The sequence below is a fragment of the Macaca mulatta genome, chromosome 20 (assembly GCF_049350105.2).
Source record: "Macaca mulatta isolate MMU2019108-1 chromosome 20, T2T-MMU8v2.0, whole genome shotgun sequence".
Classification (NCBI taxonomy): Eukaryota; Metazoa; Chordata; class Mammalia; order Primates; family Cercopithecidae; genus Macaca; species Macaca mulatta.
In genome coordinates, this window is record NC_133425.1 from 16,004,299 (window position 1) to 16,146,181 (window position 141,883).

General features: G+C 45.5%; 4 protein-coding genes and 2 long non-coding RNA genes across 50 annotated transcripts in view; 4 read left to right on the forward strand and 2 right to left on the reverse strand.

Annotated features, from left to right (window-relative positions):
• Positions 1 to 2,794: 2,794 nt before the first annotated feature.
• Positions 2,795 to 20,829, forward strand: NTAN1 (N-terminal asparagine amidase). Of its 11 annotated transcripts, none has more exons than XM_002802414.4 (10): positions 2,795 to 2,913; positions 10,269 to 10,371; positions 10,448 to 10,513; positions 10,817 to 10,925; positions 13,982 to 14,055; positions 16,894 to 16,947; positions 17,442 to 17,495; positions 18,482 to 18,579; positions 20,028 to 20,141; positions 20,491 to 20,829. In XM_002802414.4, the coding sequence occupies exons 1-10, from the start codon at positions 2,833 to 2,835 to the stop codon at positions 20,668 to 20,670; spliced, it is 933 nt and encodes a 310-aa protein (XP_002802460.1). In that variant the 5' UTR covers positions 2,795 to 2,832; the 3' UTR covers positions 20,671 to 20,829. The 11 variants fall into 11 exon arrangements, with proteins under 11 accessions (XP_002802460.1, XP_002802461.1, XP_014981170.1 ...); XM_077987169.1 differs by lacking the exon at positions 2,795 to 2,913 and adding an exon at positions 2,986 to 3,356; XM_028840686.2 differs by lacking the exon at positions 2,795 to 2,913 and adding an exon at positions 2,991 to 3,169.
• On the reverse strand, positions 19,111 to 80,497 carry PDXDC1 (pyridoxal dependent decarboxylase domain containing 1). Of its 16 annotated transcripts, XM_077987159.1 has the most exons (26): positions 80,308 to 80,398; positions 79,221 to 79,326; positions 77,790 to 77,907; positions 62,469 to 62,542; positions 61,894 to 61,959; positions 58,453 to 58,533; positions 55,656 to 55,802; positions 53,427 to 53,616; positions 51,163 to 51,231; positions 50,251 to 50,329; positions 42,479 to 42,563; positions 41,531 to 41,579; positions 41,277 to 41,378; positions 39,720 to 39,845; positions 36,247 to 36,297; positions 31,998 to 32,061; positions 29,742 to 29,830; positions 28,646 to 28,751; positions 26,823 to 26,994; positions 25,705 to 25,823; positions 25,295 to 25,416; positions 24,329 to 24,421; positions 24,154 to 24,250; positions 23,173 to 23,277; positions 22,472 to 22,704; positions 19,111 to 20,195 (listed from the first exon to the last, which is right to left on the reverse strand). In XM_077987159.1, the coding sequence occupies exons 4-26, from the start codon at positions 62,516 to 62,518 to the stop codon at positions 20,136 to 20,138; spliced, it is 2,355 nt and encodes a 784-aa protein (XP_077843285.1). In that variant the 5' UTR covers positions 62,519 to 62,542; positions 77,790 to 77,907; positions 79,221 to 79,326; positions 80,308 to 80,398; the 3' UTR covers positions 19,111 to 20,135. The 16 variants fall into 16 exon arrangements, with proteins under 16 accessions (XP_077843285.1, XP_077843281.1, XP_014981164.1 ...); XM_077987155.1 differs by lacking the exon at positions 77,790 to 77,907 and having other exon boundaries at positions 61,894 to 61,956; positions 80,308 to 80,497; XM_015125678.3 differs by lacking the exon at positions 77,790 to 77,907 and having other exon boundaries at positions 80,308 to 80,497.
• On the forward strand, positions 66,739 to 74,739 carry LOC144338358 (uncharacterized). The gene is made up of 3 exons (XR_013412383.1): positions 66,739 to 67,807; positions 68,133 to 68,581; positions 73,374 to 74,739. It is a non-coding gene; the product is annotated as an uncharacterized LOC144338358 (long non-coding RNA).
• Positions 80,498 to 106,890: 26,393 nt separating the features above from the next.
• Positions 106,891 to 124,056, forward strand: LOC713693 (mpv17-like protein). 18 transcript variants are annotated; one of them, XR_013412365.1, is made up of 6 exons: positions 106,891 to 107,290; positions 111,333 to 111,403; positions 119,264 to 119,293; positions 119,375 to 120,122; positions 120,318 to 120,522; positions 120,821 to 121,201. XR_013412365.1 is itself a non-coding variant. In XM_001108380.4 (4 exons), exons 1-4 carry the CDS (start codon positions 106,981 to 106,983, stop codon positions 119,552 to 119,554), a joined length of 591 nt encoding a protein of 196 aa, XP_001108380.2. In that variant the 5' UTR covers positions 106,891 to 106,980; the 3' UTR covers positions 119,555 to 121,201. The 18 variants fall into 18 exon arrangements, 3 of the variants coding, with proteins under 3 accessions (XP_001108380.2, XP_077843305.1, XP_001108439.3); XR_013412367.1 differs by having other exon boundaries at positions 120,318 to 120,495; XR_013412366.1 differs by lacking the exons at positions 120,318 to 120,522; positions 120,821 to 121,201 and adding an exon at positions 123,719 to 124,056 and having other exon boundaries at positions 119,375 to 120,193.
• On the reverse strand, positions 122,910 to 125,854 carry LOC144338353 (uncharacterized). The gene is made up of 4 exons (XR_013412377.1): positions 125,496 to 125,854; positions 124,996 to 125,179; positions 123,700 to 124,516; positions 122,910 to 123,005 (listed from the first exon to the last, which is right to left on the reverse strand). It is a non-coding gene; the product is annotated as an uncharacterized LOC144338353 (long non-coding RNA).
• A 14,706-nt stretch (positions 125,855 to 140,560) lies between these two features.
• The window catches only part of LOC106994967 (mpv17-like protein), a 14,056-nt gene continuing 12,733 nt past the window's right edge, over positions 140,561 to 141,883 (forward strand). For 2 of the 3 annotated variants that reach the window (XR_013412376.1, XM_015125685.3), the window contains exon 1: positions 140,561 to 141,003. Coding sequence is in view for 2 of the 3 variants with exons in the window: in XM_015125685.3 (XP_014981171.3) it covers positions 140,694 to 141,003 (310 nt within the window). In the remaining variant the exon portion in view is untranslated. The remainder of the gene's footprint in view (positions 141,004 to 141,883) is intronic. The other variant, XM_028840857.2, reaches the window with a different exon arrangement.

A 141,883-nucleotide genomic window follows, 5' to 3' on the forward strand; every position in this document is an offset into this window, starting at 1 on the left:
CAAATTGAGATCCTTTCACTAAATATTTACTAAGGTTCTATATAATGTTCCATCTTTTTTTTTTTTTTTGAGACAGAGTCTCACTCTGTCACCCAGGCTGGAGTGCAGTGGTGCAATCACAGCTCAACTGCAACCTCCACCTCCTGGGTTCAAGTGATCCACCCCCTCAGCCTCCTGAGTAGCTGGGACTACAGGTACGCACCACCACACCCGGCTAATTTTTGTATCTTTAGGTAGAGATGGCATTTCACTATGTTGGCCAGGCTGGTCTTAAACTCCTGACCTCAAGCAATCTGTCCGCCTCGGCCTCCCCAAGTGCTGGGATTACAGGCGTGAGCCACCATGTCTGGCCTCAAAAAATTGTAATTTAAAAAATACTTCCCTGTATATATTCTTTGAACCTTGCCATCAGCCTTTTTGTGAGGTAGGCAGGTTGGTTTCCTATCTTGAAACGGGCTTTCCAACATTGTAATTAGTGCTTTCTTTTTCTTTTTTTTGTTTTTGAGACAGGGTCTTGCTCTAATCACCCAGGCAGGAGTGCAGTGGCGCAGTCGTGCCTCATTGCAGCCTTGACCTCTCACGCTTGACTGATACTCCTGAGTAGCTGGGACTACAGGCCCGCCACCATGCCCAGCTAATTTTTGTATTTGTTGGAGAGGCAGGGTTCCCTGTGTTGTCCAGCCTGGTCTCGAACTTCTGGGCTCAAATGAGTCCTTTGGCCTTTCAAAGTGCTGGGGTTACGGGCATGAGCCGCAGTGCCGGCTACACAGCTGCTATTGCTTCCTCATTGCCTGTAGACCAAAATTTGTGGAGCTGGGGTGGAAGAGCGGTAGGGAGTGGTTTCCTGCTTGTTATCTCGCTCATTTAGTCCTTTAGCGCAGGACTCAGCCTAGGAGATTGATAACCTGAGGTTACTCGAAAAAAGATCACCCAAAAGTGAAAAACCATTTAGGCAAATTGCACCAGCCCCAGGCAGAACCCATAGACCCTTGTTCTTCACCTTTGCACTTCCAAATGCCTCACTTTCATTGACTACTCTTTGCTCTGCAATTCCAATAATAGCTATCTTTAGAGTGTTTAGTATGTACCAGGTGAAACATGCTATTCTACAAAACCAGTTCAGGGAAGTTAAGTAGCTTGCTCCAGGCCAGCCTGCTCGTCATTGATCACCCTGGATTCAAACACTGTTTTTAGCTCAGATTTTCCTAGTTGGGACTTACTTCATGTCACCTGTGTTAGAATGAGTTGTTTACAGTCTAGGAGCATCTTATAGTGATGGAGAGCACTGCCTTTGGAATCATGCAAAGCTGGGTTCAGTCTTGGTGCTGCTACTAATTTCTACCACTTTGAGCAAGTTACCGTATCTGTTATGACGGAGGTGTTGATAGTAGCGCCTGGATTTGTGAGGACAAATGACAAATGAGGTGTTGATAGTAGCTCCTACATTTGTGAGGATAAACGAGAAATGTAGGTGTAATAATACAGAGAAATAATTTCCTGGTAGCTAGAAATAGAGTTATTTTGGGTGGGAAGTTGGATAACCTGGCAATGGGAACACCCTCTTCTGCAGTCACTTCTTTACTGTAGTAAATTTCCTGGTATTTTTGTTGAATGGGGTGTGTAAGCTGAGGGGAGATTTATGAAAGACGATGAATACAGATGATACAATTCTAATGAAGTTTCTGCTCTATCATGTGGCTCCTCTGTAGCTTCTGTAAACTCACCACTGCATCTTTTGTAAAATTACTTTTTGTTCATGTGCTGCAGAGTCGGATGAATTTGAGCAGTATTTCCAGATTTGAGAAGAGAGCTCCACGGTGAGACGCCTCTCGCCTTGGGGACCAGTCATCAGATTAGGGGCTGTGCAGTCAGTATCTGCAAATCCTTCCCCCACGATTCCCAGCCCACCTGTGAGTGGCCTATTGGATTCCAACCACGAAGTGTTATCGATGATCTCTTCAGTACGTGGGGCTAGCACAGTTCAGCATATATTTTCCCAGTTTAAGACTCTTTACGTTTATTATTATTATTATTTTTAGAGACAGAGTCTCCCTCTGCAGTGCCCAAACAGCTCATTGCAGCCTCCCACTCCTGGGGTCAAGAGATCCTCCCGCCTCAGTCTACAGAGTGGCTGGGATTACAGGTGCATGCCACCATGCCCAGTTAATGTTTAAATTTTTGGCAGAGACGAGGGTATGGGGGAGGGTGGGTCTCGCTATGTTGCCCAGGCTGGTCTCGAACTCCCGGCTTCAAGCGATCCTCCTGCCTCGGCACCCCAAAGCTCTGGGATTACAGGCGTGAGCCACCGTGCCCGCCTGATTAGGTTTATTACTCATTGAATACAATCCTACGGAGCTGCACAGCAGGGTCCCAAACTCAAGCTTGTGGAAGGTCACACCTGGGAAGCGTGGAGCAATGACCTAAAGCGCAGTAGCCGCAGCCAGAACCCGCCCCGGGAACTCCCCCGGAGGCTCTCTTGGCTCGCACAGCCGCTCCCTGGCCGCTCCCCTTTCCCCGCCTCCTTCACTCCCACGCTTTTGGGACTACACTTCCCAGCGCCCCTTGCGGAGGAGGCGGGCCGCGAGCTGCTTCCGGGGCCGCTTCCTGGCTTTGGACTACATTTCCCGTGAGGCCTTGCGGCCCCGTCCTGGATTTCTCCAGACTCTTCGGCCAGCGCCGCCTCCGCCTGGACTCCACTTCCCGGCAGCGCCCGCGGCGGGGCGGGGCAGGACGAGGCGGGACGCGCGGCCCGAGGGGCGGGGGTGGCGGGCGGCCCGGGGCTGCGGGGGGGGCCACCGCCTCCCTGGGCCTGCCTGGGCGACCGCCTCCGCGATGCCGCTGCTCGTCGAGGGGAGGCGAGTGCGGCTGCCGCAGTCCGCCGGGGACCTCGTCCGAGCCCACCCGCCTTTGGAGGTGAGCGGGGCGCGGCGCGGGGCTTCGGGGCGGGCCCGAGGGGAAGCTGCAGGGCGGGCGAGCGCCCTCCTCACCCCGCCGCCGCCCGTCTCACGCGACACAGACTTGAAACTTGGCGCTGTCTGCACGTCCGGAGCCCTGATTGTTGGCTCGCGCCTTCCCCTTGAGGGGTCCGGGAGCTTTTGCCTTCTTGAGACTTCAGCGGACTGCAGCGGAGGCCACTCTCTGACGGGGGAGGGGACGGGTGCCCAGAGAGGTTAGGTGACTAGCCCAAGGTCGCACAGCACCGCGGCTTGAGGACACGCCGGGACCCTTATTCCCAGACGGGGCGGCTGCAGCCCCCAGAGGGGCCGGTCCGTTTAGGCAAATCCGGCCGCCCGCCTTCGGGGACCGGCAGCCTGCCGTGAACGTTGCCTCGTCCTTGCGTCCCCGTGAAGCAGGAGGTTATTCCAGGGCGGGCTTCGGAGAGCGTTTGGGCCGGGGGATCTTGGCGGGGACCCCCATTCCTTCCTCCTCTCTCCCCTACCCCCGGGGCGTAGGGCGCCGAGTTATTTTTAGCCGGAAGAGCGAGCCTTGCAACCCAGCTGGGCCATAGGACCACGCCCTGATGCACGGGTTTTGTTTGTTTTTTCTGCTTTTGTGCTCAAATGGATCTCTCAACTCTTGTCCACGCTTCTGCAAGGGCTGTTGGCAAGGGGGTTCTTAGTTTTTAAAAAGAGCGGGGCGTGGAGCGGGGGAGGCAAACGTCCTACTTGCCATAGATCCTGTTAAAGGGGACTCAATCAGTTCGTTGATTTGAGAATCAAATATCGAGCCCCTAATATCTGTTGGGCACCGTACTTATCACTGTCCCTACCCTCGGAGTGTTTATAGTCTAGAAGAGAGAATGGTTTCTGATGGAAGAAGGCTCAGATACTGTAAACTGTTAAGTGCCATAAAGAAAAAGCGTCCCCTTTCACTCTGAGATGTGAAGCACAGGAACCTGACCAAGTGTGTGGGGTTGGGGAAGGCATTTAGAGGTTTCATCTGTCACAGCTGTACAGTTTGTGATTATTTTGTTTGCTCGTTTGTTCTCTATTTGATCTGTTCCCAGAATGTAAGCCTCCTGAAGGCAGATAAGAGTAGTATCCTCGCTTTTGTATCCTCAGAGTGTAGGACGGTCCCTGGCATAGAATTGACGCTCAGTAAAGATGTGTTGCATAAACGAGGGCACAAAATAACCCCTGAACGTGATCTGAAGGGTGAGAAGTACTTACTGACAGGAGAAGGCAGACAGCTCTGTGTGATTCTCAGCTTGCATTTCAGGACCGACCATCGTCTGTTAGCCAACATGCACCGAGCTAGGTGTGGTGGTGTGTCATTTTATCCTTGCATTGTGTTACTGTCTTGTTAACTAGCGAAGTCAGGAGTAGGACTCACCAAGGAAAAATAATTTCAGCAGCCTGAAGAATTTAGGGGACGCTCTACTTTTGTCTGTTTGAAAATGTTCGTGATAGAAAGTTAGATGGGTGTCCCGGGCTGCACACTTAAGTGTGGAGGGGGATTTGGTGACATACCGGGACTGCTCCTCTGGAAGGAAGGTTTTGGCCTATTTAAGAAGACATGTCCTAGAAAGACTGTACTGGGGACCAGTTTGTGTTACAGGAACTTTGGAAGGGGGCAATCACCTTGATTTGCGGCAGTGTAAGTGAAGGATGCAGGCACGAGACAGATTTGAAAAGAAGGGTGAAGGCATCGCAGCTGGGCAAGCCGCCTGGGGCGTGGTGGGCAGGAGGGGAAGGGCTCAGTGGGTGGGTGGCCTGGCCAGTTTCCCCAGAGCAGCCAGGGTGAGGAGGGGAAACATGGAAAGTAAACCTACAGAGGTGGATTGTACCCAGATGACCAAATGACCAAGGGGCTCAGATGGACTTTTCACCTACTTAGCAACAGGGAGACATTAAAGGTTGGAATTTTTTTTTTTTTTTGGAGACTGAGTTTCGCTCTGTGGCCCAGGCTGGAGTGCTGTGGCGCAATATCGGCTCACTGCAACCTCCGCCTCCCAGGTTCAAGCGATTGTTGTGCCTCAGCCTCCCAAGTAGCTGCGATTACAGGTGCACACCACCAAGCCCAGGTAATTTTTTTATTTTTGGTAGAGATGGGGTTTCACCGTGGTTGGCCGGGCTGGTCTCGAACTCCCGACCTCAAGTGATCTGACCATCTCGGCCTCCCAAAGTGCTGGGATTACCGGTGTGAGCCAGTCTGCCCGGCCTGGACTATTTTTATGTAATAAAGCAGGGTGTCCTCTTTGTAGGAAAGCAAAATATAATAATATAGAGAAGAAAAAAGTAATGTATGACTACAACCATTCTTCAGTTTGGTGGAAGTCGTAATGGAGGTTTTTCTTTGTACATAATTTGCTTTTAAACAATGATAGCTTGCTATATGTTGTTTTACGTGTCTTTTTCATGTAACGATGTGTTCTGAGTATGGAGTACCAACAGTTCAATGCCTGTGTGTAGCTATGACTAGCAAATAACAATAACAGTAATACAGTGGAAGCTGCCAAGCACCACAGCAAGTGTTACTGCTATTCCCATTTTACAGATGAGAACTGTGAGGCACAGAGAGGCTGGGAAACTGGCCCCAGGCCCCACATCCTGGGAGCCGGGAAGCCAGGATTGGAACCCTGGCAGCCTGCCCTTACCTCTGGAGCCGCGCTATTCAGTACAGTAGCCACGAGCCATGTGGTTCCTTATGATTTAAATCAATTAAAATTAGACAAAATTGAAAACTCAGTTCTTCAGTAGCAGTAGCCACATTTCAAGTGCTGAGCAGACAGAGTGGCTCCTAATGAGACAGTATGAATATAGACTGACCATCCCTGCAGAAAGTTCCTTTGGCCAGAGCTGTTGAGAGCCCTCCCTTAGTCACTCTTAACCAGTCACTGGGTACGCGGTTACCAGTCCTGCAACATCTTGGGTGATATAGTTCCATAGAGTCTACAAGATGCTCACAGCATAGCGTAGTTCCTGCTTTTATTAATTTATTTATTTTTGAGAGACGCAGCCTTGCTCTGTCACCCAGGCTGGAATGCAATGGCGCGATCTTGGCTCACCGCAACCTCTGCCTCCCAGGTTCAAGCGATTCTCCTGCCTCAGCCTCCCAAGTATCTGGGATACCAGACATCCGCCACCATACCCGGCTAATTTTTGTATTTTTAGTAGAGATGGGGCTTCAACATGTTGGCCAGGCTGGTCTGAAACTCCTGACCTCAAGTGATCCTCCTGCGTCGGCCTCCGAAGTGCTGGGATTACAGGCGTGAGCCACTGTGTTGGGCCTCATAATTTCTTATATACAGTTGTGCTTTACGGTTCACAAATCACTTTCATGCCCCTCTCCTGTTTATAAAGGAAGAAGTGACAAACAGGACAGCAGGGGTGAGGGCCACATGATCATCCCCTAGGTCACAGCTCGGTGACTGGCTAAGACACAGGTCAACAAGCCACAGCTCATGGGCCAGACCCTGTTTATGTATAGCCTGTAGGCCAAGAGTGCTCTTTATATTTCTCAAAGGTTGAAAATCAAAATAATATTTTGTAACATGTTAAATTGTATTGAAATTAAAACTTCGGTGTCACCTTTATAGTTTTACACATACCATCTGTATGGTCTGTGGCTGCTTTCACTTCGTCACAGCAGAGTTGAGCAGTTGTGACGGGGACTGCGGCCTTGCAGAACCTCAAATATTTACTGTCTGGCCTTTTTCAGAAAATCTGCTGGTCACTGGGTTAAGAGAATACTGCCTTTGAATAGGAATTGGGAAATAGGGATGAGGGACTGAGGGAAAAGTTTTTTTTTAAAGCAAATATTAGTGTCTAGAGAATATGAGAGGTTAAGAAAACTGGGACTATTTGTATATGAATTTATAAAGTAGGACTGTGTGTTTTTCCAAAGAAGGGAAGTTTGGGTAAACTCTTTTCACTACTTAAAAGAGAAAAAATTAGCCAAGTGTGGTGGCGTGCGCCTGTGGTTCCAGCTACTCCAAAGGAGGCTGAGGTGGGAGGATTGCTTGAGCCCAGGAGTTTGAGGCTGCAGTGAGCTATGATGGGGCCACAGCACTTCAGCCTGGGCAACAGAGTGAGGCCTTGGCTCTTAAAAAAAAAAAAAAAATTAAAAATAAAGTAGAGGCTGGGCACAGTGACTCATGCCTATAATCCTAGCACTTTGGGAGGCTGAAGCAGGAGGATCACCTGAGGCCAGGAGTTTGAGACCAGCCTGGGCAACACAGGGAGCCCTCCCATCTCTACAAAAAATACAAAAGTTAGCCCGGTGCGGTGGCTCACGCCTGTAGCGCCAGCTCCTTGGGAGGCTGCGGTGGGAGGATTGCTTGAGGCCAGAGGCCGCAGTAAGGCACGGTCTTGCCGCTGCGCTCCAGCCTGGGAGACAGTGAGACCCCGTCTAAAAACAGAAATTAAAACATAGAGCAGAGCAGTCTGCCGCGCTAGTTTTCTGGCTTTCTCTCTTCCGATAATGTTTGCTTTTATTTCTTTGGGAAATCGAAGGAGCTGTGTTGAAGAGAGACATGCTTTCTGGTCTCTGTGAAAGGAATAATTAATTTCTCACAAATAGCTTTGCTTTTGAGTGGTGACCCAGTTGTGAAAATGAGTGTTAAAAATTCGCCTCTGCGCCCTCCCTTCCCTTCCCTTCCCTTTCCTTCCCTTCCCTTTCCTCCCCTCCCCTCCCCTCCCCTCCCCTTTCCTCCAAGAGCAAAGCAGAAGGTAAGTATTTCAGGAGTAATCAAGAGGGAATTCTGAATTCTCCCCTATGTTACTCTGAATGAAGGTGAGGTAGGAAGTGGAATGAGAATGAGAGGCTTTCACCTGTAGAGGTGTTCCGAGTTAGAGTACAGTCTGTCACACCCGTTTCTTATTGACTTCTTCTGGAGCAAGCAAGGCTGTCTTGCCAATCTCATTTTACACTGCAGTTCATTTAATCTTTAGTTTGTTTCTTAAATTGAGGGGCTTGTCTCATTTTCATTGACACCTTGCTTCCGGTTAATGGAAGTGTATAAAGAGAAGAAAACGCCATGTAAGTAATCAAGCTGATCATTATGTTTATTACATGTCTTCTTTTAGTTTAATCTTAATTTTTTTTTTTTTTTTTTTGAGGCAGGGTCTTGGTCTGTCACCCAGGCTGGAGTGCAGTGGTACAATCATGGTTCACTGCAGCCTCCACCTCCTGGCTGCAAGTGATCCTCCCACCTGAGCCTCCAGAGTAGCTGGGACTACAGGCACACGCCACCACACCCAGCTAATTTTTTTTTTTTTTTTTTTTTTTGTAGAGACAGGATATTCCTTGTTGCCCAGGCTGGTTTTGAACTCCAAGGCTCAAGTAGTCCTCCCTCCTCAGCCTCCCAAAGTGTTGGGATTACAGTTGGGAGCCATCGCACCCAGCTGCTCTTATGTTTTATTAAGCGAGCACTAACCTAAATTAGCACCACTCATGCGAAATGGCAGGAAGTCAATAGAAGACTGAGACTGCAAAACTGTCCTCCCGCGTAGGCAATACATACATACGTTGCCCGGAAGATTTTGTTCATCCAGGAGTTTGTTGCAAGTAAGAAGGAAATGATGATACATTGTAGTGTTATATCAATTTAACATTTTTGAAAAAGTTTTCATTAAATAATTTAACCACTTGAATTTTTAACCACTTAATTTTTTTTGCAAGCTCACTAAATAAGTTTGTACAAATATTCAGTTAGATTATTGACACTTAGTATTAACATATCTTTCGTCAATTTGCCTTATCCATTCGGTTTTTATATTCTAATAATAACTATGTGATAGAACATCGAGAGAAGAGAGGACAACAGCACCAGGAAATCACTCATGTTTGCTCTTTCTGGCACAGCCATGGTTGTATTGGTGAAATTTCCTTCCAGTATTTTTCTCTATAAGCATTTAATCATTGTCATATCAGCAGCACATTTATAGCTCTTCAAAACATTTTTTCTACTTCTATAGCTGGCTTTTCAATTAGCATTTTGAAACTCTTTTTCCCATAGTTTTCATTTCTCATGACTGTGTAGTTAGTGGTTGTGACTTGGTTCTGTGCATAATTTACTTACTTTTTCCATTGTTGCTCCCAGCTTTTCCCCATTACAAATTACACAGGGGGCAGGGCACGGTGGCTCATGCTATAATCCCAGCACCTTGGGAGGCCAAGGCGGGCGGATCACTTGAGGCCAGGAGTTTGATACTAGTGTGGCCAACATGGCGAAACCCGGTTTCTATTAAAAATACAAAAAGCTGGGCATGGTGGCGCCTGCCTGTAATCCTAGCTACTGGGGAGGCTGAGGATGAGAATCACTTGAACCTGGGAGGTGGAGACTACAGTGAGCTGAGATCACGCCACTGCACTCCAGACTGGGCAACAGAGCAAGACTCTGTCTCAAAAAAAAAAAAAAAAAAAGATAAATAACACAGAGATGAACACATTTGGAGTTATTTCCTTAGGACAGATTTCCAGAATTGAAATTACTAGGTTAGGGACTAAGGTAAAAAAAGAGGAGGCCAGGTATGGTGGCTTATGCCTGTAATCCCAGCGCAGTAGGAGGCCAAGGTGGGTGGATCACTTGAGTCCAAGAGTTTGAGACCAGCCTGGGCATCATAGGGAGGCCCCATCTCTACAAAAAGTATAAAAATCAGCTGGGTGTGGTGGTGCAGGCCTGTGATCCCAGCTACTTAGGAGGCTAAGGTGGGAGGATTGCTCGAGCCTGGGAGGTGGAAGCTGCAGTGAGTTGAAATTGTACCACTGTACTCCAGCTTGGGTGACAGAGTGAGAGACTGTCTCCAAAAAAAAAAGGGGGATGTGATTTCAGAGCCATCCATCCACTATTCCTGTGTAATCTGATTCTCTTTAAATTGTGAAGAGTCTCACACTCTTCAGTAAAGAACTGTGATAGCCGGGTGTAGTGGCTCACGCCTGTAATCCCAGTACTTTGGGAGGCCAAGGCAGGAAGATTGCTTGAGCCCAGGAGTTCAAGACCAGCTTGGGCAACATAGTGAGGCCCTGTCTCTTTTAAAAAAAAAAAAAAAAACAAACTCTAATAAAGGATTTTTGCATCTCATTTCATAGGTTATTATGACATCTGATTTCGTAGGTTAAACCACTGCGCAGAACCTCATCGTTTTCTCTGCATTGTTCCGAATGACCGTGGCGGCTGCCTTTTTCTTTGAGCCTCTCTGTCCACTAACACACTCCCGACACACTACCGTGCTGCCCACCAGAGCCCGCTTGGCTCTCTCCACATCTTTAGTTTTTCCATCCTCACTAATTTACATCACTATTTTATTTTTTTTTTAATTAAACAGGAAAGAGCCAGACTTCTCAGAGGTCAGTCTGTTCAACAAGTGGGACCCCAGGGCCTTCTGTATGTTCAGCAAAGAGAGCTTGCAGTGACCTCCCCAAAGGATGGTAGGTTAGGAAGCAGTGAATTGGGCGTTATCCCAAAAGGCTATTGGATATTTTATTTTATTTCTTTTTTAAACAGGCTCCATCTCCATTCTGGGTTCTGATGATGCCACTACTTGTCACATTGTGGTCCTGAGGCACACAGGTATGACGAGAGAGGTGAAGGAAACCATTACTTAAACTGACCCAACCTTTGGGACCATTGAAATTCTCGCGTTGAGTTTCCTGGTGTCTTGTTGGAAGCGGACTCCGCTTACCTTTTTTCTGGTCTGCATGGTGTCTCCCTGGTGTCCTGGTCAGAATGGGTTGGCTGGGCAGCACAGACCTTTCCGTTTCTCCCCTACAGGATATTCAAAGACGAGGCGGTCCAGAGGGACAGGCGGAGTCTCGGCCTCTGCACTGCGCTTGCATCAGGAATAACTTGAGTCCTTTTACCCTTGTTCTTCAGGTAATGGGGCCACCTGCTTGACACATTGTGACGGAACCGACACCAAAGCTGAGGTCCCCTTGATCATGAACTCCATAAAATCCTTTTCCGACCATGCTCAATGTGGAAGGTGAGATCCACGCTGCTCTCATAGGTGAATTGGGATCTTGGAACCGTCGCGTGCAGGACGTGGCCATGGAAGCTGTTAGGGGAACACAGGATGCCGCCACCGCCGTGTCTCCCTCGTTCCCCTGGAACAGAACCTGGCACGACTGGGCACTGCGTCAGCAGTGGTTGAGTGAATGAGTGGGTGCGGGACTTGAGATGGAAGGCTTGACTTTGAACTTGATGTCCTCTTAGGAACGTTGCGTTTGCGATTTTCAGGTCGCTTTGCTCCCCCCCGGGTGTGGTAGCTCTTCGTGCAGTCATTTTTCCCGCAGTTACTTGTTAAATGCTTCCTCTCACCTACCCCTTGTAGTTTCTAGGGACACAGCAGTGACGAGCAGACAGAAAGCCTGGCCCAAGGTGTTTGTGTTCCGAAGCCGAGAGACTACACAAGAGGGCTGTTGGGTGGTGAGGCGGTCTGTGGAGAAGACGAGGCCGGGAAGATGTGGGGACTGTCAGGGGGCGAGGCCTGTAGTTCTTTTTCTTGTTCTCTTTCTGTTGTTGTTGAGATAGGGTCTTGCTGTGTTGCCCTGTCTGGAGCGCAGTTGTGTGATCTCAGCTCACTGCAGCCTTGACTTCGCAGACTCAAGTGATTCTCCCACCTCAGCCTCCCGAGTAGCTGGGACCACAGGTGTGCACCACCATTCCTGGCTAGTTTGTTGTATTTTTTTTTTTGTAGAGACAGGGTTTTGCCATGTTGCCCAGGCTGGTCTCAAACTCTTGGGCTCAAGTGATCCTCTCAGCTGAGGGGGGTGCAGTTTTAAATTCTAGCAGATTGATAGTTTCCCACGGATTGCTAGAGCAGCAGCAGCCTCCAGCCCGGCTGCCCCCGCAGCACCTATCCTCTCTCCCTGCAGTAAAGTATCTGCTGCCTGCGTTTGACAGAGACAGGCACTGAGGCCCAACATGCTGGAGCACACAGGAGCTAAGTGGAGGCTGATGACACAGGCCTGCTGTCAAGACCACTGTTCACACACCTGTCCCCTCTCCGTGCTCTGTCTTTGTGTAGACCTGGCAGGCGTTGCTGTCATTTTATTTGAAGTCTAAGGCAGCCATTGAGTGAATTATTCCCATCATATACAAAGGCTTGGAATCGCAGGAGTCAAAAAAGGAAAGAAAGAGTTCTCTGGGAGAGTTTTGCTAGTCAATAGTGATCGATTCTAAATTCTACCTCTGCGGTCTGTGCCAGCGCTGGGCTGACTTCCTGGGCATGTGACCCATGCAGACCCAAAATAGTATTTTCATTTGCCTATCACCTTGTCCCCGGCAGGGGGACATAATCAGTGTCATTATGTTTCCACGCACTGTGCTCCATGGTTCTCAGAACATGCTTGTCAGCTCTTCCTGATCTGTTGTAGAACAACTGTGATCACTTGGGGAGTCAGAGGCAAACCTAGTGGCCCAGTGGCGAGCAAAGCCATGGTGGGCACAGCTCTCTTTACTACTCGGAGTTTATGAGGAGGCCCCTTGAGGCTGTGCCCCATGCTGGATACATCCAAGGTCCTGGTTCATCCCTTAGGAAGACTGTGTGTCTCAGAAGGCAGCGTGAAGTCCGGCAACACTTGCCGAGCGTGAATTCCCCCGGTTGACGGGCTGTGGAAAAGGGGGTAGTAGATGAGTGTGGGAAACACTGGATTCAACAAAGTTGGGTTTTTTCAATCGCAGGACTTCTCATAGTTTCACTGTGCTAATGTGCAGTGTGACTCCTAAGGAGGGCTTCCAAGAGGCAGTGGCTCAGTTTTTTTGTTTTGTTTTTAAATTTGTTTTAGAGCCAGAGTTTCACTGTCACCCAGGCTAGTCTCAAACTTCTGGGCTCAAGCAATCCTTCCACCTCTGCCTCCCGAGTAGCTGGGAATAGAGGTATGTGCCAGCATACCTGGCCCCAAACTTTTTTTTTTTTTTGAGACAGAGTCTGGCTCTGTCACCCATGCTGGCATGCAATGGCACAATCTTGGCTCACTGCAACCTCTGCCTCCTGGGTTCAAGTGATTCTCCTGCCTCAGCCTCCCAAGCAGCTGGGATTACAGACGCCAACCACCATGCCCAACTTATTTATTTATTTATTTCCCCTGAGATGGAGTCTTGCTCGGTTGCCCAGAGCTGGAGTGCAGTGGTGCGATCTCGGCTCACTGCAATCTCCACCTCCCAGGTTCAAGCAGTTCTCCTGCCTCAGCCTCCCGAGTAGCTGGGATTACAGGTGTGCCACCATGCCCGGCTAATTTTCTTTTTTTCTTCCCTTGACATGCAGTCTCACTGTGTAGCCCAAGCTGGAGTGCAGTGGCACGATCTTGACTCACTGCAACCTCTGCCGCCTGGGTTCAAGCAATTCTCCTGCCTCAGCCTCCCAAGTAGCTGGGACTACAGGTGCATGCCATAACGGCCAGATTTTTTTTTTTTTTTTTTTTTTGTATTTTAATAGAGATGGAGTTTCTATTCTATTTTGTATTTTAATAGAGATGGAGTTCTATTTTTTTGTATTTTAATAGAGATGGAGTTGCTCAGGCTGGTTGCAGACTCCTGAGCTCAAGCAATCCGCCTGCCTCAGCCTCCCAAAGTGCTGGCATTACAGGTGTGAGACACTATGCCTGGCCTAATTTTCGTATTTTTAGTAGAGATGGAGTTTTACCATGTTGGCCAGGCTGGTCTTGAACTCCTGACCTCAAGTGATCCATCCACCTCAGCCTCCCAAAGTGCTACGATTACAGGTGTGAGCCACCGCGCCCGTCCTGTGCCCGTACTCTTCTAGAGCAGAGCTCCCCACTGGTGCATGGAGGCGGCATCACGTTTGTGTTCAGATATGGATCCCCTGAGTCCTCAGGGCCCCTGGGCAGGGTCCCCAGAAGCTTGCCATTGGCCTTGGCCGTGTGCTCCAGGTATCTTGTTTTGCGGTGGCACGAAGATGACCTGAAGCTCTGCTGTAGAGCAGGGGCTCACAGAAACTGAGAATGAAAGTTCAAAGTGAGACCAGTGCACGCACTGGTGTTGTCTTCTGGCCTCTGACCCGTCCCATCTCTTTGCCAGGCTGGAAGTGCACCTCGTTGGAGGCTTCAGTGACGACAGGCAGTTGTCACAAAAACTCACTCATCAACTTCTTAGTAAGTTCATTGTTTTTTCTTTCCCCCAAATTGGACACAAATATGTACCTGTATTTGCTTGGGTTAAAAATCCCAACTAGTACAAAACCTAAGAAGGGTACCCCCACTTGGAGCAGCGTAGAGAACCAGACTGCCTCGCTTGGAGTTTCACAGAAACACTGAATGCATGGAGCTCATGTGTAGGGTTGCAGGGCTGGAGACAAGATTTTCTACTAAAACAGCAGTGGACACATTCCAAAACAGTAAGTGCTCTCAACTGTGTGAAAACAGAGCCACCCTCCCTCCTGGCAAAAATGTCCATTTTAATCTGCAGAAAATTAAAACACTGATGATACCGTTTTTTCCCTATTAGCATGTTTTTTTCTTTTTCTTTCTTTTTTTTTTTTCAGACGGAGTCTTGCTCGGTTGACCAGAATGGAGTGCAGTAGCACAATCTCGGCTCACTGCAAGCTCTGCCTCCTGGGTTCAAGCAGTTCTCCTGCCTCACCCTCCCGAGTAGCTGGGATCACAGGCGTGAGCGACCACACCCACCTAATTTTGTACTTTTAGTAGAGACGGGGTTTCACCATGTTGGCCAGGCTGGTTGTGAACTGTTGACCTCGTGATCCACCTGCCTCGGCCTCCCAAAGTGCTGGGATTACAGGTGTGAGTCACTGTGCCTGGCCTAAATTAGCAAATATTTTCAAGAAAGAAGGAAACAAAGATGACATTGTTGTGTGTGGACTAACCACGAGGCTGTGAGGTAAGCTTACTCATACAATGGTACAGCCTGTCCGGGAAGCAATTTGGCATCATGACTGAAGGCCTCACTCTGCCGCCCAGGCTGTAGTGCAGTGGCACAATCATGGCTTACTGCAGCCTCAACGTACTGAGTTCAAGTGATACTCCCTCCTCAGCCTCCCAAGTAGCTGTGACTAGGTGCATGCCACCATGCCCAGCTGATTCTTCTTTTTTTTTTTGAGATGTAATCTTGCTCTATCACCCAGGCTGGAGTGCAGTGGCGCGATCTTGGCTCACTGCAAGCTCTGCCTCCCGGGTTCATGCCATTCTCCTGCCTCAGCCCTCCTAGTAGCTGGGACTACAGGCGCCCGCCACCATACCCAGCTAATTTTTTGTATTTTTAGTAGAGACGAGATTTCACCGTGTTAGCCAGGATGGATGCCCAGCTGATTTTTAAATTTTTTGTAGAGACAGGGACTTGCCATGAGTTAACTCTTAAAAAAGGTTCATATCCGGCCGGGCACGGTGGCTCATGCCTGTAATCCCAGCACTTTGGGAGGCCGAGGAAGGTGGATAACCTAAGGTCAGGAGTTCAAGACCAGCCTGGGTAACATGGTGAAACCCTGTCTCTACTAAAAATACAAAAATTAGGCCAGGCGCAGTGGCTCCTGCCTGTAATCACAGCACTTTGGGAGTTCAAGGCAGGCCGATCACCTGAGGTCAGAGGTTCGAGACAAGCCTGACCAACATGGAGAAACCCCGTCTCTACTAAAAATACAAAATTAGCTGGGCATGGTGGAGCATACCTGTAATCCCAGCTACTTGGGAGGCTGAGGCAGGAGAATTGCTTGAACCCGGGAGGTGGAGGCTGTGGTGAGCTGAGATCATGCCATTGCACTCCAGCATGGGCATCAAGAGTGAAATGGGCATAGTGGTGCACGCCTGTAATCCCAGCTACTCAGGAGGCTGAGGCAAAATTGCTTGAACCTAGGAGACGGAGGTTGCGGTGAACTGAGATCGCACCACTGCACTCCAGCCTGGGTGACAGAGGGAGACTCAGTCTCAAAAAATAAATAAATAAGTAAAAGGTTAATATCCTTTGACCCAGTAATTCCCCTTGTGGAAATACATGCTAAGAAAATAATCTGAAATGTGCATAGAGATTTGAGCCTGAAGATGAGCAGTAGAACATTACGTATAACAGGAAATCTGATGTTATCAGAATAATAATTATGTAGTCGCTAAAAAATAACACATAAAGGTGAGAATTACATGGGAAAATACCTATGCACAAGCAAATCAGGATATAAAATTGTTGGCTGGGCGCAGTGGCTCGTTCCTGTAATCCCAGAACTTTGGGAGGCCAAGGCTGGTGGATCACTTGAAATCAGGAGTTCAAGACCAGCCAGCCTGGCCAACATGGTGAAACCTTGTCTCTACTAAAAATACAAAAATTAGCTGGGCGTGGTGGCACACACCTGTAATTCCAGCTACTCGGGAGGCTGAGGCAGGAGAATCACTTGAACCCGGGAGGCGGAGATTGTGATGAGCAGAGGTCGCTCTACTGTACTCCAGCCTGGGTGACAGAGCCTAAGATTCCATCTTAAAAAAAAAAAATTGTAAAATTGTCTTTATGGTCAGCTCTGCTGAGCACAGAAAAATATGGAAGAAAATACACTAATTAAAACAGTGCTAGGATTATGGACATTAAAAACCGACTTCCTTATGTTCTCCTGTATTTTTCAAATCTGTTACAGTGGCCAGATGTTTGTCTTTATAACTCTGATAATCAGGAAAACAGTTTACTTAGGAGAAAAGTAAAAATCTTATGAATCCATGGGTCCCCGCAAAACTCTCAGAATGAGGAGAAAAATGGGAAGGCTCAGCCCAGGCTCCTTTGGGCCTGAGGCTGAGAATGTGGCCGTCTTCTGGCGCTCAGGGTTCTGTGGTGTCAGCTCCCCAGAGGCCAGGCTGTGGCTGCTTGGGCGTGGGCGTTGGGGTGTGGGGTGGAGCACACTCAGCTGGCTGCCGTCCCTGCCTGTCCTTGGCTTGCTCAGCAGTTTGTTCTGGTAACTAGAGGAACTTTTCTGACATCCAGTCTTGAACTTCTCATTGTAGGTGAATTTGATAGGCAAGAAGATGACATTCACTTAGTGACACTGTGTGTGACAGGTAAGTTCTGCCATTTGTCCCCAAGTGAAGATGTGGGTCTCAGGACTGTTTTGCCCCCAGCCTTGCAGTGGGCCCAAGTCCTGGCACACACTGCTGTCACGGGTTGGCCAGCATCTGTTCTGGCTCTTCCTGTGGTGGGATGGCCTTCCCCTTGCCCTTGTCACCATCTGCCCAGCCTCAGTTTCAGTGTGGCCCCCTTGTCTCCCAGGAAGGAGGGCACTGGATCTCAGAGGAGCCACCACCTGTGTGGCAGACAGGGCGCACGGAGAAGGTGGGGGGAGTGGGGACCAATTCTGCAGCCGCCAGTTTGTTCAGTAAAAACCCCCCTGCCTTGGGACAGGGTAGGGAAACAGGGCCACAATCCCTTTCATTTTCTGGAATTTTCCTCCCTTTCTGCATTGAGGAGTTCCTTCTTGGCCTTCATTATACAAAGTAAAAATAATTGTTTGGTATTTCTTTAAAAAGTGTATCTTAAAAACATTTTTATTTTGTAGAATTAAATGACCGGGAAGAAAACGAAAACCACTTTCCGATAATATATGGCATTGGTAAGTAGTGTGCATCTTTTGTGGGTTGGAGGCTTGGTCACATGTGCGGTTAAAGTCTAATTCAGCAAACCAGTGACCCCACTGATGTCAGGATGGGACAGCCTTGGGTTCAGATCCCAGCTCCTGCGAACATCTGCTGTGAAACCTTGGGCAAGTAGCTTAACTTCTCTAAGCTTTACCTACAAAACTGAGGTAACATTCACTTCTTAAGACTTTGAAGCAGCAACGTGGTAGCAGATAGAAAGCACAGGCCCTGCCCACCCTTCCCAGGAGCTGGGAGAGCACCTGGTTTTGTTTCCGTCTCTCCCCAGCACCCCAGGCCAGGCGCCCTTTTCTCCTGTCAGTGCTCTGGGGGAGGAAGGCAGGCACTGGAATCCTCCTATACATCAGGAACTGAGGAGGTTTTGCTTGAGAACAGAAGTCCTCCAAAGTGTAAAGCTCAGGCTAGAGAAAACCCAGAACGATCCTCCCTGCTTGACAGCCCCAGGACTCCTGAGGAAAAGGCGAGGAATCGGCTGTATTTCAGAGAGCTGCTGCTGTATCGGTGATACCTGATTGATTTAGCTGGGTAGTAGGTACATGGTGTTCACTGTTCTATTCTCTGTAATTTCGTGTATGTATAAAATACTAAATTGTGAAGATTCCAACAGAACGATCACAGTTCACCTACCTACCCCTGGCTGTACACCAGTAGGGCTGACCAGAGGTTTTGCTACATGTCCGACTGAAGGAATGGCTGCCTCCCATGTGGAAAGCAGCTCTTGGTTTAGAACAAAATCTCATCGAGTTCAGCTCGGGCCTCCCTGCACTTTTCTTGGGGTAAAGGTTGCATTTTCCCTCCCCAGGGAGGGGAACTCTAGACACTTAGGAGCCATTCTGTTCACCTCCTATCTTTCTCTTAGGAGTGGAGGTAGAAATGTTAAGACTGTGCAGACTTTTCGCCTTGGTCTTTTGTCAATTCAGAGACATCCTGTTGTCCTTCACAGCTGTCAATATTAAGACTGCAGAGATTTACAGAGCCTCCTTTCAAGATCGGGGTCCAGAGGAGCAGCTGCGGGCCGCGCGGACTTTAGCAGGAGGACCAGTGAGTTTGAAATCATCTTTGTTAAGGGGTAAAAAAAAAAAAAAAGGGGGGGGCATCAAATATCAAGGCCTTAAGTTTTCTGGATCTTAGAAAAGTTTATGCTGTATGTCAGCTTCTTTACAGTTGTCAATTAGCAGGGACCAGCACATACATACATACCGCCCCACACTCACTGTCTCAAAATAGTAATGAACATCTTGAGGTCATCAGCTCCAGTTCTCTGCCTAAAAGGTGTGGGAGGTATGTGTGAACCCAAGCATCTGAATTCAAAGAGAACAAACTTCTGTTACTTCTTAAGAGCCTTCCTGTAAAGTTCCTACAAAGAGAGGAGACCTGGGACGCAGGAGTGGAGGTTTCTCCCCTCTGCACTCGGGACTAGGCATTCTTTTGGACCGGGTCGCCGAAGAGCAATTTGCTGAAACAATTAACCCAAAATAATGATCAAATTAAAGTCTGATTCCCTCAGTGTACTTAATTAAGTAACACTGTAATTTTAAAAGTTAGAAAACAAAACTCAAGGTTTATATGCCATTTGAGGAATGGGTGAAAGCTTTAAAAATGCTCAAAGTGTGAAAAAACACAAATCATATTCAGGCCACCCCAAAGAAATCTTCTCATTTATGAAATGCTGATGTTTTCACTGGAAACTGTGTTTGGATTCAGAGCGATTTGTTTGGCCACCCCTTTTAACATTTTTAGGACTTCTCAAGGAGCCTAACAGGCCTAGTTTAGTTTGATACTCAGAACAGATTTCAGTCTCAGTTACCAAAGTGAATATTGCTGGGTAAGCTGAGGCTGCCATTGGCAAATTTGGGAATTCAAGGAATGGATCATTTGGCAAATTAGCTTCTTTCTTTTGATGGGGTAAAGGCTGCATTTTCCCTCCCCAGGGAGGGGAACTCCAGACACTTAGGAGCCATTCTGTTCACCTCCTGTCTTTCTTTCTCTTAGGAGTGGAGGTAGAAACGTTAAGACTGTGCAGACTTTTCGCCTTGGTCTTTTGTCAATTCAGAGACAGGGCAGCAGGCACTGTATGCTTTTCAATTGCAAGGTGATCAGTTGTTTGGGGTATAAATAATGAGGCAATGAGGAACACAGACTTTAGTCAGACGCATCTGGGTTTGAGGCCCAGCTCTGAGGCTTACTGGACACGTGACCTGGGAAATGGGCCCCGTTTCTCTGAGCCTCAAGTTTTCACCCCAAATGGGAAAAACACCCTTGTCCTGTGGGACTGCTGTTGGCGCTCAGCAGTCATGTGTATGCCCACAGCGTGCAGCAGCAGACACATGGGACGTGTTCAGTAGCTGGCAGTTTGTTATTTCAGACAGGCTTTAAGCAGCTTATGCAGAGAAATGCATGAAAGGACTACACTGGTGCTTGCGTTACTGGGAGGGTTTGAAAAGTGGGTGACATTCCTGAAATTCTATCCTTGACACGTTCTTTTGTAGATGATTAGCATTTATGATGCAGAGACAGAACAACTTCGTATAGGACCATACTCCTGGACGCCATTTCCACATGTGGATTTCTGGTTGCAGCAAGATGACAAGCAAATACTAGAGGTGAGAGTTTACAGGCTGGGTAAGTCTTAAATCTCTGGACCCTGGTTTCCTCATCTGTAAGGAAAAAAAAGGGTTTAGACCAGGTCATAGCTGCTTTCCCTTTTACTTTTTGGATGCCATTGACAGACCCCATTTAACTTGTATATCAACTGGGGATATGTCAAGTCCTGGATGGAAATTTGTGTGGGTAAAGCAGTAAGCATTCAACTTTTTTCTTATTAATCCAGGCCACCTCATTTCTTACGTATTTTACTATATATGTGTCCAAGAACAAAGATACTTTGACATCTTTATCAAAGCGGGGAACAGCAAGGTGACTTCTCTCATGCCCACCATCTTGTGTTTTCAGAATCTTTCTACTTCGCCTCTGGCTGAGCCACCTCACTTTGTTGAACATATTAGATCTACCTTGATGTTTTTAAAAAAATACCCATCTCCAACTAACACACTGTTTCCTGGAAATAAAGCCCTACTCTACAAAAAAAACGAAGATGGCTTGTGGGAAAAGATCTCTTCTCCAGGAAGCTAAAAAACAGGAATTACCAAAGAAAGCACCTTTTTGGCCTGACAGAGACCATTGGTGGGGCTGGTACGAATCCAGATTTGGAACCTACATCCGTTGGGTCGTAGGCCTCCTTGCCTCCTGTCTTTCAAATGACTTTCAAAATAAAACCTTATTTTGGCAAAAGGCATTTGTTGAGACTTACTTTTTGGTTTACTAAAAACTTGATGTCCAGCTTTTTTTTGGTCAGTAACAAGGGGCAGAGGAGACCCTACCTCCCACTGGTCTATCGGCAGCTATTTCAGGTACTTGGGTAAGTCTTTTGTAATAACATTTATAAACTGAATTCACTGTTAACAATTTCAAGAACCTTTATTGAAACCAACATTCGAATAATATCTCAAGGGTGAAATGTTTCAGCAAAACCAGTTTTAACAATTCCAAATATATATAAAAACATGTAATTTTGTTAAAGGTGATAATTTACCCCTCCCCCATTTTATCTGCTATAATTCATTGCACCAAATAGGGAAGACTTTAATCATCTGCACCAAAAAAAAACCACAAAAAACCCTGCATTTTAACAAGTGTCAAATGTCAAAAATCCCATCAAATCAGAGTATAATTATAGGCTTAATATGGTATAACTAAGGCTTCCAATACTACAGTCCAGAAACCCAGTGTGAATTCCCCATTTTCAGGTCTCCCAAAAGTTTTGACTCTGCTGGACTAAAAAGGCACAGGGGCCATTACATACTACGAAGTGATGCAGTACTTCGGAAAAGGAGGAACAGGCAGTGCGAGCGAGCTTCTACTGACTTAAGCAGGGAGCCTGGCTGGATCAGCATGAGAGTGATCTGCTGGTTCGTGTTTCTGAGTTGGGCCCAGGTGAGCTGCCAGGGCAGTAGAAGCTGCAGAAGCTTCAGTGGGAGACAAGTCAAAGGGGTACTTGCTTTCAGATTTTAACCCACGTGGGTGCTGTGCAGCACACGGGAGAAGGCTCTGAAGGGTAGCATCTACTGGGTTTTCAGCTACTAAACAGAAATGAGCACAGTCTGTACTTATGTGCCAAGTTAAAAGCTTTACCAGTATTTAAAAATATATGGTCAGGAGGAGACTTTACATAGTTTCTCTTTACAAACAGTATATAAAGGGAGAAACGGGCTTGTGGCAGAGGACAGTCCTGGACAGTCGCAGCCTTGCCACAGCTCAAGTGGACACAGTCCTTACTAAGTCTCCAGGAAGAGCAGTAGCTGGGGAGGGTTTCTGATGCTCTTATTTACAATCCCACAAACACTGCTTTCCTTCAAGCCTAGCAGGCCCGTTGTATATTGCAGTTGATCATAGTAAAGACCGACTAACACCGACAGCAAAGGAAACGGCCAGTCTCACCTCTGAAGTGTCGCAGAGAACCTGGAGAATGCTAATGAAAAGCTGTTTGACCAAAAAGTTGCCACGTGCAACCTCATCACTTAGGCTTATGTTTAGAAAGAGCAAGGGTCCAAGTGGTAGACACTTGAAATTCGAAGTGTTTTTTGTGAATAAAAAGCGTTTATGTTAACTTAGGAAAAAGTGGTATTAGAACAGCAAACAGTTCCTGGTGGTTCTACATTTACAGGAAGTTAGACAAGCCGACTGCCCTCCTAGAAAGTCTACCTTTCAGGCACATAATTGTGCCAAAATCCCAGTGAAGCACGAATAACAGTAATTTATATTAGTATGTGGCACAGTTCACATTTCCAATAGAACTTCATCTTCCCTGAAACAATACTCAGTACAGTCTCAAACCACACAGTGAGTCTTATCTTAAGCTCTCCGCTCCTTCTACCTGTGGGTGGTCATCTTCTGGGTGAGGGGCCCCTTTCTGGAAGGCCTCGCTCCGGCTGGCGTGCTGAGGGCTGGGAGCCCCTGGGTGTCCCTCAGTGCTGCTGGCCTCGAGGGTGATCTGCTCCGGCCCACCGGACAGGCGCTCCACCTTTTCTAAGTCTTCAATGTGGCTGGCTGAGCTGGTCTCACTCAAAGCATCTGAACCTCGCAGGGACCTCTTAAAAGGCTTCTGGCCTACAGAAAGGGCAGACAGACCACGCCGAGGCTCAGTGAGGAGACTTCCGCAACACAGGCTGGCTCTGCAACAGATAATTGCTTTACTCTGGACACGGCTTCAGCAGAAATCTTGACTGGCTCTGAGGTGTGTTCAGAGATGAGAAAACCGAGAGCTGCTAGCGTGACACCAACATGCTCCCCAGGCCAGGGAACTCTCAAGGTCATCTTCATTAGGAAATGCGCGGGAGGGTAAACACCACAGTGACAATGTCATCTTTCATTGTTGGGGGGAAGTTGGGGAAGAAGACCCCAACTTCCCCTTAGCATGCTCCCGAGGGATTTCTTCAAGGCTGAATTCCACAGCCACCAAAATGGTTAAAGAGATGGCGGTGGTTGGTCTTAAATGAAGAGAAATAAACGTCTGGAGTTCAAGAACCCAGAAAACAAAGGAATACCTGAACTCAGCGTGGGCCGGGGGGCACTTACCTGGAAGCCTCTGCTTGGTGCGGCTGCCCGAGGGCGTTGGAGGCGGCGTGACTCCTGCACCTTGTGCTTTGTAGACGTATATGGGTTCCGTGGACTCCAGAGAGCCTGCGGGAGAGGAGAGGGCTGGGTGGAAACTACAGGCACAGGCCGCCCTGGAAGACACCACCTGCCCTCACATAGCCTTGTTCCCCAATAACCTCTTTCCAGCCACTGAGCCTGCCACAGACCGGTGGAGACGAGAGCACTTATGAATGTGCTGAGAGCTAGAGAAAGCCGCCTCACAGGGCCAGCACTGCCAGCACTCGAGTGCCGCATGAGCGCACCCGGGGAGCCAGGCCCAACAGGGAAACGTACTGTAGTCACAAGAAGTGGGTGCCTCTGCTGAAGGCTAAGGCTTGGGAGATTAGAAATCAGATAATCTTTTGCTTTCATGACAATGGAGTCATCGTTTCCTGGGGAAGAATGAAGGAAGGGGCTCGAGTGTAGGAAATTACTTCCTCGGTAGAACAGGAAAGGAGTCACAGACTGTTAACACCCTCCCCACATTCCAGCGGCTGGAACGCTTGCTGGCTGCCTGGTTCAAAATCAACTGTGCCAGCGCTCCATGCTTCAGTCTCTGCATTGCCGCTTGCAAAAGCCGTCCTCTGCTGGCGCAGAACACACGTGAAGACAAGAAGTATTAACCCTGAACCAAAGTGCCCAAGACACAGCACCCTGAGAGTCTGCACGGCTGAGCAGGCGCATCCTCATGGCCTCGCGGTGGCAACAGCTGCGGAGAGCAGGGTAGCTGCGGAGAGCAGGGTGTAGGGGGAGGAGGGCAGGGCACACCAGACCTTGTCTTCTCAGATGCCCAGCCCACATCCAGTGATGAAGAATGGGAACCAGGCCGGGCTTCTTAGTGCGAAGAGTGTTGGGACCCAAGGGCATCTGGTGAAACCTCCCAAGGTCAATGAGACCTGGGTGGCGGCTACGCCATCCTACCTGCTGTCAAGTTAAAAGTTCTTCCCTTCTGTAAAGCCTGGACCGGAGAAAACCAATTCAGCACGGAGCCCACTACAGGGATCTGCCGCAACACCCCCTGCAAGACAGGACCAGTGCTCAGGGTCACCTGGCCTCGCGGCGGTGCCCCCAGCCTGCTGCCCGTCGGGGGCCTCACCTCTTCCAGAAGCCGCTCTTCGTTTGCCTTCTGCAGCTCGACCTGAGCTTCCTGAATGCCTTTCCGGACCACCTCTGTCATGTTCTCCAGAAGCTGCGGTTAAGACCAAGAAAGGCATCACTTGTTTAAGCTGCTCGCCTGGGGCCCAGAAGAGCTAGTAACATGGCACTGAGGGAGTATTTCAAAAGCAGGTCAATGAAATCCTGCATTGAAATGCCGTGTAAAAAAAAAATAGAAAATCAAAGACAAGCGGATAAAATGCTCATAGAGGCCTAGGCAGACACACCTTGGTGACCAGCCTCATTTGGTAGGTATTCTTGAAAACAGAAAAGTCATAAAGTCAGGCTAGGAAGAAACCTCAAGGAGTCCACCCAGGAAGGAATGAAGCTGGCTCCTCGGCCACATGTCTCTCTCCTTTTACAGCAGTCTTACCTTGGTCCCTCTTCTCTCCTTTTGAGTGATTTTAAGGAAGTAATGATCTGTTTGGAGGATACCTGATCAGCCTTCTAGCCTGGTCCTCCACACTAAGGGACCCACAGCAGTAGGTCTGTTCCTGGTGGGAAGTGCTGTAGGGAAGGGGTATGGGGGGAACCACACATAAAGAAGGCCCTGTTTCATTCACCCTCAGGACACAGCTCCAGAGCGGAAGTCCTTCCTGACCTTGGTGGCAGGGGTGAATGTGTCTGCCTGTGTGTCCAGCTACCCGCCCTCTTCTCCAAGGCGGGGTTACTACACCGCGTGGCTATGTGGATCTTTCCCCCTGAGCTTGTGAGATCACTGGGGCATGGGCTGTCAAACCCACTTGGCATCCCTGACACCTGGCACAAGGCCCAGCTTACAGGAAATATTGACAGACTTTAAGAGAGAATGAACAGACATCCCAAGGGCAGCTCCTTTCCTCGTGACCCCCGCTGTTTGGTGGGACAAAACTCGGAAAAGGAATGAACACTGATGGGTGCTACGGACCCTGGAGTTCTCCTCTATCTCCCGGGCTGTGGCCGCAATGGTCTCCACGAGCTCAGCCACGTCCATGTCCTCGCTCGCCATGCCAACATAAAGGCAGCTCTTCATGCTCTTATACTCAGGGCCTGCAAAGGAAATGAGACAAACTTGGGTTCCCAAGTCCTCTGTCATGGGTGAGACGTGGACCTGCTCTCCTGTCCAGTGGCCTGGCCACGCACAAAGGGGTCTCCTCCACGGAGATTCTAAGGACAGAGAGAAAGGCCTGGCAAGGCTGCAGAAGGGGTCTCAGAACCGCACCTTCGCCCGGAACTCAGCCGGAGAGATGCTAACCCTCCAAGAGATAAGCCATCTTCTTTAAAGCCAGTTAGCAAATGTCCTTCCAAACCTCACAGCTGACTTATAAAAGTAATTACCTATTTTAAATGTTAGGTCAGATTCCAGTTCATTTAACTTTTTCAGGAGTCCAGCGTGGATTTTTTCCCCTTCAGGATCTGATTTCAAGCTGCTCTTATCATCATTAGCATGTTCATACCTAAAATAACATCAAACGACAGCATTTCAGCCTGAAAGATCAATGTCTCTTCTGATACAGGATTAGGGGTGGAGTAGAAACCTCTAGATATTAGCAAGACAATGGAGTGGAACCAGTGGGCAAAAGAGCTACTCCGAGTGTCTCCAGACCAAACTTTCAGGAAGGCCACAGGTGTATAGATTGCCAGGAGTAAAGAGAGAGTCACAGGAAAGCCTTTTTTTTTTTTTTTTTTTGAGGCAGGGTCTCACTCGGTGGCCCAGGCTAGAGTGCAGTGGCATGATCTTGACTCACTGCAACCTCCACTTCCTGGGCTCAGTTGATCCTCCCATCTAAGCTTCCCGAGTAGCTGGGACTACAGGTGTACGCCACCACCCCTGGCTAACTGTTGTAATTTTGTAGAGATGGGGTTTCGCCATGTTGTCCAGGCTGGTCTCAAGCTCCTGACCTCAGTGATCCGTCCTCCTGTCGGCCTCCCAAAGTGCTGGGGTTACAGGCATGAGCCACCGTGCCCAGCCGAAAGCCTAAGTCTTTAGTTCCATGCAAGGTCTGGAAGTCTCATGTGCAATACAAAAAGAGGTTTGCCTCACCTCTGAAGGCGAGAGAAAGCAGCCACAGGACTGCACCCACTGAATGAGAAAGGACAGGGGAGTTCTCTCTCCCCAAGAGCTGGGTTTTCTCTTACTGATTTGCAATTCTCTATATGCCCTGGATAGTAACCATTGTCAGTGATCTATACCTGTCTGCATCTTCTCCTAGGTAGCTGAGAGTCGGCACATACAGGCAGGACATTCAGCAGCTCCCCTCCCTGAGTGCCATGGTGGGCCGAATCACCTGCTTGCACTGTGCTTTTGTAAATGCCCAGAAAACTGAGTTGCATTTTTGTTAAGTATATTGTGACTACACAGTCATCTTGGATTTCTAAGGTGGTTCACAAAATGACCCACCCGTGTTCTTCATACAGAAAAATCTCTAACATCAAGTGGCAGGCCAAGACTTTACCTGACAACCCCTATTCCAGGCCAGTTAGGGTCATCAACATATAGGAGACCTGCCGTTGCTTCCACTTCCTGCTTGAACTCTTCACGCAACTGGAGCGTAGAGCTCAGCACTGGCAGTTTGCTTTCTATGCAGGCTACGAGCTGATCCACATCCTCTCCCCGCGTTCCTAAAACTGAAGATGTTCACAAAATGTCAGAGAAATGCTCACGAGATGGCCAATGACAAGAGGGCAGGGCTCTCTCTTCCACTACCGGGAAGGTCAAAAGCTTGAGGTACTCCAGTTACCTGGAGCCGTGGAGATTTAAAAACAAAGGCACTCAACCCAGACATGGAACAATTAGGGTTAGAAACGACACAGCTGGCTGTAGCAGGCGTGGAGTGTTTCCCTCACAGATGTGGCCCACAATGACACACTCCAGTGTTAGAAATCACTCTTCCCACAGCAAGCCTACTTCAGGCAGGCTGGAGACATCACACCACGGGTTCAGCATAAAAAGCCAGCCACAGACTCTATACATTCCTATGACGGAGAGAAAGGGAAGTACTGTGGTGGGCTGGTGTCCCCACAGGAACGGCAGGGAGATGGGGACAGTGCCGGACCTCAGGGCTCACTGGCTTACTTTTGCAGTGTTAGAGACTAAGCCTGTAGAGCTGTGGCCAGGCAATCCTTATAGTGGCCAGTGCTTTGGGAAGCTGAGGCAGGAGGATCACTTAAGGCCAGGAGTTTAAGAGCAGCCTGGGTGACATAGTGAGACCACGTCTCTATGAAAAATTAAAAAAAAAAAAAAATAGATGTGGTGGTGCTCGCCTGTAGTCCCAGCTCCTTGGGAGGCTGAGGCAGGGGACTGCTTGAGCCCAGGAGGTCGAGGTTGCAGTGAGCTATAGTCAAGACATTGCATTCCAGCCTGGGTGACAAATGAGACCTTGTTTCTAAAAAAAACAATAAAAACCAAAGCACAGACCCCCAGGCTTCATTCCAGACTCTCTGGAGGTGGGCAGCCACTGGTGTGTGTAAAGCTCCGGGTGACTGTCACGTGCAGTGGGGAGTGAGAACCCTTGCAGTGGGAAACCGAAGATCACAAGACATCAAAATACAGGAATTCCGGCCTGGCCAACATGGCAAAACCCCGTTTCTACAAAAAATGCAAAAACTAGTCCAGCGTGGTGGCTCGTGCCTGTGGTCCCAACTCCTCGGGGACTGACGTGGGAAGATCATTTGAGCCCAGGAGGTCAAGGCTGCAGTGAGCCATGGTCGCACCACTGCACTCCAGCCTGGGTGACAGAGCAAGACCCTGACTCAACAGCAACAAAAAAGGAATTCAGGTGGTGACTTTTTTTTTGAGACGGAGTCTCCTCTGTCGCCCAGGCTGAAGTGTAGAGGCGTAGTCTCGGCTCACTGCAACCTCTGCTTCCTGGGTTCAAGTGATTCTCCTGCCTCAGCCTCCCAAGTAGCTGGGACTATAGGCGTGTACTACCAGGCCTGGCTAAATTTTTGTATTTGTAGTAGAGACAGGGTTTCACCACGTTGGCCAGGCTGGTGTCGAACTCCTGACCTCAGATGATCCGCCTGCCTTGGCCTCCCAAAGTGCTGGGATTACAGGCGTGAGCCACCAAGCCAGCCAATTCAGGTGACTTCTGAATTCTCATTCTGATTCTGATAACTTACATGGGAATGCTAATCTACCTAAATTTAGCCCAAAAGAAAAGAAAATGCCCCTCCAAAAAGAGATGCTAATGACTCCAGGAGAACGGAGTATCATAAGCGCAAGCCAATCCACCCAGCAGCCCCAGAACAAGAGCAAGGGATGTGCGAGCCTGGTTACCTGCTGCCGTCATCAAAGGGCTGAACCGCACACAAGTGCCCTCGGCTTCCAGATCCATGACCGTGAGGCCACTCGCAGGCACCAGCTGCTTCAGCTGTTCTCCCAGCTGTGAGGAGGACAAAATGAACACCCTCCTGTCACGAGGGACTCAGAAGTCTTCAGGACCCACCCTCATCCCCTCAGCCCCAGACCAAAGAGGCTCCCGGAGAACTGGTTCCTTCTCATCTTTTGACTGTCTCTGAATACTTAGAGCAGCTTTTTAAAATCAGTAAATTTTGTTTTTTTCTTATTAATACGAGTTCATCGTAGAAAAATTTAGGAAATACAGGTAAACAAAAAGAAAAAAAATAACAATGACCCACAACACATTACTAAGCGACACCCACTGCTGACATGTGGTCTACCCCCAGTGTCACTTCTCTGAGTGGCAGGTGGGGTGTTGTAGTTGTTGCCATAAACAGGCTACTCGACACTGCTTAGTAACCTGCACTGATGCATTTCGTTTATGATGACCAGTTCCCTTCTGCGTGAGACATTCAGCTCTATGGTCTCTCACAGCTGTGCTGAGCCCCAGCATGGGTGTACCAGGACTTACCCGCCAACCCTGCTAGGCTGGGCGTGTCCAGCATTGGCTAGGACCGCTGCTGACGCCATCCCACACTGTTCACAACACGCTTCAGACTCAAATCCTAGAGTTACTATCCAGTGCCCAAAAAGCTACCGAAGCGCAGGCCTGGCTTCACACCGCCAGCCGCAGATGCTCGGCAGACTCTGCCTGGGGCTCCCGGCTGTGCTGCCCGGGCTCACCAGAACCCACCGCAGCTGCCCTGCAGCCCACATTGTGCCTGTTACCTCACAGCCTTATACGGCAGCAAGGAAAGTGAGGGAGCAATGCCGGAAGGACTTGCCAGAGGTGACCCAGCTCGTGAGGCGGTAACAGAACGGGGAACAGAACCCCAGAGCAGGCCCAGCACTGGCAGGGCGGCTCCTCCTGTGGGCCTCAGTTCCCATACGGGAGCGTGCGTCACCCTCACCAGCAGGTGGGGTAGTGATGGGCTAGGACCTGAAAGGAAAGGCGGGCAACTGCCATTCTCACCCAGCGATTCAGCGCGTCACACGAGTGCCTCTCCCGGCCAACTGCCGAAGCTGTCATGGTGGGTACTGGGACAGCTTTAAACACCGGATCTGACACCAAAACACAGAAAGGCAGTCACTCCCAGAAACACAGCTGACCAGAAACACCCTCCCAACCCCACTTCAGTCCCATCCCAATATTAGCCCGAGGGCACTGCCTCGTAGTACTGAATTCTCATGTATTATCTGACACAAGGGCTACGTTTCTTTTTCCTCATGATCTATGTGACACTTGAATACATTCACATAAAACAGAATGATTAATTTCATTTTTGAAAAGGTTTGCTTTCAAGGGATTTCAAGAGGAAACAGCAGTTGTTTTAAGTGAGTAACCAGTCTCCCAAGCACCGTGTGAGGTCTGTGAGTGCCACGATCATCCAACTAGGCCTCACAGTGGGTGCCAACCCATGCCAGGCACAGAGCCCAACACTTGAGACAGAAGGCAGGTAAGGTTTCTGTCATCTTGGAGCTTACATTTTAGTTGAGGAAATGGACCATAAAGACAGAAAATCACTCCATGTGGTTGTTAGTGTCACGAGAGAAGCTGGGGGCTCTGACAGAAAATGATGGAGTCCCTTAGGCAGGATAGGCAGGGGAGGCTCTCTGAGGAGGGGGATACTTAGTAGAGACCAAAATGGTGAGGAGGAGCTGGCACCAGAAGGGAGAAATGTGTGTGAGGCAGAGGGAACACCGAGTGTTACGCCCGTGCAGTAGGAAAGGGCAGTGTTCCTGCAGCGCAGAAAAGACTGGTCTGACTGAGGCACAATGAACGAGAGGGAGAGTGGAAGGGGGGAAGGCAGAGGGGAAGTTGGGGCAGAGTGTGCAGGCCTCATGGGGCGTGGGAAAGCCTGGCCTTTGTTCCACTGAAATGGTAAGATACCCTTGGGCTCTGGGCAGGGAAGTGACACTGATGCAGGAGTGCTGGGAAGGGAAGAGCGGGGTCCCTTTAAATGACACAGAAACAGGGAAGGGAAGTGCTGGGGAGAGAAAGGCCGGTCCCTGGCTAGGACTCCACCCCACGGACCTACGTGAGGACAGGCACTCCTGCCTTCCCCTACATGTTGCATTTCCCAAGACCACCCTGGCCCGCCACACCACCATCCTGGGCCTATAAAGACCCTAGTGGGCAGACCAAAGTGGCCGGATGGCAAGAGGAACACATTGGTGGAAAAAAGACACAAGGGGCTGGTCATCGAGAGCAGGCCGGCAGAAGAGCACCCTGACCGGCAAGCCAGCAGGCCATCGGCCAGCGGGATGAGGTGGAGTTCGGCCAGGGCCGCTGACTGGCCCAACTCCAAGGGAAAACGATCTCCCTTCTGGCTCCCCCATTGGCGGAGAGCTACTTCCATTCAATAAACCTTGCACTCATTCTCCAAGCCCACGTGTGATCGTGTGATCCCATTCTTCCGGTACACCAAGGCAAGAACCTGGGATACATTAATCCCTCTGTCCTTGTGATAAGGAAGGGGGTCTAACTGAGCTAAAACAAGCTGCCTACAGGCGACTAAATTAAAAGAGCACACTGTAACACATACCCACTGGGGCCTTAGGAGCTATAAAATATTCACCCCTAGATGCTGCCATGGGGTCGGAGCCCCACAGCCTGCCTGTCTGTATGCTCTCCTAGAGGTCTGAGCAGCAGCGGGGCACTGAAGAAGTGAGCCGCACCCCCATCACGTGCCCCGTGAGGGGGACAAGGGAACCTTTCCAGTTTCAACACCATGTGACTTCCACTTATAACCCTCACTCTGCCAGGTGAAGAATGGTCTGGAATGGGTTGTGTAGAACATATGAAAGTCAGAGATCAGTTGAGAGGGGACAATGGCCATCCAGGTAAAAAAATAATGGTGCTCTGGACTAGACTGGTGGCACTTGGGACATTCTTTAAAGATACAGATTCCTGGGTACAACCTACTGACTCAAAATATGTGGGAAGTAAGGCCCACAAATCTTTATGTTCAAGCAACTCTTTCTCAGCCATTCCAGCACTGGTCCAGGGACTGGCATTTGGGAACCCCTGGTTTAATCACCGCAAACTATCAGCAAAATGCTAAGGCATTTCGGACTGAAGTTTTCATGAACATTATTACATTTTTCTGAAATGCTGACTGAAGATTTTTCGCAATAAAAATATTTTGAACTATTTAACTTGGAATGGTATCAAATTCAAAGCCTTTAACACAGATATGAAAATAACCCTCTTTTAAAATTCACTGACCTGAGTCTGGTAATTCCTGGAAAAATCTGAACACCACTACTGGGGAGCTGAGCTCATCTTCCACCTGGAAGAATGGAAGTCTCATATCACCAAGTAATATTAAACTCCAGACACCTTCAAAATGAAATGCTGAGTTCAAAAACTCGCTTAGAGATGCTCTATTTGTAAATAAACACGCTAAAAAGTTCAGAGATTAATTTCAGTTGCTAGAAAAACAAAAATCAAATGTTCAGTAAAATTTTCAAAAATAACTATGAGCCAGCCCCTGAAAGCACACTGTGAATTATAAGATATCTGACACTGGTACAATGAAATTAAAGCATGGGGAAATTTTAATAAGGGATAAACATAGGTCTAACATTAAAGATTCAAATCAGTAAGAAGCAGTGAAATGAGACTCAGTGCTGAGAGAGCCCATGCTTTCAAGAATCCCATAAATTATGCAAGATTTATTGAAACTTAAACTTTTTTTTAGAGATGGGGTCTTGCTATGTTGTCCAGGCTGGTCTTGAACTCTTGGCCTCAATTAATCCTCCTACTTTGGCTTTCCAAGTGTTGGGATTACAGGCGTGAGACACTGTGCCTGGCCAACTACAAGTTTTTATACTCACAGGAAAAAAGAGGGGGAAACAAGTACTTTCTTCCCCTTTGTAAAACTTTTGGAACAAGATGCAAGTCCTGCTGGAGATGTAGACAAGCACAGCTGAGAAGTGGATGTGTGTATTTTCTAATATATTTACTTATTATTAAAGACAGGCCACAGACGACTAACTTCATTAGTGGGTTTCCTAACAGTTGAAGACATCCACTGCATTATGTATTATGATAATCCAGCAGTGAGTTCCTGTTCTGCATCAAACAGTATACCCTGACCTGGTCAAGCCATGGGGTCAGGGTACCATAAGCAGCCATGTCCTTGGCCGGCTCTGTGGTACTACAGGGGCGTGTGGGCGGTCCTGGGGGAGAAGATCTCTAAGCATCCAACAATCCCAGAACTAAAGCTCTAGTCATAAAACTTCTGTTCCAAGGCTCTTTGAGTGTGATGACTCACTGGTAGGGCCTCAACAGGAAATGCTAACTTGGAAAGGCAAGAAGCAGCGGCCCAAGATCTTTTCTACTAACTTTTCAAAGGACCGTGTGGACAGGATTCAGATCAAGCAGGATGCGAACTCAAATCTGCCAGTTATTTACGGGGCCAGTCCTGTGCTAAGTGCCTTCACATCCATCATCTTTCACTTACACAAATAAAACATGTGATACTTTTAAAGGTATGGCGGCAGCGGGGCGGGGGGGTTGCTTCATATTTAAATAGGGGGGCAAGTTCAATAAGCAAGTAGGAACAAAAAGGCAACAAAATAATCCACCCATTCTCCCATCCTCAGCTAGGAGATGGCAGAGTGAGGTGAGTGCCAAGACTTCTATGAATATTATGATCATCTTTTCTTTCTTTGAACTCAGTGGTCTCAAATGTCAATGTGTGTGAGAAATACTACACAGGGTTAGAGACACTCCTGGTTCTACCAACGTGATAGACTCAGTGGATACTGAAGCTGTCAATTCTGAATATCTGAAATACTGGATTAAATATAACTAAGAACCAAAAAAAGGTTAAACCATGGCTGGGCTCACACACACAAAAAGGTGAATCCAAACAGAGGAAACAGAAAGACGACTGTCAGCTGAGTGGCAGGGGATGGGGGCATGTCTGGGGCCTGGCACTGGGCTTTCAGGGCTAGGGTCTTGGGTGTTAATGCCCAGGTGAGTGGTGAGTCTGTATAAGGCCTTTACAAAGCTTCTATAGGAAAGACAAACGGATCTGATTTCAGATAGTAATAAGAGTGATGAAGACGACCCAAGGGATGGAGTGACATCTGACGGTGGGAGGGTATCTTAGGGTGGTCAGGAAAGGCCTTTCTGAAGAGGTGAGATTTGAATTAAGATCTGAAAGGTAAGAAACCAGCCATTAGAAGAATTGAGGCTGGGGAGGCTGGGCACGGCTCACATCTGTAATCCCAGCACTTTGGGAGGCTGAGGCGGGAGGATCATGGGGTCAGGAGTTCAAGACCAGCCTGGCCAACATGGTGAAACCCCGTCTCTACTAAAAATACAGAAATTAGTGGGCATGGTGGCGCGTGCCTGTAATTCCAGCTACTTGGGAGGCTGAGGCAGGAGAACTGCTTGAGCAGGGAGCCAGGAGGCGGAGGTTGCAGTGAGCCGAGATCGTGCCACTGCACTCCAGCCTGGGCTACAGAGCGAGACTCCATCACAAAAAAAATAAAAAGAATTGGGGGTGAGGGGGTGGGAAACGGTGTTTCCAGGCAGAGAGAACAGCATGTACATAGGAGATTGTCGGGAGGGTTAAATGAAATAACGCATGTAAAGTACTTAATACCATGCATGCATTTCACAAGCAGCAGCTGGGACGGTGGTGATGACGGTGATGACAACAATGACTCACAGACCATAACACCTCATGGTGTTAGCCAATCATTGTATCCTCTACTGAGAAAACAGCCATTGGAAGAAGGGACAGAGCAGGCTTTCTGCCTGGGCCAGCGTGGCCTACAGAGATGCTCCAAAACAACTGGTGATTAGCACCACTGGGTCCCCCGATTTGAGAATGAGGGAGCAGCGATGACTGAGGAAAAGCTGAGTGCGCTCAGCATGGCAGGGGCAGGAAAGCAGACAGGCCCAGCACTGCCTGGATTCCTAACAGCTTGTTCAAGCGAGGCCATAATTTGCTTCTCTGTTTGCAATCAGAGGAGTCCAACCAACATACTTTGACAGTGGAGCTCACAGGCCTGGAAAGAAAATGACTCAATGTCACAGGGTCACCCTGTGGCACTGCTCAGAGTAGGGCCCAGGCCTCTGAACTTAGATTCATGCCTTCTGCTTTTCCAGTGGTCCACTTCCTCGTCCAAGGCTAGAATCCCCCACCGAGCTAGAACTCGGGTCAACTGGCTCCAGACTCCCACTCAGAAGGCAGAGTAGACACACCCCCTTCAACAAAACCATGTATTTTTTTTCTTCCTTGAGACAGGGTGTCTGTCACCCAGGCTGGAGTGCAGTGGCACAATCTCGGCTCACTGCAACCTCTGCCTCCCGGGTTCAAGCAATTCTTTCACCTCAGCCTCCCCAGTAGCTGGGACTACAGGTGTGTGCCACCACGCTCGGCTACTTTTTGTATTTAAACCAAACCGGCCGGGCGCAGTGGCTCAAGCCTGTAATCCCAGCACTTTGGGAGGCCGAGACGGGCGGATCACGAGGTCAGGAGATCGAGACCATCCTGGCTAACACGGTGAAACCCCATCTCTACTAAAATACAAAAAAAATTAGCCAGGCGAGGTGGCGGGCGCCTGTACTCCCAGCTACTCGGGAGGCTGAGGCAGGAGAATGGCGTGAACCCGGGAGGCGGGGCTTGCAGTGAGCTGAGATCCAGCCACTGCACTCCAGCCTGGGCAACAGAGCCAGACTCCGTCTCAAAAAAAAAAAAAAAAAAAAAAAAAAAAAAAAAAAAAACCAAAAAACCAAACCATGTTCTAAAAGAAAAATAAACTCTACTGACTTGAACCCCAAATACGCTCAAATGTTAGTTGTAAACTTAAGCATACTTTGCAGAATTGTCAAAGAAACACTCAGTGAACCTATTTAAATCAGAATTTGACATATATTTCCTGAAGTTCTAAAATACAATGAAGCGAAACACAAAAACAATCAAACCTGAACTGATCCTCATTCTCTCCTAAATCCTTATTTCCTTGTCTAGTTATGCCTAGGGAGCAATCTCTGTTGGATTCACTTCAGGAAGGTATCAGAAGACAAGAGCAGGGCCATTTCCTTTTCCCTTTCTCCCGCTTCATGCAAATGAAAACTGATGGCAGAAGGTTTCAGAAAGAGAAGCCCAAAGCATTCTGAGGCACACAGTGAGTTTTCATTTTGGGAAGATGAGTGTGCCCAAGGCCTTGGGCAGCTGAAGTCAATGGTGTTTATCTTCGTGCAATTCTGAACTTTAACACAATAAATAAAGTCTATGAAAAGCACCGTAGGAATTAAACATTGTATGGTTCAAATTTCTTCGCTTCAGGCTCACTGTATAAATATAGGCAGTTTGTTGTTGTTGTTTTCACTGGAGCTGACACAATTCCACTGAAATGTGGAGAAAATCATTCTAAAGTTCTAAAATCATTCTAAGTTGCCGAAGTTTAAAAAAAAGTTATGTTTTGAAAACATATGAAATTATATACTATACCAAGATTTTGATGTAATTCACTTTCTTCAAACTTTCCTGCAACCGTTGACTCTGCAAATGACAAAAAATAGCACGTGTAATCAAACGGACACGGATATGCAGAAGTGGTTTTCACCAGGGGCTGTGGAGGTCTGTGAACATGGATATCAGGCAAAGTCACCTGCGACTTGGTGGTTTCTAAGTTCAGCCACCCATTTTTGTATTTCAACATCTGTAAATATTCACCAATCTTTCATTTAAAAGTTACATTAGTAATTCAAGAAAAGCAGTTTCTAATAAGACACAGAAATCTGTAGTATTTGCAATGTAAGTCTGTCTTTCATTCAAAAGCTACTGAGTATAATTAAACACGTGCAAGGCACAGTACCGAACACTGGGGGAGACCAATGACAAATGAGAGGACACAGCGCACTCAAGAGCTGGTGATAAGAGCACGATGCTGCCACTTACCACCTGCAGGACTACGGGTAAGTCACTTCATCTGCCAGTCACCAGCTATTTAAGCTGTCTGTGCTTCAGTTCCCTCAATCATAAAATGGGGAGGACAGTATGTATCTCGCTAAGCTGTGAGGATTAAATGAGTTGATATGCAATACAGCAAGTGCTTAGGAAGGCGGTCTAGAATGTAGTGTCACTAGACTAATGTCTCAATCCCAGGTCCCTCATCACTAATCGTATCTAACTCATGGGATTGGAGTACATTCATTAAACAGACACTCACTGAGTACTGGACAGTAGAAAGCCCCTCAAGAAATTCCTTTTTTTCTTCAAGAAAATTAATTCTGAATACACTGTCATGAGTGGAACTTACATTCTAGTGAAGCTGCAGGATCAAATGAGATGATGCATGAAAGTACTTCGTGGTGCCTGACACTGAGGTGTCAATAACTACTGAAGAAGAGAAACAAGAGAAGGAAGAGGAGGATGAGGAGGCGAATGCTGATTTGCGCTCTCAGGAAATGTACGCTCCACTGGGGACTCTAAGGCATGGCTATATACAGATGACCATGTCTGCTAAATGTCCATGCAGTTTAACACATGCATTTAGCCCGTGAGTCGGCAGCAGGACAGCATTCAATTCCTCAGAAGCATACGGTTCTGCCTGCAGGAAGATGCCAGAGCTGTGCTGACCTCAAGGGTTTGGTAGTTAATGGCATCATTCTGCACTCATAGCCAAGGGGAACTGAAAAAATCTCCGAGTGCCTAAACCGTCTCTAAATTAAGTTATTAAGGCTTCTCTTTCCTAAGAACCACATCTCAAGAAGTGAGTTAACAGCACAGTGAGACACTTTTCAAAAAATGCACCGCTTCTGTAAACATAATGAGCATCCATCTTTTTTCTTTTCTTTTTTTGAGACAGGGTCCTACTCTGTCGCCTAGGCTGGAGTGCAGTAGTGCTATTTGGGCTCACTGCAACCTTGACCTCCTGGGCTCAAGTGATCTTCCCACCTCAGCCTCCTGAGTAGCTGGGATCACAGTTTTGCGCCAATACATCTGGCTAATTTTTGTATTTTTTGTAGAGACAAGATTTCGCCATGTTGCCCAGGCTGGTCTTGAACTCTGGGGCTTCAGTGATCCACCTGCCCGGGCCTCCCAAAGTGCTAGGATTAGAGGCATGAGCCACCGCACCCGGCCCACAGCACAAATCTTAAAACTACTGAACTATCCTAACATATGATGAACAAAGGGACTACTGCTAGAGCACTATGAAAATACTTGTTTTTCGTGTGTGTGTGTGTGTGTGTGTGTGTGTGTGTGTGTGTTTGTTTTAGATGGAGTCACCCAGCCTGAAGTGCAGTGGCATGACCTTGGCTAACTGCAACCTTCACCTCCTAAGTTCGAGCAATTCTCCCTGCCTCAGCCTCCTGAGTAGCTGGGACTATAGGCGCCTGCCACCATGCCTGGCTAATTTTTGTATATTTAGTAGAGACGGGGGGTCTCACCATGTTGGCCAGGCCAGTCTCAAACTCCTGACCTCAGGTGATCCGCCCACCTCAGCCTCCCAAAGTGCTGGGATTACAGGTGTGAGCCACCGCACCCGGCCACCTATTTTTCTTAAATATAGAAATGATACTTAAGAAAGTGCCAACTCCCCAAGAATATATTTAAAACAAAGATTTCAACCCACGTGCATAATTTACTATATGAACAGACACTACAGAAAGAGCTCTCCTGTATTCATTCCTTAAGCCATCCTGGCAATCCTGTGTCATACATATATTTCACAGGTAAGAAAACGGTGACGCACTTCTGAGCTTAGGTAGGGCTCAGCTCTAACCCTGAGTAAATATGACCTTGGTTTTTTTTTTTCTTTTTCTTTTTTTTGAGATGGAGTCTCGCTCTCTCACCCAGGCTGGAGTGCAGCAGCGCGATCTCGGCTCACTGCAAGCTCCACCTCCCGGGTTCACGCCATTCTCCTGCCTCAGCCTCCCAAGCAGCTGGGACTACAGGTGCCCGCCACCACACTCGGCTAATTTTTTGTATTTTTAGTAGAGACGGGGTTTCACCATGTTAGCCAGGATGGTCTCGATCTCCTGACCTCGTGATCCGCCCGCTTCAGCCTCCCAAAGTGCTGGGATTACAGGCGTGAGCCACCGCGCCTGGCCTGTTTTTTTGCTTTCTAAATGCTACAATCTGAATATTTATGTCCCCACAAAATTCCTTTGTTGAAACCTAATCCCAAATGAGTTGAGGCCTTTGGGAGGTGATTAGGGCATGAGGATGGAACCCTCATGAACAGGATTAGTGACCTTCTGAAAGAGGCTCAAGGGACTGTGTTCACCCCTTCTGCCATGTGAGGCCACATGCAAGGTACTATCTATGAGGAACGGGCCCTCACCAGACACGGAATCTCCTGGCACCTTGATCTGAGACTTCTCACGTCCAGAACTGTAAGCAATAAATGTCTGTTGTTTATAAGTTACCCAGTCTAAGGTATTTTGTTATAGAAGATTGGTCTAAAACACTGAAATATAGCATAATTATGTATTTTTCACAATTAGAACACATTTAAAATGGAGAGAGAATTAGAATTGTCCCCAAGAGCCCTGCAATTTGGGAACCCAAGCCAGCTGGTTTTCAAAATATCCATGCCCTCCACAATCACCCTGTAACCTTCCCATTCCTTCGCCATAGTCAGTCAATTAAGGGGAACATTTGCTCCCCACCCCTCCACCTTTTGCACCCTTCTCCACTCCTCAGAAGTCATCTGTGACTTCTTTTCTGATCCCATGCTGACAATGGTGTTCCTTTTCATCTGATTTCATCGGCACACAAATGCTGGGACAGACAACCCAGCACTTTCTCCCAGAACTCTGAACAAGAAAGATTTACATGCAGGGCAGTTAGTCACTGGCTCACAAGACAGTCAATCCAGACAACAACATTCTGGACGGAAGGTACAGAAATGAGACGTTTTTCTATCTCTGCTGTGGCCAAAGAGTCTTTCATTTAAATGTCAGGCTTCTACTCACCAGTTGACAGGCATGCTTGATCCTCTCCACAATCCCATCAAGTCCCAAGTATTGTAAAGACAACCACAGAGGCAGGGCACGGAGTTTGTCTGCGGGCTTATTTGATGTAAGACCAGCAACTAAAGTCTAAAAAAGCCAAAAGAGGTTTATTAATCAAAACCATTGCAATCTCATAATAGAACTAACCACCTACCATTTGCTACCACTTAGTATGGGCTAGATGCCATACTAGTCACTTGGCTTACATTTTCCATTTGATCTTTCAACAACTCTTAAGAGCTAAGTATTCCAGGTAACTTCACTCAGAGACCTCAGTTTGTCCAAGGGTTCACAGCTCAGGAGTGGCAATGCCAGGAAAAGCCAGTAGAAAACCCAGATGGGTCACATCCCAGAACCTAGGAGACTCCCCACTTCGAAAGTAGCTCTGAGCATCCTCAAACACCTGGCCATTATTAGCTGAGCAAGACAGCAGACAGTGTTTTAGCAGAAATCACTTAAACCTTATTTTGCATGCTGACCTATATTATCAAGAACCACACTATTTTTTTTTTTCTTTTTTGTGACAGGATTTTGTTTTCACTCTGTCGCCCATGCTGGAGTGCAGTGGTGTGATCATAGCTCACTGCAGCCTTGATCTCCAGGGCTCAATCAGCTTCCCCGCATTAGCCTCCTGAGTAGCTGGGACTACAGGCTCACACCACCATGCCTAGCTAATTCTTTAGTATTTTTCTATAGAGATGGGGTTTCGCCGTGTTGCCCAGGCTGGTCTCAAATTCCTGGGCTCAAACCATCTGCCTGCCTCAGCCTCCCAAAGTGCTGGGATTACAGGCATGAGCCACCACGCCTGGCCCACAACTACAATTAAAAAAAAAAAAAATGTGGTCGGGTGCAGTGGCTCACACCTGTAATCCCAGCACTTTGGGAGGCTGAGGCAGGCAGATCACTTGAGATCGGGAGTTCAAGACCAGCCTGACCAACATGGTAAAATCCTCTCTCTACTAAAAATACAAAATAAGCCAGATGTGGTGGCACATGCCTGTAATCCCAGCTACTTGGGAGGCTGAGGCAAGAGAATCACTTGAACCCAGGAGGTGGAGGTTGCAGTGAGCCAAGATCATCTCACCATTACACTCCAGCCTGGGTGACAGAGGGAGACTCCGTATCAAAAAAAAAAAAAAAAAAAAAAAAGTTGCAACTTATTGGACAATGTGGATCAGGAGGCTTAAAATTCCCCCACTCAGTCATTCCACATCTGGGAACCTATTCTAAGGAAATAATTAGAAATACAGAAAGACGTTCACTGCTTCACTATTTCAGTAACAAAATCTGAAAACATCCTGCGAGTTCTTAAATGGAGAATAATTAAATTGTGACAGAATATTAGGCAATCATAAAATGTCACTAAAAAAAGTCTCACAAGTTTCTCTTTTAAAAAATGAAATAGAAGTGAAATTATGGGTATTTTTCACTTTTTCCTTTATTTTTCTGTATTTTGCCCCCAAAGCCAGTAATGTGTATTAGCCACACCCACTCCCTCCCCAGGGAGGGGAAACTGACCAAGGCAGGGTCATCGTGTTTATACAGTGTCACTGCAGGAACAGCTGGCAAACCCAGCCACGGGCCAGGAGTCATCGTCATGCTGTCGCATTTGGTTGCAGCCTACCAAAACAAGAACAACTCTTCATTAGATTATCAGAATACACAAACCCAACACCCTCCTCCGTTCATAAAAACTGTGAAGAGCTATGAGGGACTGAGTGATTTTAAATTCCTTCTTAAAAACACCAATATTCAGTAAATCAACAACATACCAGCACTGATGAGGAGACATAACCCAGAGCCAATGTTGCCAGATTCACACTGGAAGAAAAAACACCAGCCTAAGAACTAATTAATGTTGCTTATTCACTATGTACTTAAAAAAATAAAGGTTGTGCTGTTGCAAGTTGACACTTAAATATCTTTTTAATGTGTTATTAGCTTTTATAACAGCAACAGAAGATGTGCTTCACACAAATGAAGGAAAATCCTGAAAATGCACTTTAATAAAAATGTGTCTCAGGAACTAACCCTGCTCATTTAGTATAATGGGAGTATTATTCTCTTTCATGGATCTCACTTTCCAGTTATCATTCTTTACTTAGGGACCAAAAAGAAACCTCCCTGTATGATGTGGTGGATATGGGCTACTCTGGCTGCCCACATCGGTTCCCCCTGCTTCTCTTAATGGCCCTCCAACAGCCTTCTGGGGCGCCACCCCCATTTCCTCCAGCAGAACATGAGCTTTGTGGGGAGGAGACACCACTATCTGCTCCAGAGGAGGGCGAAGAACCTGAACTATCAGAGGATTACTTCTCGCTGGCCACAGTGGCTGGTTCAATATGAGACTTGTTAGGACTTCCAGCTGACCACGAAGCTGGAAAGAAGGCTGGAGTTTCTGCAGCTACTTTGCACTGTAACAGGAAGATCTGTCCAGAGAGAGAGGAAACCAAGCCCAGTGCCTGTAACTGGGGGAGCAGAGGTGGGAGTAAGACACTGAATTCTAGTTGGCGTCGTGCCTGAGGCAGTCCTGGCACTGCTCTTCGTAGTTATGTGAGCCAATAAGATCTCTTTCGGCTTAAGCCAATTTGGGTTATTTTGTGATCTGTGACCCAAAGAGCCCTTCGTGATAAATGTCACCAAAATGAGAGCCTGGATGTCCAGTCCTCATGAGGACTCTGCAGGCCTGAATGGAGCCACCAGCCTGACCGCCAGCTTACCCCTCCACATGAAGCCATATGCCATACTGCTCACAGAGTTCTTTCAATCTCCCAATCTTGTCTGTGTGTCCTACTGCTGCAGTTCCTAGGATAAAACAAATCAGGGCATTAAAAGGAACAAATGTTTTCTAAGGCTTTACACCTTAAGCACTTTTATACACACTATCGCCCTAGGAGGGAAGTGACTTATTATATCCCTATTTTATTGATATTTTCTTTGTGGAAGGACTTAAAATCAGTGTTTGCAAGTTGATTTATTACAAGCTTTGAAGAGCATGTAAACTCTATTACATGTATCTAACTGTGTTATTAAAATCTTTTATATACTTATTTTCTATCCACTTGATCTGCTGACTCATGAGAAATATATTCAAATCTCCCACCAAGACTGTGGTTTGTCAATATATACTTGTGTTCCATCAGACTTTTCCTTTAGCTTTCCTTTATATATTTTAAGGTTATGTTCACAAGCACTCATAACTGTTATTTCTTTTTTTTTTTTTGAGACGGAGTCTCACTGTCGCCCAGGCTGGAGTGGCATGATCTCAGCTCTGCAGCCTCCACCTCCCAGGTTCAAGCGATTCTCTTGCCTCAGCCTCCCAAGTAGCTGGGATTACAGGCACCCGCCACCACGCCCGGCTTATTTTTTTGTATTTTTGGTAGAGATGGGGTTTCACTATGTTGGCCAGGCTGGTCTCCAACTCCTGACCTCGTGATCCGCCTGCCTCGGCCTCCCAAAGTGCTGGGATTATAGGTATGAGCCACCGTGCCCAGCAGGTATAACTGTTATTTCTTTTAGGAGATTACATCTTTCATCAATATGAAGTCTGTTTTATCCCACACTAATATTGCTATGGTACTTTCATTTTGTCAGCATTTGTCCAACATGAACTTTTCCACCTTTTTATTTTATTGTCACTTCCTGGATTATTTTGATTTAGATATGCCCTTTATAAAAATCATATAGGAGGCCTCATGCCTACAATCCAAGCACTTTGGGGGCCAAGGCAGGTGGATCACGAGGTCAGGAAATCGAGACCATCCTGGCTAAAAAATACAAGAACAAAATTAGCCGGGCGTGGTGGTGGGCGTGAACCCGGGAGGCGGAGCTTGCTGTGAGCCGAGATAGTGCCACTGCACTCCAGTCTGGGCGACAGAGTGAGATTCCATCTCAAAAAACAAACACACAAAAAAAACCATACAGATGAATTTGTTTTTTTTCTACCCAGGTTCTTTGTAATACAGAACATGCATTCTGAAGCCAGCTTAAGCATATTAAGCACTTTCAGCCACTCCCTTGGTAATTGATTACACTATAGATTTTGCTGGGGAGATCCCTTTTCAGAGAGAGCTTAGGTAAAACGTGGAGTCAGGCATTCCCCCAACCATCTTAAATTTCCAGTTAGCAGCAAGCCAACTAATAAGATCTCAAACCCTCACCAACGCCCTCAGCAAACACAGCTAAAGAAAGTGGTTCTTTTGTAAGGTCTATGCCAGGAAAATGGCTGAAAACTTTTTCCCCTCACACCTAAATCTACCTCAAATTAAAAAAAAAAAAAAAAAATCTTAACAGACATATTTAGTTTAGCTGAAACAAGATCAAACGTCAATGCATGGGCTGTGCCCCAGGCTCTTCCGGCAAAATAAAAGCGTACTGCTGTGTGCTAGTGCCTGGGTCGCATTCAGATTCTCTTTTTATATTTCTTGGCAACGTCTGGTGACCAACCCTTGAGATGTGTCTTCTGGCACCTGCAACACAGTCACACTGGCAAGTCACTCAGTCACATGCAAACTGCAGCCCCTCAGTTTATCACATGATTTATTATGGGTGAATTTGTGTTTTTAAACAACAATAAGGCAGGAAGTGATGGTTTTCCTGCTGGCAATAAAGTGAATACTTATGTGGTTTTTCTATTTTGTCTTTTTTTTTTTTTTTTTTTTGAGACAGAGTCTTGCCCTGTTGCCCAGGCTGGAGTGCAGTGGTGCGATCTCGGCTCACTGCAAGCTCCACCTCCTGGGTTCAAGTTATTCTCCTGCCTCAGGCTCCTAAGTAGCTGGGATTACAGGCGCCCACCACCACAACCGGCTAATTTTTATATTTTTAGTAGAGACAGGGTTTCACCATTTTGGCCAGGCTGGTCTCGAACTCCTGACCTCAGGTGATCTTCCTGCCTTCACCTCTCAAAGTGCTGGGATTACAGGCATGAGCCACCATACCCGGCCTAAATAAGCAGTTTTACTGTAGTTTTTTTTTTTTTTTTTTTTTTTGAGACAGTCTCGCTCTGTCGTCCAGGCTAGAGTGCAGTGGTGTAATCTTGATTCACTGCAACCTCTGCCTCCCCAGGTTCAGGCGATTCTCCTGCCTCAGCCTCTTGAGTAGCTGGGACTACAGGTGCGCACCACCACAACTGGCTAATTTTTGTATTTTTAGTAGAGACGGGGTTTCACCATACTGGTCAGGCTGGTCTTGAATTCCTGACCTTGTGATCCACCTCCCTCAGCCTCCCAAAGTGCTGGGACTACAGGCATGAGCTGCCAAGCCCGGCCTACTGCAGTATGATTTACATGCAATAAAACTCACTCATGTAAGTATACAGTACAATGAGTTTTGACAAATATATAGAGCATGTAACCACCAATATAATCAAGATTTAGAATACTTCCACCAACCCCCAAATCCCGTCAACCCTACTATAATTACCCTTTCCCCGACTCCTCACTGGCCCTGGAAAATCCTGATCTGCTTCTGTCACTGTAGTTCTTTGCCTCTTTTTTTTTTTTTTTTTAAAAACAGAGTCTCACTCTGTCACCCAGGCTGAAGTGCAGTGGCGCAGTCTCGGCTCATTGCAAGCTCCGCCTCCCGGGTTCACGCCATTCTCCTGCCTCAGCCTCCCGAGTAGCTGGGACTACAGGCAACCGCCACCACACCCGGCTAATTTATTATTATTATTATTATTATTATTATTATTATTTTAATAGAGACGGAGTCTCACTCTGTCACCCAGGCTGGAGTGCAGTGGCATGATCTCATCTCACTGCAACCTCTGCCTCCCAAGTTCATGCCATTCTCCTGCCTCAGTCTCCCGAGTAGCTGGGACTACAGGCACTCGCCACCACGCCCAGCTTATTTTTTGTATTTTTAGTGGAGACGGGGTTTCACCGTGTTAGCCAGGATGGTCTCTATCTCCTGACCTTGTAATCCACCCACCTCGGCCTCGCAAAGTGCTGGGATTAGAAGCATCAGCCACCATGCCTGGCCTAGTTTTACCTTTTATAGAATTTCTTATCAGTAGAATCATCCATTATTGTAACTTTCGTAGAATTTCTTATCAGTGGAATCATTCATTATTGTAACTTTTGAGTCTGGCTTTTTGTATATGCTTTTGAAATTCATTCACGGTAATATGTATGTCAGTAGCTCTATTTACTGCTTAGTTGTCCATGAGCTGAACATAGCACAATTTGTTTATCTGTTTATCCATTCACCAGGTGAAGGACATTGGGGTTATTTCAGTTCTGAACATTTGCATACAAGTCTTTTATTTTTTAGAGAAAAGGTCTTGCTTTGTCACCCAGGCTGGAGTGCAGTGACACTATCATAGTTCACTGCAGCTTTGACCTCTTGGGCTCAAGCAATCCACCCACCTCAGCCTCCCAAGCAGCTGGGACTACAGACGCCACGCTGGGCTAATTTTTTTCTATTTTTCGTAGATATGAGGTCATGCTATGTTGCCCAGGCTGGCCTCAAGGGATCCTCCCACCTTGGCCTGCTAAAGTGCTGGGATTACAGGCAGCATACAAGTCTCTGTGCGGAGATATGTTTTTATTACTCTTTATTATTATATGGCAATTCGATGTTTATTTTTTTTCCTAGCCAGTATAGTGACTTGAAAATTCTATGTTCAGCTTTTCGAGGAAGTGCCAAGCTTTTCCAGAGTTGCTGTAACAACGCACATCCCCTGCATTTGACACTGTATTTGCATTTCACTTGCTCCAGGTCCTCCGCATCCTCACCAGCATTTGACCTTTTTTCCTTTGAGACAGTCTCACTGTGTTACCCAGGCTGGAATACAGTAGGGCTATCTAGGGTCACTGCAACCTCCGCCTTCCAGGTTCAAGTGATTCTCCTCCCTCAGCCTCCCAAGTAGCTGGGACTACAGGCAAGTGCCACCACACCCAGCTATTTTTGTATTTTTAGTAGAGACAAAGTTTCACCACGTTAGCCAGGCTGGTCTCCAACTCCCAAACCCAGGTGATCTGCCTGCCTCAGCCTCCCAAGGTGCTGGGATTACAGGCATGAGTCACTGTGCCTGGCCTGACATTGTATTTTAAAGAATTTTTTTTTTTTTTTTTTTTTTTAAGAAAGGGTCTGATCTGTCACCTAGGCTGGGGTATGGTAGTGCAATCTTGGCTCACTGCAGCCTCTCTCTCCTGGGCTTAAGCCAATATCCCACCGCAGCCTCTCGAGTAGCTGGGACTACAGATGCACACTACCACACCTGGCTACTGTTTAGTATTTTTTGTAGAAATTTCCTAGGGGTTTCGCCATGTTGCCCAGGCTGGTCTCTAACACCTGAGGGCAAGCGATCTTGCTGTCTCAACCTCCCAAAGTGTTGGGATTACAAGCGTGAGCCACCTGTAATTTCTCCATTCTAACAGATATGTAGTAATGGCTCATGGTGATCTTAATTTGCATTTCACTAATGACTAATGATGTTAAACATCTTTTCAAGTGCTATACATTTTCATTTTCTTTGATGAAGTATGTGCTCAAATCTTCTGTTCACTGAAAAAATTGTATTGTAGGCCAGGCACAGTGGCTCACACCTGTAATCCTGGCACTTTGGGAGGCCAAGGCAGGTGGATCACCTGAGGTCAGGAGTTCAAGACCAGCCTGGCCAACACAGTGAAACCCATCTCCACTAAAAATACAAAAAAAATTAGCTAGGTGTGGTGGCGCATGCCTGTAATCCCAGCTACTTGGGAGGCTAAAGCAGAAGAATCGCTGGAACCCGGGAGGTGGAGCAGTGAGCCAAGATTGCACCACTGCACTCCAGTCTGGGAAACAGAATGAGACTCCATCTCAAAAAAAAAAAAAAAAAAAAACAAATTGTATTGCTAGTCTCCTTATTGAGTTGTAACAGTTCTTTATATATTTTGGATACAAGTTATTTGTCAAACAAATGTTTTGTAGCTTCTTGGGAAAAGAATGAAAAAGAAATTTTAAAAGATGACAGGCCTGGGACAGTGGTTAGCTAGGTGTGGTGGCTCATGCCTGTAATCCCATCACTTTGGGAGGCCAAGGCAGGTGGATCACCTAAGGTCAGGAGTTTGAGACCAGCCTGGCCAACGTGGAGAAATCCCATCTCTACTAAAAATACAAAAATATTTTGTATTTTACAGGCGTGGTGGCGTGTGCCTGTAATCCCAGGTACTCGGGAGGCTGAGGCAGGCGAATCACTTGAACCCGGGAGGTGGAGGTTGCAGTGAGCCAAGGTTGTACCACCACACCCCAGCCTGGGCAGCAGAGCAAAACTCCATCTCAAAAAAATAAAAAAGACAAAAAAAAAAAAAAAGAGAAGTAAGAAAAAACTGTTTCGCAAATATTTCTCTCAGTCTGTAACTTACCTTTCATCTTACTAGGGGCTTTCAAACAGTGAATGCTTTTAATTTTTGATAAAGTACAATTTATGGTTCACATATTCTATGTCCTAAGAAATGTAACCTAAGATCACAAAGATCTGTTGTATTTTCTTCAAGACATTTTATTGTCTTAGGTCTATGCTTAGGTTGATGAACCATTTATAGTTAATATTTATATATACAGAGAATAAGATAAGGGTTAAGATTCAGTTGTTGGCCGGGCGCGGTGGCTCAAGCCTGTAATCCCAGCACTTTGGGAGGCCGAGACGGGCGGATCACGAGGTCAGGAGATCGAGACCATCCTGGCTAACACAATGAAACCCCGTCTCTACTAAAAATACAAAAAAAAATTAGCCGGGCGAGGTGGCGGGCGCCTGTAGTCCCAGCTACTCGGGAGGCTGAGGCAGGAGAATGGCGTAAACCCGGGAGGCGGAGCTTGCAGTGAGCCGAGATAGCGCCACTGCACTCCAGCCTGGGCGACAGAGCGAGACTCCGTCTCAAAAAAAAAAAAAAAAAAAAAAGATTCAGTTGTTTTCCATATGGCTATTCAAGCTCTAAGACCACTGATGGAAAAAGACTGTCCTTTCTCCCTTGAATTACCTGGGCATCTGTAAAAACCTGAAGTGACCATATATGTCACATGAGTCTATTTCTGAATTCTCTATTTTCTTTGGCCAATCTCACATAGTCTTACTTGTAGCTTTATAGGAAGTCTTGAAGTACGACAAGATAAGTCTTCCAATTTTGTTCTTTCTCAAAATTCTTTGGGCTATTCCTAGATCCCTCGTATTTCTATATAAACTTTAGAATTAGCTCATCAATTTCTATAAGAAATTTCAGCCTGTTGAGATTTTAAGAGGGACTGCATTGAATCTATAGATTAGTTTGGGAAGAACTGACCTAATACTTAGTCTTCCAACCCATGTATATGGCATATCGTTTTTGGGTCTTCTTGAATTTCCCTCAGTAACATTCTTAGTTTTCAACGTATAGATCTTGCATATATTTTGTTAAATTTATCCATAAATTTTTCATGTTTTTTGATCCTACTATAAATGACATTTAAAATTCAATTTCCAATTGTTCTTTGCTAGTATATAAAAATCCAGAAAATGGTTTAGATTTGATAATTAGTTCCAGTAGTTTTTCTTTAGTTTTCTATCTATACAATCATGCCTGCAAACCAAGTTTTACTTCTTCCTTTCTAATCTATATGTCAGTTATTTTTTTTACCTTATTGCACTGTCTTAGATTTCAAGTATGATGCTGAATATGATAAATGGAGCAGAAAGTGGTAGTTGCTCTGCCGCCTATAAGGTAGATATTTAAGTGTCACATTTAATATATTTTCTTGTTTAATTTTTACAACAATCTTACAATGTCAGTACAATTATTTTTATTTATTTATTGAGATGGAGTCTTGCTGTGTTACCCAGGCTGGTATTGAACTTCTGGGCTTAAGCCAACATCTTGCTTGTCTCCTGAGTAGGGGACTATAGGCACGTGCCACCACACCTGGCTTAAATGTGTCATTTAAAAATTCAGGCCAGACACAGTGGCTCATGCCTGTAATCCCAGCAATTTGGGAGGCTGAGGTAGGTGGATCACCTGAGGTCAGGAGTTCGAGACCAGCCTGGCCAACATAGTGAAACCCTGTCTCTACTAAAAATACAAGAAATTAGCCAGATGTGGTACCACGCACCTGTAATCCCAGCAACTCAGGAGGTTGAGGCAGGAGAAACACTTGAACCTGGGAGGCAGAGATTGCAGTGAGGTGAGATTCTGCCACTGTACTCCAGCCTGGGCAACAGAGTGAGACTGTCCCAAAAAAGTAAAATAAAATTCAGTTTAGAGCAGAGAAAGGAAGTACATGAAGGAGAAGATAGAGAAGCATTTACAATCTAAATGAAAAGGTATACACACACATAAAATAACTTCCAAAACAAACCGATGATTAAAGAAAATCTAATGAGCCAACTTCACTCTTACAGTTTTTGCTACAATGTGGATACGGACTATCTTAAACATGCGGCACACACACATTTCTTAAGACTTTATCTTTTATAGGCTGAGGACTTAGTCTTACTTCTGTATATTCAAAATGGTAGATTCAGCATCATGCTACCTACCTGCATTTGCGACAAGCAACAGGGGCAGTCTTCCTCGCTCTATGTCATCTTTAATCATTTTCTCCAGGAAGGCAACATCCTGGAACCAAAACAAACCATTAAAAAATGAGGCGCCCGGTATAAAAGCTATAAAATGAAAAATTATGACTTACAAAAGAAGCAGGTAACTCTCAAAAATAATGTCAAATCAATTCTTACTCTTGACAATTTTTCTGTTTTCTCTCATCATAGATGTGAAAATCAAATAGTTTTCCTTGAAGACTAGAAAAATCAGTTAAACAAGATTAAAGGTAAAAACTGTACATATGCAGGAACATTTCTTTGGTTTTAAACATTTACATTTAAATGAAATGTTCTCTCAACTCCCCTGTAACAGCCAAGAATGTATCTCTACTATTACTCATTGACGTACCTGAACTAGAAAATAAAACTACCTTGACAAAAGAAATACAAAACTCTAAAATCCATCCCTTCATTTTCCTTTCGGAATCATTAAGGAGAGATTTATCACCTGCATGTCTGAAAATAAGCAGAACTCAATTCCACGATGACAATGAAGAACCTCATTTTCAAAATCTGCCCATTCATAAATCCAGGCAACAGTGCTAACTCATTAAAAGTACGAGCTTTAGAAGAAATTTCTGGTGCTTAATTGAGCTGCTACGTTTCTACTTAAAGCAGGTGATACAGTAATTACAAGACTCCTTAAAAGCCAGGTGCTCCTGACCTATATACGAACCAACCTACATGGACATTCACATATTAACAGAAGCATGTATTACATAAAGCAAGGATCCAAGCAATACATGAGTAAGCTACTAATTATCTGGAGGCCAGCAAACAGAACTTCATTTGAAAGGCAGTTTCAAAACACAATCCCACATGATTTTACAAACCAGAAGTAAAACTCACCATCTGATGCTGGGATCCAAACATAGTGTTACAGGGTACACGGCACAAGCAGGGGAAGGGCAAGCCGAGCTGCAGGAAGAAACACATGACTTAACAAGAAAGCTCTCTGCACCATTCACTTCAGATTGTGAAAGGCTGTAGCTCTAAGACAAGCCATGATTATTCTAAGAAATCTCTCTCCTTAGGAATTCTTAATATTATAAATCAATGTAAAAGTACATTTAGAAAGCCAAGCCAAAAACAAAAGGTGAATTTCCAAGTGCCTTATAAGAGGATACAATGTAAAATTTTCTAAATGAGTCAAGTTACTATCTTTGGTATATTCTAGAATATACCAGAAACACTTTGGCAAACACGGAAACAACTGGGTCGTAAGCATTTTCGTGGGGGTAATTTTGGATTCTTTCTCCAAGCATTACTGGTAAATAACACCAGCTGAAGGCATTCAAAGAACAGTATCTTATTTTTGGGTCCACCCACACCCAAAAAGTAATAAATATGGATTAGCAGATGCACATTTCTCAAGAGAAGTGAAGTCAGTGTTATGCATAGACACAGTGATTGTCAACTTAATTTTATATTCTTAATGTTTAGCTTCCAAGTCCTTGAGGAGTTTACAGTTTTAGGAATTGTAAACAGTTGCAACATATTGTTCTGTATGACTAAGACTTGGTAGCTTTCAGAGACCAAAAATTTAATAAGCACATTTTTATCCTTAAAGGATTAAAAATTATGAATGTGACACCCAAGTAAAATAAATCATCAAAAAAATACAGGTATTAAAAGTGAAAATGCCTAGCCCCCTACCCTATAAGCCAGCAATCCACCCGTTAACAGTTTAATACATAACCTTTCAGATATTTTCTAGGTATAAAATTATGTCTTTTTCTAGGTACAAAAACATAGCTATAAAGGATACACACACTTTAAAAGACATGAACATAACCATGTTACATATGCTGCTCTGCCAGCTGCAGTTCTCAACAGAACACTCTTTCACACATCTTTTGAAGGTCAGACTGTTGACCCCAAACAGCCTTGTGTCCCCAAGAGCCTGGCTTGCAGTAGACACTTAAGTAATTCCTTTCACGTTTCAGAGGATTATTATTAAACTCCCCATTTTGTACACCCTCAAGAAGAGGACATAATTTCTTGCCACCAGTGATCACAGCTCAGAATCAATTTAAAAATCACTGAGTGTCTCCCAAACATACCCCTGGGACTCCTACAGCTTACAAAAGAGGAACACTCCAACCCTATGGGTTTTGCTTTCAAACGTTCTTGGTAAAGAAGGTTAACAGTGTCTTATCTCGATGTAGTCCCCCCAGTTGGGCTAGAAGCACCATGAACTTTAAATATAGTCATGCTCAGCCAGGTGCGGTGGCTCATGCCTGTAATCCCAGCATTTTGGGAGGCTGAGGTGGGCAGATCACAAGGTCAGGAGATTGAGACCATCCTGGCTAACACAGTAAAATCCTGTCTCTACTAAAAAAATACAAAAAAATTAGCTGGGCGTGGTGGCAGGCGCTTGTAGTCCCAGCTACTTGGGAGGTTGAGGCAGGAGAATGACGTGAACCCAGGAGGTGGAGCTTGCAATGAGCCGAGATTGCATCACTGCACTCCAGCCTGGGTAACAGAGCGAGACTCCGTCTCAAAAAAACAAAAAAACAAAAACAAAAACAAAAAAAAAAACAGTCATGCTCTTTGATCCAGCAATTCTAGACTGACTCTGAAAATCCATCTGAGGACCATAACCCTAAATAAAATACAGAAAGAGCTTTATGCACAGAGAAGTCCCTAACAGCACTACACAAAGAGCATTACCTGAAAATGGTCACAGAAAGCAAGAGAATGCAAACACTATTTTCCAAAAAAGCAACAGTTAATTACTATATATTCACTTGAAGAAATACCATAAAGGCATTAAAAATAAACTATACTTTGAAAAATTATTATTAAAATGATATATTCTTGTTTTAACAGTAAGTGAAAAGAGCCAGATACAACCATATAAACACAAACACACCCCCTTCGAGTAAAGTCTGGGAAGAAAGAGAAAATGTTGACTGTGGTTGCCCTTGGGTAATCTACCACATATTCTTTATTTCTAAATTCAGTAATTTTTACAAATATGACAAAAGCATATAAGACCATCTTTCTTTTAACTCAATAAGAACAGCAACTAGAGAAATGGGTCAACTTTAAAAATTTCAGGGCAAAAGAAGACTTTATTTCTTTAAAATAGCCACCTGATAACACATTACCTGATTACAAAGGTATTGGCCCAGGCCAGGTCTAGCAGCAGCACTAAGATATATGACAGGCTTCTTGTTATATAACACATTGAAGCCATCCACTACGAAGTCTTCATATCGAGAATGAATGGCAAGCCTACATATCTTTGCAAGTCCTTCTCTTTCCTCTTCATGGAAATAAGCACAGCCATTTTCATATCTGTTAAGAGATACATATGAATATGCTCTTATTTCTAGTTAAGGATTGTATAAGTGAACCTTAATAATCATGGAGACAATTCTTTTCTCAAGCTAGGAATTGTCACTTATATTAGGCAGAGAGGACAGGAATGCGAAAAATCCTCATAGATGGCTGACACCTCATTACAGCTAGGGTTACCAAGCAGCAAGACAATAACCCTCCATCCATACCCAATTCCATAAAGAGTAGAAACCAAAAACAAGTAGAGACCAGGAGTTCCCAGATATAAGAAGCCTGAAGATCATGGTTCTGGTTTATTATGAACTAAAGCCAGCACTGGATAACACAGGCATAGTTCATAGCCGAGTTTCAGCCCTAAAACATCCAAAGTAAATAAAACTGTCAAAAATGCTAGTCAGAGGCTGGGTGTGGTGGCTCACACCTGTAATCTCAGCACTTTGGGAGGCCAAGGCAGGCGGATCACCTGACGTCAGGAGTTCGAGACTAGCCTGGCCAACATGGTGAAACCCCGTCTCTACGAATTGCCAGCTGTGATGGAGTGCCTGTAGTCCCAGCTACTCAGTAGACTGAGGCAGGAGAATTGCTTGAACCTGGGAGGTGGAAGGTGCAGTGAGCCAAGATTGTGCCATTGCACTCCAGCCTGGGTGACAGAGCGAGATTCCGTCTCAAAAAAAAAAGCTAGTCAGACTAACTTTTGGTTTTACTATAATCTGCTGAGGTTCCATCTCCTAGAGGAGGAGGGACAATTTCAACTACAGGCATTAGATTTTTACTAGAACAACAGAACACTGCTCCTTTAATAAAGTTGGGGAAACTTATACTCCTGCTTGGCCAAGTTCTTTCCCAACACTGAAAGTGAGGTTCTCTCAAGTTAAATGTCTCAAGTTAGGCAAACATTCCTTCTCCATAAAAGTAACAGCATAAACCCAATACCACTAGTCCTATGTCTCCTACTGAATGCTCATCTGTTGTAATTCCTTAATATTGCTAGGATTATCACAGAATAAAACAAATTTCAATTTCATAGCACATATTCATCTTCCTTATGAGAGTTTTCTTTTTTTTTTTTTTTTTGAGACGGAGTCTCGCTCTGTCACCCAGGCCAGAGTGCAGTGCCTCAGCCTCCCGAGTAGCTGGGACTACAGGCGTCCACTACCAAGCCCGGCTAATTTTTTTGTATTTTTATTAGAGACGGGGTTTCGCCGTGTTAACCAGAATGGTCTCGATTTCCTCACCTTGTGATCCGCCCACCTCAGCCTCCCAAAGTGCTGGGATTACAGGCATGAGCCACTGCACCTGGCCTTAAGAGTTTTTTCTTTCTAATAAAACACAAGCTAATATTTTCAAAGCACAGCTGGCCCTCCGAACCTGTGGGTTCTGCATCTGTGGATTCAACCAACCATGAGTAAAAAATCTTCAGAAATTTAAAAAGATGGGTGCATCTGTACTGAATATCTAGACTTTTTTCCTTGTCATTATTCCCTAAACAATACAGTGTAACAACTGTTTACACAGCATTTACATCATATTAGGTATTATGTGTAATCAAGAGATTAAAGTATATGCAAAGATGTGCCTAAATTATATGCAAATACTGTGCTATTTTACATAAGGGATTTGAGCATCCATTAATTTTTTTATCCATGGGGTGACGATGGGAGGTCCAGAACCAATCCCCCAAGGACACCCAAGGATAAGGGACAATGGTATTTGAATCTAGATCATTGCTCTATCTTCTACTGACATGTGCCAATTAGATACCCCACAAATAAATAACTGCTCACCCTATCAAACACATATGTGCTTCTATTCTCACATGTGTTAGTCTATTAGCTCATTTAATCCTCACAACACTTCTATGAAATAGGTATTAATACTATCCCCATCTAACAGATGATGAAACAGGCATTGAGAGGTTAAACACTCCTTCCAAGAAGGAGGAAATCTGAACCCAAGTAGTACAGCTCCAGAAAAAAGATCTTTCCGACTATACCCAACTCATAAAAGTCTTCACTGGAAACTCATCATGTCTTTACCTGAAAATTCTGCATAGCCACAAGGTGGTATCTGAAAGTATCCTAGTTGTAAGTTTTCTCAGTTTCTCTTTGTCCAGCGTTGAAATATAAGCTCCGAGACTATGTCCCAGCAAAGCCATATGACCTTGTTCTCCAATATTTTGGATTCTATTAAGCAAAGTCAAAGTATTAGAGTCAAACCATAAAAAAGGACATAGAACTTAGAGACACAGAATTCCACAGAAATATCTGTCAGATGTGAAATCTACTTAATGGCCCAGAAAGCAAATGAAAATTCAATGCATATACAGTATTGATAGTCTGGTGAGAATTTTCTCTTTTTTGAGACGGAGAAAAATATATATATATATATTTTTTTCTGAGACGGAGTCTCCCTCTTGATGCTCAGGCTGGGGTGCAGTGGTGCAATCTTGGCTCACTACAACCTCCACCTCCTGGGTTCACGTGATTCTCTGGTCTCAGCCTCCCGAGTAGCTGGAATTACAGGCGCCCACACTAAGCCTGGCTAATTTTTTGTATTTTTAGTAGAGATGGGGTTTCACATGTTGGCTAGGCTGCTCTTGAACTCCTGACTTCAAGTGATCCACCTGCCTTGGCCCCCCAAAGTGCTGGGATTACAGGCATGAACCACTGCACCTGGCCAGAAAAATATTTTTATAATTTGAGTTCCGGGAGGTAAATATCCCTTTTTAAATTGAGTACCTACAAACTGTTTTAAAATAATTTCCTATTAAAATATTTTAAAAATTAAATACCTGCCTTAAGAATTATGGAGGGTAGAGCTAAGGTAAAATGAGCTGAAAGCATTTTTTAAAGAATGAAATCCTGGCCAGGCACGGTGGCTCATGCCTGTAATCCCAGCACTTTGGGAGGCTGAGGCAGGCGGATCATGAGGTCAGGAGATCAAGACCATCCTGGCTAACACAGTGAAACCCCATCTCTACTAAAAATACAAAAAAATTAGCCGGGCATGGTGGTGGACACCTGTAACAGCTACTAGGGAGGCTGAGGCAGGAAAATGGAGTGAACCCGGGAGGCAGAGGTTGAAGTGAGCCAAAATGGCACCACTGTACTCCAGCCTGGGTGACAGAGTAAGAATCCATCTCAAAAAAGAAAAAAAAAAAAGAATTAATTCCCAAGTCTCTACATCAAATAGGATTTATTGCAATAATATAGCAAATTCATGGGGGACTAGGTATTATTTTATATACAATTAAAATTGATTATATAAAATGTTTTATATATACTTGAAACTAATTTCCCTTATGAAGAATAACTGTAAAAAAGAAGGAATAAGTTCACAATTGTTAACTGTAAATAATAAGAAAAAGACAACCTAGGATCATGGGCAACAGACAGTTCCTAGAAATATAAATGGGTCTTAAAACATACAAAAAGACACTTCACTTGGTTCACTTGGTTCATAATAAAAAAAAAACCCGCAAATTCAAATTATGCTGAAATACCATTTCTCACTTATCGGATTTCTCATCAGAATATCACTTATCAACGATCCTTCAGTCTGATAATGCCTTTGCAGGTGAAAGTGTGGAAATAAAGTACTCTCATACATTGCTGGAGGGACTGCTAAATGTCACAACTCCACGGAGGGAAATTTGGCGGGATCTATCAAAATTACAACAGCACACACTGTCTGAGATACCAACCCCATTTTCAGGACTTTGTCCTCCAGACACTTGCTTCTATAAGAAGTGACACATGGCCGGGCGCGGTGGCTCAAGCCTGTAATCCCAGCACTTTGGGAGGCCGAGACGGGCGGATCACGAGGTCAGGAGATCGAGAGACGATCCCGGCTAACACGGTGAAACCCCGTCTCTACTAAAAAATACAAAAAAATAGCCGGGCGAGGTGGCGGGCGCCTGTAGTCCCAGCTACTCGGGAGGCTGAGGCAGGAGAATGGCGTAAACCCGGGAGGCGGAGCTTGCAGTGAGCTGAGATCCGGCCACTGCACTCCAGCCTGGGTGACAGAGCAAGACTCCGTCTCAAAAAAAAAAAAAAAAAAAAAAAAAAAAGAAGTGACACATGTCGAAAGTTGTTTGCTGCAGCAATGTTTGTAACAGTGCAACATGACAGGGGACCAATAAAATAAAATACGGTTCATCTGTTCACAGTAAAATACATAGCTCTGACAAAGGAGAAAGCTCCTGTGCATTAATATGCAGTGAGCTCCAAGACATAAGTGAAAAAATGCAAGGTGCAGAACATGTGCGCAGTAATTATGTATTAGGGTGGGCATGGACATTTTGCTTGTGTATAATACATATAAAATCTCTCTGGAAGAATACACAAGAAACTGGTAATGTCTGTCTCTAGAGAAGAAAACACGGTAGGGAGATAGAGGTAGGAAGGAAAATTCCCTTTGTATATCGTTTTTTATTATCTGAATTTTGAACCAAGAGAACAATTTTACTTATTTCAAAACATTAAATTTAAAATAATTAAAGAGAAAACTAACTAAATGACTAATACGGGTGCGGCAATTCTTATGAAGCAGAAGCACAGCAGCAGAAAGACATGCAACACTCACTCTTCAGTCCTTCTAGTCAGCGCCTCTCTAAGGCATGATATCATAAAAACTACGGGATCTAATTTCAATAAATGCATTCATTTCACAAAATATATATGACATATAAATGTCTTTCTGAAAAGAAAAAGGATTTTAATATCATATGTAACTCGATGAAATATAGCTCCTTATTGGAGCAACTTGTCAGAGTACAATCACTACTGAAATCAAGAACATACACTCGAGAAGAGAAGCTGCCAGGTTCATTACCTGGGGCTCTGGGGCTCCTCATCTTCATCTCCATGCATCAGATTCTGAACTAACTGGAGGATGCTCACCATATCTTGTCCACTGCAGAAGAAGAAGAGTTGATGGGCTGATGGGAACAGCACACATCCCCCACCACTCTCCCGCTACTTCCCTCATGCAATTAGTGTAAAGGGTTTTTTTTTTTTTCTTAAGTAACTATAAGAGAAAGAATGTGGTATATAGTTTATGCTTTTTAAAAAACAAAGCTCAAATTATAAACTGAATTCTGATATAAACTGACTTGTGGTTAATCTCCTACCTAAATGAGAGTTTCATTTTAATAAATGTCACCAGTCTTTTCATTTTTATTTATTTTTTTGAGACTGGGTCTCACTTTGTCACCCAAGCTAGAGGGAAATGGCATGATCTGGGCTTACTGCAACTTCCACCTCCCGGTTTTAAGTGATTCTCCTGTCTCAGCCTCCTGAGTAGCTGAGATTACAGGTGTGTGCCACCACACCCGGCTAATTTTTGTATTTTTAGTAGAGACGGGGTTTCACCATGTTGGCCAGACTGGTCTTCAACTCCTGGCTTCAAGTGATCCACCCTCCTCAGCCTCCCAAAGTGTTGGGATTACAGGCGTGAGCCACCATGCCCAGCTGTTTTTGTATTTTCGGTAGAGACAGGGTTTTGCCATGTTGCCCAGGCTGGTCTCAAACCACTGAGTTCAAGCAATCCTCCTGCCTCAGCCTCCAAAAGTGCTGAGATTACAGGCCTGAGCCACCTTGCCCAGCCACCAGTCTTGCTCTAGCAACATTTCTACACATTTCATTTGAATCTTGGAATACAAGACAGAGAATATTTAATAAGCATGTAGTAAGAGCCAAAAGTCCTTATAATATATACTTATATAAGTATGTTATATAAAATATATAAAATATATAAAATATAACAAATGTATAATCATCCTTAGTATATTATAATGCTAGACAGTCACAGAATACTCCATTGCCACTGATATATCTAATTTTCCTCTTTAGGGCTCTTGTCTGTTTGGACTAACAGCCTTTATGCAAGCTTCATTTATTACCAGCTCTTCCCCAAGCTGGGAAACGTGAGATCTGCTTAGAGTGTAAAAACATTTTACTTCTATCCAAGATATGTTGCTATGAAATGCTCATTACATGAGGAGATGGAAGGTTATGAAAAGAATTCAAATGGCTAAAGTAGCAAGCAATGGCAAGGCAACTTGCAACAAGAATAACGTGAAGCTATTCCTCTGTCAATGAGAATAGACTAAAAAGATGTTTCCTCTTTCAAAAAAGGAAGTGCCATCAAAACAATGTCCCCAAACCAACTGTCCCCAAGGTGCTGCCCTTCAAGTGGGGAGGGGCTCTGGGCCTTAGACACTGTAGAGATTAGGGCAGGCAGGGGCCCCTGAGGCACACTTGGCTGCCTGCCACATGACCTTGAGCAAGCTATTCCAACTCACCGAGCCGGATGTGATGGATTTGGGAGGCTTCAGACAGTGAGGGAACAGCGCTTAGCTATGCCTGGCACGCTACTAGTCTTCAATGCTGGGTAGCAGCATTCCTAAGTGTGAATCCTCCTAGTCAGTGGCTTAAGTCGCTGTCATTCTGAGAATTACAGATGCTGCTGAAGTATCTCTCCTGGGAAAACTTCCATAGAATCAGGAGACTACACCTTATAGCCTTTGGTTTCCATCAGTAGGCCCGGAATGAGGAGATTTTATAGGACCTGCCTCCTGTTCTGAGCTGAGAAAGCACTTCACACCTAGCTTCACATCAGCATTATTCATGCTATGAATAGGAGTGACTTTTAAAAGTATTAGTATCTTGACGTGTTATTGACACACTGTGATCCTTCCTCTGTATGTTTCTTTTGCAACCTGGTTCCATTTATATTCAGGTCAAAGGATATTTAAAGGAGTTGTACTGTTTACTTACGTGCAGTTTCTTGGTTATAATAGGAAAAAAAATAAGTTTGTCTCAGGGAAGCAGGGCTGGGACACTAATTCCAGATTAACTGCTAACGTCTTGGGAAACTTTTAGTCAGCTATTTACTTTTTTGCTACTTTTCCTGCTACTCAAACCATGAAGATGTGACAGATTTGCTTCAGTTGCCAAAAAATAAGTAATTAAATTTGACATTTTCCTTTCATTTACATTATGAAAACAATAAATCTTATCAAATTAAAATACCTCTTAGAATAAAACTCAGTCCACCAAATACATTACAGGCTTCAACAGTGACCTAAGTATGATACCCCAGTTATAATGGCGAATTTGTATATCACTTTGATTTGACAGGGTCCCGCCATGTTGCTCAGGGTGGCCTCGAGCTCCTTGACTCAAGCGATCCTCCTGCCTCAGGCTCCCAAGGAGCTGGGACTACAGGTGTGCACCATGGTGCCTAGCTCCATGTATCACTTTGAGTCATGAGGTTGTATTAAATTGTTGGTTTTAAAAAAATTTTTGGCCGGGTGCAGTGGCTCATACCTGTAGTCCCAGCACATTGGGAGGCTAAGGCAGGCGGATCACCTCAGGTCAGGAGATAGAGATCATCCTGGCCAAAACAGTGACACCCTGTCTCTACTAAAAATAAAAAAATTAGCTGGGAGTGGTGGCGCACGCCTGTAATCCCAGCCACTAGGGAGGCTGAGGGAAGAGAATTGCTTGAATCCGGCAGGCAGAGGTTGCAGTGAGCTGAGATCATGCCACTGCACTCCAGACTTGCAACAGAGTGAGACTCCATCTCAAAATTAGAGTGTCTGTATCACTCAGGCTGGAGTGCAGTGGTACAATCACAGATCACTGTAACCTTGAACTCCTAGGCTCAAGTGATCCTCCCTCCTTGGCCTCCCGAAGTGCTGGGATTACAGGTGTGGCCCACTGTACTCAGCCTCTATTAAATTCCAAATGGGAGAGGGAGAGGGAGAGAAGCCAGTAGGTATAGCAGTATCACCAACTAGCCAATGGCACTTCAATTTTCTAATGTTATACTGCATATAAGTCTATTTAAATTTGCTACGTGTTCATTAAAACTAAAACCGTAACTCAATGATGGTAAGATACTGGTTTAAGAAAACTGTAGGCCAGGCACAGTGGCTCACACCTGTAATCTCAGCACTTTGGGAGGCCAAGGTGGGTGGATTACCTGAGGTCAAGGCCAGGAGTTAGAAACCAGCCTGGCCAACATGGCGAAATCCCATCTCTACTGAAAATACAAAAATTAGCCAGGTTTGGTGGTGCACGCCTGTAATCCCAGCTACTCGGGAGGCTGAGGCACAAGAAAGAACTGCTTGAACCTGGGAGGTGGAGGTTGCAGTGAGCCCAGATCATACCACTGCACCCCAGCCTGGGCTACAGAGCAAGACTGCGTCTCAAAAACAAACAAAAATTTATACCTTAACTAAAAGTATGGATCCTCATTGCCACCTACCTGCCCTGGAGTGGGCCTGGAATATCTCCGGATATGAGCTTTTTTCCATTTTCCTCTTCTGTTCTTCTAATTTAAAGAAAAGAAAAAGCTGTTCATTTATTTCATCATACCAAATTTCTAACTCTTGAACATGCAAACGTGACCATGTTGCCTATAACCTCCTAGTGACTGAGGCAGGATTTCAAACACATTTATCACATCTTCCTGCCTCCAGTTTCAGGTACCGTTTGAGTTTCTGGAAAAGACAAGAATATGCAACAAAAAAGTTCCACCCACTTCTTGTTTACTTGGTGCTCTATATGACCTGAATATATAATAAGTACTTATAGAGTCAAATCAATATATTTAGTAAATGAAACTCTTAATAGAATTAAATATTGTAAGCCCTTCCTCTCAATTTCAAAATCCTTTAATTACAAGGCACCCTTTACCCAAGACAAATACCAATTTTCAAGTCAGCCAAAGCTGTGTGTGACACTGTGAAGCCAAGAGGCATCTTTAACAGAAGGAAACCGGAGATGCTGGCTTCACAGCAGGCTGAACTCGTTGAACAGGGTCACCTCTGTCCTGCTCACCTCTGACTGTCCTCCAGCATCTTCATTGCCTCCTTCAAGTTTTTTCCCATTTCAGCTAACGTGGGGTCTGCTATCTGAGAGACAAAAAAAAAGAAAGAAATTTTAATAATACTCTATTACCTCTACAGCACAATTCACCCAGAAAAATTAAGCGCATCATTTCTTCTGGATTTACTGTAAAATACATGCATGATTTTAAAACTTCCAACAGTACAAAAGTATAACAGAAAAAGTAAAAGTCCTCCAGCCCCACTTTCCACAGAAAGTCGCTGTTTTATTTTTACTTTTTGCGATGGAGTCTCACTCTGCCACCCAGGCTACAGTGCAATGGCACAATCTTGCTCATTGCAACCTCTGCCTCCTGGGTTCAAGTGATCCTCTTGCCTCAGCCTCCCAAGTAGCTGGGATTATAGGCACACACCACCATGCCCAGCTAATTTTCATATTTTCAGTAGAGATGGGGGTTTCACCATGTGGCCATGCTAGTCTCGAACTCCTGACCTCAAGTGATCTGCCCACCTCGGCTTCCCAAAGTGCTGGGATTGCAGGTGTGAGCCACCGTACCTGGCCTCCTTTTGTTCCTTTTGAATTTTAGTACCATGTGTACACCTATCTCCCATCCAAAAAGTAAACAAAATATAATTTAAATTTTCCTGCAGAATTATTATTTTTTCACCATTCATTCTGGAAAGAACCACGTGAGGCCAAAACCAAGGACCCTGCCCTTCTTCACACTTGGTGCCACCCTCCCCCTTGACAAGTTACAAGTCCCATGGAGGTAACCACAAGGTCCCCTCAGCCTGGCCTTTGTACACAGCCCCGGGGTACCGGCAACGCATGACCCACACTCCAGGGCAGCAGGACAACTTGATCTTCGACGAGATCACTTCTGATAACAAAGTGAGTCAGCTTCACTTCAGACAAGCAATGTGGCAGTGATACAAAGACATGCTATTGTGACAAATATTATTATTTTTGAGACAGTCGCTCTGTTACACAGGCTGGGGTACAGTGGTTTGATCGTGGCTCACTGCAGCCTTGACCTCCAGGGATCAAGTGATCCTCCCACCTCAGCCTCCTGAGTACCTGGAAGTACAAGCGCTCGCCACCATGCCTGGCTACTTTTTAAAATTTTTTTGTAGATACAAGATCTAATTATGCTGTCCAGGCTGGTCTCAAACTCCTGAGCTCAAGTTATCCTTCCACCTGGGCCTTCCAAAGTGCTGGGATTACAGGCGTCAGCCACCGTGCCTGACCTTTTTGCAGAATTAAAACACACACATTCATTTTCCTTTCTCTATTAATCTCTGTAGTTATTTTTAGGGAGAAAATTCTTGTTGACTTCAATCTCTATGTAGTATGAGTTGTTATAATAATAAATTATATATATTATACACAATAATACATACAATATTATCTATAAGTTAGAGCTCTTTTGTTCCTCTCTTACTCTTCTAAGTGTGCCGCTTAAAGGAAGAACTGTGTTTATCTTTTCATATTGCTCAATGTATCTAGCAATATCTTACAGCGTGGCATACAATATGTACGTATTTAAAACTGCACTGCCTCCTCAAAATTCTTTTTAAGAAATTCCACTCCATTTATCAATATAAGATTCAGAAATTGTTCCATTCTAGAAGGGACCTAAGGGATCTAGTCCAGGGATTTTCCAGCTGTGTTCTCCTGAGCCTTAAGGCCCCTGGGAGAACTCTGAGAAGGAAAGGTTACGTAAGCAGCTGGGGCCTCTAGCTCCCTAGCAGATCAGCTCTGTTTTATATAACAGGCTTTTAAGTAAAGTTTTATTTGTAAAAAGTTTCTCCGAAAAGAAAAAAAAATTGTTTGGGAGGCCATGGCAGAACAATCACGTGAGGCCAGAAGTTCCAGATCAGCCTGGGCAACATAGTGAGACCCCACTTTTCCAAAAAAACAAATAAATAAATTAGCTGGGTGCGGTGGTGCACTCCTGCAGTCCTAGCTACTTAGGAAGGAGAGGTAGGAGGATCACTTGAGCCTCAGAGTTTGAGGCTACAGTAAGCTATGATAGTGCCACTGCACTCCTGGAACAGAGTAAAACCCTGTTGCCAAAAAAAAAAAAAAAAAAAAGTATAGCATAAAAACATCTGATTCTGGTCTAACATTTTGGAGGTGAGGAAACTAAGATGCAGAGAGGTTAAGTGACTTGCCTATGGTCATGGAGCTAATAAATTACAGTGAGGGGCCAAAACCTGGAGTCCCTGACTCCTGTTTCTCACCTCTATTATATCACACTGGCTCCCACAAGGGCTTACAAGGTAATCATTTAGCCACAACCAAATTTTTAGATAAAATAGACAAATTTTCAAACAGGTGTTTTCAATAAAATTCACAACTTTAACTATGAAAAGGCTCAGAAAGCACTTGAAAAAGGACTCAGGGCTGACAGTTAGTGAGGAGAATGAGGAACAGACGATGGTCAAGAGAATTTATCTTCACCCCTGAGTCAGCTGGTGATGCTCCTGATGATTCTCACTCCTGTGACACTCCCGTGTGTCCCCTACCATCTGGCCAAATGAAAAGATAAACACTTTGGCTTGATTCACACCTTCATGCTCCCAACGACCGTCCTGTCTCAAACATTCTCATGACTTTTATCTATCTCTCGCCTAGCACCTATTCAATTACAAGTCAATAATTCCAGGAAACCTTTATGGATAAAGCCACTTTTGCTCTTTCACATACCCTCTAATGACAATGACGCCTTCTGTCGTAAACCAAAAATCTAGACTTGTTGCTTGACAACGTTGGCTGTATTTATGGGGACAATAGGACAGAATGCTTGCAGTTGTTGCGACTGCCATTTATCCTCAAGATTCCTTACACCCTTTACTGTGAATTGTTTTACAGATGTGCTTTCCAGTATAAATGTGCTCCCCAATTAGATTACAAGCTTCTTGAAGGCAGGGATTCAGACTCCTACTAATTTTGACTTCTCTTTAGATCAAGGGTCTAAAGTTGGCTCAATTCTCTGATTGTCATATGACCCTGAAAATCCCTTAGTAAGGCATGCCAGAGTGGGTATCAACATACTGTTCTCTAAGCGCAACACAGCTATTTCCTTCAATAGAATTATAACGAATATTTCCAGTAAGAATAGATAAAACATGCCAGGCGTGGTGGCTCAAGTCTGTAATCCCAGCACTTTGGGAGGCCAAGGCAGGAGGATCAGTTGAGTCCAGGAGTTTAAGATCAGCCTGGGCAACATGGCAAAACCTCGTCTCTACAAAAAATACAAAAAAAGTTAGCCAGACAGGGTAGTGCATGCCTGTGGTCTCAGTTACTCAGGAGGCTGAGGCGGGAAGATTGCTTGAGCCCAGGAGGTCAAGGCTACAGTGAGACAAGATCATGCCACTGCACTCCAGCCTGGGTGACAGAGCAAGAACTTGTCTCAATTAAAAAAAAAAAAAAAAAGACAAAATACAGCTCAGGCAATAGGGCAAAACCCCATGTATGCAAAAAAATACAAAAGTCAGCCAGGCGTGGTGGTGCGTGCTTGTAGTCCCAACTACTTGGGAGGTTTAGGTGGGACAATCACGTGAGCCTGGGAGGTTGAGGCTTTGGTGGTGAGCCATAATCACACTACGGCACTCCAGCCTGGACGACAGAGAACCTGTCTCGACAACAAATACACACACACACATATATATACACACATATCTATATACATATATAATACATATATACACACACACAAAATAGTTTAGAAGCCATATTGTGTGCATACGCATTTATAAACACTAAAATCCCATGTAATGACAAGATGTTTAAACTGTGAGAGGCACGAGAGAAATGCAGATTCATAATCCCCAGGCGAATCTCTGACTCTGGAGTGCACAAGCACTGCACGGACTGGCTTACATTTAAATTGTTCTTGCTGGCTGGGCGTGGTGGCTCACGCCTATAATCCCAGCATGTTGGGAAGCCGAGGTGGACGGATCACCTGAGGCCCAGAAGTTCAAGACCAGCTTGGCCAACATGGCGAAATCCCGTCTCTACTAAAAATACAAAAATTAGCTGGGCACGGTCACGTGTGCCTGCAGTCCTAGGTACTTGGGAGGCTGCAGCAGGAGAATTGCTTGAACCCAGGAGGTAGAGGTTGCAGTAACCTGAAATTGCGCCACTGCATTCCAGCCTGGGCGCCAGAGCAAGACTGTCTCAAAAAATTAAATAAAAATAATAGTTCTTGCTCTTCAGGGGGTAAGCCCGGTGGGGGAGTGGATGGGTAGGAAAAGCAGCACTGATAGTTAAGTTTGGGTGAAAAAATGTGAACAATGACTCCAATGCTGCAGACCCTCATGTGTTTGTTGCATTAATTGGATAATCCAAAATATAAAGTATTACCCAGTTTCAAGATAATATTAAGATCTAAACCAAGGAATGCCCTATGAAAAGTTGTAGGTTAACTGATCCCTTAAAACTAAAAACAGCATCTTCATAAGCTTCTACTGAGGGCAGTTACCACTTTCTTCATCACATTTCTTATACTCAATAGCTGTGGGCAATGCCAAAATAGCTGTATGATCAACATTAATAAACAACAGCAGGGCAACAGCCAGACACAAACCTAAATGAAGAATTAAATTGTATAAAGATGCATAAAGATGTCTATTAGTTAGTACATAGGAGGCTGTCTGATAATGTTGGCAGAAAAAAAAAAAAAACAGGCCCGGCACGGTGGCTCACATCCGTAATCCCAGCACTTTAGAAGGCCGAGGTGGGTGGATCACCTGAGGCCAGGTGCTTGAGACCAGCCTGGCCAACATGGCAAAACCCCTTCTCTACTAAAAATACAGAAATTTGCCAAGCGTGGTGGGGGGCGCCTGTAATCCCAGCTATTCAAGAGACTGAGGCAGGAGAATCGCTTGAACGTGGGAGGCGGAGGCTGCAGTGAGCAGAGATGATGCCACTGCACTCCAGCATGGGCGACAGCAAAATTCCATCTCAAAAAACAAAAACAAAAAACAAACAAACAAAAAAAGGAAAAACACTATTCTATGTCAGGTTCCTGAGAAGAATGTCAAATAACTTCTGAATCCCTTAGCACTGAGTGCAGGGTCAGAGTAAGTATTCAATCAGATTTATGATCCTTATAATTACTAATATTTACTGGGTTGCTTACTACATTCCAGGCATCGTGCTAATAATTAACGCCTCTACACACATTACTTCCTCACAAGCCCCAAATCATAGTACGTTTAAAACTAAGTAAAATTCTAAGACCAGTGCTCTTAACCACTGGGCAATACTGCTTCTCAATTTTATCAAGTAAGTCAATGAAGCAACTCAATGCTTTAAAAAAGCTCGTACTCGCCGGGCGCGGTGGCTCAAGCCTGTAATCCCAGCACTTTGGGAGGCCGAGGCGGGCGGATCACAAGGTCAGGAGATCGAGACCACAGTGAAACCCCGTCTCTACTAAAAATACAAAAAAATTAGCCGGGCGCGGTGGCGGGCGCCTGTAGTCCCAGCTACTCAGGAGGCTGAGGCAGGAGAATGGCGGGAACCCGGGAGGCGGAGCTTGCAGTGAGCCGAGATCGCGCCACTGCACTCCAGCCTGGGCAACAGCGTGAGACTCCGTCTCAAAAAAAAAAAAAAAAAAAAAAAAAAAAAAAAAAAAAAAAAAAAAAAAAGCTCGTACTCAAAAATCATATTTAGAACTAAGGTTTAATTTTAAAGATTATCCTTGTTTGATTAATGGCTTCACCTGGGAAGAAAGTGACTCTTTACAGGGAAAATTTCTATTTTACAACAGTCTCAACTAAATGGCCATAAACTCATCATCCAGATCAGGGCTTTTTTTTTTTTTTTTTTTTTCCTTTTTCCACCAACCCTTAAACCCAAGCATTTTTAAGAGTGAAAGGGTGGCCAGGCGTGGTGGCTCATACCTGTAAAACCAGCACTTTGGGAGGTCAAGGCGGGGCAGATCATCTGATGTCAAGAGTTTGAGACCAGCCTGGCCAAAATGGTGAAACCCCATCTCTACTAAATATACAAAAATTAGCTGAGCATGGCAGTCTGCCTGTAATCCCAGCTACTCAGGAGGCTGAGGCACAAGAATCACTTGAACCTAGGAGGCGGAGGTTGCAGTTAGCCAAGATAACACTACTGCACTCCAGCCTGGGCAACACAGCAAGACTCTGTCTCAAACAAAAATCCCAAAACCAAAAGAAGTGCAACAAAGCATTTACAGAGTGGATATATCTACATGCACATTTTCTGATAGATGCTAATTGCTGAGAATTTAGTCACAGTTATACCTCTCTACAAATTTATAAATGATATTTCGAGTATGGTTAATTCTGTTGCATAAATGAAGTGGGTTCAATATTTTTGCTACAATTTTATCTAACACAGATGCATGGTAGGTATGATTTAATTCTCCTTTTCTAAGAAGAACCATTCAACTGTATGCTCACTATCACAGAACTGAGACTTTTTTTTTTTTTGAGATGGAGTCTCATTCTGTCTCCCAGGCTGGAGTGCAGTGGCTCAATCTCGGCTCACTGCAAGCTCCACCTCCTGGGTTCAAGTGATTCTCCTGTCTTAGCCTCCCAAGTAGCTGGGATTACAGGCGTCTGCCATCATGCCCAGCTAATTTTTTGTATTTTTAGTAGAGACGGGGTTTCACCATGTTGGCCATGCTGGTTTCGAACTCCTGACCTCAGGTGATCTGCCCGCCTTGGCCTCCCAAAGTGCTGGGATTACAGGCATGAGCCACTGCACCCAGCCAGAACTGAGACTTTAATAGGTAGATCATTTTATAAAACAAGCCCTACTATTCATACCTTCATGAGCACTTTTTCAATCTTTTTTTTTTTTTTTGGAGACACAACCTCGCTCTATTGTCCAGGCTGTCACAGTGGCGTGATCATAGCTGGCTACAGCCTTGAATTCCTGGGCTCAAGTGATCCTCTAACCTCAGCCCCCTGAGCAGACAGGGCTACAGGCACATGCCACCACACTTAGCTAATTTTTAAAAATGTTTTGGAGAGACAAGGTCTTACTATGTTGTCCAGGCTGATCTCAAACTCCTGGCTTCACGAGCAATCCTCCTGCCTTGGCCTCCCAAAGTGCTGAGATTAGAAATGTGAGCCACATTGCCTGGCCAAGAATCGTTTTTATGCTAGGTGACTCTTATCACTTTCGGACAGTATGGGATACTAAAATACTCCCTCACTATCAGAAGAAATATTACATATGTAATGTTAAAATTGCTTAAAAGTTCTGACAATTTAAATGCTGGAGGAAAAGTCAAGAATCAAACGTAATGTAAGATGGTTAAGGAGGTCAGGGAGCAACTCTCAATTTTTCAAAAAAGCTAACAGAAAATTATAAATTGGCAAGGCCAGGCACAGTGGCTCACGCCTGTAATCCCAGCACTTTGAGAGGCTGTGGTGGGTGGATCATGAGGTCAGGAGATAGAGACCATCCTGGCTAACACAGTGAAACCCTATCTCTACTAGAAATACAAAAAATTAGCCGGGCATGGTGGTGGGCGCCTGTAGTCCCAGCTACTCGGGAGGCTGAGGCAGGAGAATGGCGTGAACCTGGAAGGTGGAGCTCCGTCTCAAAAAAAAAAAAAAAAGCTGTTTATCATATCTTCCAAAAGTGGAAGCTACAGTAGAAATAAAAGGAGTCTTTAGAGCCTAAGATTTGGGAATTAATGAACTAGTCACTTTAAAAATTGTTTCATCTTAGGCCAGGTGCAGTGGCTCACACCTGTAATCCCAGCACTTTGGGAGGCCGAGGTGGGCAGATCACGAGGTCAGGAGATCGAGACCATCTCTACTAAAAACACAAAAATTAGTCAGGCACGATGGCGGGTACCTGTAATCCCAGCTACTCGGGAAGCCGAGGCAGGAGAATCGCTTGAACCCAGGAGGCGGAGGTTGCAGTGAGCCAAGAACGCACCACTGCACTCCAGCCTAAGTGACAGAGCAAGACTCTGTTTCAGGAGGGGGGGGATATTATCCTTTGAAAACACACTAATCAACACTTTCCTCAGTTAAACCAGTTCATCAAAGTGTGAATTTAAAAAATAATACATTTGGCCGGCAGCAGTGGCTCATGCTTGTAATCCCAGCACTTTGGGAGGCAGAGGCGGGCGGATCACGAGGTCATGAGTTTGAGACCAGCCTGTCCAACATGGTGAAACTCTGTCTCTACTAAAGATACAAAAAATTAGCTGGGCGTGGTGGTGTGCCTGTAACCCCAGCTACTCAGGAGGCTGAGGCAGGAGAATCGTTTGAACTTGGGAGGCAGAGGTTGCAGTGAACTGAGATGGCACCACTGTACTCCAGCCTGGGTGACAGGATGAGAGTCTGTCTCAAAAATAAATAAATAAATAAATACACACACACACACACACACACACACACACACTTTTATGTGATTTGGAAAAAACAAAAACCCACACACACACCTCAAATCTCAGAATGCAGATACATTACAGTTGAGCACAAATTGAAGTTAAAAAAAAGGGGGGGTGTGCAGGGATGCGATGGGTGGGTAAAGAGGGCGAGAATGACAGAAAGCAGGGCAGGGATCCACTGCAAAGGGACATTTTCAGGGAGATGGAAATGCTCTGTACCTTTTTTCGGGTGGGTGGGTAGGGGATTTGCTTTTTGAGACAGGGTCTTGCTCTGTCACCCAGGCCAAGTGCAGCAGCCCTATCGTGGCTCACTGCAGCCTCACCCTCCTGGGCTCAAGTGATCCTCTCACCTCAGCCTCCCAAGTAGCTGGGACTACAGGTGTATGCCACCAAGTCTGGCTAAGTTTTTATTTTTTATAGAGATGGGGGTCTCACTATGTTGCCCTGGCTGCCCTCAAACTCCTAGGCTCAGGTGATCCTCCTGCCTTGGCCTCCCAAAGTGTTGAAATCACAGGTGTGCACCACTGTACCAGGTCAATGCTTCGTATCTTGATCATGCTGGTGGTAATATCCCTATATACAACTTCCAAAACACAAACTCTATAACTAAAATGGGTATTTTTGTTGTATGTAAACTGTCCCCTCAATTTTTCATAAAGGGGGAGTAAATTGATGTAAACTAGATTTAAAAGAAAATATTAAGCAAATAATAGTATAGGTGGTACACTGATGTGGCCAAATTCACAGATGGTACATGAATAACTGCTGTTTGGGAGATACAGAGCTAAGCCTTTAAAGAGAAGGCTTTTTTTTTTTTTCTTTTTTTTTTTTTGAGATGGAGTCTTGCTCTGTTGCCCAGGCTGGAGTGCAGTAGGGTGATCTCGGCTCACTGCAACCTCCGCCTCCCGGGTTCAAGCAATTCTCCTGCCTCAGCCTCCCAAGTAGCTGGGACCACAGGTGCATGCTACCACACCCAGCTAATTTTTTGTATTTTTAGTAGAGACAGTGTTTCACCGTGTTAGCCATGATGGTCTCGATCTCCTGACCTCGTGATCTGCCCGCCTTGGCCTCCCAAAGTGCTGGGATTACAGGCATGAGCCACCACAGCCAGACAAAAGAAGGCTTTTAAGAGAAGCAACCTCTATAAGAAAAGAAAGTCTAAAATTTATTTTTTAAAGTATATTAATTGTAACATTCATCAATAATAGAAGTATGTAATACTTTCATTTCAACAAAGTTTTTTTTCAGGAGAGAAATATTCTTATTTGGGGGACTTTTAGGGCTTATTTTGGGGGCCTCTTAGGGCTAAAGAGAAACCAGCTGCTCATATTAGAAGACCTTGGTGTTATCAAATGCTAGTTTATACCATATGCATTAGACATATAAAAAATCACTACCTATCTTCGGCTGAGATAAAAAGCAAGAGGTAAAGCTCCAAACAGCTGTTCCTAACTTACCAACTACTCTTGCCTCCCACAGCTTTCTGAACAAGGTAAATCCTGAATAGTGATAATCATCCAACTTCATCTCTGCAAAAAGCATTTATTTTCCTCCCAGGCGAAAACAAACAGTGCCTGCTGTCTAGCAGTAGTTAAACAAGTCCCCCAAACACATCTATTATAATACATACCTCTGAGAAGCCACGGCAAGAACATAATGTTCCTTACGGGCCAAGGATGAGAGGAGAGGAACAGGTATCCTCCAAGTTGATACAGTGACTTGTAAACCTGCTTTATCTTACTGGAGTCTCAGTTTCTACATTTGTAAGTATTTTTTGTATGATTCAATAGTACAGTATTTAATTAAGAACCAGAACTTTTGTCTCCTCCCATCTTCTTTTTTTGTTTTTGAGATGGAGTATCACTCTGCTGCCCATACTGGAGTGCAATGGTGCAAACTCCTGAGTAGCTGGGACTACAGGCGTGAGCCACCACACCTGGCTAATTTTTGTATTTTTAGTAGAGATGGGTTTTCACCATGTTGGCCAGCCTGGTCTCGAACTCCTGACCTCAGGTGATCCACCCACCTTGGCCTCCCAAAGTGCTGGGAGTACAGGCATGAGTCACCACGCCCAGCCGTCTCCTCTCATCTTCTAAGAACTGGATACTATCATTTGAAAGTCTTATTCTTAACCATCATGGTCTCTACGCTTGAGTGTGTCTGTGAGAATATGAAGACATACTGTAATTACTGGCTCATTAAGCATCATAATCTTCCTAGTTGCAAAGGGTTAGCCAAGTATTGTATAAGGTGTAACTATGAGTATTTAACCTTACAAATTCCTCAAGAAGATAGGCGGAAAATAGGAAAGAAAAGGGCAAAAATAGGCCGGGCACAGTGGCCCACCTGAGGTCAGGAGTTCGAGGCCAGCCTGGCCAACATGATGAAACATTGTCTCTACTAAAAATACAAAAAATTAGCCAGGCGTGTTGGTGCGTGCCTGTAATCCCAGCTATTCAGGAGGCTGAGACAGGAGAATTGTTTGAACCCAGGAGGCAGAGGTTACAGTGAACCGAGATCGTGCCACTGCACTCCAGCCCGGGCAACAAGAGCAAAATACCGTCTCAAAAAAAAAAAAGAAAGAAAGAAAGAAAAGAAAAGGGCAAAAATACCCAACAGTGGAAAGGAGGGAGCAAAGTTAACTGCACAGATCACATCTCAGTCACAGAGAGCAGTATGTGAAGGGGGGAAAAAGCCTCTAATCGCTTGACTCAGATATATGTTGGAGATGCTAGAGATCCAACTCCACGTTCCAAAAAACTGTGTTCCCAGAGACCACTACTGCAGTGTCGATTCACACAGACCTTATAACGTGAGTAAACACTTCCAGATAATGACACTGATGGAAAAATAGCATACAATAGGAAAGCTCTATTTCTAAGAACTTTACTATTTAACTGGAATCACATCTCTATTCCGGAACAAAAAGAAAATTGCTGAACAGAAGCAGATACTGTTATAACTCTTCCTTAAGATAAGCTTCTTCATAGGCAGTGTTTCCTAGGGCTTGTTAGTGCACGATCAAACCAGAAAGGTAAAGATGAAATGGCTTTCCTGTTGCTTGATTTTTATCTACCAGCAATAATATGAGGCACGCTCATAAAGTAAAGAGTTGCATTACATTTATAATTAAACTCTAGAAAAGCATAATTCTGAGCTAAATATTCTGCCTAAAAAATCTTTTCCACACAATCTTTCCTGGTCACTTGCTCCTTGCACTCACAACTTGTTTCTTAATTCCTGTGCTTTTTATCCCTCCTTTCTATGCAAGGTTTTATCCAAAAAGTATACCCCTTACCAGAAAGTGATCTCCTGCAGGGATCACATCTTACTCACCTGGTGTGTCTGTCAGCACTCAGCACTGGGCTTTGGCCACAGCTCACCTTCCATTCATAACAATTATACATCAAGGCCGGGTATGGTGGCTGACATCTGTAATCCCAGCACTTTGGGAGCTGAGGCAGGCAGATCACTTGAGGTCAGGAGTTCGAGACCAGCCTGGCCAACACGGCGAAATCCCATCTCTATTAAAAATACAAAAATTGGCCGGGCGCCCTCTATTAAAAATACAAAAATTGGCCGGGCGCAGTGGCTCACAACTGTAATCCCAGCACTTTGGGAGGCCGAGGCAGAGGACACGAGATCAAGACCATCCTGGCTAAGACTTGGTGAAATCCCGTCTCTACTAAAAACACAAAAAATTAGCTGGGCGTGGTGGCGGGCGTCTGTAGTCCCAGCTGAGGCAGGAGACTGGCGTGAACCCAGGAGGCGGAGCTTGCAGTGAGCCGAGATTGAGCCACTGTACTCCAGCCTAGGCCACGGGGCGAGACTCCATCTCAAAAAAATAAAAAATAAAAAAACCAAAAATTAGACGGGTGTGGTACAAAAATAATCCCAACAACTTGGGAGGCTGAGGCAGGAGAATTGCTTGAACCCAGGAGGCAGAGGTTGCAGTGAGGCAGAGGTTGCATGGAGGTGAGATCGCGCCACTGCACTCCAGCCTGGGTGACAGCAAGATTCCGTCTCAAAAAATATATATATATAAATCAAAACAGGTTTCTGCTTTAGGTGACAACAGATGACATTAAGCTCAAGCAACTTCTACCTATAACTCATAATCCTAGATACAGTGGAGCAAAGACGGAAATAGGGACCATCAATAGCTCTGCCACTGACTTCCCCTGAAATCTTGAATAAATCAAGAATGAACAAAGCCATAAATATCTAGTATCAGGAACTTTGTACTATGGCCGAGTCCTATCAGTTTTCCCTGAGAGCCAGTATTAGATAATCATTTACAGCCTTAGCCACCATGCACCTGTATGCAAAACCCTCACATTATAACATTGCACTTGGCTTTATATGAAAGCTACAATTACAGCTTCTCATCTCCTGCCATTCTATATAAAAGAGTGGGATCTACAAAGCCATACACGGAAACTGGTCATTTCAACCTTGCCTAACAGGGGTTCCTTTCTCATGCTTTTTAAGGAAGGAGCAGGAATAGAAATTATCGGAGTCCTTATCAGTAAGTAATGATCAGGAATGTTCTATTGATGCTGCTATAAACCTCTAGCATAACTGCAAGGTGACAAAGAATTTTCTAAAATTAGGCCCAAATAGGAGGAAAGAAACGCTTAGCTCAGGATGAGTTCAAGAACCAAAAATGGACTGAGTTGTGCTGATTGAGGTCAGAAACAGGGTCAAAGTTGCCTCTTTCAGAGATGAGAATTAGATATAACAAGTAATTGGCTGGGCACGGTAGCTCACGCCTGTAACCCCAGCACTTTGGGAGGCCAAGGCGGGTGGATCACTTGAGGTCAGGAGCTTGACATCAGCCTGGTCAATATGGTGAAATCCCATCTCTACTAAAAGCACAAAAATTAGCCAGGTGTGGTGGTGGGCGCCTGTAATCCCGGCTACTTGAGAGGCTGAGGCAGGAGAATCGCTTGAACCCGGAGAGCAGAGGTTGCAGTGAGCCAAGACTGTGCCACTACACTCTACCCTCGGCGACAGAGCAAGAATCCATCTCAAAAAAAGAAAAAGAAATTGCCAGCTCTTAGCACTGTCCAGTGGAACCTTCTTTGGCGATGGAAATGTTCCACATCTGTGCTGCCCAATGTAGCAGACATTAGCCACATGTGGTGGCTGAACACTTGAAATGTGGCCAGCATGACTGAGCAAAGGAATGTTAAATTGTGTTTAATCTTAATCTCAATGTAAACTGCCAAATATGGCTAGTGGCTACCAAACTGCAACTGTAGCTCTAGATTCCCTAAATTAGGGACTTTCAACCAGAGGCAATTCCCTCCACCCCTTGGGGGACAGCTGCCTCCATCTGGAGACATTTCTTATTGTCACAACTGGGGGTAGGGAGTGCGACTAGCATCTACTGAGCGGAGGTCAGGGACACTGCTAAGCATGCTGCCATGCACAGGCCTGCCCCCACAACAGCTAATTATCTGACCCAAAATATCAGTAGTGCGGACACTGAGAAACTGCTCTAAGTTTGCTCAAGGATAGAATTAAAGTAAATGCAAAACAAACTGTAGCATACCTTGTCTAAACATAATACCCAGGAAGAATGAGATTTCTTAACGAACAGAAAAAGGTCTGGGCTATTCTACAAGTTTAGAGTAGCAGGTTTGACCTGGCATGGTGGCTCATGCTTATAGTTCCAGCACTTTGGGAGGCTAAGGCAAGAGGACGGCTTGAGCTCAGGAGTTTGGGACCAGCCTGGGCAATATAGTGAGACCTTGTCTCGATTAAAAAAAATTTTTTAATTAGCTCAGTGTGGGGGTGAATGCCTGTAGTCCCAGCTACTCAAGAGGCTGAAGCACGAGGATCTCTTGAGCCCTGGAGACGGACGTTGCAGTGAGCCGAGATTGTACCACGGCTCTCCAGCCTCGGTGACAGAGAGAGATCCTGTCTCAAAAATAATACTATAACAGGTTTTTACTGAAACGTGTATGTGTTTAATAACTTAAAATCTTCATCATTATAGTGATTACTTCCTGTGGCATTTTCTTTATTGAATATTAACGTAAGTACACACTGTGAGGCTCTGCTACAGGGCCTTGTTCCTTATGCCTTGAACATACAGTGGAGGATGGGGGCAAAGCCCCTACTGCTACTCTCCTAGTTTGAATTCCTTGCCTCCTCAATTAACCCAGCTGATCATCTGATTTATTGGGACATCACTATCTCAGATACAACAAAACTGATACTGTTGTGAAAGGAAAGCAAATCATGACAAGAAAATGGCTCTGCTATCACAGGTCTGCAAGTTTACATATCAACAGAAAAAGCAAGGGACAGAATTATATTTGGACCAAATCCCAATCATCAAGTGATTCTACTAAATGATGATCCCATACCACATTTTTTTTTTCACATACTATATTTTAAAGTGAGAGATGTTATTTTAAATTTTAGAGGGTGAGTATCAAATAACATTGTGGTTTCCGTAATCAGTATAAATTATGCAAGGATCAGTTTAAATGGGTTCATAACTGCTCACATAGCTCTCAAGTTTATACTAACAACATAGAATTTAACGCAGCATAGTCTATTCCTCAAAGAAACAGGAATAATGAACACAGTTACATGTTTCACTTTGACTCAGACTATTTTTCAGAACATAAAGTCATCAACACTCACATCATAGCAATGCTTTTTCTTTTCTGCCCAGTTAGCACCAACATAAATTGTTCATTCCATCTAAGACCCTCTATTACTTCAGGGAATATAAACATAAGTCCCGGCCAGGCGCAGTGGCTCACACCTGTAATCCCAGCACTTTGGGAGGCTGAGATGGGCGGATCACAAGGTCAGGAGTTTGAGACCAGCCTGACCAACAAGGTGAAACCCCGTCTCTACTGGGAATACAAAAATTAGTCGGGTGTGGTGGCACGCGCCTGTAGTCACATCTGCTCGGGAGGCTGAGGCAGAAGAATCACTTGAATCTGGGAGGCGGAGGTTGCAGTGAGCGGAGATCGCACCACTGCACTCCACCCTGGACAACAGAGCGAGGCTCTATCTCAAAAAAACAAAAAAAAGTAAGTCCCAGTCATAGTTCTGAAAAACTTACACTCAGAATTTTCACACTGACCTAAGGCAGAAACTTCCAGCCCACATGTTCTGAATTCCTAAAAGATCACTGCAATTTTTGTGAATGCTCCAATATTAAACACACTGGAATTGCAGTCCCTCTTGATACCTTCATTGAGAGAGTTTAAGATATTTTATCATCAATTAACACTTAGGGAGCAACCAATGTAATCTACTGATCAAATGCCAGAAAAGTAGTATTTAAAGCAGGATTCCGACCCACTCTGCAGATTTTCCTATAAAGGCTAATTACTCCTGTAGGAAAGATCATCCCAGTTCTTTAGGATTCCAATTACAATCACATGAAGCCCATCCACCTTCTTAGGAAATTGAAAACACCACTTTGCATCATTTTGTACTCAACTGCTGGTGGTTTAAACATGATCTTGGGGCCGGGCGCGGTGGCTCAAGCCTGTAATCCCAGCACTTTGGGAGGCCGAGACGGGTGGATCACAAGGTCAGGAGATCGAGACCATCCTGGCTAACACAGTGAAACCCCGTCTCTACTAAAAAATACAAAAAAAAAAAACTAGCCGGGCGAGCTGGCGGGCGCCTGTGGTCCCAGCTACTCGGGAGGCTGAGGCAGGAGAATGGCGTGAACCCGGGAGGCGGAGCTTGCAGTGAGCTGAGATCAGGCCACTGCACTCCAGCCTGGGCGACAGAGCGAGACTCCGTCTCAAAAAAAAAAAAAAAAAACAAAAAAAAACATGATCTTGACCAGGATTTCTCAGCCTCAACACTGCTGACATTTTGGGCCAGAGAATTATCCAGCGTGGGGAGCTGTCCTGTGCAATGTAGGATGTTTAGCTGTGTCCCTGGCCTCTACCCACTAGGTACCGGTGGCACCTCCCTGCCCCCATTGTGACAATCAAAAATATGCCCAGAGATAGCCAAATGTCCCCTGGGGAAATAAATTGCCCCCTGCTTTAAGAACCACTCACCTGGACAAACTCAAAGTACCAAAAGGTAGACACTCTGCTAATCAGAAGACGGTAAAGACTTTATTCCCAGCCAGGAAAACACATAACATTCACTCCAGAGATGGCACAAGAAAACCATATTATCTTTTTCTTGTCTTCCACCCAATGTATGCTAAGCAACCGAGGAGTAGGCTACACCACTATGAGCACATGAAAACATCTGGCCTTTTACAATTATTGCCTTCAACTCTCCAGTGACAAGTGAACAAATCTACAGCAGCTGCTGCCTTGAAAAAAGACAAAATATATTATTCCTACCAGCTCAAAATTCAAATGTAGCCGTCTTAAAACACTAGCATTGCTCCTGAATGCCACATGCATGAAAAGCCGGGTGTGCACTGGACTGGACAAGCTGACTCCCAAGCTGGAACAGAGAGAAGGGCTTTGAGGGAGGGCAGAATGTCAGGTACCGAAAGCAGGAATCCATGAAGAAACCCAAACCGGTTCCCATTTACAAGCCCTAACACTGGGACAATGAGAATCCGTTTCACATGGTAGAGCAGTCAGCCAGGTACACCACGCTGCCGTTCCCCTAAAAGGAAATCAGAGGTAGGCTCTGTTACCAGTGGATTTGGAGTTGACTCGGGGATATCTCCTCGCCACTGGAAAGGGGGAGCCGGGAAGTTGTGGGGCAGCTGCGATCCCTGAAACTCAATTCGCAATCTACGCAATACCCACCCCTTTCTGGAACTCACAGAGGTTCTCGCCCGGTGTTCGCAGGCTTAGCATCGGAATCACCTTCGTGGGGCGGAGTGGGAGGGGGACGGTGGCGGTTAAACATGCAGATCTCGGTCCCGCCCCCAGAGGTTCTGACCCCGGGACTGAACCTCCACATTTTACCAAAGGCCCCAGGTGATTCCCACGCAGGCTGAAGTTGGAAAACCACTGCTTTAGCAATTTTCATTCCTAACTTGGAGACCAAGAAAAACCTACAGGTTTGCAGCTGGCTCCGAAATAACTGCGGCTTCTTTCCGGGAGCATCTGGGGTCGCCAACGGAGAGCTCCCAGTACTCCGAAAGGGCCAGCCGAGTTCAGGCCGGCCACTCACGGAACCTCGGCAGGGCCCAAGGTCGGCCCCACGGTCCCAGTTCTGGGCTCCGGGCCCCTCACGGCCCCCACGGAACCCCGCCCAGCCTCTTCGGCCCACGGGGACCCGAGAGACACCCGGTCCCGTGACGCGCCCGGGCCCCAGCCGCCCTCCTGGCGAGGCCTCCTCAGGCGGGGCCCGTCAGCCCGCGTCCCCCTGCCCGGGTCACAATGGCAGCTTGAGACTGGCAAACAGTCGCCTCGGAGGCGGGAGCCCCGGGCCGCAGCGCCGTCCCCATCGCCCCCTCCCGGTACGGACCTTCTCCAGGGACGCGTCCATGGCTGAGGCGGCCGGTGGTGGCCCAATGCTCCCGGGCACTACTTCCTCCTCCCGCGCCCGGCCGCTGTTTCCACGCTGGCAGCGCTGACGTCCTCCGCGCCCGTGGCCGGCGGGGCGGAGAGGAGGAGGAGCTGCCCAGCGGCGCCGCGGGCTGGCGAACCTGCGGGTTGAGGGGCGGCGGGGCGGGGCCCCGTGGAGGTGGGCGGAGCCCTCTGGGATTCCGTACCTGGGCCTCACGCCGGCCCTCCTTAACGTGCGTAGGCGAAAAGGGGAGGATGCCCGGTGGATTGTTCACCAAACTCACTCTTTCCAGCAGCCTGTCGGAATCAACAAGGTAGAAGTATAATAATCACAAAGTACTATTCATGGAGTGAAAGGCTGGAAATACTAGTGACGCACCTGCACTTCCGGACCCAGGGTTCCAAGTCTCCCGCCTCCCCTCCCGCTGTCATCCCTCGAGAATGGAACAGGCCATTCGCCACGAAGGCGGTGAGCGAGCGAGCACCCTTGCACATGCGCAGGACTTACAGCGTCCTCGGCGCCCAGGGACTTGGGGTTTTTGGGTTTGGGGGCTGCTTGGTGAACGCTGTTCGGCGAAGGCACTGATCTAAGCAGAGGTGTTTGTCTCAGACCTTCCCGCCGAATTATAGACGGGAAAAAATTGTTCAGACAACTGGGCCAGCCTCCTTCATGTAACAATTATAACTTGTCAGGTAATGGGTAATAATAATAATGATAATATTAATACATCAGCTGCTGCTCTTCCATTTTCCTATTTCAACAGCTCTAGGAGATCATCATTATCCCCATTTCGCAGTGCCGATCTAGGTATGATTCAGACCCGAGTCCCATGAGTCCACATACCGCTTCCACTCCCACTTTACTTTAAATGTTTTAAAAAGTTAATTTTTTATTAATTTTTTTATCTTGTTACCGATGAATTGAAGAGAAAAAAAATTTAAATCTCATTTTAATAAAGAAGCGGGGATGTCTCACTCTGTTGCCCGGGCTGGCTTCGAACTCCTGGCCTCAGGCGATCTTCCCGTCTCAGCCTCCCAAAGTGCTGGGATTACAGGCGTGAGCTACCACGCCCGGCCACTTCTGCAGTTTTACTGCAATGTGTTTCTAACGAATGGGGAAGGCGTACATTTGCATAGTAGATTCCTCCCACCTTAATGAGGGAAACTGATGTAGACTACCACAGTTGCAATCAATGGAACACTTCACCTCTGCGATGACGCTACAACCACAAATCTTACTCCTTTTCTCCCTGTTTTTTCTTTTTTTCTTTTTTCTTTTTTTTTTTTTTTTGAGATGGAGTCTCGCTCTGTCGCCCAGGCTGGAGTGCAGTGGCGCGATCTCGGCTCACTGCAAGCTCCGCCTCCCGGGTTCACGCCATTCTACCGCCTCAGCCTCCCAAGTAGCTGGGACTACAGGCGCCCGCCACCGCGCCAGGCTAATTTTTTGTATTTTTAGTAGAGACGGGGTTTCACCATTCACAGGATGGTCTCGATCTTCTGACCTCGTGATTTGCCCGCCTCGGCCTCCCAAAGTGCTGGGATTACAGGCGTGAGCCACCGCGCCCGGCCTTCTCTCCTGTTTTATACTCTTCCTCCCGAAATCCGTGTAACAGGGTCACGTTTTCAGCGCAGTAACTCCATGTTTTGAGCTATCTATGTTGTATTTGGTAAATTGCCTGGTTCTGTTAATAAAATTATTTTCTACCAAAAAACCCTTGTGTGCTGGTTTAGACTGTACTGTGGGAATTATTCAGACTCTCTAAAGAACTTTTCAAACAGAAGGAATGACAGATTTATATCTTTCAAGAACCGAAGACTGAATGTATCCCCGCTTGAACAAAACAAGTCACTTTTCCAATGTGTTATGAAATTGTTCAAACATGTAGAAAAGTTGAAACAATTGTACAGTGAACAACCATGTACCCACTACCTAGATTCTACAATTAATTTTCCCTATATTTCCTTTATCACACATGCATCCATATATCCACCCATCGATATAAGTACATTCAACCTCTGAGCACCTCAGCATGGGTATCATTCAAAACTAGTATAAAGTCACCTCCAAGTTTCTGTGGATTACATTACAAAGTATAATCGATTCTACAAAACAAATACTAGAGAGAGAAAAGTTAACTTTACTGTTTGAAAAGTAGACTTTGACAACCCAATGTGAAAAAGTGGAAATAATCAACCAGATTATTTATTATATTTAGCCAAATATTTATTGACTGCCATCTTGGACAGTTGTGCTGGAAATAGTATGTAGAAGAGTAAGAGGCTGGTTCAAGACCAGCCTGGCCAACATGGTGAAACTCCGTCTCTACTAAAAATACAAAAAATTAGCTGGGCGTGGTGGCAGACACCTGTAATCCCAGCTACTTGGGAGGCTGAGGCAGGAGAATCACTTGAACCCGGAAGGCAGAGGTTGCAGTGAGCCGAGATTGCAGCACTGCACTCTAGCCTGAGCAATAAGGTGAGACCCCGTCTCAAAAAACAGTAAAAATAAAAATAAGAGGCTGGGCCAGGCACGGTGGCTCACCTCCTGTAATCCCAGCACTTTGGGAGGCTGAGGCGGGCGGATCACAAGGTCAGGAGATCGAGACCATCCTGGCTAACACGGTGAAACCCTGTCTCTACCAAAAATACAAAAAGAAATTAGCTGGGCGTGGTGGTGGGCGCCTGTGGTCCCAGCTACTCCGGAGGCTGAGGCAGGAGAATGGTGTAAACCCGGGAGGCAGAGCTTGCAGTGAGCCGAGATTGCAGGACTGCACTCCAGCCTGGGCAACACAATGAGACTCCATCTCAAAAATAAAATAAATAAAAAATTAAAAAATTTTAAAAAGGCAGGGTGCGGCGGCTCATGCCTGTAATCCCAGCACTTTGGGAGGCTGAGGTGGGCAGATCACCTGAGGTCAGGAGTTCGAAACCAGCACAGCCAACATGGTGAAACCCCCTCTCTACTAAAAATAAAAAAATTAGCAGAGTGTGGTGGTGTGCGCTTGTAATCCCAGCTACTCGGGAGGCTGAGGCAGCATAATCGCTTGAACCTGGGAGGTGAAGGTTGCAGTGAGCCAAGATTGCACCACTGCATTCCAGCCTGGGTGACAAGAGCAAGACTCTGTCTCCAAAAACAAACACACACACACACCACAAAGACAAGCTCTCTGCCCTAAAGAAAAACACTATTTTCTCTCTGCCCTAAAGAAAAACACTATTTTCTCTCTGCCCTAAAGAAAAACACTATTTTGGGTAGAGGTTTTTACTTTGGGATGCAGATGGAGGTCTCTGAAACTATACTCAAAATTTGTTGTGTGTGTGAGTGCATTTTTCTGGGGAAAACATCCATCGTTTTCATGATATACTCAAGTCTGTGACTCCCCCATCCCCAGAAAAAAAAAAACAATGTTGAAACCATTTGGCTTGTGGATGCACAGATAGGAAAACTGATAAATTATAAAGCAGCATTCTATGGACTAGTGAAGAGAGATAAGCAGAATATTGTACAATTTGGAGCATGAAGCCATCAGTTGTGGGGAGGTTTAATCTCTACAGACATATGGCTTTATGTGCTGCTAACAGACCTTTCTTTTTCTTTTCCTGAAGTGTAGTGGCCTGATCTCGGCTTACTGCAACCTCTGCACCCCGCCCCCCACCCAGTTCAAGTGATTCTCCTGCCTCAGCCTCCCCGAGTAGCTGCGATTATAGGCGTGCACCACCTCATGCACTGTATTTTTAGTAGAAACGGTTTTACCATGTTGGCCAGGCTGGTCTCAAACTCCCAACTTCAGGTGATCCTCCTGCCTCTGCCTCCCAAAGTGCTGGAATTACAGGCCTGAGCCAGCAAGCCTGGCCTCAAATACTTCTTTTTTTTTTTGAGATGGAGTCTCACTCTTTCACCAGGCTGGAGTGCAGTGGCACAATCTTGGCTCACTGCAAGCTCTGCCTCTCGGGTTCAAGCAATTCTCCTGCCTAAGCCTCCTGAGTAGCTGGAATTACAGACTTGCACCACCACATCCAGCTAATTTTCTTTTTTTTTGCTCTGTTGCCCAGGCTGGAGTGCAGTGGTGCAACCTCGGCTCACTCACTGCAACCTCTGCTTCCCAGGTTCAAGCAGATCTCCTGCCTCAACTTCCCAAGTAGCTGGGATTACAGGTATGTGCCACCATGCCTGGGTAATTTTTGAATTTTTAGTAGAGACAGGATTTCACTATGTTGGCCAGGCTGGTCTCGAACTCCTGACCTCAGGTGATCTGCCCACCTTGGCCTCCCCAAGTGGTGGGATTACAGGTGTGAGATCCAAGCGCCCAGCCTTAATTTTTTCTTGAGACAAAGTTTCACTTTGTCAGCGCAATCTCGGCTTACTGCAACCTCCGCCTCCGAGGTTCAAGCAATTCTCCTGCCTCAGCCTCCTGAGTAGCTGGGATTACAGGTGCGTGTCACCAAGCCTGGATAATTTTTGTGTTTTAGTAGAGACAGGGTTTCACTATGTTGGACAGGCCAGTCTCCAACTCCTGACCTCAGGTGATCCACCCATCTTGGCCTCCCAAAGTGCTGGGATTACAGGCATGAGACACTGGGCCCAGCCTCAACTGTAGACTTTTTTTTTTTTTTTTTTTGAGACGGAGTCTCGCTCTGTCGCCCAGGCTGGAGTGCAGTGGCCGGATCTCAGCTCACTGCAAGCTCCGCCTCCCAGGTTTACGCCATTCTCCTGCCTCAGCCTCCCGAGTAGCTGGGACTACAGGCGCCCGCCACCTCGCCCGGCTAATTTTTTGTATTTTTAGTAGAGACAGGGTTTCACCGTGTTAGCCAGGATGGTCTTGATTTCCTGACCTCGTGATCCGCCCGTCTCGGCCTCCCAAAGTTCTGGGATTACAGGCTTGAGCCACCGCGCCCGGCCTCAACTGTAGACTTTTAACTCAAAGGTACAAACATTGGATTATGTCTGGGCCAGCTTTTTCCCTTGTCAATAGTATAGCCCATTGGTTAGAGCTCAGATTGTGGCTATAAGTAGAACTGGACTTTTTTTTTTTTTTAAGCTGTGTAAGTGAAAGCTACTTGGGCAAGTTACTTAACCTCTTGGTATATTAGTTTCCTCATATGTAAAATTCTGGTTATACTTGCCTTTTAGTGTTTGTTAAACATTCTTATGATCAAAAAACAAGCAAATAAAAACTGCTTATCTTCATCCACATCCCCTTATGGTCTCAATTTTCTCATCACACACACTCCACCAACTCATCTCAATCTAGCTTCGGCTTTGTTCCCTCCACCTAAACGAGTCTCACTAAAACCATCTCAGTCCATCGCACTTGACCTCTTAGCAGCCCTAGAATCAGATGATCACTTTCTTCTTGAAACTGACTTTCCATGCTTCCCACAATATCAAATTGTCTGGATCGTCACCTTCCCTTTTCTGCCTGTTCCTTCTCAATGTCTTTTGGAGTTTCTTCCTCCTCCACCCAATGTTTAATTGTTGGATTTCCTCAGCACTCAGCTGGCAAGCCCCTTTTTTTTTTTTTTTTTTGGAGACAGTCTCGTTCTGTTGCCCATGCTGGAGTGCAGTGGCGCCATCTTGAGTCATTGCAACCTCTGCCTCCCAGGTTCAAGCGATTTTCCTGCCTCAGACTCTGGAGTAGCTGGGATTACAGGCACGTGCCACCATGCCCAGCTAATTTGTGTATATTTAGTAGAGACGGGGTTTTACCATATTGGTCAGGCTAGTCTCGAACTCCTGACCTTAGGTGATCTACCCGCCTCAGCCTCCCAAAGTGCTGGGATTACAGGCGTGAGCCACTGTGCCCGGCCTGGAAAGTCCTTTTGATTTCTTCTTCTACATAATTTCATCCTCCATTGTTTCAGTTAACATCTATATCAAACTGAGAGTATTTCATCAATGGGCTGTGAAATTAACCATTGGGTCATGAGTAGCAATTATTTAAAAAATGAAATAGGATGCAAAACATCAGAGCACATCACATGGATTAAGGATAATTAGGCAGTAACCCAAATGTCCATCAACAGACAAACAGATAAACAAATTATGGCCTATCCCTACAATGGAATGGAGTACTGTACTGCAATAAAAAAGAGTAAATTATTGATCCATGGGACACCACAGATTAGGAGTTGGCAGACTTTTTCCGTAAAGGGCCCGGTTGTAAATATTTCAGGCTTTGCAAACCGTAGTTTAGGTTCTTGCGATTTCAGTTTCAAGTATTTGATTCGGTAGCATGAAAACAGCCATAGACAGTATGTAAACAAATGAGTGTTGCTGTGTTCCAATAAAGCTTTATTTATAGACACTGAATTTTGGATTTCATTTAATTTACATGTGTCACAAAATATTCTTCTTTGACTTTTTTTCAATCACTTAAAAATATAAAGTCATGCTGAGCTCTTGGGCCTTTGCATAATCAAGTACCAGGCCAGATTTGGCCCACAGGCCCTAATTTGCTGATCCCTGTCATAGATGAATCTTAAAACCATTATGCTGAGTGAAAGAAGCCAGATACATGGCCTGGAGCCTGTAATCCCAGTACTTTGGGAGGCCAAGATGGGAGGTTCGCTTGAGCCCAGGAATTTGAGACCAGCCTAGGCAACACTGAGAGACCCAGTCTTTACCAAAAAAAAAAAAAAAAAGTCAGCTGAGAGTGGAGGATTTCTCAAGCCTGGGAAGTTGAGGCTGCAGTGAGCTATGATTGCACCACTGCACTCTAGCGTGGGTGACACAGCAAGACCCTGTCTCCAAGAAAATAAACCAGATACAAGTGAATACCTATATCATATGTATACTGTATATATGTGGTATGGTTTCATTTATATGGATTTCTAGAAAACGCAAACTATAATGGCAGAAAGCCTGGGACTGAGATGGAGGGGGAATTGACTGCCAAGGGGTGCTGGGGAATTTTTGGAAATGACAGAAGAGCTCTGTATTTTAATCGTGGTGGTTACACAGGCATATACATTTGTCAAAACCTGTTGAACTGTACATGTAATATGGGTGAATTTTACTATGTAAAACATACGAAAATCTATTATGTAAAACATACTTCAACAAAGTTGATTAAAAAATATCGGAGTGGCTGGGAGCGGTGGCTCAAGCCTGTAATCTCAGCACTTTGGGAGGCCGAGACGGGCAGATCACGAGGTTAGGAGATCGAGACCATCCTGGCTAACACGGTGAAACCCCGTCTCTACTAAAAAAAATACAAAAAACTAGCCAGGCAAGGTGGCGGGCGCCTGTAGTCCCAGCTACTCGGGAGGCTGAGGCAGGAGAATGGCGTAAACCTGGGAGGCGAAGCTTACAGTGAACCTAGATGGCGCCACTGCACTCCAGCCTGGGTGACAGAGCGAGACTCCGTCTCAAAAAAAAAAAAAAAAAAAAAAAAAAAAAAAAAAAAAAATCAGAGCATTGGTTACTATTGAGTAAAAAATTCTTTTCCTTTTTTTTTTTTTTTTGAGACCGAATCTCACTCTGTTGCCCAGGCTGGAGTGCAGTGGTGTGATCCCAGCTCACTGCAACGTCTGCCTCCTGAGTTCAAGCAATTCTCCTGCCTCAGCCTCCCAAGTAGCTGGGACTACAGGTGTGAGTCACTATGCCCAACTAATTTTTCTATTTTTAGTAGAGACAGGGTTTCACCATGTTGGCCAGGCTTGTCTCAAGCTCTTGACCTCAAATGATCCATCCAGCTCGGCCTCCCAGAGTGCTGGGATTACAGGCGTAAGCCACCATGACTAGCCAAAAAATTCTTAAAAAAAAAAAAGAAAGAAGAAAAACAAATCAGAGCACCTTCTATGGTAGGAAGGGTACTCATTGCTTCTGAAACTTCTGCTTCAGTTATACACATTTATAGCTGTACCTTGATTGCACTGAACTCCTCTTCCACCCTGAACCAGGGATTCTCACACTCCTCATCCCATAAAAGCTCCCCATCATCCACCCAGCTGTTCATGCCAGGAACCAGGGTGCCTTCCCCTCTCTCGCGCTTTCCCTTCCCTAACCCCTTCCAATCCGTGTTGCCACTTCCACCTCCTAAATATCTCTCAAAGCTGTCTGCATCTCTATTTCCGTTGCTACCACCTTGACTACTGCCATATCTAAGCAGTCTCTGTAGCCAAACCATTCTTAATACAGAAACCAGAGTCATCTGTTAAATGTAGAAATCAGATGGTCTGCTTACAAGCCTTCAGCTGTTCATGGAATAAAGCGAGCATCCTTCACTTGGCCCATGAGTATATAATATGGCCGCTGCCTACCTCTTCGGTCTCTGTCATTATCCCCTTGATTATCCTCTTGGTCTTTTTGTTGTTGTTGTTGTTGTTTTTGTTGTTTGTTTTGAGACAGGGTCTCACTTTGTCACCCAGGCTGGAGTGCAATGATGTGAACACGGCTCACTGCAACCTCCACTTCCCAGGCTCAAGTGATCCTCCCACCTCAGCCTCCCGAGTAGCTGGGACCGCAGGTGCACACCATCATGTCTGGCTAACTTTTTTGTATTTTTGTACAGATGGGGTTTCACCATGTTGCCTAGGCTGGTCCTCAACTCCTGAGCTCGAGTGATCCACCTACCTCGGCCTCCCAAAGTGCTGGGATTACAGGCGCGAGCCATAGTACCCACCTTGGTCTTCCTGTACTGCAAGATCTTTCCTGACAAGCTGTTTTATTTGATGAGGCTATTCTTTTTTTCCCTTCCCTTTTGTCTTGCGTAACTTCTAATCCCTTTGGTAGAAGTATAAGTATCATTTTCTCAGGGAAATCTCATGAGTGCTTAGAGGCACCTGTCTTTCTCCTTTATGTACTTAGCACAATCACAATTAATTAGTTGTTTAATGTCTGCCTCCCTTGATAGATTATCAACGCCATAACTGCAGGGACAGAATCTGTCTTTAATATTATTGTGTCCCCGGCCGGGCGCGGTGGCTCACGCCTGTAATCCCAGCACTTTGGGAGGCCGAGGCGGGCGGATCACAAGGTCAGGAGATCAAGACCACGGTGAAACCCCGTCTCTACTAAAAATACAAAAAATTAGCCGGGCGCGGTTGTGGGCGCCTGTAGTCCCAGCTACTCGGGAGGCTGAGGCAGGAGAATGGCGTGAACCCGGGAGGCGGAGCTTGCAGTGAGCCGAGATCGCGCCACTGCACTCCAGCCTGGGCGGCAGAGCGAGACTCCGTCTCAAAAAAAAAAAAAAAAAAAAAAATTATTGTGTCCCCAAGTGACTAGCAGATAGGCTCTCAAAAAAATAGTCATAGAACGAATGAGTAATGAATCCACATACTGGCACAGTAATATTATTTCCAAAACATTTCCACTGTTTTCAATCTGGTTTTAATGAGCATCATATTTTATTTATTTATTTTTTGAGACAGAGTCTTGTTCTGTCATCCAGGCTGGAGAGCAGTGGCTCGATCTCGGCTCACTACAACCTCTGTCTCCTGGGTTTGAGCGATTCTCCTGCCTCAGCCTCCTGAGTAGCTGGGATTACAGGTGCCCACCACCACACCTGGCTAATTTTTGGAGTTTTATTAGAGACAGGGTTTGACCATGTTGGCCAGGCTGGTCTCGAATTCCTGATCTCGAGTGATCCGCCCGCCTCAGCCTCTGAAAGCTCTGGGATTACAGGTGTGAGCCACCGCGCCAGACCAAGAATCATATTTTAAAGACACTTCATAGACGCAGAGGCAATTTACCGCCCAAGTCTAGCTAGTCCAGTGCCTAGGATGCAGTGGGAGTTCAATAAATAATCACTAAATGCATGGATTCAACAAATATTTTCTGAAGGTGCATTATATACCACACAGTATTTTAGAAATTGGAGATACAACAACAATTAAAAGAGATTAAGTCTTTGCCTTTTGTGGATTTTTTTTTTTTTTTTTAACTTGAGATAGGTCTCACTTTGTCCCCCAGGCTGGAATGCAGTGGCACGATTCTGGCTCACTGCAGCCTTAACCTCCTGGGCTCAAGTGATCCTTCTACCTCAGCCTCCCAAACTGCTGGGACTACAGGCATGCACCACCATGCCCAGCTAATGTTTTAAGTTTTGAAGAGATGGGGTCCCCTATGTTGCTCTGACTGGTCTTTGAGCTCCTGGGTTCAAGTGATCCTCCTGCCTTGGCCTCCCAAAGTGCTGGGACTACAGGTGTGAGCCACTGTGCCTGGTTATTTTTGTGGATCTTACATCCTATAGTAATAGAGAGATAAGTAGCTATATAATGTACATTAATTACTTGTAAATACCATAAGAAAAATAAAGCAAAATAAAAGAGAGTAAATTATGAATGAATCCGTCCCTTGGCTGTCAATTTGAAATCTCTGTTCTGAAACATCGAAAATGTTTTAGAAAATGTTTGTTCAGTGATAATTAGCTAGATATAGAAGAAAGCAAAACCAGCCACTACCATCAATGATTTGTTGATTTTTTATTAATTTTCAGCACCTTGAGGAAAGCATTCCCATTGACAATTTTTCTGGTACTCAAAGAACCTTTTTGTTTTTGTTCTTTTTGTTTTTGTTTTGAGCTAGGCTCTCACTCCTGTCTCCCACGCTGGAGTGCAGTGGCATATCGGCTCACTCCAACCTCTGCCTCATGGGCTCAAGCCATCCTCCCACCTCATCCTCCGCAGTGGCTAAGACACAACCACCCCTGGCTAATTTTTGTATTTTTGGTAGAGATGGGGTTTCACCATGTTGCCCAGGCTGGTCTCAAACTCCTGAGCTCAAGCATCCGTTCACCTTGGCCTCCCAAAGTGCTGGGATTACAGGCATAAGCCACCACACCTGGCTGAAAATAAGAATTTTTATTAGCATTTTAAAGTATAATTTGTGTTTAATTTGTTTCAGATTTATTTCCATTTCATGAAAGTGCACAGGCTTCTCTAAAACTGTGTGCCCAGAAGGCAAATGGGCAAAGACATTAACAGACAATATAAAAAAGAAAAACATGCAAAGAGTCAACATGACAAAAAGTTCAACATTACTAGTAACCAAAAAAATGCAGAAATGGATGAAATAGCATTTTTGCCTATAATTACCGAAGTTGTTTTTTTTTTAAATAATAACATTCGGCTGGGCGTGGTGGCTTACACCTGTAATCCCAGCACTTTGGGAAACCGAGGCGGGCGGATCACCTGAGGTCAGGAGTTCGAGACCAGCCTGACCAACATGGTGAAACCCTGTCTCTACTAAAAATACAAAAATTGGCCGGGCATGGTGACGCACGCCTTGCAGTCCCAGCTACTCGGGAGGCTGAGGCAGGAGAATTGCTGAAACCCTGGAGATGGAGGTTGCAGTGAGTGGAGATCATGCCAATGAACTCTAGCCTGGGCGACACAGCGAGACTCTGTCTCAAAAAAATAAAATAAAATAAAATAAAAAATAACATCCAGTGTTAGTGTAGAAGCAGATAAGTATTCTCGGCCGGGCACAGTGACTCACACCTGTAATCCCAGCACTTTGGGAGGCTGAGGCGGGTGGATCATCTGATGTTGGGAGTTCGAGACCAGCCTGACCAACATGGAGAAACCCCCGTCTCTACTAAAAATACAAAATTAGCCAGGCATGTTGGTCCATGCCTGTAATCCCAGCTACTTGGGAGGCTGAGGCAGGAGAATTGCTTGAATCCAGGAGGCAGAGGTTGTGGTGAGCCAGGATCATGCCATTGCACTCCAGCCTGGGCAACAAGAGTGAAACTCCGTCTCAAAAAAAAAGAAGAAAATAAGTATTCTCATGGTTTACTGGTAGAATTTCAGATTGTTATAAAACCTTTGATGTATTTCAAAGATTCAGTTCAAAGTATTGAACTGAATGGAACTGGGCATTCAGTAACAAAAACACTTAAAATATACCTGTTTTGTACTTAAAATTCTACTCCCAAAGTGTAAACTAAAGACATAAATAGGCCGGGCGCGGTGGCTCAAGCCTGTAATCCCAGAACTTTGGGAGGCCGAGACGGGCGGATCACGAGGTCAGGAGATCGAGACTATCCTGGCTAACATGGTGAAACCCCGTCTCTACTAAAAATACAAAAAAACTAGCCGGGCGAGGTGGCGGGCGCCTGTAGTCCCAGCTGCTCGGGAGGCTGAGGCAGGAGAATGGCGTGAACCCGGGAGGCGGAGCTTGCAGTGAGCGGAGATCTGGCCACTGCACTCCAGCCTGGGCGACAGAGCGAGACTCCGTCTCAAAAAAAAAAAAAAAAAAAAAAAAAGACATAAATCTGTTAGAGATTTAACTATAAGACTGTCCACAGTAGCGCTGCTTATAATGAAACAAAATTGAAAACAAACTATATATACAACAAAATAACAGGGAATTGGCTAAACAGTGGTACTTCCATAAAACTGGTTAAAAGACATAACCTGTAAAAAAAAAAACAGTGCCAGGTGCGGTGGCTCTTGCCTGTAATCCCAGCACTTTGGGACACTGATGTGGGAGGAACACTTGAGGTCAGGAGTTTGAGACCAGCCTGGCTGACATGGTGAAACCCCGTCTCTACTAAAAGTACAAAAAAAATTAGCCGGGCATAGTGGTGGACACCTGTAATCCCAGCTACTTGGGAGGCTGAGGCAGGAAAATCATTTGAACCTGGGAGGCAGAGGTTGTAGTGAGCTGACATCGCACCACTGCACTCCAGCCTGGGTGACAGAGTGAGACTCCTTCTTAAAAAAAAAAAAAAAAGTGATGCAGGTACACATTTATCAACATGGAAAGATGACACTGTTAACTCAAAAGGGCTGGTAAGAACACAGCATGTGTAATATGAACCTAATTTAATTTTTTTAATAAAAAACTACATGCATGGAAAAGATTATAAAAAATTCATTAAAAATGAAAAGAGTGGTTAACACTAGAGATGTTAATTTTATTTGTTTTTTGGAGATGGAGTCTGGCTCTTTTGTCAAGGCTGGAGTGCAGTGGTACAATCTCAGCTCATTGCAGCCTATACCTCCCGGGCGCAAGGGATTCTCCCGCCTCAGCCTCCCAAATAGCTGGGATTACAGGTGCCCACCATCACTCCTGGCTAATTTTGTATTTTTAGTAGAGATGGGGTTGTGCCATGTTGGCCAACCTGGTCTCGAACTCCTGGCCTCAAGTGATCCACCTTGGCCTCCCAAAGTGCTGCAATTACAGGTGTGAGCCATCACGCCCGGCCAAGATGTTAATTTTATTAATTATACTTTTTTGTTTTTCATACATGTAGAATTATTTTTTAAAACCATTAAACAGCCAGGCACAATGCCAGGAGCCTGTGGTCCCAGCTACTCAGGAGACTGAGGTGGGAGGATCACTTGAACCCAGGAGTTTGGGGCAAGCCTGGGCAACACAGCAAGACCCTATGTCTAAAAAAAGAAAAGAAAAAACATCAAACAGTACGATGCCAGTTTTTGATCTATTGCCTTCCAGCTCCAAATCCATCCTTTTTGCCTTCTGGGTAAAAATGGATCTGGGCCCTGTAAAGTAGTTTTCCTTTGCCAGGAAGCACGTTATTTTAAGTTTGGTCAGTAGAGGGTGCTGGAGAGGCACTGCAGGAGGAAAGAGTTTTGCTTATTGGTTCCTGCTGATGGCCTCACCAGTGTCTGGCTCCTGCACCACCTATTGGCAGGCAGCTTCCCCTGGCACTCCCCTCTGGTGGTTTTGCAGCAGCGTACCTTCAGAGAGACACCTTGCCATGAAAAGTTTACCCTGAGGGTAGCTTTCCAGCAAGTTCTACCAGCCAGCAGGGCATCACAGCAACTGTCTTCTTTGCTATTCAGTGATGCAGGGCTGTACCCTCTCTACCTGGTCAGGATCTCAGACCTCCAGGGGTGATTGTTTCCATGAGTGTCACGGCTGTTCCTTGTATCTAGTATTTGTATACTTTTTTTTTGAGACAGGTTCTCACTCTGTTGCCCGTACTGGAGTGCAGTGGTACAATCTCGGCTGACTGCAACCTCTGCCTTGCGGGCTCAATCGATCCTCCCACCTTAGCCTCCCAAGTAGCTGGGACTACAGACATGAGCTCCCATGCCTAGCTAATTAAAACAAATTTTTTTTTAGAAATGGAATCTTGGTGTATTGCTCAGGCTGGTCTCCAACTCCTGAGCTCAAGCTAATCACCTGCCTCAGCCTCCCAAAGTGCTGGGATTACAGACGTGAGCCCTGCACCTGCCTGTATACTTTTCAGATTTCCCTTCTTACTACTCAAACCCTCATTATTCCAGTCTCCTATTAACAATTCTTCATATAGTCCATCCTCATTATTCGTGGGTTCCATATTTATAAATCTGTCTACCTTGCTAAAATGTATTTGGACCCCAAATCAATAATTCTGGTGCTTTTGCCTTTATCTGAAGACATGTATATGAAGAGAGCAGCAAAATATTTAAGTCACATGATGCGCCCATTCCCAGCTGAGGTCCAACAAGGTGACACTCTGCCTTCTTTTTAAAATTTTTTTCAGACAGAGTCTTGCTCTGTCGCCCAGGCTGGAGTGCAGTGGCATGATCTTGGCTCACTGCAACCTCCACCTCTGGGGTTCAAGTGATTCTCTTGCCTCAACCTCCTGAGTAGCTGGGGTCACACACGTGTGCCACCATGGTGGCTAATTTCTACATTTTTATTTTATTTTTATTTTTATTTATGTTTTAATTTTATTTATTTGTTTATTTATTTATTTTTTGAGACACAGTCTTGCCCTGTCTTCAGACTAGAGTGCAGTGGCGCAATCTCGGCTCAGTGCAACCTCTGCCTTCTGGGTTCAGGCGATTCTCCTGCCTCAGCCTCCTGAGTAGATGGGACTACAGGCACGTGCCACCATGCCTGGCTAATTTTTGTACTTTTAGCGGAGATTGGGTTTCACCATGTCAGCCAGGATGGTCTTGATCTCTTGACCTCGTGATCCACCCGTCTCGGTCTCCCAAAGTGCTGGAATTACAGGCATGAGTCACCGCGCCTGGCCAATTTCTGTATTTTTATTAGAGACAGGGTTTCACCATGTTGGCCAGGCTGGTCTTGAACTCCTGACCTCAAGTGATCCTTCTGCCTCGGTCTCCCAAAATGCTAGGATTACAGGCATGAGCCACTGTACCTGGTCACACTCTGCCTTCTTGTCTCAGTTTTCAGACTGCTAACAAGTGTCCTTTCTACAGTGTATTTAGTGTCATATCTTTCACAGTTCTGTGCTTTTTGTGATTTTGCTGCTTATAATGGCCCCCAGCCAGGTGCGGTGGCTCTCACCTGTAATCTGAGCACTTTGGGAAGCCAAGGCAGGTGGATCACCTGAGGTCAGGAGTTAGAGACAGCCTGCCCTGTCTCTATTAAAAATAAAAAAATTAGCCGGGCATGGTGGCGCATGCCTGTAATCCCAGTTACTCCGGAGGCTGAGGCAGGAGAACTGATTGAGTCTGGAAGGTGGAGGTTGTAGTGAGCTGAGATCATGCCACTGCACGCCAGACTGGGGAACAGAGTGAGACTCCATCTCAACAACAACAACAACAAAAGGCCCCTAAGTGTCCTCCTGAAGTGCTATCGAGTGTCTCTGAGTACAAGAACGCTGTGAAGTGCCTAATGGAGAAAGTACATTTGTTAGATAAGCTTTGTTCAGGCATGAGTTACAGTGCTGTTGGCCGTGAGTTCAGTGTCAATGATTCAACAATATGTATTAGATAAGGCATCTTTCAACACACACACATAAAACACAAGGTTATGTATTGATTGCTTTATAAAAATGTTGTGACCAGAGGCTTGGAGAAACCCAATCCTGCATTTTGTTTAGAGCAATGATTCAATATTTGCCAATTCAGTGTCCGTGGTGACTTTATACAACATAACTATCTTGAACAATGTGAATCAATGATATTAAACTTTCCCTCTTCTAGCTGGGCGCAGTGGCTTCTGCCTGTAATCCCAGCACTTTGGGAGGCTGAGGAGGGCGGATCGCTTGAGTCCAAGAGTTTAAGACTAGTCTGGGCAATATGGCGAAAACCTGTCTACAAAAAACACAAAAATTAGCTGGGCATGGTGGCACTCATCTGTAGTCCCAGCTACTTTGGAGGCAGTGGTGGGAGAACCACTCAAGCCTGGGAAGCAGAGGTTGCAGTGAGCCAAGTGAGCTACTCCACTCCAGCCTGGGCAATGGGGTGAGACTCTGTCTCAAAAAAAAAAAAAAAAAGGAAAAAAGAAAAGAAACAAAAAGAAAAATTGTCTGGAAAATTTGCAGAAAGCATAGCTATTTTTTATTAGTCTGTAGCCACATTTTGAGCCAAAATTGTCAATGAAAAGAGTCAAACTCTGTAAAATATTTGAAGAGATTTATTCTGAGCCAAATAAGAGCGACCATGGCTGTGACACAGCCCTCAGGAGATTCTGAGAACATGTCCCCAAGGTGGTCCGGGTGCAGCTTGATTTTATACACTTTAGGGAAACACTAAACATAATCAAATACATTTAAAGATTTACATTGGTTTGGTCTGGGTTATAGGTAGATTAAAAATTTTCTGGGCCGGGAGCAGTGGCTCATGCCTGTAATCCCAACGCTTTGGGATGCCGAGGCAGGTAGATCACGAGGTCAGGAGATTGAGACCATCCTGGCTAACACCGTGAAACTCCATCTCCACTAAAAATACAAAAAGAAATTAGCCGGGCATGGTGGCGGGTGCCTGTAGTCTCAGCTATTGGGGAGGCTGAGGCAGGAGATGTAGTCTTGCTCTGTCGCCCAGGCTGGAGTGCAGTGACACGATCTCAGCTCACCTGAGGTCAGGGGTTCAAGACCAGCCTGGCCAATATGGCGAAACCCCATCTCCACTAAAAATACAAAAAAATTAGCTGGGCGTGGTGGCACATGCCTGTAACTGCAGCTACTCAGGAGGCTGAGGCAAGAGAATTGCTTGAACCCAGGAGGCAAAGGTTGCAGTGAGCTGAGATCGTGCCACTGCACTCCAGCCTGGGCGACAGAGTGGGACTCCATCTCAAATTAATTAATTAATTGCGCATTGTAGTCTTTTGTCAGTAGAAATTTCAGGATTCGCAAGAGAAGTTACATTTTAGACATGGTAGCCCCCTTGATGGTTCTTATTAAACTGGGATTCATTTAAATGAAATAATAATAGCTACAATAAGCTTCATTGTAGTCCTCTTAATATATTTTTAATGTGATCCTTAGTTGTAAATTGAAGCTCAGTTCCCACATCAGTACTTATTCCCTGCTGAAAGAGCGCCGAACAAAACTCCTCTTTTTCATTCGAACACAGCCCTATGTTCTCCATTCATCTCCCACTGTTTGGGGATATTAACGGGACATGAACGCACTGCCTCATTATTGCTGGATGGCTCTGAGTCACAGCTTCCACAGATGATGAAGCATGAACGTAATGAATTCATTTATCTTAGAGCATCTCTTCTTGTTTGAAGACCATGGGAGTCCTTTAGCATTACTTGAGTAATAGATTGTCTGTAGTTCCTGACTTTTTTTCTGTTGCTTCTAAGAAGAGACAAGTTTGCAGTAATGCATTGGAAATCATCGAAGCCTTCTAAGTCTTCATTGTTCCTTCTTTCAGTTCCCATTAAGTAAATCCACTGAGCTGTTCCACAAAGAACACCAGGGATATTAGAGGATATTCGCCTCTACAGATTGCTACCAATCCCTCGCCTCTCTGGGTTCCTGGGAGAACTGACATGTGCAGAAGGCGCCCAGTAAATGTCAGTTTCATCCCTTTGGTGTTGCCAGATTTAGCAAAACGATTTTTTTATTTATGTTTTTAAATTTTTTTGTTTTTATTTTTTTTCCGAGACTGAGTTTCGCTCTTGTTGCCCAGGTTGGAGTGCAATGGCATGATCTCAGCTCACTGCAACCTCTGCCTCCCGGGTTCAAGCGATTCTCCTGCCTCAGCCTCCTGCATAGCTGGGATTACAGGCGCCTGCCACCACGCCCAGCTAATTTTGTATTTTTAGTAGAGATGGGGTTTCACCATGTTGGCCAGGCTGGTCTCAAACTCCTGAGCTCAAGTGAACTGCCTGCCTCAGCCTCCCAAAGTGCAGGGATTACAGGCGTGACCCACTGTGCCTGGCTTAATTTTTTAAATTTTTTAATTAGTTTTTGATCAGTGTCAGAATTTAATTTTTTTTTCTTTTGAAACAGGGTCTCACTCTGCCACCCAGACCCACTTCAAACATAAATATGTCTGACAAAGAGTTACTTTGATAAAGTATAGAAGTTAAAATCCTCTCATTTCTAGAATCCTAGGAATTGAACTACCCCTGAGAATCCAAAATTCTGGGATGCAGTGGCACAATCATAGCTCACTGCAGCCTCAAACTTCTAGGCTCAAATGATCCTCCTGCTCGGCCTCCCAAGTAGCTGGGTCTACAGGCAAGTGTCACCAAGCCCGACTGCTTTTTGTGTTTTTGGTAGAGATGGGGGTTTCACCATGTTGCCCAGGCTGGTCTCAAACTCCTGGGCTCTAAGCGATCCTCCCACCTGGGCCTCCCAAAGTGTTGGGATTACAGGTGTGAGCCACCATGGCCAGCCAGCAAAATAAATTTTTAAAATATCCGGGTGCAGTGGCTCACGCCTGTAATCCCAGCACTTTGGGAGGCAGAGGAGGGCGGATCATGAGGTCAGGAGATCGAGACCATCCTGGCTAACATGGTGAAACTAAAAATATAAAAAAAAATTAGCTGGGTGTGGTGGCAGGAGCCTGTAGTCCCAGCTACTCTGGAGGCTGAGGCAGGAGAATGGCGTGAACCTGGGAGGTGGAGCTTGTAGTGAGGCAAGATTGTGCCACTGCACTTCAGCCTGGGCAGCAGAGCAAGACTCCCTCTCAAAAAAATAAAAATAAAATAAAATAAATAAATGTTAAAAATACAGGGCACCCAGCTAACTTTGAATTTCAGGCTAACAATGAAGAAGTTTTTAGTATATACTTATAAAAAGTCCCCAGTTATTGCATGGGGGCATACTTATACTAAAAAGGTATTTGTCATTTATCTGAAATTCAAAGGTAACTTAGCATCCTACATTTTACCTGGCAATCCTAGTCCCTTCCCCCACTCCACTTTGCGGGTCCCAGTTTCCTTTGCTAGAAACCCAGTGTTGCTGTATTTTTTCCCCTAACAAATGTAATTAAAGGAATTGTGTAGAAATTATTTGGGAAATTTTCTTTCTTTCTTTCTTTCTTTTTTTTTTTTGTAGATTATAAGAATTTTTTTCTAGAAACTCAATTTTGCCCTATTTTTCTGTCTAACAAATTTAGTTAAGGGAATTGTGTATGATGCATTAGGGAAATTTTCTTTTGGTAGACAATAAGTGCTTTCTCTATTTTAGGCAGGGATCAGATTTTTTTTTTTTTTTTTTTTGAGATGGAGTCTCGCTCTGTTGCTCCGGCTGGAGTGTAGTGGGGTGATCTCGGCTCACTGCAACCTCCACCTCCCAGGTTCAAGCAATTCTCCCTGCCTCAGCCTCCTGAGTAGCTGGGATTACAGGTACATACCAGCATGCCCTGCTAATTTTATTATTTTTCACTAGAAACGGAGTTTTGCTATGTTGGGCAGGCTGGTCTCAAACTCCCGACCTCAGGTGATCCACCTGCCTCACCCACCCAAAGTGCTGGAATTAAAGGCGTGAGCCACTGCACCTGGTCTTAGATTTTTTTTTTTTTTAAAGCATTGCAAATACTAAAAAGTCTTCTCATAGCATATAATTCAGTGCCTGGCACATAATGGTTCTTAATGAATATTTAACAATTGAATGAATGATTGAATGAATGCCTGGACGTACATAGTCCTGAGGCTGTGTGTGTAGAGAAAGAGCGAGTAATGGCCGGGCGCGGTGGCTCAAGCCTGTAATCCCAGCACTTTGGGAGGCCGAGGCGGGCGGATCACAAGGTCAGAAGATTGAGACCACAGTGAAACCCCGTCTCTACTAAAAAAAAAATACAAAAAATTAGCCGGGCGCGGTGGCGGGCGCCTGTAGTCCCAGCTACTCAGGAGGCTGAGGCAGGAGAATGACGGGAACCCGGGAGGCGGAGCTTGCAGTGAGCCGAGATCGCGCCACTGCACTCCAGCCTGGGCAACAGCGTGAGACTCCGTCTCAAAAAAAAAAAAAAAAAAAAAAAAAAGAGCGAGTAAGATTTCAGCTAAGATGATCAATTGCTGTTAGGTGAGACCAAAAGGACTATGGAGAAGGAAGATGTAATAATGAGGGGACTAGCAGGCTGAATAATGGCCTCCCAAAGATGCCCACATCTGAATCTCTTGGGAATATGTTACTTTACATGGCAAAAGGAACTTTGTAGATGTAATTTTCACATAAAGATTATTCCTTTTTTTTTTTTTTTTTTTTTTTTTTGAGACGGAGTCTCGCTCTGTCGCCCAGGCTGGAGTGCAGTGGCGCGATCTCGGCTCACTGCAAGCTCCACCTCCCGGGTTCACACCATTCTCCTGCCTCAGCCTCCGAGTAGCTGGGACTACAGGCGCCCGCCACCACGCCCGGCTAGTTTTTTGTATTTTTAGTAGAGACGGGGTTTCACCATGTTAGCCAGGATGATCTCGATCTCCTGACCTCGTGATCCACCCGCCTCGGCCTCCCAAAGTGCTGGGATTACAGGCTTGAGCCACCGCGCCCGGCCTTTTTTTTTTTTTTTTTTTGAGTTAGGGGCTCACTCTGTTGTCCAAGCTGGAGTACTGATGTGATCATAGCTCACTGCAACCTCAAACTCCCAGGCTCAAATGATCCTCCTGCCTTGGCCTCCAGAGTAGCTGGGACTACAGGTGTGTACTACCACACCCATGTAATTAAAACAATTTTTTTTTTTTTTTGTAGAGAGGGAGGTTGTATTAATCTGTTCTTGCATTGCTATAAAGAACTACCTGAGACTGGGTAATTTATAAAGAAAAGAGGTTTAGTTGACTCAGTTCCACAGGCTGTACACGTCTTACATGGCTGCAGCAGGAGGAAGGGAGAGAAGGGGGAAATGCTACCCACTTTTTTTTTTTTTTTTTTTTTGAGACTGAGTCTTGCTCAGTTGCCCAGGCTGGAGTGCAGTGGCGCAATCTCAGCTCACTGCAAGCTCCGCCTCCTGGGTTCACACCATTCTCCTGCCTCAGCCTCCCAAGTAGCTGGGACTACAGGTGCCCGCTACTATGCCCGGCTAATTTTTTTGTATTTTTAGTAGAGACGGGGTTTCACCATGTTAGCCAGGATGGTCTCGATCTCCTGACCTCGTGATCCGCCCGTCTCGGTCTCCCAAAGTGCTGGGATTACAGGCGTGAGCCACCGCGCCCGGCCTGCTACACACTTGTAAACCAACCAGAGCTCATGAGAACTCACTCACCATCACGAGAACAGCAAGGAGGCACTCTCCCTCCATGATCCAATCACCTCCCACCAGGTCCCTCCCCTAACACTGCGGATTATAATTTGGCATGAGATTTGGGCAGGGACACAAAGCAGGGGCTCGCACTATTTTGCCCAGACTGGTCTTGAACTCATGGCCTGACAAGCGATCCTCCCGCCTCTGCTTCCCAAAGTGCTGTGATTACAGGTATGTGCCACCACATCAAGCCAACATAGGGATCGGCACTCTAGCCTAGGCGACAGAGGAGACTCCGTCTCAAAAAAGTCAATTAATTAATTAATTAAAATAAATAAATAAATAAATAAATAAATAAATAAATAACCCTACACCTTCTGCCTCTGTGACTTTACCTGTTCTGGGTATTTCGTGTGAATGGACCCATGCATCCGGTGGTCCGGGCACATTTCAAACGCTTAGCCCCCATGTCGGACCATGGCCTCCGGATTGGACGGCGCGGGAGGCGGGTGCGCGGGGCGCCCAATCCCTCCGGAGCATCTGGAGTGGCCAGGTGCAGGCGCGGGCGGCGGCGGCAGGGGGCATCTGAAGGACCGGGAAGCCGGGAAGTGGTGCAGGAAACCGCCGACCACGCTGGCTTGTGATCGCGGGCGCCCAAATTCAAGACAGCCCTAGAGACATAGCAAGAGTCTGTCTCTACAAAAAATTAAAAATTAGCCAGGCATGGTGGTGCGTGCCTGTGATCCCAGCTACTCGTGAGGCTGAGGCGGTAGGATCACTTCAGCCTCGGGGTTTGAGGCTGCAGTTAGCTATGACTGTACTACTGCGTTCCAGCCTGGGTGACAGAGTAAGACTTTGTCTAAAAAAAAAAGAGAGAGAAAGGGAGATGGGAAGATTCTGTGCTGCTGACTTTGAAGACGTTGGATGGGGAGCCAAGGAGTGCAGGGAGCATCTAGAAGCTTGGAAGAGGCAAGAAAATGGACTCTACTTTAGGACCTCCAGGAGGAATGCAGTCCTGCAGACCCATTTTAGACTCTGACCCCCTAAATTCTAAGACAACAAATTTGTGTTCTTTTAAGCCATGAAATTCGTGGTATTTGTTACCTCAGCAATGGAAAAATGATACAAGGGGGATATAAGTAATAAGCAAAGGAGGAGATGTTTTGGTGAGCTTGAAGCTTGCCCAGCTGGGAGAAATCTAACAGAAATTTACTTGGGACCAGTAACAAGGATAAGGAGCCGGAAAAGGCTAGAAATCAACAAATGAGCAGATAAAAAGGGTTAGAGAACATAGATATGGGCAGATTGCCAACAACTGAAGAGAATGGATATATTGGTTCGCTGGGGCTGCCATAACAAAATAGCACACACAGGGTGACTTAGACAATAGAAATGTATTTGCTCACAGTTCTGGAGGCAGGAAGTCCAAGATCAGGGTGCCTGCTGAGTTGGTTTCGCACGGCTACCTTCTTGCTGTGTCTTCACATAGTCTTTCCTCCGTATGAAAACATCCCTGGTGCCTCGTTTTTTTTTTCTTTATTTTTTAAATAAAAAGAGAGAGAGAGAGTCTCGCTATGTTGCCCAGGCTAGTTTCGAACTTCTGAGCTCAAGCAGTCCTCCTGACTTGGCCTCCCGAAGGGCTGGGATTACAGGCATAAGCCACCACGCCCAGCCCCTGGTGCCTCTTTGTGCGTCCAAATTTTCTTTTTTTTGAGACGGAATCTTGCGCTGTCACCCAGGCTATAGTGGAGTGGCTCGATCTCGGCTCACTGTAACCTCCCCCTCCCAGATTCAATCGATTCTCCGGCCTCAGCCTCGTGTGTAGCTGGGATTACAGGCATGTGCCACCACACCCAGCTAATTTTTGTATTTTTAGTGGAGACAGGGTTTCACCATGTTGGCCAGGCTGGTCTTAAGTGATCTTTCTACCTCAAGTGAGCCTCCTGCTTTGGTCTCCTAAAGTCCTGGGATTACAGTGTGAGCCACCAAGCATGGCCCCAAATTTCCTATTCTTTTTTTTTTTTTTTTTTTTTTTTTTTTTTGAGACGGAGTCTTGCTCTGTAGCCCGGGCTGGAGTGCAGTGGCCGGATCTCAGCTCACTGCAAGCTCCGCCTCCCGGGTTTGCGCCATTCTCCTGCCTCAGCCTCCTGAGTAGCTGGGACTACAGGCGCCCGCCACCTCGCCCGGCTAGTTTTTTGTATTTTTAGTAGAGACGGGGTTTCACCGTGTTTGCCAGGATGGTCTCGATCTCCTGACCTCGTGATCCGCCCGTCTTGGCCTCCCAAAGTGCTGGGATTACAGGCTTGAGCCACCGCGCCCGGCCCAAATTTGCTATTCTTATAAGGACACCAGACAGATTGGATTAGAGCCCATCCTAAAGGTCTCACTTTAACTTCATTGCGATTTTAAAGGCCCTGTCTTCAAACACAGTCGCCTTCTGAGGTACTGGAAATTAGGGCTTCAACATACGAATTTTGGAGGGCATCATTTAGCCCATAACAACTGGGTTGATAAGTTGAGGGACAGCCTACAGAATAGCTGGTTAGTGGTCTGGCTTGGAGACTAAGGCCATTTGACAGTTCAACACAATGTGAAGCAATCCGGGATTGGAGGCCAGACTGGGAACAGAGAACCTAAGGGTGACGATTGGTGATCATTTGAATAAGATCTGTAGATTAGGTAAGCATATGATCTCTGTGCTTATTTCCCTGTTTTGATCATTGTACTGTGGTCATGTAAGATGTCAATATTTCAGGAAGCTTGGGTGAAGAGTATGTGGTAACTCTTTGTACTATTTTTGCAACTTATTTCAAAGTCTGTAGTTATTTCAAAATTAAAAGTTAAAAATCAAGGCTGGGCACAGTGGCTCATGCCTGTAATCCCAGCACTTTGGGAGGCCAAGGCCAGCGGATCACCTGAGGACAGGAGTTGTAGACCAGCCAAGCCCATGTGGCGAAACCCTGTCTCTACTAAAAATACCAAAATGAGCCAGGCATGGTGGTGCATGCCCATAGTCCCAGCTACTCGGGAGGCTGAGGCAGGAGAATCGCTTAAACTTACAGTGAGCCGAAATCACACCACTGTACTCCAGCCTGGGCAACAGGAGTCTGTCTCAAAAAAAAGAAAAAAAAGAAAAGTTAAAAATCAGGGCCAGGCGTGGGGGATCATGCCTGTAATCCCAGCATTTTGGGAGGCTGAAGTGGGCAGATCATGAGGTCGGGAGTTCGAGACCATCCTGGCTAACACGGTGAAACCCCGTTTCTACTACAAATTCAAAAATAAAAAAAAAATTAGTCAGACATGGTGGTGGGTACCTGAAGTCCCAGTTACTTGGGAGGCTGAGACAGGAGAATGGCATGAACCCGGGAGGCGGAGCTTGCAGTGAGCCGAGATTACGCCACTGCACTCCAGCCTGGGTGACAGAGCTAGACTCCATCTCAAAAAAAAAAAAAAAATCAGAGCTGGGTTTGATGGCATGTGCCTGTAGTCCCAGCTACTGGGGATGCTGAGGTGGGAGTACCGCTTGAGTCCTGGAGTTCAAGACTAACCTGGGAAACACAGCGAGACCCTTCTTTCAAAAATAAATAAATGCAATCATTAAAAGTTAAACATTTGAAAACTGAATAAAAGTAGGGTAAATAGAGAAGAGAACAGGGTTGGATGTGACTGTGAAAGAGTAGGAAAAAAGGTCAGAAAAGGCCGGACATGGTGGCTCATGCCTATAATTGCAGCACTTAGGGAGTCCAAGGCAGGAGGATGACTTGAAGCCAGTAGTTCAAGACGAGCCTGGGGCAACATAATGAGAGCCTGTCTGTATAAAAAAATTACAAAATTAGCTGGGCATGGTGGCAGGTGTCTGTAGTCCCAGTTACTCGGGAGGCTGAGGCAGGAAGATCTGTTGAGCCCAGGAGTTTAAGCTTGCAGTGAGCTATGATTGCATCACTGCACTCCAGCCTGGGAAACAGGGTAAGATCCTATCTCAAACAAACAAACAAAAAAAGATCAAGAAAAAAAGAAGCAAGGAGAAAAATGAGTTCTATGAGGTGAGAGACTCTACAGTGTCTGTTGCTTGGGTTCCCACTAACACCCCACTTTTGGGACAGTGCCTGGAAGCTGGGAGCTCAGGATATGTTTTGGGAAGTGATGATCACTGAGGTACAAACTGAAGAGGAGAAGGCACATGGGCGTCCTCTCGAATTCATAAAAGCCCTCGCATTCTAACTTTTGATATTCTCTCTAGAGGAAGTCACACAATCAGTTTAGTGTATTGCGTGTGTTGCAAATGTGAATTCGTGGCCTGCAAACATTTAAAAACACATTGCCATTTTGGGGACTGAGTTTTGCTATCCCTTCATTTCTTTTTCCCTTTTTTTTTTTTTTTTTGAGAGGGAGTCTCGCTCTGTTGCCCAGGCTGGAGTGCAGTGGCACCATCTCGGCTCACTGCAAGCTAATTACAATACTTTTCTCTTTTTTTTTTTTTTTCGTAGAGCAGGGGTCTTCCTATGTTGCCCAGGCTGGTCTGGAACTCCTGCCCTCAAAGGATCCTCCTAATTCTCCCAAAGTGCTCGGATTACAGATATGTGCCACTGCGCCCGGCCAAATGCACCTCTTTTTTTTAGTGTACAATTCAGTGGTTTTTAATATATTCACAAATCCATGTAACCATCACACCTATCTAATTTCAAAATGTTTTTGGCCGGGCGCGGTGGCTCACGCCTGTAACCCCAGCACTTTGGGAGGCCGAGACGGGCGGATCAGTCGAGATCAGCCTGGCCAACATGTTGAAACCCCGTCTCCACTAAAAATACAAAAATTAGTCAGGCGTGATGGCGCACGCGTGTAGTCCCAGCTACTCGGAAGGCTGAGGCAGGAGAATCGCGTATAGTACCAGGGAGGCTGAGGCAAGAGAATCTCTTGAACCTGGGAGGCGGAGGTTGCAGTCAGTCCAGATCGGGCCGTTGCACTCCAGCCTGGGCGACAGAGCGAGACTCCATCTCAAAAAATCTAATTAATTAATAAAAATAAATAAATAAATAAATAACCCCATTACTTCTGCCTCTGTGGCTTTGCCTGTTCTGGGTATTTTGTGTGAATGAACCCATGCATGGGGGTGGGCCGGGCACCTTTCAAATGTTCAGCCCTCACGACGGCCCGTGGCCTCTGGATTGGACGGCGCGGGCTGGGTGTGCGCGGGGCGCCCAATCGCTCCGGAGCGTCTGGAGGGGGCAGGTGCAGGTGCGGGCGGCGCGGGCTCAGGGGCTGCTGGAGGCCCAGAAGGCTCGGACGCGGTGCAGGAAGCTGCTGACCACGCTGGCTCCTGATCGCAGGCGCCCACAGCGCGGACATGGCGGGCTGGTGGCCGGCATTGTCGCGCGCGGCCCGGCGCCACCCGTGGCCCACCAACGTGCTGCTCTACGGCTCGCTCTACTCGGCCGGGGACGCGCTGCAGCAGCGACTGCAGGGCTGCGAGGCCGACTGGCGCCAGACGCGGCGCGTGGCCACGTTGGCTGTGACCTTCCACGCCAACTTCAACTACGTGTGGCTGGGCCTGCTGGAGCGCGCGCTCCCCGGCCGCGCGCCGCGCGCGGTGCTGGCCAAGTTGCTCTGCGACCAGGTGGTCGGTGCACCCATCGCGGTCTCGGCCTTCTACACCGGTGAGGGGCCGGGAGGGGGGCTCGGGGGTGGGACCCGGTATTGGGGGACTGGAGGCAGGGACTCAGGATCAAGCAGCTGGAGAGAGGGCGCTGCAGGAGCCTGGGGACCCGGGTAGGAGCTGAGGCTCTGAGACCGGGGTTGCTTCAGGGGCCTGGAGGGCCAGGGCAAAGGCTGGAGACTGGGGTGTTTGATTGCGAGAAGTTGCGGGGGGCACTGGCTGGGGAGCCGGGAAATTGGGAAGCCAGAGGTCCAGCGGGTCAGGGGCTAGGGTCGGGGCTCAGACTCGGGGGTTGGATGTAGGTCAAGGCTGGAGCTGGCAGGGCTGGGGAGGTCTTTTCCCCCTGGAAAAGGGTCCACGGGAAAATAAAGGAGATCCCAGTTCAAGGCCATAGCAGCTGCATGATCATGAACCAGTCGTGGGCAGGGAAGGGACCGACCTGCTGTTCAGAAAATCCATGCCTGGGGCTCCGGGGCCAGCACAGGAACAAAACGCAAGGGGACCCATGACCCTGGGGGGCAGAGCAGGTGGAATCTGAGGTTGGGCCTGGATCTTCAGAAAACTCATGCCCAGGGGCCTAGTCCTGCTTTGGTGACAAGATTTTCCCCCGGGGGTCCCACGGAAGACATCAAGGGACCTTGGATCCTTGTCATTGGAGGACTATATACCTGTGAGGGTTCAGGGAACCCTCTCCTTAGAAAATGCGACCCGGGCCTGGGGTGTGGGGGACGGGGGCTTGACTGTGGAAACCTTCTCTACTGCCTACAATAAGAACAATGGAAATGTTACCTGAAAAATACCGGGATTCATTCCGGAACCTAACGAGTCCCAGATGACTCCATCAAGAGGCAGGTTTTGGTCAATGGGAGTTTTACTTGGCACAAGTAAGGAAGACACTGGGCATGTTCTCCAAAGTAGTGTGTCCCCCCGAGAAGGAGACAGGAGGGTTTTATGGGGTGATGGAGAAAGGAGAGGGCGCGTGATTGCATGCAGAGTAGGAGTCCCAGTGAGTCATGATGCTAGCACATAGATTGCATAGGTTACATAGGTTATAGTCATGAAGCTATAGCTTCTCCCAGGGTGAAGACTTTAGCATGGAAATGAGGAGAGTTAACTTGGGTTCATCTATAAGTAACCTGGGGTCACTTAGGAGCTGGTTTAAACAAACAGGGTGACCTCATTCCACCCAGGGTTGGGGAACAACAGGTTGAGGGCAGGAGGCTGTAAAACAGGCTGATTGCTCAAGCTGGTTAAATTCTTGTGATCTTTGGAGATCTTCCGTCTGCTTACAGAACAGGCCCTGTGGCCTCTATCATCATTGCAATTTCTATAGCCTTGAAGGGGATGGGGCGGGTAACTGGGGAGAAAATCTCTATGGGTCTTAAGCCTGACCTTGGGATTGGGGAACACAGATTTTCCCCCAAATGGGAGGGAACTTCTCCTAAGGGCTGTTGGTGCTTTCTAAACCAGGTTGAGGTCAGACAAGCCACCATCTTGAAGAGAGCTACCCTGCCCCTTGAACCTTATTTTGAAGAGTTGGATTCACTTCCTTTCTCTACAGACCCCACCAGAAACACAAACTACCTGGTTGCCTATTGCCATTGCGGCCAACTACATGTCTATGGGATCAGTGGGTCAGGAGGACAGACAGCCTGAGAGCTAAGGCCTCCTGTTTTATCAGAAGGTCTTTGCCTGGTCCCAGGGTGTGATTTCCAGACTAGATTTGCAAACAGCTTCCTAGCACCTGTTACAGAAGCCTTGTACACTGGTGAAGGGGTAGGGGACCAGTATCCTATTGAATCCTGAAACAACTAGTGAGATTGTTCTCTTTTTCTTTTTATTTTCTTTCTTTCTTTTTTTTTTTTTTTTTTTTTTTGGAGACAGAGTCTTGCTTTATCGCCCAGCCTGTAGTGTGCAGTGGCCCGATTTCAGCTCACTGCAACCTCCATCTCCAGGTTCAAGCGATTCTCCTGCCTCAGCCTACCGAGGGACTGGGATTACAGATGTACACCACCACGCCCAGCTAATTTTTGCATTTTTAATGAAGACGGGGTTTCACCATGTTGGCCAGACTGGCCTCCAACTCCTAACCTCAAGTGATCTGCCCATCTCGGCCTCCCAAAGTGCTGGGATTACAGGCATGAGCCACCTCGCCCAGTCAGTTTTCAGTTTTTCTGGTTCAGTTTGCCTCACCTCAAATTTCCATGAAGGGGGAAGTGGAAGGGGATGGATTAGAGGTTTGCATGAGGCTCTACATGGAAATTGCACCAATCAGATGATCTTTGTGCTGGGATCACCTTGGGGAACCAGAGTGGTAACAGATTAACAACTCTGGCTTGGGAATCAGACACCTGGGTTGAACTCCGTCTGCTATTAACCTCTCTAAGCTCTTTTCCTCCTTTGTAACTCTACCTACCTTAGCGAATTGTAAGGAGGGACACATGAAATGAGGCGCATAAAGTACTTAGCATTTCATTAATGCTGGGTAAGTGGAACACAGTATTACCAATATTTTGCTGAGTCATGTAAGAATCTTCTGTAATTAACTAATAAGGCTCTTATTTCCCCTACCTCGTAATCGGGGATTGGAAAGAATTTTTAAAGTACTCTCAGTTTACAACCCTTTCTAAAATAGGAGAGCTTTGCCTTGCTACCTGAATTGCATTTTTCTTTTTTCCTTTTCTTTTTCTGAGACAAGGTCTCACTCTATTCCCTCAGGCTGAAGTGCAGTGATGTGATCACACCTCATTGCAGCCTCAACCTCCTAGGCTCAAGCAATCCTCCCACTTCTGCCTCTGGAGTAGTTGGGACCACAGGCGCGCAGCCCTATACCTGGCTGGTTTTTAAATTGTTTTGTGGAGAAACGGTCTTGATATATTGCCCAGGCTGTGAATTTCTCTTCAAGAATGTTGAAGATCAACGTTTTCAAAGTGTTTTTAGGAAGACTGAATTGGTGTTCCACTTTCAAATTTTGAATAGGGTAATACTGATGGGAAATTTGTAGTTGCCAGAGTATTTGGGTCCACTAGCCTTTTTTTATTTTTATATTTTTGAGATGGACTCTTGCTCTGTCACCCAGTCGGGAACTCAGTGGTGTGATGTCAGCTGACTGTAACCTCCAAATCCTGGGTTCAAGTGATCCTTCTGCCTCAGCCTCCTGAGAAGCTGGAATTACAGGCATGCACCACCACGCGGGGCTAATTTTGTATTTTTAGTAGAGACGGAGTTTCTCCATGGCTGGTCTCAAACTCCCAACCTCAGGTGATCCACCCGCCTCAGCCTCCCAAAGTGCTGGGATTACAGGCATGAGCCACCACAACCAGTCCACTAGCTTTTTTTTAAAAGATAGAAATTAAAATTTCAAAATGTTCAAATGTTCGACATTTCACAAAATCTTTGGAAGATAGAGAAAAGTAACCAATAGGCCCACTATTGTAACTTGATTCTTTTTCTGAATTACTATAGTTTTTGAAAAAATAATTGTTCTGCTATAACTTTTATACTCTGCTATTCTCACTTCGTATTTATCATTCCTTTAAAATTTATATAGTTTTAGAGTGGAGATTTTCTATTTTCTATTTTTTTCTATTTTCTTTTCTTTTTTTTTTTTGAGACAGGGTCTTGCTGTGTTGCCCAGGCTGGAGTGCAGTGTCATGATCACAGCTCACTGTAGCCTCCACCTCCCAGGCTCAGGCAATCCTTGCACTTCAGCCTCCTGAGTAGCTATGACTACAGGCACGCCACCACACCTGGCTAATTTTTGTACTTTTTGTAGGGATGGGGTTTTGCCCTGTTGCCCAGGCTGGTCTCTAAACTCCTGGACTCAAGCAGTCTGCCTGCCTCGGCCTCCCAAAGTGCTGCTGGGATTACAGGCTTGAGCCACCACGCCTGACTATGTTCTCTTTTCACTGTTGGATCAGAAGGGTCGTATTGATGGATGATAGTGATGGTTACTTTGCATTTTGGAATGGAAAACTTAAACATGCACTGTTATACGGTACCCTACTGAATCTTTTAAAATTCTTTTGGTGTTTTGCAAATAGGTATGAGCATTCTCCAGGAAAAGGATGACATATTTTTGGACCTGAAACAGAAATTCTGGAATACCTATCTGGTAAGTCAGGCATTTGAAAATGTAATCAGTATGTTTTTTGGTATATATATATGTATACACACACACACACACACATATATACACACACATATACAGAAAGTATTTTTCTGTGTATATATTTATAAATATTTAAAAATCTTTTAATTGACACATATATGTACATATTTTCAGTATACACATGATAATTTGATACATTTGTATAATCATATCAGGATTCTTTGTGTGTGTGTGTGTGTGTGTGTGTATATATATATATATATATATATTTTTTTTTTTTAATTAAAAAAAATTGTTTTTGAGACAGGGTCTCATTCTGTCACCCAGGCTAGAATGCAGGGGCATGATCATGGCTCACTGCAGCCTGGACCTCCTGAGCTCATGTGATCCTCCCACCTCAGCCTCCTGAGTAGCTGAGACTACAGGCATGTGCCACCACACCCAGTTAATTATTTTTACATTTTTTGGTGGAGAGAGTCTCACTATGTAGCCCAGGCTGGCCTCGAACTCCTGTGCTCCAGCGATTCTCCCACCTCAACCTTCAGTCCATTTCTATTAAACTATTCCTAAATTAGAGCTCCAGTTTGGTTGGCAGAAGGGTCCAATATTCTGACAGAGAAATCTTCAAGTTATTTTGATAGATATATGAGGAGAGGGTCTAAGAGTATCTGTACTTCTCATGAATTGGAAAGAAATAATGTCTCTGGGCCAGGCGCGCTGGCTCACGCCTGTAATCCCAACACTTGGGAGGCTGAGGCAGGCGGATCACTTGACGTTAGGAGTTTGAAACCAGCCTGGCCAATATGGTGAAACCCTATCTCTACTAAAAATACAAAAAATAGCTGGTCACAGTGGTGCATGTCTGTAATCCCAGCTACTCAGCAGGCTGAGGCATCTCCGGAGAATCACTTGAACCTGGAGACAGAGGTTGCAGTGAGCTGAGATCGCACCACTGCACTCCAGCCTGGGCAACACAGCAAGACTCCATCTCAAAAAGAAAAAAAAAAAGAAAAGAAATAATATCTCAATGTTGTCAATGATTTCTGACTTTATTCTATTAACTCTTATTAATGATCACGATTTATTTTGTGAATTTTGCAGCCCAAGTGACAACAATTTATTTTGTAAATTGGGATTCTATTTGCAAAATAGGGATTGCAGACTGAGTGGCTTAATGGAGTCATTCCCACATTCAGAGCCAGTGTTTTCAGGTGAGCTTTCTGCAGAGTCCTGGTGAAGAGAACTTTAATGTCACAAAGGTATTGATAGCGAAGGAGAAGGTTTCCAAGGGTTATTCCAAGGTTTGAAGCAAATCAGCGGTTTTACTGTTTGCTCGGCACAAATATATACAGTCCCATCCAATACGTATTTATTCATTGATTCAGTTAATATTTATTGAACAGTGTCCTTAAGGCCTGGCAAAGTCAGGGATACTTTTCATCTCTGCCCTAGAGCATGTTTGATTGCATTCATCACAAGGAGGTAAATCTTTGGGATTACAGAATGTTCACAGACTGGCCTAGGGCTTCACATGTTTTTCATTCCCTATCAAAAGCAGTGTTGAGCCACACCCAGCTATTACCTCCACAGCTTCTAGCATCATCTGTTGGATGGTACCAAGCGCCTGAGCCAGAATTACTTGATGGCTAGAGGTAGAGGATGGAGAGGTTTGAAGTCAGAGGCTTCCCGTGAGCCTCTATACTCAGGAACAGTAACTACAAGGAATGTGTTCAGAACTCTTGTGATTCCTCTTAGGGCAGAAATTGAGGACCCCATGGTGATAACCAAATATGATTTTCTTCTGTTTGTTTTGTGTGTGTGGTTTTTTATTTTTAGATGGAGTCTTGCTCTGTCCCCTAGGCTGGAGTGCAGTGGCACCACTTCGGCTCTCTGCAACCTCTGCCTCCTTGGTTCAAGCAATTCTCCAGCCTCAGCCTCCTGAGTAGCTGGAATTACAGACTTGCACCACCACATCCAGCTAATTTTTTGTATTTTTCAGTAAAGATAGGGTTTCACTATGTTGGCCAGGTTGGTCTTGAACTCCTGACCTCAGGTGATCCGCCTGCCTCAGCCTCCCAAAATTCTGGGATTACAGGTGCGAACCACCATGCCCAGTCACTTCTTTTATTTTGGAAAAAGGAACAAGTTTTTCCATTATGTTGTAAAGTCTATGGAGATATATACATCTAACTTTTTTTCTTTTTTAAAAGAGCAAGGGCCCGGGGCAGTGGTTCACGCCTGTAATCCCAACACTGGGAGGCAGAGGCGGGTGGATCACAAAGTCAGGAAATCGAGACCATCTTGGCTAACATGGTGAAACCCTGTCTCCACTGAAAATCCAAAAAATTGGCCGGGCGCGGTGGCTCAAGCCTGTAATTCCAGCACTTTGGGAGGCCGAGACGGGCGGATCACGAGGTCAGGAGATCGAGACCATCCTGGCTAACACTGTGAAACCCCGTCTCTACTAAAAAAAATACAAGAAAATTAGCCGGGCGAGGTGGCGGGCGCCTGTAGTCCCAGCTACTCGGGAGGCTGAGGCAGGAGAATGGCGTGAACCCGGGGAGGCGGAGCTTGCAGTGAGCCGAGATCGCGCCACTGCACTCCAGCCTGGGGCACAGAGCAAGACTCCGTCTCAAAAAAAAAAAAAAAAAAAAAAGAAAATCCAAAAAATTAGCAGGGTATGATGGCACAAGCCTACTTGGAAGGCTGAGGCAGGAGAATCGCTTGAAACCGGGAGGCAGAGGTTGCAGTAAGCCGTGATTGCACCACTGTACTCCAGACTGGGCAACAGAGCGAGACCCCATCTCCAAAAAAAAAGCCAGAAGGAAGTAGGCAGCTCACACCTGTAACCCCAGCACTTTGGGAGGCTGAGGCAGGAGGATTGCTAGAGCCCAGGAGTTTGAACCAGCCTGCTCAACATAGTGAAACCCCATCTCTACAAAAATAAAATAGCTGAGCATAGTGGCATACATCTGTGGTCCCAGCTGCTCAGGAGGCTGAGATGGGAGGATTGCAAGCCTGGGAGGTCGAGGCTGCCATGAGCTGTGATTGCATAGCTGCACACCAGCCTGAGTGACAGAGTGAGACCCTGTTTCAAAAAAAAAAAAAAAAAAAAAGCAGGAAGTAGCATTGGGAAAGAAAGAAGCTTCAGGCAGGGATTTGTATATGAACACAGGAATATTTGCATACTATTTTAAAAAACAGTGGTTACAATGAGTGAGTCTCATCTACCTTCAGGAAAAGAAAGAGGGTAAACCAGCGGTCTGAAGCCCAGCCCATCTGGATATTTTGTGGGAAGATTTCCTGTAATAAAACTGTTGACCAGGCAGGATGACTCAAGCCTGTAATCCCAGCACTTTGGTAGGCCGACACAGGTGGATCACGAGGTTAAAAGATCGAGACCATCCTGGCCAACTTGGTGAAACCCCGTCTCTACTAAAAATATAAAAATTAGCTGGGCATGGTGGAGGGCACCTGTAATCCCAGCTACTCAGCAGGCTGAGGCAGGATAATTGTTGGAACCCGGGAGGTGGAGTTTGCAGTGAGCCAAGATGGTACCACTGCACTCCAGCCTGGCGACAGAGGGAGACTCCCTTAAAAAAAAAAAAAAAAAAAGAAGAAGAAAGAAAAGTGTCTTCCAGGTGCTGTCTTAGGTGTGTTAGTGGAAGATACCCAAAGAACCATATAAAACACAGATTCTGACCTAAAGGGACTTAGAGTCTAGTGGGATAGATAGATAAATAGACAAGTCATTAACTAGAGTTTGACCAGAAATGCTTTCAGATTCCAAGAGTACTTAGCACAGCGAGGAGGTGTAGAGATGGGAATCAAGGAAGTCTTTCTGGGGCCAGGCACCAGTGGCTCATGCCTGTAATTCCAGCACTTTGGGAGGCCAAGGTGGGTGGATTGCTTGAGCTCAGGAGTCTGAGACCAGCCTGGGCAATATGATGACGAAACCTCATCTCCAGAAATACAAAAATGAGCTGGGCATGGTGTCTGGCACCTGTAGTCCCAGCCACTCAGGGAGGCTGAGGTGGGAGGATCTCCTGAGCCCAGGAGGTCGAGACTGCAGTAAGCTATGATTGTGCCACTGCACTCTGGCCTGGGTAACACAGCGAGACCCTGTCTCAAAATGAAAAAATTAAAAAAAAAAAAAAAGGATCTGGAGTTATGCACATACTGGGGGACAGGGCATTCCAGGGGCAGAAGAGCTGAGTGGAGTTACAATGTGTAAAGCACCATGGTATGCCTGGAGGGGAGAAACCACAGGCAGTTTGGTGTTCACAGAGTATTTGTTGAGCAACTTGGAATGAGTTTGGATCCTGGAGACTGTTGAATGCCTGGAGCTGAGGATCTTGAACTTCACAGTTAGGTAATGGCAGCAAAGGAAACCAAAGTTGGGAGTTATCGTAACCAAGTTCATATAAGAAATAAGGCAGGACATTGGGTGTGGTGGCTCATGCCTGTAATCCTAACACTTTGGGAGGCTGAAGCAGGAGGATCCCTTGAGGTTAGGAGTTTGAGACCAGCTTGGGCAACACAGCAAGACCCTGTTTGTGTTTAAAAAAATAAAACTGGCCAGGCATGGTGGCTCACGCCTGTAATCTCAGCACTTTGGGAGGCCGAGGCGAGAGGGTCACTTGAAGTCAGGAGTTTGAGACCAGCCTGACCAAAATGGTGAAACCCGTTCTCTCCTGAAAAATACAAAAAATTAGCCGGGTGTGGTGGCACGCGCTTGTCATCCCAGCTAGTCAGGAGGCTGAGGAAGGAGAATCACTTGAACCTGGGAGGCGGAGATTGCAGTGAGCCGAGACTGCACCACTGCACTCCAGTCTGGGTGACAGAGCAAGACTCCGTCTCAACAAACAAAACAAAACAAACAAACAAACAAAAATGAGGTGAGTTCAGTTTGGGAAACATTGAATGCCAGATGTCTTTGGGCTATTCAGAGGGAGATTGCCGAAGCACAGAAGAGAGTTCATGGCAGTGTTTAATTATTTTTAGTGCTCACATGTCCCAGATTCGGCCAGTGGGAGTCCCTCCAAGCTGGTTCCTGTGTCCTGTGACATCACCCGTCTTCTTTCTCCTTTTCTTCTTTCATAAGCCACTTCCTTTCTGGCATGACAGTATGTTCCAGAACCATCTTGTACCTTGCACCTGCCCTGCCCTGGCCCTACAATCAGCCAATTCTCTGAGGCATCCTGATTTCTTTTGGTGAGGGAATGGTTTGGGAACAAAATATACTACTGCATGATACCACATTCTGACGAGAAAAAAACACAGCCATAAGAAATAAAGCCATGGACAGGCACGGTGGCTCACGCCTGTAATCCTAACACTTTGGGAGGCAGAGGTGGGAGGATTGCTTGGGGCTGGGAGTTCAAGACCAAACTGGCCCACATAGTGAGGGCTCATCTCTATTAAGAAAAAAAAAAAAGAAAGAAAGAAGGAAAGCCATGTTTGGATGAGTTTAGTCTTTTGATTATTTTTGCTAAAGTTTTAAATTCTTTTTTTTTTTTTTTTTTTTTAAAAGACAGAGTCTTGTTCTGTTGCCCCAGCTGGAGTTCAGTGGTGCAGTCTTGGTTCACTGCAACCTCCACCTCCCAGGTTCAAGCGATTCTCCTGCCTCAGCCTCTTGAGTAGCTGAGATTACAGGTTCCTGCCATCATGCTCTGCTAATTTTTGTGTTTTTAGTAGAGATAGGGTTTCTCCATGTAGGTCAGGCTGATCTCAAACTCCCCACTTCAGGTGATCCCCCGCCTTTGCTTCCCAAAGTGCTGGGATTATAGGGGTATATTTTGTGTTTAAAGTATATTTAAAAATTAAGGGCCAGGCTCAGTGTCTCATGCCTGTAATCCCAGCAGTTTGGGAGTTCGAGGTTGGCAGATCGTCTGAGGTTGGGAATTTGAGATGCACAACAAGAGCGAAAGTCCGTCTCAAAAATAAATAAATAAATAAATAAAAATATACATTATGTTCAGGTGCGGTGGTTCACACCTGTAATCCGAGCACGTTGGGAGGCCGAGGCGGGCAGATCACCTGAGGTCAGGAGTTCGAGACCAGCCTATCCAATATTGAGAAACCCTGTCTCTACTAAAAATACAAAAAATTAGTCGGGCGCAATCGTGTGCACCTGTAATCCCAGCTACTCGGAGGCTGAGGCAGGAGAATCGTTTGAACCCGGAAGGTGGAGGTTGCAGTGAGCTGAGATTGCACCATTGCGCTCCAGCCTGGGCAACAAGAGCGAAACTCCATCTCAAAAAAAAAAAAAAAAAAAATATATATATATATATATATATATATACACACACACACGCACATTATATGTATTATCTACTTTTGAATATAAACATAAATATTATAAAACTTTTATTGCAATTGTTCATTTTAGAAACTTCAAAAATACAAATTAGTGAAAGAAAAAAATAAGTCTATAATACCACTTTTAAGGACTATTTTAAAAACTTCTAGCCTTTTTTTTGAGGTATAATTTACATACCAAGACTTAAAAAAAAAAAAATTTTGTAAAGGTGACTTTTTCATCAGACTGTATAGGATAAAGCTTGTTAAAATGTCTATCTAAGATACTTTGTAATATATGAAAATTTCAGCTAAACTTGTTCTATAGCATTACATGGTTTGAATATATTACTAGAAAATCATTCCATAAACAATGGTTTGGTATATAGTATTAACAATTCAAGGCTGGGCACAGTGGCTCATGGCTGTAATCCTTTGGGAGGAGGCAGGCAGATCACCTGAGGTCAGGAGTTCAAGACCAGCCTGGCCAACATGGTGAAACCCTGTCTCTACTAAAAATACAAAAATTAGCCGGGCATGGTGGCAGGCGCCTGTGATCCCAGCTACTCAGGAGGTTGAGGCAGGAGAATCGTTTGAACCTGGGAGGCAGAGGTTGCAGTGAGCCAAGATCTTGCCACTGCATTCCAGCCTAGGCAACAGAATGAGACTCCATCTCAAAATAAATAAATTAATTAATTTGGGTGAGGTGACTCACGCCTGTAATCCCAGCACTTTGGGAGGCTGCGGTGGGCTATTACTTTTGCCTGGGAGTTCGAGACCAGCCTGGACAACACAGAGATTCCGTGTCTCAAAAAGAAAAAATTAAATTAAAAAAATAAAAACTAAAGAATTCATTGATGATTCTGTTTTTACAAATATATTCCTGCATCATTTTTCCATGGTAAACAGGAAATGGCGATGCATAAATATATGTTGTCATTTCCAAAGCGGCCGTCTTCCAGAATTGGTACTGATTCTAGTAGACCTTTCATCCTGGTGTTAAAAATATAATTAATACAAATGTCTTGTACCTAATAGCTTTTTTTCCCCACAATTCCCCAACCCCCTCACTCTAGAGGCCTTAAGTAGTCTAATTTAATCAGCTTAGTCTGAAATGTAATACTACCTCAGCATCTAGTTGGCCTAGTATTTCTTACTCTTTTATGGAATGAACTGTGCAACTGTTTTGTGTGGTTAAAAGGTATGCTAGGCCGGGTATAGTGGCTCACACCTGTAATCCCAGGCCAAGGTGGGCGGATCACCTGAGGTCGGGGGTTGGAGACCAGCCTGGCCAACACGGTGAAAACCCATCTCTACTAAAAATACAAAAATTAGCCGGGTGAGGTGGTGTGCGCCTGTAATCCCAGATACTCAGGAGACAGAGGCACGAGAATTGCTTGAACCCAGGAGGCAGACGTTGCAGTGAGCTAAGATTACACCACTGCACTCCCGTCTGGGCAACAGGGTGAGACCCTGTCTCAAAAAATAAAAAATAAAATAAATAAAAAATAAAAGGCATTCTAATAAAGTTGTTGCTTTTTTTTTTTTTTTTTTTAATTCCAGAGCGGACTGGTGTACTGGCCTTTTGTACAGGTAAGTTCCGCCTACTCAGTAATATTAACTCAGGGCTTTGGTTTCCATGTGGCCCTAACGAACTCTCTGTCTCTGTTCCAGCTGACCAACTTCAGCCTTGTTCCTGTTCAATGGAGAACAGCTTACACTGGAGTCTGTGGTTTTCTCTGGGCCATCTTCGTCTGTTTTTCCCAGCAGAGTGGTGACGGCACATTGAAGTCAGCTTTCACCATTTTACGTACAAAGTGGACCAGTGCCATAGAAGGGTCCCCGGAGAAATGAGAAGTCAAGGACTCTCTTAAAGGGACCACATATTTGACCTAAAATGCACAGAATTGCCTGCAGACAAAATACTTGATGTGCCAATTATGCATTTCATTTTGAGGAATTACTGCTATTTGTAGACCCATTTTTAAAAAAATTATCAATGATTATTTTTGAATTGTATTCAGACATTTTTTTCTCTTCTAGTCTGAAATATTACTTCTCGAATATTTTGGTTAATATGAATAATAGTGGCAAAATGGCATTTCAGAATTATCAATATTTCTAATATTTTAATGCAAGTTTCAGGAAACTTGGTTTTGATTGTTTACATTTCTATTCTAAAATCTCAGGTTATCTCCTGAACACTTTTGGGCAGATGAACTTTTATACTAAAAAATAGTTCTTATAGTGAATTTTAATTTACATAGAACTCAGTCGAAATGAAGATTTAATAACAAGATTTCTTTCCTCAAAACATAATTTGTTGTTATTTTGATACTAAAATTTAGTAAGTACTTTTTTTTTGTTTTGTTTTCTTTTGTTTTGATATGGAGTCTTGCTCTGTCGCCCAGGCTGGAGTGCAGTGGCGCGATCTCAGCTCACCGCAGCCTCCACCCTCCGGGTTCAAGCAATTCTCCTGCCTCAGGCTCCTGAGTAGCTGGGATTACAGACACATTACACCATGCCCGGCTGATTTTTGTATTTTTGTTTTGTTTTGTTTTGTTTTGTTTTTGTTTTTGAGATGGAGTCTTGCTCTGTCGCCCAGGCTGGAGTGCAGTGGCGCCATCTAGGCTCACTGCAAGCTCAGCCTCCCAGATTCACGCCATTCTCCTGCCTCGGCCTCCCCAGTAGCTGGGATTACAGGCACCCACCACCACGCCCAGCTAATTTGTTGTATTTTTAGTAGAGACGGGGTTTCACCATGTTAGCCAGGATGGTCTCGATCTCCTGACCTCGTGATCCACCTGCCTCGGCCTCCCAAAGTGTTGGGATTACAGGCGTGAGCCACCGCGCCCAGCCTAATTTTTGCATTTTTAGTAGAGATAAGGTTTCACCATGTTGGCCACAATGGTCTTGATCTCCTGACCTCATAATCCGCCCGCCTTGGCCTTCCAAAATGCTGGGATTACAGGTCTGAGCCACCACAACCGACTTTTTTTTTTTTTCCTTTTTGAGGTGGAGTCTTGCTCTGTCACCCAGGTTGGAGTGCAGTGGCATGATTGCAGCTCACTGCAACCTCCGCCTCCTGGGTTCAAATGATCCTCCTGCCTCATCCTTCAGAGTAGCTGGGATTACAGGCGCGTGCCACCATGCCTGGCTCAGTTTTGTATTTTTAGTAGAGATGGCGTTTGGCCATGTTGCCCAGGCTGGTCTCGAACTCTAGCTTTAACTGATCCACTCGCCTTGGCCTCTCAAAGTGCTGGGATTATAGGCGTGAGCCACCGCACCTGCCTCAGTAAGTACATTTCTTATGATCAAAAAAAGAGTAGTATATGATTGTCGTATTCTGTATAGAACGTATTCTATTGATATCTTCTGTTTTTATAATTTCTATAAGTAGTTTTTAATGAATGCTTCTTAGTTTTGGGCAGATTCAGTTGACTAAAGCACCTCATTTCCCAGATACATGAAATAAAACATTTGATTTCTTTTCAAATTTCACACTGATGTTATTTTGTGAAAATCAGTGCTTTAACATAAATCTTTATACTTTAAGGTAAACTTGAGAAACTTGATCTAATATTTAATATTTATTCAGTTCGTCTAACTTCTACACCATCAGATTTAAAAATTACATAACTATCTCAAGAAGTTTCACTTGGATATAGTTGTTCACACTTGTAATCCCGGCACTTTGGGAGGCAGAGGTGGGAGGATCCCTTAAGGCAAGGAGTTTGAGACCAGCCTAGGCAATATTGCAAGATCTCATCTCTATTCAAAAAAAAAAAAAAAGTTTCACTTTGGGAGGCTGAGGTGGGTGGATCACGAGGGCAGGAGATTGAGACCATCATGGCTAACATGGTGAAACCCCATCTCTACTAAAAATACAGAAAATTAGCCGGGCGCCTGTAGTCCCAGCTACTTGGGAGGCTGAGGCAGGAGAATGGCATGAACCCGGGAGACGGAGCTTGCAGTGAGCTGAGATCGCACCTCTGCACTCCAGCCTGGGCGACAGAGCAAGACTCCATCTCAAAAAAAAAAGGTTCAGCAAATTCCACCTAAGAATTCCACCAGAGTTCTGTTGTCTGCAATGTCATGTTCCACAGATTTCAAATTGTGAAGCCCTGAACTGTTAATTTATCTTGAGAATTTATATTTAAGCTTAATTTATTAAGACTACATACCTAAAAATTGAGCATATAATTTATATAATTTATTTAAGTTTCCATAAGTCATAAATATGCAGTTTCCAAGTGTATACTTCATCTGAATGTAATAAGCATTAATATATTTTACATTATCGGGACTATAGTAAATAAATTTCTAAATGGTTTGTAAAATAACTTACTTGCGTCGTTGTAAAAGTAGTTAATATAATGGAAAAAACTGTTTCATAATAAGATACATTTTAACATCAAAAAGTGTCCCAAAGTAATTGTATGTACTATCGGGCAAACCTTTACAGAAGCTGTGGTGTCACTTTTATGATGGAAGAATAGTGTTTGCTTTTGTATAAAAGTACTTAGGGCTGGGCGGGGTGGCTCATGTCTATAATCCCAGTGCTTTGGGAGGCGAAGGCAGGTGGATTGTCTGAGCCCAGGAGTTTGAGACCAGCCTAGGCAACGTGGCAATAGCCTGTCTCTCTAAAACATACAAACATTAGCCAAGCATGGTGGTGTGAGCCTGTAGTCCCAGCTACTTGGGAGACTGAGGCAGGAGGATCTCGAACCCAGGAGGCAGAAGATGAATACATCAATGGATGCAACTGAATATGATATGGTCTCTCTTGAAAGAGAGAGCAAAAGAGATTTAAATAATAACAATTATAATAAGGCTGGGTGCGGTGGTTCACACTTGTAATCCTGGAACTTTGGCAGGCCAAGACAGGCGGATTGGTTGAGGTCAGGTGTTCAAGACTGGCATGGCCGACACGGTGAAACCCCATCTCTATTAAAGATACAAAATTAGCCGGACATAGTAGTGCGTGCCTGTGGTCTCAGCTATTCAGGTAGCTGAAACAGGAGAATCTCTTGAACCTGGGAAGCACAGGTTGTAGTGAACCAATAAATATAAAAAGTATTAAAGTACTAACAGAGGAAAACTTCCACTGATCACCCTATAGCTTTAAATAACACAGAAGCATATGCCCAGTTTACTTGTAATTAAAAATCACGCATCATTCACAATTTATCAGTCTTGTTTATTTGTGAAAAACTAATACAAGTTATTCTCTTTTATCTATATTGTGATTGGTTTGGTGAGAGGGAATTGGGCCACTTGAGAGTTTGTGCATGTTTAAAATTTTCTGGCCAGGCATGGTGGCTCACACCTGTGATCCCAGCACTTTGGGAGGCCAAGACGGGCGGATCACTTGAGCTCAGGAGTTCAAGACCAACCTGGGCAAAATGATGAAACCCTATCTTTACCAAAAATACAAAAAGTAGCTGGGTGTGGTGGCTTGCACCTGTCCTTCCAGCTACTTGGGAGGCTGAGGCAGGAAGATCGCTCAAGCCCAGGAGGCGGAGGTTGCAGTGAGCCAAGCACTCCAGCTAAGGCAACAGAGCAAGACTCTGTCTAAAAAAAAAAAAAAAAAAGAAAAGAAAAGAAAATTAACTTTGGTATTTCAGGATGAATTTAAATGGGGACTTCACATCAACTGTGTTCACTACAGTGGACCAAATTAAGTGTAGATAGTCTCTTTAATAGAGAGATTATCTGGAACTGCAATTTCTTTTTTTTTTGTTTTTTTTTTTGTTTTTGTTTTTTTTTTTTGAGACGGAGTCTCGCTCTGTCACCCAGGCTGCAGTGCAGTGGCCGGATCTCAGCTCACTGCAAGCTCCGCCTCCCGGGTTCACGCCATTCTCCTGCCTCAGCCTCCCGAGTAGCTGGGACTACAGGCGCCCGCCACCATGCCCGGCTAGTTTTTTGTATTTTTTAGTAGAGACGGGGTTTCACCGTGTTAGCCAGGATGGTCTCGATCTCCTGACGTCGTGATCCACCCGTCTCGGCCTCCCAAAGTGCTGGGATTACAGGCTTGAGCCACCGCGCCCGGCCTTGGAACTGCAATTTCTAACTCATATGTCATTGCTATAAACCTTATCTGTTTACTGTTTCTCTTCCAAGGACCATCAGTCATTCTTTAAAATTCATCTGAAGCTACGAAAAGGTATTTTTTGTTACATGGGCAATTTGCTTTTAGTACAGTAAAATGTTATGTGAATTTCTACAGAATGTTTGCCAAAATGAATTAATTATATCTAGAATATGCTTAACAATATATTCTGGAGGCAGCTTTCATTTGAAATTAGGTTCATCTTCTGAGAGTATTAAAAAGTTAATGGGTTTTTGTGCCTGAAGATCTTGAGGTTGCATTTGGCTACATTTAATCCACTTTCACCCATAAGGTTTAGCATCTAAAAAAATTAAATCACTGCTAATGCAATTAAAATGATTGAAAAAGTTTCTTTTTATACTTTCAACAGCTGATACATAAAAAGGGAAATCTGGAATTTAAAGATAAAGTAAGTGCTGGAGTTGAAAGGTTAGGAACACATGAAGATCTATGAAGTGTAGCTAACCATGTGAATAGAAGGCAGTAATGACTGAGTCACATTTTTGGTATATATCAAGTAAAAGCTTGTCTTTTCCCAGTTCTCTTCTGCTTTGTAAGTGTATCCTTCTCTAACTACATCTTTATTCATCCATTTCTTTCTTCCTCTTTCTTTGTCCACAACCCAATCAAACCCACTGCTCTCTCCTCTCACCCCCTGCCCGCACCATGACCCAACCAAACCCACTGCTCTCTCCTCTCTCCCCCTGCCCACGCCATAACCCAACCAAACCCACTGCTCTCTCCTCTCACCTCCTGCCCACGCCATGACCACTTGAACATTCCGGGAGGGCAGAATAATTGTAATAAGGCGAAGGGCTTATTACACTTATTGCACTTAAGGACTTGACAGCCTTGCTTTAGAGAGGATGGTAGTGGAGGATCCTCTCTGGTCCTTGGGAGAAGAAAAGGAGAAAGGACTGACCCAAGGAGAATTTATTTATTTATTTTTTTGAGATGGAGTCCCACTCTGTTGCCCAGGCTGCAGTGCAATGGCGTGATCTTGGCTCACTGCAACCTCCGCCTCTGGGGTTCAAGCGATTCTCCTGCCTCAGCCTCCTGAGTAGCTGGGACTACAGGCGTGTGCCACCATACCCATCGAATTTTTGTATTTTTAGTAGAGATCGGATTTCACCGTGTTTGCCCAGACTGGTCTCGAACTCCTGACCTCAAGTGATCTGCCCACCTCAGCCTCCCAAACTGCTAGGATTACAAGCATGAGCCACCATGCCCGGCCTAGGAAGAATTTTGAACTGAGTAAACATCAGGTGCCTCTTTCTTTTCTGAGACTTTCTCCCTCTTTTCAGTGCCCCTTCCTTCTGACCATAGTCCTGTATCTTCCAAATTAGTTCTTATTTTCTTTCCTTCACCTTTCTTTTTTTTGTTTTTTTTTTTTTTTGAGACGGAGTCTGGCTCTGTCGCCCGGGCTGGAGTGCAGTGGCCGGATCTCAGCTCACTGCAAGCTCCGTCTCCCGGGTTTACGCCATTCTCCTGCCTCAGCCTCCCAAGTAGCTGGGACTACAGGCGCCCGCCACCTCGCCCGGCTAGTTTTTTGTATTTTTTAGTAGAGACGGGGTTTCACCATGTTAGCCAGGATGGTCTGGATCTCCTGACCTCGTGATCCGCCCGTCTCGGCCTCCCAAAGTGCTGGGATTACAGGCTTGAGCCACCGCGCCCGGCTATCACCTTTCAAAACTTCAATTTTTTCATCTGGCTGATTTCAGCTATATTATAGAAAAGTAGGGCTGGGCACAATGGCTCACACCTGTAATCCCAGCACTTTAGGAGGCTGAGGTGAAAGGATCACTTGAGGCCAGGCATTTGAGACCAGTCTGGGAAACATAGTGAGATCCTATCTCTATAAGAACAACAAAAAAATTAGCTGAGTGTGATGTCATATTCCCAGCTACTCAGGAGGCTGAGGTGGGAGGATCACTTGAGCCTGTGAGGCTGCAGTGAGCTGTAATTTTGCCATTTAGGTGACAGTGTAAGACCCTGTCTCAAAAAAAAAAAAAAAGAAAAGAAAAGAAAAGAAAGGAAAAGTAGGTTTATTAAGCTAACTTACTAAGATGCAGATAATAGCTTTTTTGAGTTTTTATTTATATTTTATTTTATGTACTTTATTGTTTTTTGGGACAGAGTCTCATTCTGTTGCCCAGGCCGGAGTGCAGTGATGTGATCTCAGCTCACTGCAACCTCCGCCTCCTAGGTTCAAGTGATTCTCGTGCCTCAGTCTCCCGAGTAGCCAGGATTACAGGTGCTAGCCACCACGCCCAGCTAATTGTTGTAATTTTAGTAGAGATGGGGTTTCACCATGTTGGCCAGGCTGGTCTTGAACTCCTGACCTCAGGTGATCCACCCACCTTGGCCTCCCAAAGTGCTAGGATTACAGGCGTGAGCCACTGAGCCCAGCCTGGATCTGTTATTTTCTAATATTCATATTTACATTGGTGCTCTGTTTTTCTGAGCTATGGACCAGAATGTTCTGTTCATATTCTGGGTAGAAACTATTGTAATAGCAATACCAATGGTTTCTTTTTTCTTATTTTTTTATTTTTTTAAATTTTCAGGCAGAGTCTCGCTCTGTCACCCAGGCTGGAGTGCAGTGACACAATCTCTGCTCACTGTAACCACTGCCTTCCAGGTTCAAGTGATTCTCCTGCCTCAGCCTCCCAAATATCTGGGATTACAGGCGCTTGCCACTATGCTCGGCTAATTTTTGTATTTTTAGTAGATACAGGGTTTTTCATCATGTTGGCCAGGCTGGTCTCAAACTCCTGACCTCAGGTGATCTGCCCGCCTCGGCCTCCCAAAGTGCTGGGATTATAGGTGTGAGCCACTGTGCCCAGCCCCAATGGTTTCATTTTTAAGTTTAAATTTTATGTTTGTGTATATTAAAATTTTGATGTAATATGATTTTGAGTGTATGAAAAATAAATTAATTTCAGTTAAATACAACAAATGCCTCTGGCTACTTTTTGTTTTTGGTGATCCGATTATTCTGGGAAATATTTAAAGATAATTAGATTTACATTCTGTAAACTTTCCTGGTTATCTTTATTGTAAATACAAGATTTACACCTTTGGATGGAGATACAAGTTGTCCCTATTTATGTATGTTCTTTACATCACTTACTGAATTCTTCCAAATGTTAGCCTATTTTTAAATTTTTTCTATTAAGTTTTTTTTTTTTTGGCCAGGCACAGCAGTTCACACCTGTAATCTCAGCTACCCAGGAGGCTGAGGCAGGAGAATCACTTGAACCTGAGAGGTAGAGGTTATAGTGAGCCAAAATTGTGACACTGCACTCCAGCCTGGGCGATGGAGCTAGACCCTGTCTCGAAACAAAGCAATACAATACAAAAACAAAACAAAACAAAAAACTTTTTTTTTTTTATTGACTCCCCAGCTGGCTATGGAAAAATGTCAGCCTATTTTACAGATATATATGTACTGTCATAAAGGTGAAAATCTAGACTTGAGTTCATTCCCAGGGGACTTCTCAGCCATTTTTCTTGTAGCATAAGTAGAAAAAAATGCAGCATTAAGATTTCTGGGCCGGGTGCAGTGACTCATGCCTGTAATCCTAGCACTTTGGGAGGCCGAGGCAGGTGGGTCACAAGGTCAGGAGACTGAGACCATCCTGGCTAACATGGTGAAACCCCGTCTCTACTAAAAATACAAAAAATTAGCCGGGTGTGGTGGCGGACGCCTGTAGTCCCAGCCACTCGGGAGGCTGAGGCAGGAGAATGGCGTGAACCTGGGAGGTGGAGCTTGCAGTGAGCCGAGATCGTGCCACTGCACTCCAGCCTGGGTGACAGAGCGAGATTCCATCTCAAAAAAAAAAAAAAAAAAGATTTCTGTTGGTCTGGTCTGGAGGCTCAAGCCTGTAATTCCAGCACTTTGGGAGGCTGAGGCAGGTGGATCACCTGAGGTCAGGAGTTCAAGACCAGCCTGGCCAACATGGTGAAACCCCATCTCTACTAAAAATACAAAAAAATTAGCCAAGCTGGTGGTGGGCACCTATAATCCCAGCTACTTGGGAGGCTGAGGCAGTAGAATCACTTGAACCCAGGAGGTGGAGGTTACATTGAGCCAAGATTGCACCACTGCACTCCAGCCTGTACAACAGAGTGAGACTCCATCTCAAACAAACAAACAAACAAGAAAGTAATGTGGTGTGGTGAACATACAGCTACTCCATAGACAGGGTAAGGCATTCCTGAAAGTAAGAGGAGAAACATATCAACCATAGGTACAATACTCATATATATGGGGAGGTGTGCTCTGCTACAAGAGTTTGTGATAAAGGATTAATATTTTTAATTACTATATTTTACAAGAATTGATATTATTATTATTATTATTTATTTTTATTTTTTTTGAGACAGAGTCTCGCTCTGTTGCCCAGGCTGGAGGCTGGAGTGCAGCGGCATGATCTCGGTTCACTGCAAGCTCCACCTCCTGGGTTCACGCCATTCTCCTGCCTCAGCCTCCCGAGTAGCTGGGACTACAGGCGCCCGCCACCACGCCCGGCTAATTTTTTCTACTTTTTAGTAGAGACTGGGTTTCACCATGTTAGTCAGGATGGTCTCGATCTCCTGACCTCATGATCCGCCCACCTCAGCCTCCCAAAATGCTGGGATTACAGGCTGAGCCACTGTGTCCGGCCAAGAATTGATATTATTTTATTATCTTTAAAGCAAATTTAGAATGCCTTTGGTCTCCAGATATTGGGATATTTGGACACTCCCAAGTCTGGGTCTGTTTAGTAAACATTATTAATTTGTTCCCTTAACTGTAAACATCTAGAGGCTAGGACTGCTTACCTTTCTGGGAATGCAGCCCAGGAAGTCCCAGCCTCATTTTCCTACCCTCAAGCAAAATGGAGTTGCTCTGGTTTGAATGCCTCTGACAGTATTCTATGTCAATAAAAATAATTAAACTCTGTAAAATATTTTAAGAGGTTTATTTTGAGCCAAATATGGGTGACCAAGGCCTGAGGCATAGTCAAAATGTCCTGAGAACATGTGCCCAAGGTGGTTGAGTGATAGCTTGATTTTATACATGTTAGGGGTACAGAAGTTACAGGCAGACATCAATCAATACATGTAAGGTGTACACTGGTTGGGCCCACAAAGATATAACTAGAAGCAGCAGGTAAGCAGGGCTGGGTGTGGGGGAAAGCTACTAGGTCATAGGTGGATTTAGATTTCCTGATGGCAATTGGTTGAAAAGGTTAAGCTCTGTAGTCCGAAGTCTGCAGAAGGAAATGTTTGTAGTTAACATAAAGGGGGTTGTGGAAACCAAGGTTCTTGTTATGTAGATGAAGCCTCCAAGTGGCCGACTTCAGAGAATAGATGATAAATATCTCTTATCAGATCCTAAAAGGTGCCAAGCTTAGTTAAATCTCTCCTGGATGAGGGAAAGACATGGAAAGGGAAGGAAATCCTCTATAGAATGTAGATTTTCCCGGCCGGGTGCGGTGGCTCAAGCCTGTAATCCCAGCACTTTGGGAGGCCGAGACGGGCAGATCACGAGGTCAGGAGATCGAGACCATCCTGGCTAACACGGTGAAACCCTGTCTCTACTAAAAAAATACAAAAAACTAGCCGGGTGACGTGGCGGGCGCCTGTAGTCCCAGCTACTCGGGAGGCTGAGGCAGGAGAATGGCGTAAACCCGGGAGGCGGAGCTTGCAGTGAGCTGACATCCGGCCACTGCACTCCAGCCTGGGCAGCAGAGCGAGACTCCGTCTCAAAAAAAAAAAAAAAAAAGAATGTAGATTTTCCCCAAAAGAGATAACTTTACAGGACCATTTCATTTCATAATACGTTAAAATAATATATTTTGGCATAAAATACTTTGATTTCTTTCAGGGCTTATTATCTGTCCTGACTAGGGTCAGGCTATAATTTGGTATCTTATTGCTACAAAGAGTCTGTTTTGTTAGTCTTAAGGTCTCTCTCTTTTTTTTTTTTTTGAGCTGGAGTGTCACTCTGTTGCCCAGCTGGAGTGCAGTGGCATGATCCTGGCTCACTGCAACCTCTGCTTCCTGGGTTCAACTGATTCTTATGCCTCGCTAGGATTACAGACGTGCACCACAATGCCCGGCTAATTTTGTATTTTTAGTAGAGACAGGGACTTCGCCATATTGGCCAGGCTGGTCTTGAACTCCCAACCTCAGGCGATCCTGCCTTGGCCTCCCAAAGTACTGGGATTACAGGCGTGAGCCACCGTGCCTGGCTTAAGATCTCTGTTTTAATGTTAATGCTGGTCAGTTGTGTCTTGATTCTAGAGGGAAGAAGGTATAAATGAGGCATGTTGACACCTCCCCTTCCCATCATGGCCTGAGCTGGTTTTTTCAGTTTACTTTGGAATGTCCTTGGCCAACAGGAAGGGTCTATTCAGTTGGAGTGGGTGGCTTAGAATTTTATTTTTGGTTTACATCTAAACTATCACAGCAAAAAGTAAGGAGGGATATTTCGTTACTGTCTAGTTAAACTGGTTAATGCAGAAAGGAAGTCTGGGCCGGGCGCGGTGGCTCAAGCCTGTAATCCCAGCACTTTGGGAGGCCGAGATGGGCGGATCACGAAGTCAGGAGATCGAGACCATCCTGGCTAACACGGTGAAACCCCGTCTCTACTAAGAAATACAAAAAATAGCCGGGCGAGGTGGCAGCGCCTGTAGTCCCAGCTACTCGGGAGGCTGAGGCAGGAGAATGGCGTGAACCCGGGAGGCGGAGCTTGCAGTGAGCTGAGATCTGCCACTGCACTCCAGCCTGGGCTACAGAGCGAGACTCCGTCTCAAAAAAAAAAAAAAAAAAAAAAAAGAAAGGAAGTCTGGAAATTCCAATTTTAAAGTAAAAGTTTGGACATTATAGAATTGATTATTTGGCATAGTTGTGATGCTTGTTCCTGCATTATGGTTTTGTTGGCAGGGCAGCCTTTAAAAACCTGTATATTTTCTTCTAGACTCTATATATACCCTATGAGTATTAGTTCCATGGTCAAACTGGCAAATTTTACCATAGGCATAAAAATAGAGAATGTGGAAGAATAGTGTCAGAGATAGTTACAAGTCCATACAATAGTAGAGAAAGTAATAAGTAATAGTGGCTTGGACTAAACATTTGTTGAATAAATATTTTAAAAAACAGGCTATCTAAAATTTGTGTTGAAGATATGAATGAATGAAGTTTCCAGACCCTTATGTGAAGTCCTGATAAGTAACCAACAATGAGGAAGGGTCCCCAGGTTGGGGAGAGTCCCAAGTTGAGGAGAATAATGAACAATTATTGTATGAACAATTGTTAGAGACAGCTAATCACCAACAATCTGCAGGCACAATTACCTCATTCCACACGTAGCACCCTCCAGCATGATCCTATAAAACTTTCCTCCAGCCCTTGCCTCTTTGCAGATAGCCCCTTCTCTGCTGTGCTGCCCATTGCAACCTTGCAACATATTTTCATAATTTATCTAATAAATCTGCCTTTCTTTACCTACAACTGTCTTGGTAAATAGCTTTACCACCTGCAAAACTGACCCTAGGAAGTTGCTACCTGATACGGTTTGGCTGTGTCCCCACCCAAATCTCATCTTGAATTGTGGCTCCCATAATCCCCATGTGTCATGGGAGGGACCCGGTAGGAGGTAATTGAATCGTGGGGGCAGGTTTTTCCCATACTGTTCTCGTGATAGTGAATAGTCTCACAAGATCTGACGGTTTTATAAAGGGCAGTTTCCCTGCACATGCCCTCTTGCCTGCTGCCATGTAAGATGTACCTTTGCTCCTTCTTTGCCTTCCACCATGATTCTGAGGCCTCCCCAGTCTCATGTAACTGTTGAGTACATTAAACCTCTCTTTCTTTATAAATTACCCAGTCTCGGGTATTTCTTTATAGCACTACGAAAATGAACTAATACACTACCAAGACACCTTAGGAGATTTGTAAAAGCTGTAATGCCAGGTCTGCCATATTTTCAGCATAAAGCAAATGTTTACCCATGATATGACTGCACAGGCTTTCAGCTGGAGCCGTAGCAACTCAGGTAGTAACCCTGTCTTAGTCTGATTAAAAGTAATTAGGCCGGGCATGGTGGCACATGCCTGTAATCCCAGTACTTTGGGAGGCTGAGACGGAAGGATTGCTTGAGCCCAGGAGTTTGAGACTAGCCTGGGAAATATGGAAAAACCCCATCTCTACAAAAAATACAAAAATTAGCTGACTGTGGTGGCACGCACCTGTAGTCCCAGCACCTTGGGAGGCTGAGGCAGGAGGATCTCTAGGTGGAGGCTGCAGTGAGCAGTGATTGTGTCAGAGGCGTGTGAACCAGAGCAACTCCATCTTAAATAGGAGTTGGGTAAAATGAGGCTGAAACTACTGGGCTGCATTCCCCGATGGTTAACGCAGCCTAAGTCACAGGATGACATAGAAGGTCAGCACAAAATACCAATCATAAAGACCTTGCTGTCACAACAGGTTGCAGTGAAGGAGCTGGCCAAAACCCACCAAAATCAAAATAGTGATAAGAGTGACCTCCTGTCATCCTCACTGCTACACTCCCACCAGCACCATGACAGTTTACGAACGCCATGGCAATATCAGGAAGTTACCCTATATGGTCTAAAAAGAGGAGGCATGAAATATCCACCCCTTGTTTAGCATATCATCAAGAAATAACCATAAAAATGGGTAACCAGGAGCCCTCACGGCTGCTCTATCTATGGAGTAGCCATTCTTTTATTGCTTTACTTTCTTTGTCTTTTTTTTTTTTTTTTTTTTGTCTTTTTTTTTTGAGACAGAGTCTCGCTCTGTCACCCAGGCTGGAGTGCAGTGGTGTGATCTCGGCTCACTGCAAGCTCTGCCACCTGGGTTCATGACATTCTTCTGCCTCAGCCTCCCGAGTAGCTGGCACTACAGGCTCCCGCCACCTCTCCTAGCTAACTTTTTTGTCTTTTTAGTAGAGACAGGGTTTCACTGTGTTAGCCAGGATGGTCTTGATTTCCTGACCTCGTGATCCGCCTGTCTCGGCCTTCCAAAGTGCTGGGATTACAGGTGTGAGCCACCGTGCCTGGCCTCCTTTACTTTCTTAACAAACTTGCTTTCACTTCACACTGCGGACTTACCCTAAATTCTTTCTTGCACAACATCCAAGAACCCTCTCTTGGGGTCTGGATTGGGACCCCTTTCCTGTAACAATCATGCCACTGCACTCCAGCCTGGGCAACAGGGCAAGACCCTGTCTCAAAAAAAAAAAAAAAAAAAAAAGTACTATGACTTAATACATCATTTTGGAGGGTAAGTCTCTTAAAATAGCCCTTTCACTGGGGGAAAATGGTAAAAATACTCCCTGGTAATTCAATAATTGGAGACTGCTGAGATGCTGCTCATATTAAGGGAGGAGACCACCCCTCATATCATCTTATGCCCAATTTCTGCCTCCAAAGAAAGAAGTAAAAACTAAAAGGCAGAAATGAAATCCACAGGCAGACAGCCCAGTGCTGAACCCTGGGCCTGGTAGTTAAAGATGGACCCCTGACCTAACTGGTTCTGTTATCTATAGATTACAGACATTGTACAGAAATGCACTGTGAAAATCCCTATCTTGTTTTGTTCCGATCTAATTATCGGTGCACACAGCCCCCAGTCATGTACCCCCTGCTTGCTCAATCAATCATGACCCTCTCACATGCACCCCCTTAGAGTTGTGAGCCCTTAAAAAGGACAGGAGTTGCTCACTCAGGTAGCTCGGCTCTTGAGACAGAAGTCTTGCCAATACCCCCGGCTGAATAAACCCCTTCCTTCTTTAACTCAGTGTCTGAGGAGTTTGGTCTGCCACTCGTCCTGCTACAATATTAGCTGAACACTTATGAGTACGTCACCTTTTTCCATGTATACTCAAGGAACAAATGCTATTTAACATGTTTCACTCTGCTGTGCCAGGTGCAAGCCTATAAAGAGGTGTGAGGATCAACACTTTTATGAAAACCAATGTCATTCTGAAGATAGTTTCAGATGCTAATGAAAGGGAAGCTCTCAGTCTACGGAAAAAGTATTCAACAATAAATCAGGCATGGTTGCTTCCATTTTCTGCCTCACATACTTTTTTTTTTCATGGCTAAAGTGATGATATGTCTATGATATTTTAGATTGGCAGTTGCAAACTAGTGGTCCACAGCATGCTTTTTATGACACCTCCAAGGTTTGAAGACTTTCATATTAAAAATCTGGGTTTCAGGCTGGGTGTGGTGGCGCACGCCTGTAATCTCAGCACTTTGGGAGGCTGAGGCGGGTAGATCACCTGAGGTCAGGAGTTCGAGACCAGCCTGGCCAACATGGTGAAACTCTGTCTCTACTAAAAATACGAAAATCAGCCAGGCGTGGTGGCATGTGCCTGTAATCCCAGCTACTCAGGAGGCTGAGGCAGGAGAATCGTTTGAACCGGGAGGTGGAGGTTGCAGTGAGCCAAGATCTTGCCACTGTACTCAAGCCTGAGCAACAGAGCGAGACTCCATCTCAAAAATAAATAAGTAAGTAAATAAATAAATAAAATCTGGGTTTCAGGCCAGATGTGGTGGTGCACTCCTGCAACCCCAGCACTTTGGGAGGCTGAGATGGGCAGACAGCTTGAGCTTGTCTCAAAAAAAAAAAAAAAAAAAAAAAATCTGGGTTTCTGGCATCAAAAAAAAAAAAAAAAAAATTGGGTTTCTGGCATCTCAAAAAAAAAAAAAAAAAAAAAACAGGAAAGCGCTGGGCGCATGGCTGCTACAGTCCTCTATTAAGCAATGTGCTGCAGCACGGGTCCCTAACCACTGGGCTGGTCGGTGGCCTGTTAGGAACTGGGCCACAGAGCAGGAGGTGAATAGTGGGTGAACGATTGAAGCTTCATCTGTATCTCTGGCCGCTCACCATTGCTTGCATTACTGCCTGAGCTCTGCCTCCTGTCAGATCAGCATCATCATTAAATTCTCACAGGAGCATGAACCCTGTTGTGAATTGCACACATGAGGGATCTAGGTTGCATATTCCTTAGGCGAATCTAATTCCTGATGATTTGAGGTGGAACAGCTTCATCCCAAGACCATTGCCCTTCTGCATCCCACTCCTTGCTGCCTGTGGAAAAATTGTCTTCCACAGAGCCAGTTCCTGGTGCTAAAAATGTTGGGGACCACTGTGCTTTAGAATCTGCCATGAATCTGCAGCCTCTATTATACAGTTCCCTATAGACTTTGCTTCCTACGGTCTTACTTTCTGCCTTACAGGCATTTGAGTTTGCAGTCCTTGTTTTTGTTAGTACGTTACGCTGGTGACATTGACCAAATGACCACACATTAATTATAAGCTTAGTTGATAATGACCTCAATGGAATAACGTGACCTAAGTACTGTGACAATACTTCTTGCATGTATCTGCAGGTGGAATTGTAAACCTGGTGGTCCGAGATGGTCTAATTCGATCTTCCTATGTAGCTCGTTATATTAATAGTGGTAACATTTGAGGTGGTGATTCAGCGTTTTGATGCCTCTAATCATGGCAACAACAAATGTTTTCCTTCTGAATCAGCATTAACCTAGATGTTACTGTGGACCAAAATTAGACTCTACATTTTCAACCACAGAAATATCAGGCAGTAAAAATTTTTCTTAATATTGATTGCCTATGTAGGTTATATAATTAGTGTATATTTATAGTTCTTTGATTTATACATGGCTGCTACAGAGCTGGAGGAGGTAAAGCAACAGCGTTTTCTCAGTTGTGCGAGCAGCATTATGTTATAATGAATAGGCAATATTAAATTGGCCTGATGAGAATCGGAAAAAACTAATTTAAAGTTCACGTGGAACCAAAAAAGAGCCCGCATCGCCAAGACAATCCAAAGCAAAAAGTACAAAGCTGGAGGCATCATGCTACCTGACTTCAAACTATACTACAAGGCTACAGTAACCAAAACAGCATGGTACTGGTACCAAAACAGAGATATAGACCAATGGAACAGAACAGAGCCCTCAGAAATAATACCGCACATCTACAACCATCTGATCTTTGACAAACCTGACAAAAACAAGAAATGGGGAAAGGATTCCCTATTTAATAAATGGTGCTGGGAAAACTGGCTAGCCATATGTAGAAAGCTGAAACTGGATCCCTTCCTTACACCTTATACAAAAATTACTTCAAGATGGATTAGAGGCTTAAATGGTAGACCTAAAACCATAAAAACCCTAGAAGAAAACCTAGGCAATACCATTCAGGACATAGGCATGGGCAAGGACTTCATGACTAAAGCACCAAATACAATGGTAACAAAAGCCAAAATTGACAAATGGGATCTAATTAAACTAAAGATCTTCTGCACAGCAAAATAAACTACCATCAGAGTGAACAGGCAACCTACAGAATCGGAGAAAACTTTTACAATCTACCCATCTGACAAAGGGCTAATATCCAGAATCTACAAAGAACTTAAACAAATTTACAAGAAAAAAATCAAACAACCCCATCAAAAAGTGGGCAAAGGATATGAACAGACACTTCTCAAAAGAAGACATTTATGCAGCCAACAGACACATGAAAAAATGCTCATCATCACTGGCCATCAGAGAAATGCAAATCAAAACCACAATGAGATACCATCTCACACCAGTTAGAATGGCAATCATTAAAAAGTCAGGAAACAACAGGTCCTGGAGAGGATGTGGAGAAATAGGAACACTTTTACACTGTTCGTGGGACTGTAAACTAGTTCAACCATTGTGGAAGACAGTGTGGCGATTCTTCAAGGATCTAGAACTAAAAATACCATTTGACCCCGGCATCCCATTACCGGATATATACCCAAAGGATTATAAATCATGCTACTACAAAGATACAAGCACACATATGTTTATTGCGGCACTGTTCACAATAGCAAAGACTTGGAACCAACCCAAATGTCCATCAATGATAGACTGCATTAAGAAAATGTGGCAAACATACACCATGGAACACTATGCAGCCATAAAAAAGGATGAGTTCATGTCCTTTGCAGGGACATGGATAAAGCTGGAAACCATCATTGTGAGCAAAATATCGCAAGGACAGAAAACCAAACACCACATGTTGTCACTCATAGGTGGGAATTGAACAATGAGATCACTTGGACACAGGGCAGGGAACATCACACCCCGGGGCCTATTGTGAGGTGGGAGGGGGGAGGGATAGCATTAGGAGATATTCTAATGTAAATGACGAATTAACGGGTGCAGCACACCAACATGTCACATGTATACATATGTAACAAACCTGCACGTTGCATACATGTACCCTAGAACTTGTAAGTATAATAAAAATAAATAAATAAATTGGGCAGATGAATCATATTACAGTAATCCAGTATTTCGCCTATAAAGTCCCTGAGGTTTACAGAAGGAAATCTTTTCTAATAACAAGAAGAGCCAGGCGCGGTGGCTCACGCCTGTAATCCCAGCACTTTGGGAGGCCGAGGCGGGCGGATCACAAGGTCAGGAGATCGAGACCACGGTGAAACCCCGTCTCTACTAAAAATACAAAAAATTAGCCGGGCGCGGTGGCGGGCGCCTGTAGTCCCAGCTACTCAGGAGGCTGAGGCAGGAGAATGGCGTGAACCCGGGAGGCGGAGCTTGCAGTGAGCCGAGATCGCGCCACTGCACTCCAGCCTGGGCGACAGAGCAAGACTCCGTCTCAAAAAAAAAAATAAAAATAAAAAAAAAAATAACAAGAAGAGTGAGGCATGTGCTTCGGTCTTTGTCTCCTAGTTATACGATCCTGGGTAAGGAGCTCAACTTTTCCCTGTCAAAATTAAATGAGGATTAAATGAGATCATATATGTGAAGATGTGAAGGCCAGTGCCTGGCACATAGTAGGATCAATCAGTGTTAGTATCTCTAAAATAGAGATTGATTCTGAAGATCTATAAAGTGATAGAATCGATCTTAAGATTCCCAAATGATAGAATTGTTCTTTATTTACCTAAGTAGTAGGGGCTTACTTATTTTGTATGTCCAGGGGATACTTTTTTTTTTTTTAATAATTTATATTTATTTATTTTGAGACAGAGTCTCACTGTGTCCCCCAAGCTGGAGAGCAGTGGCACCATTTTGGCTCACTGCAACCTCCATCTCCCTGGTTCAAGTAATTCTCCTGCCTCAGCCTCCTGAGTAGCTGGGATTACAGATGTGCACCACTATGCCCGGATAATTTTTGTATATTAAGTAGAGACAGGGTTTTGCCATGTTGGCCAGGCTGGTCTTAAACTCCTGACCTCAGGTGGTACAGCTGCCTCAGCTTCCCAAAGTTCTGGGAATGCAGGTGTGAGCCACTGGGCCTGGCCTTTTTTTTTTTGAGACAGGATCTCACTCTGTTGCCTAGGCTGGCATGCAGTGGCACTACCATGCCTCACTGCAGCTTCGAACTCCCTGGCTCAAAATTCTCCCACCTCAACCTCCTGAGTAGCTGGGATCACAGGTATGCACCATCACACCCCGTTAATTTTTTTTTTTTTTTTTTTTGAGATGGAGTCTTGCTCTGTCACCCAGACTGGAGTGCAGTGGCATGATCTCAGCTCACTGCAACCTCCACCTCCCGGTTTAAGTGATTCTCCTGCCTCAGTCTCCCAAGTAGCTAGGATACCACAGGTGAGTGCCACCATGCCTGGCTAATTTTTTGAATTTTTTGTAGTAGAGACAGGGTTTCACCATGTTCACCAGGCTGGTCTCAATCTCCTGACCTCGTGATATGCCCACCTCGGCCTCCCTAAATGCTGGGATTACAGGTGTGAGCCACCACGCCCGGCCCTAATATTTTATTTTTTTGTAGAGATGAGGTCTTACTATGTGGCCCAGGCTGGTCTTGAATTCCTGTACCCAAGTGATCTTCCCACCTTGACCTCCCAAAGTGTTGGGATTACAGGCTTGAGCCACTGTGCCCAGTTCCTTTCTTAAATAGTTTTAAGGGGGAGAAGAAAAAGACTGATTTTCTTCCCTTCAACTACCAAGACAGGCAGAACACACCAGAACACTTTGGTTAGCATTTCTTTTCGTTTTGTTTTGTTTTGTTTTGTTTTGAGATGGCGTCTCACTCTGTCACCAAGGGTGGAGTGTAGTGGCGCGATCTTGGTTCAATGCAACCTCCACCTCTTGGGTTCACGCTATTCTCCTGCCTCAGCCCCCCAAGTAACTGGGACTACGGGCGCCTGCCACCACTTTCGGCTAATTTTTTGTATTTTTAGTAGAGACGGGGTTTCACTGCGTTAGCCAGGATGGTCTCGATCTCCTGACCTCGTGATCTGCCCGCCTCGGCCTCCCAAAGTGCTGGGATTACAGGCGTGAGCAACCGTGCCCGGTCGTTCCTTCATTGTTTAAAATAAATTCACATACCATAAAATTCACCATTTTATTTATTCTCTCTCTGTCCCTCTCTCTCTTTCTTTTTTTTTTTTCCAGGCTGGAGTGCAGTGGCCCTATCATGGCTCACTGCAACCTTGAATTCCTGGGCTCAAGTGATCCTCCCACCTCAGCCTCCCGAGTAGCAGTAGCTGAGACTATTGTCTCATGTGTCCAGGTGAAGAGACCACCAAACAGGCTCTGTATGAACAACATGGCTGTTTATTTCACCTGGATGCAGGTGGGCTGAGTCCGAAAAGAGAGTCAGCAAAGGGTGGTGGGATTATCATTAGTTCTTATAGGTTTTGGGATAGGCGGTGGAGTTAAGAGCAATGTTTCGGGGGCAGGGGGTGAATCTCACAAGGGTGGGGGAGATTATAAAGAACCTTCTTAAGGGTGGGGGAGATTACAAAGTACATTGATCAGTTAGGGTGGGACAGAAACGAATCACAATGGTGGAATGTCATCAGTTAAGGCTATTTTCACTTTTGTGGATCTTCAGTTGCTTCAGGCCATCTGGATGTATACGTGCAGGTCACTGGGGATATGATGGCTTAGCTTGGGCTCAGAGGCCTGACAACTATCAGTGCACACCACCAAGCCTGAGTAATTACAATACTTTTTTCTTTTCTTTTTTTTTTTTTTTCTTTTTCGTAGAGATGGAGTCTTCCTATGTTGTCCAGGCTGGTCTGGAACTCTTGCCCTCAAAGGATCCTCCTGTCTAATTCTCCCAAAGTGCTGGGATTACAAGCATGTGCCACCGCGCCCGGCCAAATGCACCCCCCCTTTTTTTAAAGTGTGCAATTCAATGGTTTTTAATATATTCACAAAGTCATGGAACCATCACATCTATCTAATTTCAAAATGTTTTCATCGCTCCAAAAAAATAACTCCATATGGGAGACCAAGGCGGGCAGTTCACTCGAGACCAGCCTGGCCAACATGTTGAAACTCCGTCTCCACTAAAAATACAAAAATTAGTCGGGCGTGATGGCGCACGCGTGTAGTCCCAGCTACTCCGGAGGCCGAGGCAGAAGAATCGCTTGAACCGGGAGGCGGAGGTTGCAGTGAGCCCAGATCGCGCCATTGCACTCCAGCCTGGGCGACAGAGCGAGACTCCGTCTCAAAAATATCTAATTAATTAATAAAAATAAAAATAAACAAGTAAATAAATAACCCCATGCCTTCTGCCTCTGTGGCTTTGCCTGTTCTGAGTATTTTGTGTGAATGGACCCATGCATGGGGGTGGGCCGGGCACCTTTCAAACGTTCACCCCCACAACGGCCCGTGGCCGCCGGATTGGACAGTGCGAGCTGAACGTGCGGGCCGGGCGCCCAATCGCTCCGGAGCGTCTGGAGGGGGCAGGTGCAGGTGCGGGCGGCGCCAGCTCAGGGGCTGCTGGAGGCCCAGGAGGCTCCACCGTGGTGCAGGAAGCTGCCTACCACGCCGGCTCCTGATCGCCGGCGCCCATAGCGCCGACATGGCGGGCTGGTGGCCGGCAGTGTTGCGCGCGGCCCGGCGCCACCCATGGCCCACCAACGTGCTGCTCTACGGCTCGCTCTTCTCGGCAGGGGACGCGCTGCAGCAGAGACTGCAGGGCGGCGAGGCCGACTGGCGCCAGACGCGGCGCGTGGCCACGTTGGCGGTGACCTTCCACGCCAACTTCAACTACGTGTGGCTGGGCCTGCTGGAGCGTGCGCTCCCGGGTCACGCGCCGCGCGCGGTGCTGGCCAAATTGCTCTGGGACCAGGTGGTCGGTGCGCCCATCGCGGTCTCGGCCTTCTACACCGGTGAGGGGCCGAGTATTGGGGGACTGGAGCCAGGGACTCGGGATCAAGCGGCTGGAGGGAGGGCGCTGCAGGAGCCTGGGGACCCGGGTAGGAGCTGAGGCTCTGAGACCGGGGCTGCTTCAGGGGCCTGGAGGGCTAGGGCAAAGGCTAGAGGCTGGGGTGTTTGATTGCGAGAAGTTGCGGGGGGCACTGGCTGGGGAGCCGGGAAATTGGGAAGCCAGAGGTCCAGCGGGTCAGGGGCTAGGGTCGGGGCTCAGACTCGGGGGTTGGATGTAGGTCAAGGCTGGAGCTGGCAGGGCTGGGGAGGTCTTTTCCCCCTGGAAAAGGGCCCACGGGAAAATAAAGGAGATCCCAGTTCAAGGCCATAGCAGCTGCATGATCATGAACCAGTCGTGGGCAGGGAAGGGACCGACCTGCTGTTCAGAAAATCCATGCCTGGGGCTCCGGGGCCAGCACAGGAACAAAACGCAAGGGGACCCATGACCCTGGGGGGCAGAGCAGGTGGAATCTGAGGTTGGGCCTGGATCTTCAGAAAACTCATGCCCAGGGGCCTAGTCCTGCTTTGGTGACAAGATTTTCCCCCGGGGGTCCCACGGAAGACATCAAGGGACCTTGGATCCTTGTCATTGGAGGACTATATACCTGTGAGGGTTCAGGGAACCCTCTCCTTAGAAAATGCGACCCGGGCCTGGGGTGTGGGGGACGGGGGCTTGACTGTGGAAACCTTCTCTACTGCCTACAATAAGAACAATGAAAATGTTACCTGAAAAATACCGGGGTTCATTCCCCTAACGAGTCCCAGATGACTCCATCAAGAGGCAGGTTTTGATCAATGGGAGTTTTACTTGGCACAAGTAAGGAAGACACTGGGCATGTTCTC

Bases quoted from the DNA above. Each gene is read 5' to 3' on its own strand.
- NTAN1 (XM_002802414.4), top strand. From the start codon at position 2,833: ATGCCGCTGCTCGTCGAGGGGAGGCGAGTGCGGCTGCCGCAGTCCGCC. The intron at 10,514-10,816 runs GTATGACGAGAG...CTTGTTCTTCAG, and splicing joins TGTGGTCCTGAGGCACACAG to GTAATGGGGCCACCTGCTTG. The intron at 14,056-16,893 runs GTAAGTTCATTG...TTCTCATTGTAG, and splicing joins ACTCACTCATCAACTTCTTA to GTGAATTTGATAGGCAAGAA.
- PDXDC1 (XM_015125678.3), bottom strand. From the start codon at position 79,283: ATGCATGTGGCATTCAGGAGCAATGCTAGTGTTTTAAGACGGCTACAT. The intron at 28,752-29,741 runs GTGAGAATGGCA...TCCTCCTCACAG, and splicing joins GTGACGCGCTGAATCGCTGG to CTGGGAGAACAGCTGAAGCA. The intron at 20,196-22,471 runs GTAGAAGGAGCG...TTTTCCTTACAG, and splicing joins CAGAAGATGACCACCCACAG to ATGAGGAAACCAGGGTCCAG.
- LOC713693 (XM_001108380.4), top strand. From the start codon at position 106,981: ATGGCGGGCTGGTGGCCGGCATTGTCGCGCGCGGCCCGGCGCCACCCG. The intron at 107,291-111,332 runs GTGAGGGGCCGG...TTTTGCAAATAG, and splicing joins GGTCTCGGCCTTCTACACCG to GTATGAGCATTCTCCAGGAA. The intron at 119,294-119,374 runs GTAAGTTCCGCC...TCTCTGTTCCAG, and splicing joins TGTACTGGCCTTTTGTACAG to CTGACCAACTTCAGCCTTGT.